Source organism: Diadema antillarum, unplaced genomic scaffold (genome assembly GCF_040938485.1).
Source record: "Diadema antillarum isolate AM-2024a unplaced genomic scaffold, OU_Dant_1.0 seq00000740_RagTag, whole genome shotgun sequence".
In the NCBI taxonomy this organism is placed as follows: domain Eukaryota; kingdom Metazoa; phylum Echinodermata; class Echinoidea; order Diadematoida; family Diadematidae; genus Diadema; species Diadema antillarum.
Window position 1 is genome coordinate 15,470 of NW_027271638.1, and position 144,179 is coordinate 159,648.

General features: G+C 39.3%; 3 protein-coding genes across 4 annotated transcripts in view; 1 reads left to right on the forward strand and 2 right to left on the reverse strand.

Moving 5' to 3' along the window:
- Positions 1–45,455: 45,455 nt before the first annotated feature.
- Positions 45,456–82,005, reverse strand: LOC139738378 (abnormal spindle-like microcephaly-associated protein homolog). The gene is made up of 24 exons (XM_071649014.1): positions 81,934–82,005; positions 78,164–78,614; positions 77,434–77,610; positions 74,286–76,062; positions 72,605–72,757; positions 71,654–71,887; positions 71,192–71,259; positions 70,437–70,578; positions 69,545–69,675; positions 69,075–69,250; positions 67,856–67,992; positions 66,946–67,031; positions 60,342–60,560; positions 59,263–59,458; positions 58,262–58,536; positions 57,270–57,464; positions 56,136–56,375; positions 50,597–55,570; positions 49,687–49,836; positions 48,815–49,006; positions 48,209–48,401; positions 47,193–47,347; positions 46,392–46,544; positions 45,456–45,761 (listed from the first exon to the last, which is right to left on the reverse strand). Exons 2-24 carry the CDS (start codon positions 78,521–78,523, stop codon positions 45,456–45,458), a joined length of 10,689 nt encoding a protein of 3,562 aa, XP_071505115.1. The 5' UTR covers positions 78,524–78,614; positions 81,934–82,005.
- A 10,295-nt stretch (positions 82,006–92,300) lies between these two features.
- On the reverse strand, positions 92,301–117,096 carry LOC139738388 (uncharacterized). Its single transcript, XM_071649023.1, has 10 exons — positions 116,585–117,096; positions 111,788–112,932; positions 110,566–110,747; positions 107,775–107,867; positions 102,640–102,789; positions 101,106–101,333; positions 96,772–97,188; positions 94,955–95,107; positions 93,391–93,649; positions 92,301–92,671 (listed from the first exon to the last, which is right to left on the reverse strand). The coding sequence occupies exons 2-10, from the start codon at positions 112,878–112,880 to the stop codon at positions 92,520–92,522; spliced, it is 2,727 nt and encodes a 908-aa protein (XP_071505124.1). The 5' UTR covers positions 112,881–112,932; positions 116,585–117,096; the 3' UTR covers positions 92,301–92,519.
- A 21,915-nt stretch (positions 117,097–139,011) lies between these two features.
- The window catches only part of LOC139738389 (uncharacterized), a 25,763-nt gene continuing 20,595 nt past the window's right edge, over positions 139,012–144,179 (forward strand). Inside the window, exons 1-3 of one of the 2 annotated variants that reach the window (XM_071649024.1) lie at positions 139,012–139,203; positions 141,277–141,454; positions 143,277–143,411. In XM_071649024.1, coding sequence (XP_071505125.1) covers positions 141,287–141,454; positions 143,277–143,411 — 303 coding nt within the window. In that variant the 5' untranslated portion in view covers positions 139,012–139,203; positions 141,277–141,286. The remainder of the gene's footprint in view (positions 139,204–141,276; positions 141,455–143,276; positions 143,412–144,179) is intronic. The other variant, XM_071649025.1, reaches the window with a different exon arrangement.

Below are 144,179 nucleotides of genomic sequence, written 5' to 3' on the forward strand. Positions count from 1 at the left end.
CATCTGCATGGAACCATCATAATCATTGACAAAATATAACGAGCTTGATAACCACGTGGCTAAACAGACGATCGTCATAAGGCTCTTTCGCGTTGAGCTGGCAGGGAGATCACAAGTCACTGCACCGAAGTTTGCACAGCGCGAGAGACAGGGTAAACGTCCTCATGTTTTATCACTTTGCGAGCAAAAATGTTGACGTTTCCTCAGCAGCTATGACGAGAAGGTACATACAGAGACACCTCTGATGACTTAAACTTTTCACCCGCTGAATAATGATTACCACGTGGAACGCTTTCTATAACTTGGAACAAGTTAGCTATATTCCTCTCTTAATACTTCCCCGAATGAACTATGCAGTTTGCAGCAAATACCTCTTTCTAGCCAGGTTTCAGTCCTATATATTTAGCTGCTCAAAGATTGTCTTGAAAGTCAAAACAGATCTAAATTTCAAATCGATTTTGACACTCGAGAAGCAAACATGGCCGACCACAAAAGGTCGGCGAGGTTAAACGAGGAGAACACGGATATAAAGGTCGATCCATATAGTTGAAATGGAATGATAGCAACCTATATATGAAATTGCTGAAATTTTAAGGCACAGAAGTCTTTAGCAACAAAAACAAAAACAACAACAACAACAACAACAAAACAACAACAACGGAAAGTATTTGAAGATGAACTGATCTACATGTTGTTTTTTGTGTGTGTGTTTAAAAGGCTGCATTGGCATATTTCGGACATATGCAATAAGTTTCAATCTAACATGGGCGGTTTCACAAAGCTTTGTCACTGGCTGCCTCTCAACACAAGCGTCAAGTACGTTAACAAATCTTACTCTTGTATAGGTCCTACTTAACACCAGATTGTACTTATCGAAGTAAATTAATTTGTCAACACACAAAAACACAAATGGTATATAACATACCGGTAAATCAGATTGATAGATAGATATATAGATAAATAGATAAATAAATAGATGGATAGATAGATAGATCTAATAGATAGATAGATAGAAAATAGATAGATGGATAGATAGATAGATAGGTAGATAGTTATACAGAAAAATAGATAGATAGATAGATAGATAAACATTATAGATAGATAGATGTTAGATAGATAAGTCAGATATGGAAAGATAGATAAATGAAAAGGTAAAGAGATAGGCTGATATTAAGAACTAGACAGAGTTAGATGTGGAGGTGAAGACATTTTAATACATAGACGACGAAAATAGAGAAAGACTATGAGGGTGGACGTAAAATGAGACAGACATACAAAGGGATATAGATGCAGACAAATAGACAAAGAAACATTTGAGACCCAGCTATCGCCGCCGTCTCTAGAAATCGTAAGCAGACGAGTCAAAGTCAGCCCGGATTTCAATTTTCAGCTGAAGTGTAAAAGCAGTGACAAGGGTGACTTTTTGCGGAAGTAGAGTCGGTCTCGGCCCTTTCCGGACTTCGATGTCAAAATAATAAAACATTAACAAAGACAAAATGTAAAAAAAAAAAGAGGGAAAAAAGCTAAACTGTTAGCATAACCTTCAGTCTTGTGTCAGGAATAGAAACTTTCGACTCAATGTTAAAAAAACAAAAACAAATGAAAGATGCGGTCTTCGACCAAATGTACTAAAAACTTTCGTGACAAGTTTAGAAAGAGGTGGTCCCAACGTCGATCCGCTTTCGATCTTTTTGTTTTCGTTTTTTTTTTCAATTTGATTGTTTTAGCTTTGTATCTTTTGTTTTAACAGGCGCTATCTCAAACGACCAAAGCGGAAAACCCCCAAAGCAGGACTTCTCAAGTTGGTTCGTTCTCGCTGGTCTTTCATTTTCGACGATGGCTGAACGGAGCCATCGAGAGTTTCAATGGATTGTGTAAGATGTACAATGTTATAAAACATCAATCTTCATAGCTTTATTGTGTGGTATTGTTACAATGTAAGGTCAGTCACACACGTGTTTCAATGTGAATTGTTTAGAAAAAAATCAAGAAAAAAATATGAATACTATTAAAAATATACGTTACAACAACTTACAAGATCTTACCTCTTTGAATAGTGGTAATGCTATTATACCATGCTGCTCTACCGCTGTCACACTGAGAGCACCTTTATGGGTGCAACTTTGCACCTCTAAAGGTGCTCTCAGTGTGAATGCACCTTTCTGGTCTGTAGGGTGCCAAGTTGCACTTTAAATGGTACCAAGTTGCACTTTTAATGGCGCTAGTGTGACACCGGTAAAGGTGCAAAAGTTGAACCTATATTTCTCTTAGAATGTAGATTAATGCGCTGCGAAATTCCGGTGTAAACAACAAAAGTCAAAGAAAACCCCCTAAGGAAAACATAGACGACAAAACATCGCAAAACGATAAACATTTCGAGACAACAAACACACGTTACAGTTCAAACCTAATATCACCACTGTCATCATTGCTGACCTACCGTACACAATGTCAATGGCTCTTATGTGATTGGTCTTAACCTGTTAAATTGTTTTCTGAAATACCCATAGCCTTAATACGCAGGCCACCAGCTTCCCGTATGGAACGGGTTAAGAGAGGTAACTTTATTATAATAATTACATTGCAGCAAGTATAGCACGAGTTGGATCATTGCATGAACTACATTTTGACAGCAACCTTTTTTTTCATACCCAGTAACACTTTAAGTGCTATTACAGCATAGAGTAGGGAAGAAAGCTGATCGCAATCACATGGATGGGATTAGCGTAATCTTCGCTTGAGGGATTAAGATTCGCGTCGAAATGTCAAATGAAATCAGTATGGGTGTCACGTATAAGGTGTTCTTGTGAAAAGATAACAATATTCGGTTTCCCCAAAATCCAGTATGAAGGTTTAAAGATAAACACAACAGTGTGTTCGCATTGATTTGGATAAAGAGAAAATGAAGATTTAAAAAAAAGATATCAGTGAGGTTTCATTCAAATCAGAAAAAGTGTAGGAGAGCAAATTTATCTTTTCTTGATTTTGTAAGTCACACATTTGTAAGTCATACATATTGTCACGAGACAATCATATTGACCATAAAAAAGCACATTATATTTTGAAAGGAATCATAACGACCTTTCACACAGAATCACCGTGAAGTTGCAATGACTCATGTGTTATGCTAACGTTAAAAGAGAGGTGCTATATAAAAGTCGCTAAACTGTTGACATAATATGATTTATATGGCACTTTTGTACATTGCATCAATAAGCCAGTCAGCAGGGGAAAGCATAAACTTGTGATGTCATGACATCATCGCCTCGTCAGCTATAAGTTGCATCGCAATATTTTTTTTTTTGTAACTATACAACTGATAACGCTCGTTTGTGAAATTAATGATAATTATAATGGAACTGTAAAAATTCTCAAACATTCTTGTTTTAGGGACATGTTCTCTGCTCTGTGTGTCCAAGTTTTCCTCTTCCCATCATGCACTGCGCGAACATGGCGCGGGAATGTCCCTTTGTATTAAAGGAGTCGTATACTTTGTCCCCAAAACTAACACAAACTCGTACTCAGCCCAGGTGGCAAAGCTTCCTATCTAAAGAATACGTTTGTCTTCTTGTCCCAAAGAGTACCAAAATATGTCAAAGAGTGCATGTTGCTGATGTATTTTTGTTTTCCATTTTGGCCATTCTCACGCTTCTGACGTGGTGATGTATAATAGATGACAATAGGTTACTCTGATGACAATTTCTTTTTTCTAAATCTCGTGTGTTCACGGTTATGTCAACCAATGTTAACATGAATTGTTTTAACTGTTTCCCTTAAAGGTAATGTTGACCACAGGGAGCAGTGATTTATGTATAAACTTTCTAATAATTTGTTGCCGTCTGTCTTCACAAGCATGTTTGCGAGAAACCGCTCGTTCCATAAATATCCAACTCGTCACTCAGATGAATTCCATCTGCCTTTAACTAGAACAATGTTTACACAATCTATATTTACATTTGCTGGACCTAAATATTGGAACAACCTTTCTAACAGTTTGAGGACATCTTCAAGTTTAAGTTCCTTTAAGAGTAATCTGAAGAAAAATATTTTGAACAGTTATAAGAATTGTTGATTCTTTATTGGTTGCAAAGAAGTGTAAAATCCAACCTTATATTCTATTGGAATTACAGCTAAGCGGCTCCATCCATCCACTACCTCTCGTGTCCTTCTATTTTTTTGTCTCTTATCTTCACACCACGCATTAAGCTGCTTTCTCCCCCCCCCCTCTCTCTCTCATATACACACACACACACACTCACACACACACACACACACACACACACACTATTTTGTTTCTCTCCTCTCTTTTCCGGCATGACAGCGACTTAGTGTAGGGATTTGTTCAGGGTTTTTGTTTCGGATAAGTTAGGTTATAGGTCTTTTTGTCTTAGTTTCTTTGTTTCATCCATTTTCAATGCTTATCAGTCTATCGATCATATAATTTCTTATATTACGTGTGGGGGGAATGCAGCCTACAAGCTCAGCTTTTTAGCATTCCTCCCCATTTCCAACATTTTCCTATACCTACAAGTTTTCTGTAAATTTATCCTTTACTTTGTATGATGAAATTTATGCACTGTATTCAATTTTTGTAATATATTTATATGTTTTTGTTGGAAATGAAAAATAAATGAATGAAAAAAAAATGAATGATATAAAAATGTTCTAGATATCACTGTTGATGTTATGTGTAGGTCAGTTGTATCTCAAAACATCCTACCATGTAAAAATTTTGCAGTAAAGCCTGTAAGGAGATATCACTATTTTTCTCAATGAACCATATCTGTAGTCGGTAGTCCAGAAACATCTTTGTTATACCTGTGGTTCACAATTTGTATTGATTATTTGATATTACTTAACATTAATTGCAACTACTTTTGGTTTGGTGCAGCCATTTGTCTGCATTATTGTGTACCCTTGCACGCATGATAAAAATAAAGATACTATAAATAGTTTTCGGCATGATATCCATCAGATAATAATATAGCATTTATAATGAGTTTATGTATTGTGCACTGATGGCAGAAAACATTATAAGTATAATATATCCCTTTATTGTATCTTTACTAGCAAGGAAATACATGAATATATGAAAAACAATGGAAAAAAAAACACAGATAAGTGTTTAAATTGTTTGTACCAGAGAAATGGCTTTATAATTATTTATAATTATAATATGTATTTCATCCATCCTCTGTATAATTATGTTGCTTCGAGAAATCAATAAATTCTATCATTTGAAAAAGAAAAATTATACTGATTCATATTTTCACATCGGTGGTTTCAATTCCTAACTCACATTTTAGCACTATTTTGAAGCACTGACCAGCTGAGTGTTTGTTTCATCTGCAAATGGTAAATAATGTCTTTAAATAATTATATGCACTCTCCTGTCATTTAGGCCTACTCTACCATCTGCAATGGACGGCTGTTGTTTGGAAAGCACGTGACATTTGCTAAACGATTTTCCATAATGTCATCAACTCCATGCATGAGTACTGTGTTTTAAATAGAAGTGCGGAGAACTTTGTGTGAAGACTATGGGAACTTTAAGGCAGTTGATGCGAAAAGTGGGGAAAAATTTCCGATAAGCGGAAGAACAGGAAAAGAAGGGCATTGAGCAATAGAAACTACAGAAATAACATAGTTACACAGTGAATGATTATACAGGTTTACTTCGGAAAGAAATGAAAAAGCGCAACGAAGAGAGGAGTTGATTTTGATGACAGACAATTAGTATAGACAGTGAGAGGGATGGAGAAGGCGAATGGGGGTGGGGTTGGGTAGGGTCCCGGGGTGGGGTTGAGTATATAGAGTGGGGGAAGTTGAGGTGAACGAAGGGGTGTGGGATGAGGGGAAGACTTTATTCTAATATCTTAGCTGTCTTTTTTCCCCACTGTAAGTTTGGCAATATGCGAATCTCATTTGGAATCTCCTCCTCCTTCTCCTTCTTCTTCTTTCGCTGCTTCTTCCTCTCTTTCTTATTCTTCTGTTATTCCATTTATCATCTTTTTCTTTTTTTTTCTTCTTTTTTTTTTGCAAATGTGAATTTCGGAAATTGAGTGGCATCCGCCATCTGCTCTCATACTCAAGTGAAAATGTCATAAGTCAGCTGCTGCCTCTTCTTTAAAAAGAAAAAAAAACAACAACAACGGGAAAAGGAGAGGCTATTTACCGTGTACAACCAGATCTGACTAGGCACTCGCCCTGATCGAAGAGTCAGTTCTCAAGGCACTGCAGTTGTTCTAGTTTGTCATACGTCGTATTTCATTTTCAAGATATTTAACGATTTAATGTTGTTTTACATATAAAAAAAATGTAGTTATATATTCCACCACTATCATCTTTCACACAATGTATTCTATAGTATGTTTTTTTTAATGTTCTCTAATGCAAACTTTGTAAACTAATGATGAAAGTGGAAATAAATGAAATGAAATGAAATGAAATGGAAAATTCATTGTATATATCGGGGGGGGGGGGGCACAATATGAATGGACAGAATGGCGAGTACTATAAATAGATATAGGAATATCTCATGAGAGATGGGAATAATTTTATATGAATAACTTAATATGCTATCCTAACACGAAGGGAAAGACTTGACTTCGTTAATACGGTAAATCGCACAAGATATACTGTGTCATGAAGGACAATAGCTTCAGAAGTTTTAGTATGAAAGTTTGCAGTGAGATAGCTGACGGCATTTGAATAATAGTCAATCTGATCGTTAGTGAAATGAGAAGCATGGTGATCACTTAAAACCACAACAAGCGCATTTTTTTTCTTCGTTTCAACAGCCGTCATGGATTCGTCAGCTCGAGCATAATGTAGCATGTATTATGGGAGATCTCCCTCCTTAAACTACTTTATATTATATTATGCAACAACGTCATCATGTTGCTAAGCTAATATTGACCGAGAGGATCATGGGTAACGGTACAGCTGTGCGAGTCTGCAATCGATCCATCGCGATATCGTCGGATCAATCTTTAATCATCGTCTCGGCGGGCAGCGCGGCAAAGAAAAGAAAAGAAGAAAAAGCGGAGGAGGAGGAGGAGGAAGAAGATGATGCATGATGAACAGGAAGCAAATTAGGGTCGCGCGTCCTTACGAGTAAAGGTTGCTTAGGGTCACGTGGTATTTGCAATAGTTAGTATATTATGGGGTACAATAATTGTATTGGAGTCGTCGAGGAAACGCGTCAACTCCTGAGCGTAAGTCGTCTAACGTGGTATTATATTGCTAGAATTTGATTACATGAAACGTGACAGTTAAATCAACTGCAAACACAACGACAACAACAACAACAACAATAACAACAGGCGTTTTTCAGGGGCATTCATTTGCCTTTTCGACATTCTCCAAAGTAAAGCTGTGACCAACGATGACATCTTTGCTCCCTCTCTTTGACTTGAATTCTCTTTCTCTTTAATTCCCTTATATCTTTTTCAATCTTTAACTCTTTGTTGCCATGTCTACTTTGCAGAGCGTTGACATGAAATACATAAATCGAATAGATATGCTGATTTCGTGATTTTTGTATGGATATTATTTGTGTCTTGACTGATCATTCCCTTTCCGCTATGCTTCTGCTCTTTATATACAGTATAATCAGTTCAGTTAGAGTTTATCGTTTCTCAAATTTCTCAAAGATATAACATTGTAATAATGTGTAAGTATTCACTATATAATGACATTATAAATGGAAATGACCGAACATATGTGATTTTTATGGCATGACAATACACATGTATGTCAATACAATATAGTAACAAAGGGAGCAAAATCAAGAAATAATATAGAAAACGAGATTGAACTCTCACATTATACATGAAACGGAATTCATAGCTGAAGAATATTATTATCATTATTATTATAAGAGAGAGAGAGAGAGAGAGAGACAGACAGACAGAGAGATAATCATCTATGACTATGTCTGTATGTGAGAGGAAAGTGAGGCAACAAAATAATTGGATATTAAAAGGACAATCACAGTGTTTGTTATTTCAAACTCTTACTCTCTCAACGAATATAGTTTCTTGAATGACATCGGAAGGATGTCTGACTCAACTTGGCACGAAAGTCAACGCTATCGGGAACATGCCACTGTCTTATTAATAGCGATGAGCTGAATTAAGATAATTTTGTTTGTTTGTTTTAGTTTCACTTTCAGTTCGGGCTTTGAGTGTCTAAAATGACTTTAACGTGTCATTCCAGTTGCAAAAGATAATGACTGCGAACCTCAGTGTGAAATGGCTGAAAGTTCGAATGGTTGAAGGAGTATTTGACTGATTTTTATTTTGTATGTGTGTATGTGCCTTTATAACAACTTAAATCTACATGGCTGTTTCGTTTTCAGTTATCATAATTAGGCCTATATAATTATGATTATACACATATCAAAGTTCAATGACCACAGGCACGTGTTGAGAGAAATAATTTGTCCTATTTTTTCTCTTCAATTCAAATGAATTTATTGGAAATTTTCTGCATTTAATAGTATGATATTACAAATGAAATACAGCCATTTTTTTTTGTTTTCAAGACAATAAAACATATTGTGTACATCCGAACATAACTGAGATATACGTGTACAGATTAAAGAAAAGAGTAAGAGAACACGTCAGTTGGGAAGCAGTCGGGATAAAGTGAAGCAAATAATCAGATTGAATTATGGCGCATGTATTCGGAAAGTGTGAATGCAGAAGACTGTCGTCAAATAAGCATAGAGCTTGAAGATACGACAGCCTTGAAAGAGAAGAAAAAAAGAAAAGAAAATGGGCAAAACATACATCATGTACTTATCGAACGCAATGGAAATTTTGCCTTGGAAGATTTGCCTAATGCCTTTCTCGAGAACGACAAAATTTAGAATCCTCACCTGGCTACTACAGGTTGAAATATTTCACTGGCGTTTATCATGCGATGACCATTCAAACTACCAATGCAATCCAGTTAAAGGGGAGAAAACCAAGGAGGTACTTGGCTTGCCTAGTACATGTACCTCCTTGAGAAAATACTATCCACGTGCATGAGGTGTACTAGGCTGGTATAATGGCTTTGCCAGCTTTGATAATAATAATAATAATAATAATAATGATAATAATACATTCTGCTTATATAGCGCATGTTACAATGAAGTCTCTATGCGCTTTACAAAATTTCTATAATTACAATACAATTGAAAATACATATGTAATACAATACAACTGACTACAACAGCAATAAAGAAATTACGAAGAATGATCAAAGTATGGATTAAACAAATACGTCTTTAGTTTAGTTTTGAAAGTCTCTTGTGTTGGTGTGGTGCGAACAGAGTTGGGTAAGGTGTTCCATAGGGTGAGTGCCATGACAGAAAAGGAACTTGAGCCATAGTATTGAGTGCTGAAGCGGGGGACTTGAAGAAGTAGTTGGTGTTGTGATCGGAGAGCGCGAGGAGGTGTGTAGACGTGGATGAGGTCAGAAATGTAGGTTGGAGCTTAACCAGTGAGTGCTTTGTATGTGAGAAGAAGTATTTTGTATTCTACACGCTTGCAGACAGGGAGCCAGTGGGTTTCTGAGGAGAAGTTTGGTACTGGTGTGTGCGGTCGCTCTTTCTGTGATTCTTGCTGCTATGTTTTGTACCCGTTGGTTTAGCGATGTTTTTCGCATGTGCGTTTCCGAGAAGTGCATTACATGCGTCCAGTCTTGACGTGACAAAAGCATGGATAAGTCTGAGGGTGGTGCCACGATCTAGGACAGTGCGTATTGTAGAGATCTTCCTGATAGCTGCCATGGAGGATCGGCAAGTACTGTTCATCTGTGATTCTCGTGATAAGGTGTTATCAATGGAGACTCCCAGGTTTCTAACCTCACTTCTCCTCAATGACTGTGTCGCCTACGGTCAGTTCGACTCCTGGGGGCCTTTCGAGGAACTTAGAGGATAGATGCAAAAGTTCTGTCTTATCATCATTGATGACTAGTTTGTTTCGCATCGACCAGGACCGAATGTCAGTAATGCAGTCGTGGATCTTTTGTAGTGCCGATTCCCGCTCCGATGATGAGAATGACGTATACACCTGGACGTCTGCATAGATCATTGATTGTAGACCATGAGTTCATGGAGATGATGTCACAGATTGGTGTCGTATAAAGCGAGAAGAGAAGGGGTCCGAGAACCGATCCTTGCGGAACGCCACAGGAGTTCTGAACCCGAGGTGATGCACTCTCTTTTACCTTGACAACATGGCTCCTGCCCTCGAGATATGATCTCATCCATTCAAGCGCACTGCCTGATATGCCGAATTCACGTGACATTCGATCAAGGAGTATCTGGTGGTCAACAGTGTCAAAGGCTGCTGAAAAATCAAGAAGCACTATGACGACCTCTAGATGAATGTCCCGGGCTCGCAAGCAATCATTCTGCACTCGTATAAGGGCGGTTTCTACACTGTAATGCCGGCGATATGCAGACTGGGTAGGAGATAGTAGATTGCATTCATCTAGGTACTCCTGAAGTTGCTCCAGTGCGGCCCGTTCCAAGATCTTAGAAAGGTAAGGGACGTTGGAGATATGTCTAAAGTTTCCAAGATCGTTTACAGAGAGTTCAGGTTTTTCAGCCATGGGGTGACTATAGACCTCTTCAAAGCTGACGGAACAGTATCTGCCTGCAAGCTGCAGTTGATGAACTTGGTGATGACCGCAGTCAGGTCAGGAATGCAACGTCTGACCAAGAGTGTTGGAAGCGGGTCAAGTTCGCATGACGCTGATGACGATGACTTTACCATCAACAAGACCTGAGCTTCTGAAACCACCTCAAAACTGGAGAACCGGTGTTGCGCTAGCAGTGGAGATGTTGAAAGGTCATCGTACATCTCATGACCGATGCTGTTATGAAGACGGTGGATCTTCGCTGTGAAGAAATCGCTGAATTCTCGTACCAGTTTCTCAGGACAATGATGCTCAGCTATGCGTGACGCTATTTCCGGTGATGTTAGGTCATTAATCAGTCGAAAAAAGTTGCTTCTCATCTGAGTTTTTTATCTTGTCTCGAAAATATAGTTGCTTGGTCTCATACAGCAGAGTATTGTACGCCTTGCACTGCTTTGCGTACATCTCTCTATCGATCTGTAGTGAATTCGGCTTCAGAAATCGTCATTCTAATCTTCTGCGTTCTTGCTTGGCTTTCCGAAGGTGTTCGTTGTACCAGGGACCACTAGTGATTAAAGATTATTGGCATTGTGACAAAGAGGAGTTGTAAACACACTGACCTACTCAACAACTCCAAGGATTCTTCTGGGTAGCAAACCGCTGATCTTCTCCCCGTGGATCAGACCCAGCATCCACTGAGCTAATCAATTACCCCGTCCGCAAAATTTCCATTGCGTTCATCGCGTGCCGACCCTCGTGCAGGTGATTGATATGTAACCACTATTTTACTGCTCACCGGGGCGTGAAGGGTACAGCCTCCATCATAATGGCTTACTCGTTACAGTTCATTTATAAAGCTAAATATACATTTTCTTAGTTGAGCCCCCCCCCCCCCCCCACACACACACACACACATACACAGACTCAACAGGTATTACTAAGTATCTTACTACTTTATGTTAACGGAAACAGATAGCAGGCCATTCATTTCTTGTTTATGTATAGACAAAACCCTGGCAGTCCGCTTTTGCCTAGGATACTTATACATCGAAAGCGAAAGACAATGGTCTGGGTCAGTATAGAAATGTTAAGATTAGATATTGAGGACAAGCGGTAGTTGTCTTTTAATACAACTGGCCTCTGTGAGAGGGGCAACAATATTAATTTCCTGTTGTAGGCGATGTTTGTCTTTTCCGCTTCTCATACAATCCAAACTGTTTCATTGTGGAAATTCAGGCCACTGAAAGACTGCAGTTGATAACTAATTCTAGACCTATCTATTGAGGGCCTACTGCCGTGTCTCCAAACACCACAATTTACTTGATATTATATGTTTATTGCAATTTTATGTAATACAATGCTGCACCAAATTGATCAGTCCCGGAAAGGCTTGCGCACTGCCCGATACCTGCTCGATAAGCCTGAGCAGTATATACGTGTATAGTTCATCAACTCCTCCCCCCTCCCCCATTGTCGCCGCTGCGGCCTTCAAGTAACCGACACTTTGACCTCGCGCGATTTCATTTTCATTATATACCCTGTTAAACATTTTTAGTATCAATTTCCTTCTTCCCATCTTCACTATCATGGTCGTGCTCTGTCACAACAAATATCACTGCTTTATCGCTTCTCTCTCTGTACAATGTTTCGTACACCTGCCATTTCGGTATAAGCGTTTAGTAAATTTTGGTGTGGTTTTTCTTTTCAGTAATGTCACGCGAAATCGTTAATGTTAACACTTTTATGCAAAAGAAACGTTCTAGTATTCCTGGAGACCTCATTCGAAATCGATCACCTTTAATAGTCGTCCTCATCGTTTGTCTGTTTGCTCGTTTAAATCAATTGTTGTACTTGTTTTATTCTCGTTTAACAAGCAGTACACAAGGGAGTGAACAAAATATGGTTTTAACTGTAATACAGCTAGTGTTATTTTTGTTTATTCAATTGCTGTCCTACGACGTAGGGCCTACCTATATCTTTGTGTCGATGACGACAGCCTGTTACAACGTATAAACAAGCAAAAATGTATAAAGATATATTGTATCCACTTCGACAAGTCGACGAATTCTTTTATTTTTCTCGCTGTGATATGTATATGTTTGATAACAGTCGAGCAGCCTTTCGCCTTTCTCCGTGAGTTTATTGAAAAAAACAAATTTTAAATGACACTTCAATTTCATGCTTGTTTCACGAAACCCACAATTCGACGAAATTTTGCACCTATCTGCTCTACTAAAAGACTATCAGAGCGCGAAGAAGTGTCCGCATCAATAAATTGCGGAGGCTTTGCATACATTGATAGCCAAGTATCGATTTAGATCGATACGATTATTTTCCCTCGATGTGAGGCGCAGTGACATTTCCTAATTCAACCTTTATGAAGACTTACAAACTGGTGAAGGGTTACCTTTATCAACCTACAACTCCGTGCACGAAAATGTTGAAGATGCATGACTCACCCATGCATGCACTATCCAAAAAAAAAAAAAAAAAAAAAAAAAAAAGAAGCTGCGGAAATTGCAATTTTTTAGTTAATATAGGCGGGCCAGTGGGATAAAGTGGAGTGAAAAGGGGAATGAGGATGAATAATGCATCTTCGTCAGAGGCAAAATGACGCATGATTATAAACGTCTGCCTCTATTAATTTTGCTTGGATCGAAAATAGGGGCCCCTTTTGACTCCTAACATAACTCATGTAACAAGTTTCTAACAACAAGTTGTTAAAGCGAGAGTTCAAGACTTCGAACAGAAAATTCTGCATGGTTTCTGTATAAGATAATTACACGGAATAGAAATAAATAAAGGCACGGGACTTCAAATAAGATATATTTGGGTATGTGCATTGCATCACAGGATAAAGACTATAGCGCAGTAGGCCTATAAAAGGGCAGATTAATAGTCTCTCCCAGACGAATTTATTAGAAGAGGATGTGTTCCATATATTTTCTGCGACGAGAAAGGGTCGGAAACGAGATGCCTCCTTCGAGAAATGTTTTGAAACTTGCGACGTGTTATTCACGGACGAAAACAAAATCCAAGATCTATCTGTTGTGACGCATAAGTTTAAAGGGATGGTACAGTTTTGGTTGAGATGGGGGTTTCAGGTTTCTAACGTTTTTATGATGTTTTTTTTTCAGATAATGAGAAACCTGGTATGAAATATGAAAATGCATACAATTGAAAGAGAAATTCAAAGTTTATTTCATCAAAAATGGCGTTCAAATGCCTAAGACATCTACAATAAAGCCATCTTACTAAATAGTGGGACCCATCTTTTACTATGATCGCTTTATTCTAATTCGTTTTTGGATATCTCAGCCATTTCAATACCAATTTTCGAGGAATAAACTTACTTTTAATTCCTCCAAGGATGGTGTATAGTTGTTTCTAAATATCTCACAAAATAGTTTAAAGCTGAATCCTCACGTCAATTAATACTGTACCATCCCTTTAAGAGTCAAATCAGCTGCCTAAAGGGGCATAGCCAGTGTGGGTGTTTGTGGGGGTGGGGCGTCTAATCGCACCCTGGATATCCAGGGCCGCAAGACGACTTACGTCAGTCTTACGTCATACTTCTTGTGCATACTCAATCGACAAACAAGCCGAATGTAATTACTCATAAAAGAAAAGATAGTCCGAGCAATATGATAAAGCAAAGCATAAGTAAAAACACTGATTATCTCAGTACTCTGAACATCCCACTCCTATACCCCTCACAATTACAATATCATACTTTCTGGCATCAAATCAGGCAGCCATGACTTTCACATTTTAATACTCCTTCATCATAATTATAAAGCAATGTTCGTCTCATGCTCAGCCGCTCCGTTATGATTATGACACTGAAATCGAAACCGAAGTGCAATATGCTCATGTCCCTACATGAAATCGAAACCTAAGTGTACTCATCGCCCCTCACGTTCCGTTTTGTTATACAGCAGCGCTTACATACTCTCGCTATCTTCGTAGATGTGATACCGCAACGGTGATTCTGTAGACTGGCTTCGTTCAAGACCAGCAGTGCTAATTTTAGAAAGTGAACGCAGAGCGAGGGGAAGGGGGAAGGGGGGGGGGGGGGGCTCTATAGAATCGGAGTGGATTACTTATCGTTGTATGACTTTTATCCCTCCCGTGTGTGTCCAATGAGGGGAACATTTGAATGTGCAACCGGATATGTTTTCCCCCTTTGTAACGGATACATTTGTCAGAGGAAGTTTCGCTAAGTCATGTTCTTCGCTTCTCCTCCCCCCTCACCCCCCCCCCCCTCTCTGTCTGTCTCTAAAAAAGAGTCAATCGATCAGACGAAATTACTGTTTCCCTCACAGTGACTCATTCAAGATTCATTTTTCCAAGTCCTGTTTTTTTCTTTGACGAATCTGTAAAGACATAGAGTACGTCGTTTTTATTCTGGGTGTAAAGGAAAACCCTTTTTTTTTTGCCTATTTATGACATGGACAAAACAGATATAGGGCCTACGCATATAGTGCAACCTTATAATACACAGCGACAACGTTGATATTACAGTATTATTATTGTTATTGTTGTTGTTAGTATTGTAATCATTATCATTGTTTTCGTTATCATTATCATTATTTTATTATTGTTTTCATTATCATTATTTTCATTATCATCATCATCATCGTCGCCGTCGTCGTCGTCGTCATCATCATCATCATCATTTTACTGTCCATTGAAGACGATCTACATGGGAAGTGACATTCAAACGGCCACAAACAGTCATAGTCAGCATGTTCTGTTGAATTTCACGCAATAACCCCATAAACCTTTTTCGACTGCAAGTAGGTTGACTCTTGACCTTGGGGTAGCTTCCTTTTTCTTACTGGAAATAACCCTTTCAGAGTAGTAATATTCACCATGATGATGTTTTAAAAACTCCGGGTATGCACCTCTTGGAATCTATCTATCTACCTATCTATCTATCTATCTATCTATCTACCTATCTACCTATATATCTATCTATCTATCTTAATACCTACACTGTTCTATATATCTATATATTTATCATCTTCGCAGATAACATTATGACACCTACGACATGGGATAACTACAACGGGTATTTCTTACCCCTTTCTGTGCTGGGAACTTTTGACAGTGTACAACGCTTTGGGATTTTCCGTGCATATTGACACTCATATATCATGTACTCATGGTACACAAAATATCAATATATCTCCTTTCATACCGAGAAGTGGTAACTGAAGTGCTTGACAATAATATGATAGATATTACCAATAAACATGCTATATAACACCAATATCAATATCCTAATGTAGTATAGCAGGGAAGCAGTGTGTGTTTCGACCAAGGCTGGATGGCGTTCTATTTTAATCACAAACGTCATCGCTAGAGCAGGGGATGTATTTTTTTTTTAAGATGACACCTAACACATATAAAGAAACACGAGGGATTTCAAACATAGTGTTTCAATGGACTTTGAACTCGGCATGGTTTCAAGAGTTAGAGAAAATGATTAGTAAGTTGGTTGAGTTTTATTTTTACAGTAACGCTAGGTGCCATAACATCCCATCCAGGGTTAGCGCGAGTCACACGGGTAGCCCTAAGTAGCCGGCTGCTTTTAGAGCTGGTTTCGTTCTGACTAGGCGTGAACTTTTCCCCCGTTTAGAGGATATATGATATGCAGGGTATACTCCATTTTCATCGTCATTGAACTGATAATTATTCCTATGTTCAAATCCTACAGATATCATCATGTATCAAACAATGATGCAGCAAAATTATGAGCAATACATTGGTGTTATTGTTCCATTTCGAAATTCAGTGCCAATCAATGAAAGTTCCTCAAAATATTCAGCAGGTAATAATTATGTTAGTCTTTATGCAATAGTTTACTAAATGTCATCCTCCACCGTACTGGCGGTATTAATTTTGTGTTGGATTGAAATCAAAATTGAATGGAATTGAATTGATTTGAATTGAATTGAATTGAATTGGACTGAATTGAATTGAATTGGACTGAATTGAAATGAAATGAATTGTCGAAACTGAAAACAGACACACAAAAAACACCCAAACAGATATCAGCATTATGCAGTCTGAAGAAGTCGAAAATAGATTAATCTGCCACATTTACATTGTATTATTAAGTTCGCAACTCAACGCAGCGAAATCTAATCGCAATCAAAGTAGTAATGGCACATCAACGGAACATATGCTTTTACAGTCGACTTGACTCTATGCATGATATTTTGTTTATAAATCCGTCTCACGCTCGCTGCTCTAATATTAATCATCACTTAACATGCCTGAATCCTTTCCTTCCGGTGTCGAATGGTACTGACACATCTCTCGATGACCCTTAATAATGTTCATAGTGAACATGATTCTATTCCCGGACCAGCCCATTATGTCCCCCCCCCCCCAACCCGGACTCCTTGCAAGTTGCATAATGATTATTGTCCGTCAAATTACAACAGATATTTCATTCAGCCAAAAAGTAGGGATGACTTGATCATTTTTCACTGTGAATGATGTTAGAACTGATGTCGTTGACACCAAACGAAGTAACGTCACAACAACAACAACAACAACAACGACAAAATCTATTGTTTACTCTCGTTGTATCAACTGGGCAGTTCATAAAGTAGCGTGAGTAATAAATTTCATCTACATCTCCGCACGCACATGACCTACAAGTACAAGGTAAGCGATTTGCAGCGTCAATATTGATGACCCTAATTAGGGCCTACTCTGACTCTTTGCGTTCATTGTAACCTTGGAGAAACCTAAACCGAACTCCCTAAACCCTTCATCTCATGGTTTTCATCCAAACGTCTGGTGCGTTCAAACGCTGTGAAATTATTTTGTGTTCCGCGCTGCTCGGGATTAATTAACTAACGTCTGTTTGTCAATATGCTCGAAATGAAACAGAAGCAGAAGGGCCATGGAAAATCCAGGGGAGAGAGTGAAATATAAAGGCGGGGAGGGGGGAGGAAGGGGAAGGGGGGATAAGAGAAATAGACTGAGGAATAGAAATGGAAGAAGAAGGAGAAGAAGAAGAAGGAGGAGGAGGAGGAGGAGGAGAAGGAGGAGGAGGAGAGATGTGATGGAGAAAAGAAATGATGAATAAAAACTACAAAACTATATCACATTATTTTCATCGTCGATTTATGTTCACTCTTACATTCTTACTTGTCCAGATCAAAGCATCCTTCCTTTTTTTTCAGCAGTTTACGAATCCTTGTGCTGGGATTAACATGAAGAATGCTTGTAGACGTTTGTAAAGATGACAATACACATAATTGTAGATGTTTTCCCTTCAGACGTCATTATTTCTGAAGATCGAATTCGATGCTAAAGATAAAAAGACAGAAACTATGGAGTTGATGAATATTGAAGGATCACTTACCAGGAAAACAAGTCGCATGAGTCGTTCACTCTCCATGGCGAATGCCGATGGTAAGAGGCTACGTCCAGAGGAATATTCACAGATAGAACTCCTCGTCACTGTCTTGCCTATTCCTGTGACTGCGTGGGAAAATGCAGGAAATATTATATCACTGTATCAGAGCGGCTCCGATTAACACCTGTTAATTCTATCTTTGCACAAGTCTGGGCGTGTCATAGAATTATCATCTCACCTATGTTAAGATGCGCTATCTATTTAAAGTCTTACCAACGAGGAAACTAATGAGGTCGGAAGTGGCGCTATAATTATATTGATTGTCGGGCACAAACTTTCCTGTTGAACAGTGACGTCATCGGATGTACTCGCGGGTACGAAATGTCAAAATGTCTCTCGCGGTTTTCCGAATAATCCTTCGTGTTCTTCTCCTACACGCACCATATAATCCTTCTTCGATACTCGTGGGGAGTTGATACCCAGTAGCTTTACCTCTTGAATAGTCCTTCTTTCCACGGTTACTGCCCAGTCAAGTGTGATACATCCAAACACCAATTTGCCGATACTTTTGCGCAATAATCCTCTGTATCGAAATGTCTCTGAATTCACTTATCTCCAGCAAAGAGTATGTCCGCTGCCTACATGGTACTCAGTACGGAGAAATCATCTAAACAACGGTGAAATCATGAATGAAAACCACAACAAATGATTCTGTTTTTGTTCTTTTTGTTCTTCTTCTTTTTTTAGACAAGTGATAGTATGGCATGAAAACAAGACGCCGCCTCGCTTCAGTGTTTTCACTTTGCTATAACCACGAAGGAAATGGCCTCTTATTTCCTGTCCTTGCTAAGTATTGAAGACACCAGACACGGGGTCTGCAAATAACTTTGGAGATGATGACGTCGAAGGCAAAATCTGCACCATTGGTCACAGAGATATCCAATCACATGATACAGGTAAAGACAATACGAGAACTATTATTAATAGAGCAAGTGATTTCAGAATGAGGACATCGGGGAGGGGAATGTGCTGCAATAAAACACGAATTGAGTGTACCTGAGATTTTATCCTCGCAAAAATACTTCGCACTCAAATTTCCTTCGGCGAACACGTGAATGTGATGACCAGTTTCCTCGGAAGTGTTCAACGGTTATTTTCTTTCTTGCGTCGTTTGTTTTTGTCCAGTCTTTTGCAATCGTTTTTGGTCTCAAAACACTGTGGGGGTGGAAGAATGTGCAGACTACTAGTATTATACCGTGGAAGATCATTGGCAGCTATACATTCCTTTTTTTGTCAGTAGATAGAGGTAAGGATAAAAATGTCCACAAGATGTTATCAACTTTGGCGCATGACGATATTCTCCTTTTAATTTCCACGGAAGGGAAACACTTGATTATCACCGCTCACAGTGGAATGAAAACAAACAGCAGCATTCAGAGAAAGTGAAGACGCAACATTAAGAGATGACGATATCATGTCCAGGATGACAGATTGTCAAGTTATGGTTGACATATCAAAAAATACACGTACAGCAAAAGGAAAATACAAGGAGCTCGCTTCGTTAACTTGATGTTGCTTTTACGAAATCTGCCTGGTAATGAATATCATGTAGTTGCCGTCATCGAAGCCGGTTTCCAAAGTACGAAAGTTCAGCAGTGCAAGGTTGGTTCAGTTGCAACATAAACCCTGGAAATCGACCGGGCTTGCTCCGGCATACTGTAGAGAGTGATCTTGAGCGACTGAAACCCAGCGGACGGAGCAGACGCTATTTATGGCGCGACGCAATCTGCAGTCGTACTAAAGCAACCCTCATTGACCATGACTTGAATCGACACGCACTAGCACCTTCAGAGCGCGGGCATTTTGACAAGGATGCGCACGCCGTTGAATACCATTCACATTTTCTGAAACTGTTTTCGGTTGTGACCCTGAGTGAAACAAAATATTGCGCAGCGCTTGCGGACCAACCGAGCGAAACTACGGCTATCTAAAAACAATCAGCTAAACTATAATGCTAATTGGTACTCAATAAGGCAACAAATTTGCCATTACGGAGCGGGGGAGGGGGCAAATAATCAATAATAATAGTCTAGTTTAAAACAAACAATAATCAGTAAAGCAGCTTTATACTGATATGCTCTTAATATGATGATAAAATGCATAGATTTTTTCATTACAGTGTTGTACGTGACACCACTTGCAAATCGGGGGGGGGGGGGAGGATAAAGTTGCTTTAAAGGCGTAGTATAGTATTCAATTTAATTCAATTCAATTCAATCCAATTCAATCCAAATGATTTTAGTATTGGTAGAGATGAGGACTGAACTTTTATTTTTTTTGCGAGATACCAAGAAACCACTCATGAAATAGTACAGAGAATACCATTCTATGAGAAATTCAAAGTTTATTTGATGAAAATCGGCTTCGGAATGGCTGAGACATTCAAAAACAAAGTTATCGTAATAAAAGGTGGGTCCCATCTTTTATTAGGATTGCTTTGTTTTGGATATCTCAGCCGATTTCAAAGCCAATTTTCATTGAATAAAAAATGTTGAATTCCTCTCGGAATAACATGTTCTTTCATACTCTATAAGAGGTTTCTCGTTATCCCAGAAAAAAAGCTAGAAACCTGAAGTTCGGTCTCACCCAAAACTATACGATCCCTTTAAACTATCTTTCCGGAGTGACCGGTGTTATGTTCCCAGTTATTGTTACACTGACACCCCGTGGGAAACTATAGATCAACTATAACTATCATCTTAATGTTCTATATGCAGTCAGTAGAATTCGGGGAATTGTGTAGATGAATTCATTTAATTAGTCAGCCTTCATGTCATATTTTGTATCAAGAGTCCGATACAATGTATATTAATGATGAAATAATGATCGACGTCAGGTTTCTTGAGTCATTTTGATTTTGACCACTCAACTTGATTGAATGACGTAACGTAGCTCTGAAATCACATACTATAGTATACCCATGAAACTTGAACATTCATGTTTAGGCAGTATTCACGAGAAAGGGATGGTATGATCACATTTTCTATCGTGACCAATAGGCTTATAATCATGTCCGATACCTTCCTCTCAATCCCCCTCAAACACACACACACACACACACACACACACATACACACGCACACACACACATACACACGCACACACACACATACACACGCACACACACACATACACACCAGTACGCATAACCACACAAAAATCACACACACACATACACACGCGCACATACATTTATTTTAATATTTTTATTCGAATTCCGTTAGATATCACCATCAAACGGAATTCCCCCTCTCTCTCTCACACACACACACACCCACGCGCACACATAAAGGCATACGCACACAGTCAAAGGCGCTTCGCGGCCGCTGCTAGCGCAAAGCGGCACTGATTACAAAGAAATATAATGCTTATAACAGTGAACAACGAAATTCAAAACCTGATGACTTACGTAGTTTTTATTTTAAAAAAATCAAAACATGATATTAATATTAGCATTCCATTTTTGCATTGTATTATGGTTTTATAAGTCTCAAGAATCCCTCCCCCTTCCCTCCCTTTAGCCTCCCCTCCCCTCCCCCACCCCACATGCACACATTCCAATGCATTTCACGTTTAAGCTGGCTTTGTAATGCTATATCAGTGCTGGTAGTGTTGTTTGCAAGGGGAAAAATTTGTAAATTCTCAATGATCTTACAAAGGGCGGATACAAAGTGTCAGGGTAGAGCGATCTGTCTTTTTTCTGTCTCGTTCTTTGTATGTTTTATTTTTGTGTTGCTTTTTTTTTACGAGTAAACTGATTTATGTATACTATGCACGGTCTTGTGCCACTGGCTGAGAAAGTTCCTTTTATCACTTTGTTGAAATAAAACTAAAATGAATGAATAATGATTGTAGCCAATAAGCTACTGTTCTTCAAGTTCAAGTTCATTTTTCATTTCAATCGAATATACAGAGGAATTATATACAATGTATATATTAGCAGAACGTATATTTTTGTAATAATTGCAAAATGCTAATCTTAATAATAAAGTGCCTACCTAATACACATACAGATCACAATGTCTCTCTGCGATGTGAAGTTTTCGCAGTTTTATCACAAACTGAATGTTATAGTAAAATGCACAGTTCATGTTGTTCATACATTATGTTACGCAATCAAATTAAAGGGCAACTTTGAATCCGTAAGTAAATAAGTGGTAGCCGAATCTCGCTCTTTCTATTGTTTTTGGCTAGATATAGAATAATACTGTAATACATATTCTTTGTACTAGATTATGCACAAAAGGGAAATAAAGAATAAAGAAGATAAAACATCAGTATAATGTGTAACTCGTATGAAATCAAAACCGAAATGTACGGCCCGTGTATCGTTTTTATGTCTTAATCATTTGTATCATATCAATCTAATCAACTGTAATATAAGATATTGCTGCTTGTTTGTGTTTCGGTAAAACTATCACAAAATCTCACACTTAAATCGAAAGTATTTGAATAAGTGATCAATCAATATCTGAAGGTATCTACGTCTTGAATTTCACCTCTTCTTTTAATCATTCGAGAGTCAGAGTTACATATTTTATTTGTGACTTCCATGGCATCTGGATATCCCGCAAATCAAATGATTGTGAAACTTCATCTATAACTGCATGGTTAACCAAGCAAAACGCAAGACACGCGTGTCTGGTTTCAGATGGACAGTCGAGTTTGGCCAAAGTGCGTTGAACTTTCACATTAAATTGCTGAACGCGAGCTCGGTGTGTAAAGTTATTCCCTCTGTGATGGGGATGTCATAAAAATGAAGAAATTCTACAGAATTATTTCATTTCATGAACTGGCTCTTCAAGTAAAATGCAAGCTACACTGTAGTCTTTGCTTAAGGCTCTTTCGCTGTAATAATTTATTGCATGAGAAGAGAGTAGAAGATCGTCACGGAGTCGGGCCCTTTGGAAAACCATTCGAATTTCTGAAAACGTGTGCATTTGAATTACCTAAGCATGCTACCAGCATTTGGCAGCAATCTTTATTATTTCAACCAATCAGCCGAGCTCTCTTATTTGAAGTAGCTCATGCATATTACAATTCGCACTGACCGTCGATAAACCAAACAATTTGATTGGACCAAGTGACTAAAGAATTATTCATGCAGCAGGAGTTGGGCCTCCCTTCAGGCTCACGAATAATAATCGCATTTGAAGATCACAAAGGGTCCATGTATGCTCTGACTTGTTTGATTTCAGCTCTCTTCGCTCAGGATTATCGGCGCTGAAAAAAAAAAGTGTGAGACGGTCTTCGAGAAAGAATATATTGATATGCCTATCCCGTAATTATTTTTAGATGAACAGATCCACCGACTCTCCGCTTTCGATTGTGTTTCCCGTCAAGTAAGTATCGAAAAACATTTAATTCCGGCTTGACATGTGGGGGATCTTTTTATCTCTCACAGTATAGAGAGAAAAGAAACGAAAACGCGGATGGGGACGCTTCGGTTATTGATTGTAGAAAAGAAAGCTGGCGTGGTGGATCCTGTTTGCCTCTGTGTTTTTTTCTGTTTTCTGGCGTATGTGTGTGTATGTGTGTGTGTGTGTGTGCGTGTGTGTGTGTGTGTGTGTGTGTGTGGATGTGTGTGTGTGTGTGTGTGTGTGTGCATGTTTGTCCTCCTGTATGTCTTTCTCTCTCACGCATGCATAGACATAAATATTGAAAAGCTGCAAATAGTCATCTGGAGATAGACTCTTCCTTATGTAAATGATGCACATTTATTCGTTTATTTCATTTCATTTCATTTTATTTATTTCCATCATTCGACAAGGATAAAAACACTCATAACATAACATAACATAGAAATCAAAACAACGATGATACAAAGTATTGATACATGTACTGTGCAAATCAGCACAAAGTACACAATATATGTAATGACTGAAAATGGAATGCACATGAGAAAGCCTTTATTTATGGCTTGTAAGACTGTGTATACCTAATTGTGTGAAAAAAAAAGATCAACTGGATAGATATATATAATATTTCTTTCTTTATATCTCTATACTTGTGATATGAGTTCCAGTATTTGTTGTTAGTCACAAAAAGTTTACCGTCTTTGTTTACTTTCGAAATTAGGCTTAAAGAGAATGGTTACTTGAAATTTAAAGGTTTGACTAACGTAATGTTTAACGTTGTAAATCTTTCCCTACAGTTTGATCTCTTTTTTTCTATTCCTCTCCCTCTACCGAGATATATTACATTATATATGTAATTAGTTTTTTTATCAAAATCCGCGATCTATTCTAGCACTATTTCAAATTGCACTATAGGTTATACAAAAGCAAAACTAAGGGGGAGGTCACACTTTGTACCAGAACGGCGCATGGGAATAATCAGCTAAGACCAAAGTAAACAAAAACAAATGAAGAGTTTTATCGCAAGATGAATTCACTCCATTTGTTTTAATTTGTGGTAACTGAGATATGATAAAGAAAATTATAAGACAATTATGATTTTAATCATAACTTCAGGAATATGTTTGTTATGTATAGTAACACGTGAGGTATCTGCAGAGGTTTTATTTTGCTCCGTCGGATGATGGACTTACTGTTAAATCTGTAAAATGTTTAAAAGGGTGCTTATCTCGATCCGTGGAATGTGATCTTCAACTAAAAGTGGAAATACACATTACATATTGTATCTCGAATATGTAGGCCCTATACATTATGCATACTTACATATATTGATGTATGTTTATATATGGTATGCATATATATGTATACAATGTATATGAATATACGTATGTATATGTTTGTGTGTCTTATATATTTAAATTTTATATTATATCTCGATTTAACTCAAGTTTAACAGAGAGCTTGTTATCACATTCAGTCGCCTGAAAAGTAAAAGGGATTTTTTTTCTCGCGTGCTAACAGTGACAACGTGAATGGGTGAGAGAGAATAACAGAGGTAGAGAAGAGAGGGAAAGAGAATACTAAATAGTCTAGACAGACAGAAAGAAACAGAAGGGTGAGATCATAGATAGGATATCATCACGTGGTTTCGAATGGTACACCAAAGTTGTTTCCAAGAAATATATCGGTATCCTTTTTAACAACATTCATTCCGCACCACGAGGGTTCCGTTATACGACAACATCCGTGATATTTACCAACTTGCGACTTACGCCTTTGTGTCGTACCATTAGTCTAGTCAAACACTGCATATCTATTATTTCGACTCATTTCATTTCTATGCAAACATTTTCTTTTTTTCCATTTCAACGGAATATACAACGCAACGATTGAAACGGGACATGCATTTTGAATAATACAAAGAAAATGTAAAAAGAACAACATGTTCATGTCTATAAAATAGACACACAATCATATTCAGCTGGAGAACATAAAGAAAGAATCCAATCTGAAAAGAGTGCTTGTACTAGTGTGGCTCCCTCGAGCAGGAAAAAGAAGTGATAAACAACCTACAGCTACACAAGCTCCTAAGTGAGGAAGAAGAGAACAAAACGGAAAAAAGAAAGCGCAAAAAGGAAGAAAAAGATGAAAAGTGGAAAGAAGGAAATTCTAAATAGGTGAGCATTATATGACGTGAAAGAAAAGTCTGGATCCTAGCCTAAATCAATGGTCAATACCTATGATCACAAACAGGCAGGACACGACCGATGGTATCGAAAGTAACGATGAAAAGAGGGGGACACTGGTCGTATATAGAAACTTGATCACGCTACTACAGACAAGCGGTGATTGATTTACGAAATCGAACCGAGTCAATATCATGGATCTTTTGAGATCCCCTTTGAAATAGCCAATGAGTCACGACGATTTGAATACACAACATGTCTACCAGAAGCCCAAGTAGCACGACGTGATAGACTCGTGTATAAATAGATGAGTGGTTATAAAGTAATATACATGTATATAAATATATATAAATGTATAATGACTGTTTGTGTAGATATTATATGCTATATATGTAGGGTATACTATGTTATGCATACATATAATACACACACACATATATATATATATATATATATATATATATATATATATATATATACATACATACATACATATATATAAGTCATAGGCCTATATGCATATACTTATGTACCTCTGAGCAATCAAAATATGAAAGTTCTGCGTCGGTGTGTAATAAATAGATATCAAGAATAAACAGTCATAAAAAACACCGCAAAATATTAGACTGACGTTTCGGTCAAAGACCTATATATGAAGAGTTTGTTTGCAAAAACCGATAAGTCCATATTTGCCAATGGAGATATTTGCGATTAAAGGTCAAGAAAAATAAAGAGAATAATAAGAAAATTGTTGCTTCTTTTGACCATAACTTCAAAAATATACCTTTATATGTAGTGACCAATATATCATTTAAAAGGTATCATTTTGTACATTATGACAGAGGTCGTACTTCAAAATGTTCAAAAATGGACTTATCGGTTTTTGCAAACAAATCCTTCATATCTATATATATATATATATATATATATATATATATATTCCGTGTTAATCCTGAAAGAATGACTACACGCCCTCAAAATAAGCCTATCGCGTATACCTTTCATGAATTCTGCTTGATCATATTATTACAGTTATGTGATACAGTTGATGCGAGTTTCCCTGAAGGCAATCATCCGAATGTGTCTATTTTTCTATCATATATTATTTCTGCGTCACGCCCATAACTATCTGCATGAATGTATATGACAGATTGTTGAAGACCATAATATCATTACTGACAATGTTAAGGCGCATAGGAACATAATCTCGAATATGAATGAATGAACGAATGAATAAATCCGAAAGTAAGTTCGTTAATCCGAAAAGAAAAAATTAATCCGACAGATTTTTCTTTCATTTATTTATTTTTTTTTTGTCAACCTTCATAATATGTTTGAGAAACACTGCACTGGTCTACCTTCAACAGTTGATAACCATGGTAATGGAATATTTATTCTCTCGGAACTTGCGGTCAAACAATAAATCACTCTTAATAGTTCCTCCACGGACCCATCAATACCAAATCTTTCATGTTTTCCAGTCGGGACCTCCTCAGCTGTCAAGTGGCTGTGAATAATCTACCTGAATGTATAAGACAAACTTACAAAAGAGTCAATAAAACTTATTCATTTATTCCATAGTCTTATGCCTTATGTGCAACTGCTAATTGTGTCTGAACATTCTGACGCTCCACCTTTTTCTTTCCTTTTCCCCTTCTTTTCAGTGGTTATTCCCCGTCGAGACTCCTGAAGAAGGTGGAGGCCACCGAAAACTTGAGTACAATAAACCCATTCTTTATTGGCAAAATAATGCAATTCTATTTTATCTCTTGATTCTTCGTTTCTCTCTCTCTCTCTCTCTATCTCTCTCTCTCTCTCTCTCTCTCTCTCTCTATATATATATATATATATATATGGGTGTGTGTGTGTGTGTGTGTGTATAGATTATACATACATATTTATTATTGTTTTTACACCCATTCTCTACTCCTCTTGTACAATGGTATAGACAGATAAAGCTGCAGTAAATTTTGTGAAAAACCCTAGATACCTTTGCATACAGCATGCTTTGACTCTCTTCATTAATATGACGTGTCCCTCAGATTATATTATTTTTCTTTCCACTTCCAACATCTTTCATTTCTTCTCGCCGCCAAATTCCCTTTCTCTCTCATATTTTGTGAAGCTTCATGTCAATCACATCCAATATGACGATTTTTTTTTCAATTCTACGTATAAGCTTCTAGTTCTTTAGTTATTTTGTCCGCATCTGCTTAGGCTTACAAATGCACATATTATGATGCAACGATATTTCGTTTTTATTTCATTTCATTTATATCCACATCTTCTACAACCAGTAAAAAGGAATGAACAATAAAGGTCAACATGTCAATCATATCAAACTCAGCTCTTAGTTTGCCTGTTTATAGTAGTTGTCTTCAATAGGGACACACAGGGACCCCAACTGTTTGTATGATCTCCTGTTGTGGAAATTGAAAACAAGAATGTTTTGCATGAGTTGGCAATTTCAGTCCCAGGGAGTAATCTATAGATCCTAATCATGCTAATCTGTGACATGTTTATGGGTGATTAGAAAAATTAAATGGGCCATTAGTCCTAAATCTTTCCTGACCAATGATAAATATAGACGCGGTACATGCCAGACTGTGGGTGAGAATCAGGCCTAATGTGTTATCTCAAGCCTGTATATTATATTATAACCTACTTCGGACAAGTATAGTGTTCCAATATCTACAACATTAAATCACAAAAAATGACCGATCATAGATCCGAGCGCCGGTCCATAATGATTTATGGGGGTGAGTGTGTACTGGTGTGTGTGTGTTTTATGTGTGTGTGTGTGTGTGTGTGTGTGTGTTTTGTGTGTGTGTGTGTTTTTGTGTGTGTAAGGAATAAAAGGACAGATACGAAGAGAAAGAAAAAGACTCAGAGAGAAGAAGTTAGGGAAATTTTATATAGTGCAATGAATATGGGTCATATTTGCTCATTCAATTAAACGGACAGAAGGATTGTTAATACAGATCTAAAGAAACAAACACTGACAAAAAAAAGGAAGGAACAAACCAACAGAACACACAACAGTGATATTTGGCCACCCTAGACAGGAATAATACACCCCAATTGCCATAGCTCTCGACAATACAACTAAACGCCTTGCAAAGTGCCCTCGCTTTCATAGAGACTGCGAGCTTTTTAAAAGTTAAAATTGTTATGGGGACCCTTAAATGCATGAAGTTGTTGACAGTATTTCGAACTAGCAATCATCGCAGTTACCATAGCAACAGTAAGTAAAGCTAAATCAAAATAATGTCTTATTCTCGTTAAAGGAGCGCAACCTACAGTAATTAATATGAAAAGTCAACTTCAAGAAGCTCATACCGTCTAACACACAGCGATTTTTTGATTATCCAATCTTCGTTGTAGAAGAATAAAGAAGAAAAAAGGGAGGAGAAAGAAAAGAAAAAGAAGAGGACAGAAAAGGAGGGAGGAGAAGAAGAAGGAATAATCAGAAGGAAGAAGACAAAGAAGAGATAATGAGATGAATAAAAGGACGAAGACGGAGAATGAGAACTTTGTAAGGCAGAGATAAAGAAGAATTAGATGCAGAATAAATAGAAGATGAAATACATGAAAAATGAAAGATGAGCAGAACAGGAATGTGAAAGTCACTGGCTCAAAGAAAACTGTGTTACAGATATGACTTCCACACAGACGTCTATTTTCATTTATATTGTATGTCCTCTCCAGCAAAGCGGTTTTGATATCACTACAATATATCACACGACAATAGTATAAATCCGGGTAGTAGATGCGCTTGTCATTCATTTTTCAAAGCGCATCATCAATTGTATCTTTTTTAGTGTACAAGAGGGAAAGCGCGGCGGGTTTCCCCCTTTCGAACCGGCAACTGATCGAACGACCAGCTCAAACCTGTCATGTAAATTTAATACTATAGTGTTCGTATATAGGATATCATTTATTATCTCTGGTTATGAGAAGCAAGGAGCGTCGATTCAGTACACAATCTCGATATGTTTTCGCAACATTGTCTTTTCGTTGTAGTTTTTATATATTTTGCACACACACGCACATTTACAGACACAAGCGAGTGTATATATTAAGATATTGATCTAATGCATATCACTTTTCGTTATCACTTTATTGTATACTATTTTGCTTATGAAACCATACATACATTTTACATCACTTGCTAAAAAGTATCATTCAAGAAAACGACGTGAAAACAGAAACTTAATGTTGATTTAAGAAGGTGCCGCTTAACATGACAAAAATTAGAATAAAAAAATAAATTCATTAAAAGCCTACGCGTCGTGTATATCATTTCATTAAAGACAAGAATCTATCATAAGAATTCGGAATGTGCATTAACTCGGAGATTGACATCAAACACGGAAACACGCAAACCTCAACATCACAGTAATATCTAGGTCTACAGATGAGTGAATCAAAAATACCAATATGAGGTTTGTCATTGTGTTCTTGATTGCAAACAGACCTAAACTCGCACACACACACACACACACACACACACGTGAATTACACGTGTGATATTTGTGTCCTTGTACCTTGGCTCGATCCACCTAATTGTGAAATCAGGCCAGGTGAGATGGCACATATTATGATTGTGGCAAGTCTCGTAAAAAGGCGCAAGTGTGATAAGACCTTCTTGCACTCAGTTGCGCTCTCTTCGAACGAGCGCCAAGCTTAAATTTCATCACCTGTATAATTCATTTTGTCCAAAGCTTAACTATTATACAACAGGAATCCGCTCTGTGGACATGGGTCATCCTGGGTTTGTAACTGACCACAAGTATAGCCAACTTTCACCTGGCCACTCGTGTGCATTCATTTATCGAACAATACCCGTGACGAGTTACCAAGGAGGCACTGGTACCTCCTTGGTATTACAAACAAGGACCGATCACTACAGTTCTCAAGGAGGGGGAAAATCAACTTTTAAGTGGGCCGGAATTCGGTGCAGAAGAGTGAGGAATGTCGGTTGGGGGTAAACACATCTTATTTTTATATCATAACGTCACTATTCCCCACATGTTCACAACGCTTAGAGAAAACACTGCACGCCATCGGCACGGTGCCAGAAAAAAAAATCAACGACCCAGCAATCATGGCAATAGACTGTTGAGCATGCGTGACTAATCCGGATGCTTTTTATGTCGTCAGTATTTATAAAATTCTCTTTTCATCCTTAATACTTGCACGACGACGATCTACACCATCAACAATAGCAGCAGCAGCAGTAGCAGCTGCTGCAACATCAACAATAACAAATATTTTCCAAACTAACGACCTAAAATAAAAACGACACAACAACCCTAAAACACACAACTATACTAATAAACATACAAAAAACAAAACAAAAATAGATAGGCCTAAAACTAAACATTACTCCCTGACCAGCTGTTTCCAAGCATGTATCACTGTAGCCTGATACACAATGTAGCTGAAAATTACAATGTGAAAGAAATTCTTAATAATATTATTTGCCAACGTTTGATACATGTCTCATGCATCCCTGATTTCCACTCTATGTAACAAACGAATGTAGCAATATATTCTCTTTTCGATAACCAAGCTGGATATCAATAGCCTAACTACATGTTTAGCATATGTAATTATTCTAGTGACGATGTTTGTTTTTATAGCATTTGGATTTATTTCACTTCCAACAAAAATTTAATATCATGCTTACATAATCGATAACTGCATGAGCAACACAGCTATTAAGGAAATATAATTCATGTTATTATCTTGCACACTTTTTCTGGCATATGATATTAGAATGGCAAAAGTATGTAATAATTATAATCATAAGAAACACAGAACAATTCTTTATGTCAAGGAAATGGTTGCAAATATACGTTGGAAACCGAGCAACCCACTTGAAAGCTTGGCTTGCATGCACAAAAGGCTTATGTTTTATCATCAAATATCAATTTGTAAATAAAAGACTTGAGAGAGATACAACACAACAACAACAACAACAACAACAACAACAACAACAACAACAAAAACAACAACAACAATCCCACAGCTGCATACGACTGCATTCACAAAATATGCACATAATGTACACACAGACACACACGGAGAAAGAAAGATCACAGAACTAAAAACGGGGGGGGGGTGGATGGGTATGGAAAAGGGAGAGAAGGGGAGCTTTGCATGCCAGCGCTCTTTAAAGGGGAAAACCAGTCCAAATGTAAGTTTGTCTAATAAAAAAGAGTAAAATCTTGCAAGTTCAACGGTAAAAAAAAATTGACTGAAATCGGATGAAAAATAAGGAAGTTACGCCATTATTTTTGAAGTTTTGCTAATTTCTGCAAAACAGTTCTTGAACAGTGGACATGCATATGCAAATGAGTGAGCTATAAGAATGTCATAACCTCACAATTTTCCATTGATCGTGTACACACACACACACACACACACAAACACAAATGAAGTTTGAAACGGGATGTTATTCCTGGTTGAACAACTTCAGAATAGTGATCAGTTAGATATACCAGGATTTAAGCCTCGGGCATATTTGCGTTTGAATGAAAACTGGAAATTTCAAAATTTCATGTATAAACTATATGGCAAGTTATGAGGGGATGACATACTCACTTTGCCATTTGCATATTCATATTGCCCATTCAAGAACTGTTTCCTGAGGAATTAGCGAAACTTCAAATTGTCATAACTTCCTTATTTTTCACCCGATTTCGATCAAAATTTTACCGTTGAACTCATAACATTTTATTTTTTCTTACCAGACTAAACTATATTTGGACTGGATTTCCCCTTTAACACTTTAAATTTGTTGGGGCTCTGGTAAGTAGAGACCCCAAATCATTATCACTGGTTTGACTAATTATTTGTTCTCTGACATAGACGCTAACTGCAGACTGCCACTTGTATACAATTATCTCCGAAATGAACCGAGATGATACGACAGCATCATAAATCAGTTTCGACTTTAGCTCAAATTAAATGCATCACAAACACATATCCACCTCCTTTGCAAATGACCAATGCTCATAATCAGATAACTTTTGAATAACACCATACCACTTAAAAGTTATAATGGACATTAACTCTTACAGATATACAACGCCTGTGATTTTACTGTCCACACAACAGTGTCTTCAGTCGGCTCCAGGTAACATACACACGGTTTCGATGACAGCGGACTCTGTAACATAAAGCGATCATTCTATACCTAAGAAGATACTCAAGCCGCAGCGGACACCAGAATATAAATAGGGTATGTAAGATACATTTCAACATAATTATGATATAAAACATAAGAAAAAAAACCTTCAACAAACATACTCATTATAAAAAAAAGAAATACAAAAGTTTACATATAAAGACATTACATCAATGTAAATTACAGAGGTAGGTTAAAGGGTTTCACTTGAAAACATCAAAAGAAGGTGCTTGTCGTAAAGATACAATAAGGGACAGCTATTTCAGAGTTTGGGATCAGGTATATGAAGAGCACGATCCCCCACTAGGAACTTATTGTGTTCGATCTGAGGTAGGTTAGATGAACGATTTCGTGACGGTTCCTTACGAATGAAGGGTATCTTCAAGGAAGGCGCCAGTGGCAAATCTGTGCAGTGAATGGTATACACAGCGAGGAGGATCTTCAAGATACTGCGTGTCTCTACAGGGAGCCAGTGGATAGGTGGAGGGTCTTGGATAATATGGGTTGCTTTCCCAGTGTAAATAAGTAATCTATATTAACCCAATTCTGGAGATGTTGCAATTTACCAAGTTACTAAGTTTGTTACAGAGTTAGTCCCATATATACGGTCAATGCATGCTTCCTTGTATCCAAGTTCTGTATTCGCATATAAACTCTTTCTAAAGCTTAAAGGGATAGTATAGTTTTGGTTAAGACCTGACTTCAGGTTTCAATTGTGTGTGTGTGTGTGTGTGTGTGCGATAATGAGAAATATGTTATGAAAACATGTATGAAAGAGAAGTACTCCCAAGAGGAATTAAGCGTTTATTTGATGAAAATTGGTTTTGAAATGGCCGAGATATCCAAAATAAAGCGATATTAATAAAAGATGGGACCCAACTTTTATTAAAATTGCTTTGTTTTACTTTGTCTCTAGATATCTCAGCCATTTCAAAACCAATTTTCATGAAATAAACTTTGAATTCCTCTAAAAAAGGTATGCTGTGTAACATTTTATAAGTGGTTTCTTAGTATCTTGCAAAGAGTTAAAAGCTCAGTCTTCATCTCCATAACCACTACAGCCACTGACCATCCCTTTAATATGATTTGTTGTTGTTGTCGTCGCTGTTGTTGTTAGTTTACTTAGTTGCAAAATGGAAGAAAACAGAGGAACTATCCCCGATGATAAATTTGGATCCACGTACAGAACAGCGCTTGGTATTTTCTTTTACGGCGATTAACCTAGTTTCATATTGTCTAACAAAAAGCCATGCACTGGCGGATGTTCTTATTCTTCTGTTACGGTTGCTGTATCTGGTCTACTCAAGCGAAACCGATACATTCAAGCTCAGAGTGAACGATCAGGATATCAATCAAAGTTTTTTTGTTTTTGTTTTTGTTCTTTTCTATACCTGACATCCACTATTCCGAGAAATTAAACCAAGCGTGTCGTGACGCGTTAAATGTTGAATGATACATAATATAAAAGCGTCCTATATACATATACGTCACGGAATAATATTATCCGTACAAGAACTCTCCATAGTTTGAAGGAAGGGGGGGGGGGGGGTAAAACAAAAGCCTGATATATAGATTATGAATCACCTACAGTTTGATTATTTTTTTATGACTCTTATGAAGAGCAGGGTAAATATATTATATTTAATGAATTAACATAGAATTTAGTATATTACTGTCTTTCATATGAGAGATCATAGCAATTGCCCATCAAATTTTTATCAGACACAACTCCTGTAGATGGTTAATTAGGTAATTTGATAAGAACGTGTATATAACTACAGTGTGGATAAATTGGATATTGGCTCCCGTAATAATATTACGATACAACTGCTTTCTTCAACAATGATAATGACAAAAGGCATGCAAAATTCCGCACCCGTATTATGTCTGTATTTCAAGCTTGGCGTAAATCTGGACGCAAGTTAGGGCACACGAATACTGTGATATTCATTTATAAGTAAGCATTCTCAAAGATATGATAACATTCAGACATGTTGTAATCAGAGAGAGAGAGAGAGAGAGAGAGAGAGAGAGAGAAAGAGAGAGAGAGAGATGGCATACACAAGTGTGTGCAATATATTCATTCATTCATTTATATAGGCCTACTTGCATACATAATATACACTGCAAAAAGTCCGGTGTTAAATATGAAACACCGAGCTGGTGTTAAATTTCCGGTGCTCATTCATGGTGTTAGATTAACACCTCCGGGTGTCATTTCAAAATATAGATTTTTTTTTGATAGTTTCTTAGTTACTGAATTTCTTGTTAATTCTGAACTTCAACAAGACGATGAAGAATTTTCCGATAAAGTACTTGATTTTTGAAAAAATGTGTAAACACATTTACACCACAGTAACACCAGTTGGTGTGGTCTCCTATTGAAGCTGGACGGGTAGTTATACCATTGAAATTAATACCACCAATATCAAATCAACACCATGCGCAGTGTCAAAAATATCACCAACCACAGTGTCAAATTAACACCACGAAGTGCCAGGTGAACACTTTTTAACACCGTCACAATACATTTTCTACACCTGTGGGTGTGGTCCTCTATTGAAGCTTGATCGGTGTTAGATTTAACACCCATGGTGTTAAATCTAACACCGATGTTTTTACAGTGTAGTACATTTAAAGTTTACGTAATTTGATTTATTGGTTTCTGAACATGTGTCCTCATCAAATTCAGAATACAGATTTTTCGTTTACTTTAAACGTGGGTATTCATTTATCTATCTATTTAAATTCATATAACATGCATATATGCTATACTGTATGTCATTTGATTTGCGTAAACACAGGCATATTCTGATCTAACATACTTCTTGGAAAGAAAGAATCAAATAAATTCGCCTGTGGTATGACAAGACAGAAAATGATTGAGAGTGATATTGAGACGAAATTGGGTTAAAATAGCTTCGGGCAATAATAACATCGTCAGCAGTATCCCTTCCATTGATTCATGATAATTGCACAGCGCGCCAATGTCATGGAACAATTTCAATCGCGAACAATGGTGAACGTAAACGGTTGGTTATTGACATTCGTTTTAATTAAGGTTAAACCAACTATCATATTATAATACAATAATAGGTTACTCTCCAAAATTGCCGTAGTCTCGGTCAAGATGTTTAACAGCATCGTTACCATGGTTACGTGACTGCCACTACAAATACATCTGATTATGATACCATGGTAACAATGATGATTATGACTATGATGATGATGATGTTGATGTTGATTACAAAAGAGTAGTAGTAGTAATCAGGTAGTAGTAGTAGTAGTAGTAGAAATTAGGCCTAGTAGTAATCATCATCATTATCATCATCATCATCATTATCATTATCATAGTAATATTCATAATAGACAATCTCCCTGTATTACACGTCTGTTGGGTTCCATGTCCCTTTTATTATTGTTATGTATATAAGTCGAAGTTATGCTTTACTTGTGAATTCCTCTTTTCCATGCAGAGTTATAGATGAAGATTGTATTGCTTACTTGTTTATTTATCCAAACCAGAGTTGACATCATCATAATAACTGTATTCATGTTTTGTTGAAACTTTATACGTGATTCAAAGTTTCTTTAGATATCATGTACTCATGTAAGCGTTATGTATATTACTTTGCATTACTTTATTTTATGGAAATAAAATCATTTTGAATTGAATTGAATTGGATTGAAACAAGTTGATATCATTGCCAATGTCAATGTCTGTCTGTCTGTATGTATGTATGTAAGTATGTCCCTGTCTGTGTTTCTGTCTTCGTTTGTCTCTATCTCTGTCTTTGTCCATACCTCTGTTTTGCATCTCCATTTACTATGATAACGTAATAATAATGGAATACTCGTCACTTTTTTTTTTTACTTCTCGAGATGTGCCCCAGTATTTTCAAATTGATCGCATGTTATCTGTTACCTATATACATTTATATTTGCTAGAAATGAAATGTCATTAAACTGAACTGAACTATTTATGATGATTTAACGTTACTGAATCAAATAAGTGCAATCAATGCGATAGAGAGTGATGTTTGTTTTGTCACTAGGCAACGGAAAACACTCTTGTATTTTGAGAGACGTTCCTTAGTCACAAGGATTGAAACACTCGAGAAGTGCTTTGTATGAATTGTGTTCAACTGATTTAAGACTATTATTTTCTAGTCTGTAAAAAAAAATGAACGCATAAACATACTGAAATGGCGAAATGAAACGTATTTTCCCATCATCACGTATTTTTCGGGGACCATTTACTGACATACATCGTTTACCAGGAGAACTTTACCCATTTGTTGATTATCATGGCCATGTGCAAAAGGCGTGGCTCGATGATGTAAATTAATGAGTAGAATTATACTCTTACATGGTAATAAGCCGATCAGATCGAGGAGATTCTGAAACCCACTTTATGAAGGTCTTTGGACGATGATCAGAGAGAGAGAGAGAGAGAAGTTTTAATTGAGCTGAACACTTAAAGATATAGGCTAAAGTTCGCTTAGACAGTGCACAGTACTTTTAAAACATTACCTTGAGAATTTTAAAGAAGCCGTAGACTGTTCTAGCTTTGAAAGATATAAAAAGGGGGGGGGGGAGACAAGAAATAAGGAGAATGAGGGAGAGAGAGAGACATATGGAATAAAATGCGTAAGTCTGTCATCGTGGTCATTGGACGTTTGGGCATGATAGATATAGGCTAATTAATTGAAAGTCGTAAAAATAACAAATCCGCTAATCAAGCACAGTTCATGTGGTTGAACGGTATTCATAATAAGTTCGGTAATTACTTTCAGACACAATTGCCACATTGTATATGACAACCACCAAACACAAATTCGCTTCATCTGCTGTGTTCTTTAACCAACAGATCAAAAGAAAAAAAAGTATTTTCCAAGAAGATATTTAACCCGTCACTTACCATATCATGCATGTCCAATAGATCTCTAATGGTACCTAGCAGGTTTACGCTAGGCAGTGGGTTATTTGGGTTAACTGATGAATCATGCTCAGAACGTCAAGAGTTTGATATCAGCCACACAGATCTCTTTGTCAACACTAAAGAATAATGTATGCATGTAACATATGTGGTGGATAAGTTCTTCTGTTCTTTATATTTTTGTATTTCGAGTTTTCTTTTTTTCCCCATCATCAACTTCTTATTCTTGTCCTTGTTTGTAGTTTTTCCTTTCTTCTTCTTCTTTTCTCTTCACTTTTCCTTCCTCTTCCCCTCCATCCTTTCTTCTATCTCTCTCCCTTCTGTCTTCTTCTCTGTTTCCCAGTTTTCTTTTGCTTTTTTTTAATTTTTTCCCTTTTTCGTCTCTCCTTTTTCCCTTCTTCTCTCCCGTCTTCTTCTGTGTTTATTTTCTTCTTCATTCTTCCTCCGTCCTCCAATCCTAGAATCGTCAACGCCACCCCCATCTACAGCACCATCACTACCGCTGTTACCACCACCATCTCCACCATCACCAACATCACCACCACCTTAACAATCACCAACATCCATCACCACCATGTTCCATCACTACCACCACCACCGGCGCCATCATCACCATCACCATCAACACCACCACTACCACCATCACCACCACCACTGTCACCACCACCACCACCATCACCAACATCACCATAACCATCACCATCACCACCAACATCACCACCATGCACCATCACTACCACTACCACTACCACCACCCGAGCACCACCACCATCGATCACCGCCATCACTACCACATTACCATCATCACCACCTTAACCACTATCACCACCATTACCACTATCACCACCACCACAACCATCACCACCATCACTATCAACACCACCACTGCCACCATCACCACCACCATCACCACTATCACTACCATCACCACCTCCATCACCACCACCACCAACGTTATCACCACCTCATTACCATCACCATCATTACCATTACAGTATTATACCACTATCATCATCATCACCACCACCACCACCATCATCATTTACTAACATCATCATCATTTATGACCTGACTTAAATGACAAGCTTCTACAGAAAGTTCTAAGCGCATGCACAATACCTCCCAGGGATTAGGCAAAATGGGGTTTATGACTACTAGTATACATACATGTCAATGTGAAATATATTTCAGAAGAATGGAAAACGCTGTACAGCATTCGCTTCTTCTTTGACTTTTTCTCGTCTTAATAATATACACGAACATTTGCAGATCCAAAGAGTCTCGAATCATCGCTATGCTGAGATCGGACGAAAATTTTCCCTAATCAGTCTCCACTTAAATTTCTCGTCTCCTACCACCCGCCTTCCTTGTCCATGCTTTAACCCATCGTGTGCTTCGAATGTAGATTGACACAGAACACCCCATAACACTGATTAGGCCCACACTATCCAAAGTCCCTGGCACAGAAAGGGTTGATGCAGTACTTGTCACTGACATAATATTTCATCGTCTTGTTTGCCCTCGAGTCGTTTTGCATTCCCATAGATACTCATGCGCGGCTGTCGCCTCTGCAATTCTTTTGGATAAGATATGGAACATCATCTTGATACAAGTATAGGTCTACTTTGCAGAGAGGTCATTTGCTGTGTATCGTTTGTGTGTATGTGATCGGAGCAGCTTATCTTTATTCGTAGGTTGCTAGGGCAGTTAACCGATTAGACAATGGATTATGATAACCATACTGCTGGTTTAAGCGGGGTTCCCACTATCACGATTGGCGCCACGATTGAAATCATGGTCTTAATCGTGAAGCGATCGTGGTAATCTTATTAGATCGTATCAGATTGTATCAGATCTTGAGGTCAATCGCGGCAATCGCATTAATCGTAAAAATTTTTTGGACGGTTCAAAAATTTTCTACAATTAATATTTGATCGTGATCATCGCATCAGATTGTCTTGGATCGTATCAAAACGCAGCTAATCTTATCTAATCGTGCTCCGTAATCGTGTTGATCGGGATCGACTTTTTCACTTTCCTTCTGCTTGTTTTTTTTTTTTTTGCACATTTGCCTTATTTTACTCTCAAATCGTATATATTTTGTATTCCGCGAGGTTGAATAAGGGAGGGGTGGCACAACGAACTATAAAATAACAACACCACTGAAACATCAACCAGAAGCAGAATGTTTCACATACCCCACAATTTAACTTTTGTGACTTTTGAAAAGTGACCATTGTCGTGGATGTAAGGTCACTCGTGCATGACTATAAAGATCATTTTTCTTTCTTTCTCTTCTTTCTTTAAAACAACAACAACATAGAGATCACTGTCATTATTTTTCACGTAGAAGTTAGTCAAGAAGTGTAGCAATACCCCTGCGAAATAACTTTGCTGAAGACTTTTTTTTTTTGTTACAAAGTGACATTATTTTAAGGAAGTTACCTTTCTGTTATGTGTGTATGTCGGTTTTGTTAAACACTGTGAAATAAAACAATAAATCAAGCCAAGCCAACCAAACTTTCAATACCCCATGAGATAATGATATTTTGAAATAAAAATGCATATGATTATGCGAATATGTAATCAAACACACAAGCAATGTTTTCAGTTTGGCCAACTTTCTTATATTGAGCGTATATAACACATTATTATGTTAGCATTCAAAAAGATCCCATCCTCTTTTTTAGCTTCAATTTCATATTTTCTTCATATATTTCAAAGGAAGGTGAAACATTTATTTTGTCTTGATCTTTTTTTTGTTTTGTTTTGGTGAGCATGTCGATTCAATAATCTATTAATTTCTTTACGTTAAATTAAAGGAGGGACTATCTGAGGTTGTGTCTGGCCCAGGTGATGCTTTCTCTCTGATGACAATGTAATCGTCATTCACAATACTGCAAAGGTCACGTTGTCATCATCCTCAATCTATCAATCCTTGCCATCATAAGTGGTTGTGGATAGTAGGCCTAATCACTCTGCAGAAGTTAAGGAAACAATGAAATCCATTGTCAGTCGGACTATAATATTCCCATTCGGGTCCAATCGCACATTACATGGGGGTCACTTTTGATCCCGATCGTGAAAGATATCGTATCTTATCTCAACAGCCCGCAGTGGTTCGCGGAATTCGTATTGGAACGTATCAGAACGTAGCTGCACCCACCAAATCGGGGATCCCGATCGTAATGATCGTGTAGATCGGAACCAATCATGGACTCAATCGGGACAATCCTATCGGATCGTATTAAAACGGGAGACCAGATCGTGACAGATCGTATTGCTTGAAATAGACCAATCGTGACCATATCGCATCTAAGCGAACCAACACGTATTGACTCACATAACCTCGTATCCAAACGTGAAATTTCAGACGAGTTCAACGAATCTTCCACGATCAGTTACGAATGTCCAATCGTGGCGTTCGTACTAGATCGTACGATAGTGGGAACCCCGCTTTAAAACGTTCAGTGTCATTAATGCACGCTATTGCAAAGTAGAATCATCATCATTATGAAAAGTAAGTGTGTGTGTGTGTGTGTGTGTGTGTGCGTGTGCGTGTGTGTATGTGTGTTTGGGGAAGGTAATAACCATAAACACTGAAGACGGATTGGGTTTTGAATGCAGAATTTAAAGCATGGATAATGGGTTGGGGGATAGAAACGTTCCAAAGGTCTTTAGGAAGTAATATTTTACCACATCACAGCTGGTAAACTACAAGGAAACGTGACTTCCGGTCTGTGGACGTTGAAAGGAAGGTCACATTTGAAAAAAAAAAAGACCCAAAACGTCAGTATTGTGACTTGGTATAATTAAAAAAAGAAAGGCCTGCCACTGTTTTGTCGCACGGGATGTGGCCGAAACAACACACCAACGGTGCGTCAGGGCGAACCGACGGGCGGGTTGGCCGTAAACAAACCCATTAAGGACCGCATGGAAATCTCGGGTCGTCTGCGGAGACGACGTGATGTAGTTTACTATCCTATGTTTCGTCTCTTTAGTCTCAATTTACTTCCTGTAATTGTCATCTTATCTTTCCGTCCGTCTCTCTCGTTATGCTGGATCAATGCTGGACGGTTTCCACTGTGGTGTAATTTTCTGGACATTAACCTCTCTCATTTTTTTTGTTTTGGTATTGAATTGAATGTGTGTGTGTGTGTGTGTGTGTGTGTGTGTGTGTGTGTGAGTTTGTTTGTTTGTTTGTTTTTAAGTTCACCCTATACACAGAATATCTGTGCCAGTTCACAGTTTCACTTTGCGCTTTTCAGCACGATGCATGTCAGATTAATGTCCAGACATGTCCAGTCCAAGTAATTTTGATATCTATTTCAGCAATATCTGAGCAATATCTTTTTGCGCACCCCCTTGTCTTTACCATTCTCTACCACCAATCGTTTATAAGTATAGGAACAGCGAAAAGTAATTGCCATCATAAAGACATATCTTCCGTATGGAGCGTGGCTGGTCATTATGCAATGAGACGTGAATCCATTGTCTTCCTATCTGCTGGGCAGATCGAGTTGACACATACATTGTAGTTCAAACATTTTGAGTGGCGGCTACGAGCATGGGATCTAAGCGAATAAGACTATTGTGACTCCATCCCTCGAACCTCCTTGTTTGAACATGAATTTCATAAATTGTTACATCGGGGCAAGCCTCTGCATTTCATGCTGCTTTGAAAACAGAAGTGGTTGACCAACTGAGAAAAAAAAATGAAATAGGAAAGGTCATTGTTCGATGTGCTCACGAACTAATTGTGAACTGGCTTACATTAACTGTGAAGAAATAAACTTTGAAAGTAATCTAATGTGCAGTTTAATGCCCCGTCACTGTACAGGCACGCTAACCTGGAAACATTAAACTGCACATTACAATGTACTTGAATATGAGACTCTTATGTGAATGTACTCTTAAATGAATCCCACAAGGATTGGAACAATCATCTCCCAGCATTCCCACTGATTCCCACTGATCAGTTACTAGCCATCCCCTTCAACATCTTACCTATATTTTGCAGAAAATCCAATTCGATTATTATTTTGGTTAAGTGGTCACAGAGAAATGTGGATTGTTGTAAAGCATGTCATGGGTTTGTTTCTTCTAAGTTAAGCACTTGGATGCTCTTGGAACTGCATTTCAATGTGTGAACACAACAGACAGAACTTGGAGAGAAGAGATATCTGACATACTCTGCAAAGATCCTCATTTCTCTTTGACCACTGAAGCAAATCGGATGGGGTTTGCTATAAGATGTAGGTACCGTAATAAGTTATACAACATAGTTTCATACCCTCAAATTGTATTTGGATTGATTCACTACAGATTTTCAAAGTTATCGTTGCGGTGGGTCTCGTCTTTTTTTTTTTTTTTTGACATACGATACTGTATGCGCAAATGCAAATATGGCCCGAGTCGAAGCATTTTCCTCAATCCCTTCAAGATTGACTCATGCAGAGTTGACTATATATATATATTTTTTTTTTGCTAACTCCTGACGGGGTGTCGCCTTTTATTTTGGCCAATGTTTTGGTATTTCATATATGAAGAGTTTGTTCGCAAAAACCGTTCAGTCCATTTTTGAAGATTTTGAAGTACGGTCTCTGTCATAAAGTACAAAATACACTGTAATACCTTTTTTAATCATATATTGGTCACTACATATAAAGGTACATTTTTTATGTTATGGTCAAAAGAAGCAAAATTTTTCTTATTATTCTCTTTATTTTTCTTGACCTTTAATCGCAAATATCTCCATTTGGCAAATATGGACTTATCGGTTTTTGCGAACACTCTTCATAAATATATATATAATAATATATATATATATATATATATATATATATATATACATGTATATACATATATACATGTGTATATATACATATATATACATGTATATATATATATATATATATATATATATATATACATGTATATACATATATACATGTGTATATATATATATATATATATATATATATACATGTATATACATATATACATGTGTATATATATATATATATATATATATATATATATGGTTTTGAAATGGATGAGATAGTCAAATTAATGCAATCCTGAGAAAAGATGGGACATACAAACTGTATTTTTCTTGGGATTGTTTTGATTTACTTTGTTTTTGGATATCTCAGCCATTTCAGAACCAATTTTAATCAAATGCTCTTTTAATATTTCATGAAAGTGGTTTTGCAATTATCTTGTAAAAAATTAGAAGCTAAATCCCCATTTCAATCAAAAACTATGCCATCCCTTTAAGACAAAGAGCAGAAACAACAAACTTCACAACCTTGAAATATCGGAGTGAATTTTCCCTTTAATACAAACTCACATTGTATTTTCATCAAAGGCCATCACAAAAAACAAATGCATAATCATTATATCACTTGATTTACAAGATTGATGATCTGAAAAGTAGTAAAAGTGATCCAAGTATTCCAATCAGAATTACCCAATCTAATCTTGGGGAAAATAAACCTAAACTAAACCCTAGTCAAAATATGTATGCTGAAGATAACATGATTTACTTGGTTTTGAGTACATGAGACCTACAAAATGTAAATCTATTGAAAAACCTTTTGAAAATTGGAATGCTCTTAATAACATGCAACTACAAGATAAAACTTTGTGGTCCACAATGTCATGGAACCCGGGCAATGCGCAAATAGAGTATGGCATAAGATGAAAAAACTTGTAGGCACTTGTATATTATACTGTACATATTATACATCTGTATGTACATGGGTGTACAACCACATTGGTTGAACACGATCTCTGGCAGAAATTCAACTTTGATGGAAACACATTCCAGCATACTAAAGTTTTGCGAATCACGTTGTCATCAAAATGAGATCTACGAACACATATAATCACCAAAAGAGTAAACCAATTACATGTACTGTATATGCCATGCATTTGGCGAGTCAAAATTTTCGCAAATCGGGACTTCCCAAAGATTTCGTGAGTGGTTAAATTCGTGATCGTGAAGTGCAGTACTGAACAGAGAAATGTATACATGTGCTTCACATTCATATCAGGATCAGAGTCATTGTTTTTGTGTGTCTTTTTAGTTTTGCAGCCTGCTGGCAAATCCTGTCTGAAATCATGAAATTTACTGGCTGACATTGATATGAAATTCATTTCCTTCTATTATTCTAACTGAAGAAGCGTATTGGTAGTTTCTCGTAAACATCAGACGATGCTGAACGAGTAATTAACTGGCACAAATCCTCTTAAAATCCACGTATCATAATGTCACCTAGCATATGTTGTTGTTGAATTCAACATTGAAAGAAAGATAAATAGAAAGAAAAAGAAAGTAACAAAAGCACATTAGAAGCAACAATGATTCTCTAACATTTGCTGTAGAATGCGCTTTTACTTTTACACAACACAAGCAAGTATTGTATTTGGCCGTACACTCAACTAATTTGCGCATTTTGCTTTTGTTTCTGCTATACACAGATCAAAAGGTAACTACTCACTTATTGTACATTGCATGCAAACACAAATGCATGTTTATTGGAGAGGATCGCAGCTGCTTTGCACTGCCCTCTGTTGTTCAGCTCTGATTGACTTGTGCGTCCATTAAGGAAGATCATGTGACCAAGTGGCTGACAGAGTTCTGGGGTACCAGCCTGTCGTGAGGAAAAAGCTCGGATCGAGCGGGAAGACGGTTCGGTCAGACCCTCTCGGCCATGGTCTTGAGAAATGAGATGGCGGTCAAGGGATCCTCGATGTGCCACTCGCCACCGCCAGTGCCGGCGCCAGCGGCATCGAGGATCCTGCGGCGCTTGCGGGGCGTGGCGGCCAGCAGGGAGGCGGACGAGCTCCGGCCGCTGAAGGAGCCCGCCAGGAAGGAGGTGGAGGTGGCGCTGGCGTTGAGTGTCTTGGCCTTGATGCGACGCTCGTTCAGCGTCTGCTTACGGGAGACCAGCTTGTGCAGCGACTGCACCTTCTCCAGAGTTTTGGGGTTGGAAAGAATCACCTGCAAAGGAAAATACAGATGGTTGAGAACTACTAAGTACAAGCTCCCATTAATGAAACTGATGCAGAGATGCTTATTTGTATGTAGACATAGAAATAAAGATGTTTGGTTTGATTATTTGTCTAATTTACTTTGAACTCTTTTGGTCATCCCTATCCGCTTTCACAAAGGTGTCTCCATAATCTAAAAATATGTGTCCATCATCACAGCCAACATTGTGGTGAATAAAAGAAATACAATATGAACAGTGTCGCTGACAATGAACACACATTTTGAAGCATAAAGTGGACAAAGGACAGTGGCCAAGGCGTGTTTGTCGTGTGTGAGTACACCGGAGCTCGATATTCCCTTATCTGATATAGAATGAAACTAACATTCTTTTGTGGTCCAAGCAAACAACTTAATGAGGGTCTGTTTTTTGTTCTAAAAAAAAAAAAGGAAAAAAAAACCACCCTAAAACATGCCTACTGGAATAACAAGCTGATGTAATCAAATAGTAAACTCGCCTGGTCCAAAGGACTACATTTGACAAAGTATTTATTCCCAGTACCCAATGAGCACATTATCAGAACGCTCACAACATGGATCCAATAAGTGAAACTGCTGGATAGAAAGACAAGGTTGACTCACCGTGGCCTGGGTGTGGTCCTGCAGGAGTTTGCCCAGGATGACGCAGATCTTGCAGAAAATGTCGCGATTCTTCTCCCGACACATCTGCAGCAGGTCCACCAACGTGGTCACCGACTCGGCATCGCACAGCACGGCATGCTGGGTGGAGTCCGTCTGTAGCAGCATAGCATTTATGGCACAACAGCGCAAAGCGAGAGTCAGTCACGCAATAGGAAATGTTGATTTGTTGCAGTGAGTTTGATATTCATACATATTATGAGACTTACGGAAATATTTACAGTACTGGTAAAAATATATTGACAATACTGGTAAAATCCTCTTTTAATTAAGAACAAAATGTGCTATCCATGTTCATTACAATGGGGTTCGCCTCTACATCTTTTTGTTGCAGTATCTTTCTTCTTTCTCCCCTTCCCCCCCCCCCCCCCCCCCCCCAAACACTTGCAGATGCTGGCAGATGACTATGAAAGCTGGAAGAATATATCTTCAGCTTGCTTAAATGGTTACTCTACAATAATATACCATATAGTATCATCTTGTGGGTATGATATTTATCCAACTGGTACTTGTTCAAGAATTTTGCATACTTAGCGTGTTATGACCAAAAACCTCAGCAACAGAATGAGAACTTGGAGATAACATGCAGCACATTTCTGTTTAATACAGGAGTAAATATTTTCATAAACATTTTCAAGATTAAATATTATTGCAAGTATCAGTTGACTCACTACCTTGGTCAAAATAAAGATGCCACAAAATATACCGAGTATAAAGTATCATGTGCATCTTTTCTTGGTGTACCTTGGTGAGATTGAAGAGAATACGGACGACGTAGCGAATGACGTCCATGCACGCCACGCTGCGATTGCAGCCACGGACCAGGCAGTAAAAGACGGGAACAGCGCCCCCTTCCACCAGACGCTCGCAGCAGACGACGGAGAGACGGGAAACCACCTCTGCAGGAGTTGAGAAACAAAGTGATAAATGCAGCTTCCAAATACGAAATGTGCGAAAACTTGGCAACAAAATTAGCTAATTTTGTGCTGAGCATTTTAATGTCATAAAGAATGTAATAACGATTGTAATTTATGGTCCTTCTTTACCCATGAAAGGTTTTGTAATTGTATTGGACCAGGGTAATGTTTTATCAAAAGATATAATCAATTATAAATTTCCTTACAACACAGGCTGCCATAGAAATGAACTATATAATCAATTATAACTCTTTTCATAAAACAGGGCCAAGGGCTGCCAATGGTCCAACATTAAGATTAAGGAGATTTCCAAGAACCAGAAGGATTCTTGTGTATGACATTCAACTCAATGCTCAAAATACTATACCTGAAACAGGGAAGTGATTATATTCTATTGTCAGGACATGAAGACAATTTTTATCACGAATTGACAACTCTGTTAACCCTTTGAAGACTACCCCAGCATATACTGTATACGCCATATATTTCGCGAGTCTAAATTTTCGCGAATCAGGAATTCCCGACAATTTCGTGAGTGGTTGAATTCGCGATCGTGGAGTCCTGTACTGAACGGAGAAATGTACATGAGTGCGTCACATCCACATCGGGATCAAAGTCAATATCTTTCCTGGTCTTTAATTTCGCGAATAGCACCTGACTCGTGAAATTCGCGAAAATAAAAACCTCGCGAAATATTCGGCGTATACCGTACTCAGGCAGATGTCTATGGGAAAAGTGTAATATGACAAAATCCACTCATCCTAATTGGAAAAAAAAAAGGGTGCCAGCTGAAAATGGCAGAATGGCAAATGGGAATTTTGAAAATATGACACAGCCACGTACCGAGATTCATGAGGGTCTCCAAGATGCGGGACATCTGCTTGTAGTGGAGGAGATAGTCCAGGGCTGAGGCGGCTCGGTTGCACAGCTTCTTCTCCTCTGTGGCGTTGCGGTTGGCATGGCGACACCGCGCCCTTGCCTGGGCCACCTTCTTGCTCTTGATGCTGCAGCGCACCCGGTGGCCCCTCCACAGCGCCTACGACGGACAGAGGGAAACAAGAGGTCAAATCATGAACATGGCTTACTCGTCACCATCATTCTGAATAGCTGTCAAAGAAAAATTCATGTCCTTTGCCCACTTACAAACATTCACCAGTTTCTTTTTCTTCTCTGGAGTAAATGCTCGGTAGTGTGTTTTGAATTGTCGGGCATCTCCGCCTCTACTGTATTTAATATCTGCAAAATTATGCAGATGCCATTTCAAATTTGCTTCAGAGGATGAGGTAAGGAGGATTAACTTTGCAGAAGTGCCCTTGTTGACATAATGATTATACAATGATGAAGGATCATGATCATTATTAACATCATTAACATCATCATCATCACCACCATCATCATCATCATCATCATGGAGTTCATCACCACTAAAACCAAAACTCTCGCACTGACCTGCATCATGAGGGCCGCTGACTGCATCTTCTTGACGTGTTGCCTAGCAAGCCACACCCTAGCGACAGACTGCAAGCGAGTGGCTGCCGCGTTCTTCCGGGCGAGGTAACGACGCGCTGCCCTCTGGAGGACGAGGGTGGACGTCCGGAGTTTGAGGTAAGCCAGGCGCTGCAGCCGTGCTCTCATCCAATTCTGTATCACGTGAAAAAAGGAAATGACAACACATTAACCCTTAATGTGCCCATAAGAGTTTTTAGTCAATGCCAAGGTGCTAATCTTCCAGTTGCAGATTCTTTTTAAGACCAAGGATAAAACCAACCCTGGTATTATACAGGTAAACATGTCAAACTTGGTGGGGGAGGGGGGTAGTTGATGAGTATTGGACTCGGTCATGTGTATGATAGAATATATCAAAATCAATAGTTACAATATGTAGATAAAATGACTGCATGCTCACTGTGTAATGCTCCACTTTGTGCTAGCAAATATGGACATGGCATATTCATGGTCAAACTTGGATGACTTGATAAAGGGGTGGGGATAGAATTATGGAAGGCAACGTGTCTGTGCTTGAGCGTTTACTTATCACGTTCTTTAATGTGGCCAGGGAAGCTCGTAGCTGCCCCTTGCTGTGCTCTTTTAATACCTCGAAACTTGACCAAATAGGAAGGTCACAGTGACACATATTAGAAGCCGTATATCTGTGACAACTGGCAAAAACGAAACAGCACACTCCAGTAGACATTTCAGTCGGAGAACAAAGCACCGTCAGGGTTTAGGGATGAAGGGTGAAAATGTCACAAATACAGAAGACACTGACACCGACAAACATAAGCACACGATTACATATGACTACTTGGGACGGAGGGTACCTGGATTGTGACAATGGCGGCCATCTTCTGCTGGAAGGCGCGACGGAGGAGCAGGTTCCTGTACGCCCTCTGGAGGCAGATGGCGGAGAGGTGTGCTCTCGCACGAACAGCAAACTGCTGCAGCTCCGCCAGCCTGGCTTGTCTCTTTGCCTGCGAAAGAAATGAAGAAGTATCATTAGTGTAGAGTTACCACATTATGGTTTGATGCTGTCAATATATTTCATAATTTCATATATTTCATAATTCTTCACTACCTGTTCCGTATGAACAAAATGTCTTAATATGATTTCACTGGTCATTTCATTGCTCACGAAAAGTATCATTATTAACAAGCAAATCTTAGAATGTAAATCATTCGAAGATTAAGCTCCTGACATGGTTTTTATGTCTTGGGGAAAAAGTCTGTCCAGTAAAAATCGATTGTACATAAATATATAAGCATGGATGATTTCAAGTATTTGTGGCTTCTTCTCATGCAGGTGAAAATTCTATCCCAAGAATCAAAACATGAACCTGAAAGTTTTGGACATGACATGATCAAATATTCACAAAAGTTTTTACTGTGTCTCCATTCAAAATTAATTTTGTGCAATGTACTTATGCAGGATGAAACCCTGATATTTCCACTTAATCAGCTTTGCTCATTAAACTCTTTTCTTTTCTCTTCATTCTAAAGTGAAGTGCAGGTCTTATCGTGCTAATGCATGAATTGATCAATCACAGGGAAATAGTGACGGACTGACAAATCTAACTACATGCGTAGTCAGTTGTCAGATAATGTACAGCGTGTCACAATTCCCAGTGTCATTACTCTCTAAAGATGATTTGTATATTTTGTCACTCCTTGAAAATATTTAGTTGAGCAAGAATCACTTTATTGCATTTATTCATAAAAGCTATGATTTCTCACCTCTTCGATCTTCCTGTTCTGGTGAGCTCTGATGCAGCGCTGGATTGTCAAAGCAGCCCTTGTCTCCGTTAGCATTTGGGAATAATGCCTCCTTGCCATGGCTCCCCTGACAAGGGCCTGCAGCTTGATGGTATGGCACCGCAGCTGCCTGTACCTACAGCACTGCAGGTACCCTCTGAACGCTGCCTGTATGGTGATGGTGGCACCACGTGTCAAATAGTACTGCTCTCTGGTGCGGCGTCCTGCGGTGACTGCCCGATACCGCCTTTGGAGAACTATGGCGGCTGTGCGTTTCCTGCGGTACATCCGCTCTGACAGCATACGCCGGAAGTGCGCCTGCAAACAGATGGCTGCTCGGCGCAGTCTCATGTATGACCCCTGTGCTGCATGACGCCTGACATGTGACTGGATCAAAATTGCCGAGTGGCGCATCTGCAGGTAATCACTTCTGGTTCTCTTGGTTGCAAGGTACCCCTTGGCATGCTTCTGAATGGTACTCAGTGCTAACAATGCTCTGTGATATGTCATCTTGACCGCGTACATTCTAAAGGTCGCCTGGATTGTGACAGCAGCACCGCGCTGCACTAGGTAATTCTTTCTTGTGGTGTGCATGCGGTACACTGCCTGTATTTTACGGGCCGCCCTATGTTTGGCAACCAAGCGTCTCGCAGATAAACCCCTCAAGGCACTCTGGAGAACCACAGCTGCTGCTTTCATCGCCACATAGTCTGTCCTCGTCTTCTTGCCCACCACATAGGCTCGGATCTGCCTCTGAAGCTGGACAAGTGTAGACCTCGTGCGCTGGTACTCTTGAACCTGCCTCCAACCCCTGTACACTCTCTGGATTGTGGTGGCTGCTCCGTGCCACCTCTTCATGTGTGCCCTGACCAGGTAGCCACGGACCGCTGCCTGGAGAGTGATACAGGCCCCCCTGGTCAGCTGGTATCTCAGCCACTGCTCCTGTCCGCACATCTTGGCCCTGTAGCGCCTCTGGAGGATAAGAGCTGCACACCTCATCGCGGTATACCGACGCCTTGCAATAAGCTGACGGACAAACGCCTGAATCTTGGTGGCAGACACGTGCTGACACTCCAACTGCCTTCGAACAATGAGCCCCCGGAACACTGCCTGGACCGACACTGCAGCACACTTGAGCTGAAGGTACTCTCGCTGGACTTGCTTAGCAAGCAGGTGAGCCCTGATGTGATCCTGGATCGTCTTCACTGCAGAGAGTGTTCTTCTGAAGGCTTGGGATGCCTTGTGTGTTCTGTACACTGACTGGATGACAGTAGCAGCTCTGTGCTGTTTCTTCAAATGCTGCCTGGCAATGTATCCACGGGCGGCGGCCTGGACTGTGATGACTGCCCCCCGGTGCAGGTGGTAAGAGACCACTTCACGATCCCTGAGGACCTTTGCTCTCCATCGCCTCTGGAAAGCGAGGGCAGCATTGACTCTTTCTTCTTTCATTCTTCTGGTAGACATGAGGCTCTGGTATCCACGCACAGCTGCCTGGATCTTTATTGCTGCTGCTTTCTTTGCGCCAAACCTTTTCCTCTCCCTGTGGCAGCGATAGTGAGCCTGAATCCTGATTGCAGAATGCCGGAGCGATTGATATTCTGCTTGCATCTCCTTACCAAGTCTGAATGCTCGCACATGCCTTTGAACAACAAGTATGGCATTGCATGTCTTCTGGTATCTTCTCCTTTCCCTGTATCCTTTGAATGCTGCCTGGATCTTTGTGGCAGCTTCTTGTCTTCTCTTGATTTCTCTGCGGACTACCAGTCCCCTTAAGGCTGCCTGCAGGGTGATGGCTGCACCACGCGTGACGTGGTACTGGAGCTGCACTACTTTCGCCAGGTTGCGAGCCCTGAACCTGGTCTGGAGCACCTGTGCAGCCTTGCAGAGGGCAAGGTAGCGCCTCCTTGCAATGAAGCATCTAAAAGCTGCTTGGATCCTGGTTGCAGACAAGTGTTGCTCAGCAAGTCTCTTCCTCTGGAGATGTCCCCTGAAACTTGCCTGGAGGGTGATGGCTGCACCACGTGTGACATGGTACTGGAGCTGCACAGCTTGCCCCAGGGTGCGAGCTCTGAACCTGGTCTGGAGCACCTGTGCCGCCTTGCAGAGCGCAAGGTAGCGCCTCCTGGCAGTGAAGCATCTGAAAGCTGATTGGATCCTTGTGGCAGAGAGATGTTGCTGAGCGAGTCTCTTCCTCTGGAGATGTCCCCTGAAACTTGCCTGGAGGGTGATGGCTGCACCACGTGTGACATGGTACTGGAGCTGCACAGCTTTCCCCAGGGTGCGAGCTCTGAACCTGGTCTGGAGCACTTGTGCCGCCTTGCAGAGCGCAAGGTAGCGCCTCCTGGTAATGAAGCATCTGAAAGCTGATTGGATCCTTGTGGCAGAGAGGTGTTGCTGAGCGAGTCTCTTCCTCTGGAGATGTCCCCTGAAACTTGCCTGGAGAGTGATGGCTGCACCACGCGTGACATGGTACTGGAGCTGAACGGCTTTCCCCAGGGTGCTAGCTCTGAACCTGGTCTGGAGCACCTGTGCTGCCTTGCAGAGCGCAAGGTAGCGCCTCCTGGCAGTGAAGCATCTGAAAGCTGATTGGATCCTTGTGGCAGAGAGGTGTTGCTGAGCGAGTCTCTTCCTCTGGAGATGTCCCCTGAAACTTGCCTGGAGGGTGATGGCTGCACCACGCGTGACATGGTACTGGAGCTGAACAGCTTTCCTCAGGGTGCGAGCTCTGAACCTCGTCTGGAGCACCTGTGCTGCCTTGCAGAGCGCAAGGTAGTGCCTCCTTGCAGTGAAGCATCTGAAAGCTGATTGGATCCTTGTGGCAGAGAGGTGTTGCTGAGCGAGTCTCTTCCTCTGGAGATGTCCCCTGAAACTTGCCTGGAGGGTGATGGCTGCTCCTCTCATGATGTTGTATTCCATACAGATCCTGTTTCTCAGCAAGACAGCTCTGAATCTCCTCTGGAAGACACAAGCGGCGGAGCGCAGAGACCGGTAATGCTTCTGCACCAGATGTGCCCTGACTGCTGCCTGGATTGTTCCAGCTGCCCTGTGACGTTGGGCAAGCCTCTTTCGTACCGACTTTCCTCTGGTGAGAGCTTGGATCTTGATGGCAGCCTCCCGCATCCTGAGATAGTTTGCTCTGATCTTCAGTGCAAGCAGGTGAGCTCTAATTCTGGTTTGAAGGACATGGGTTGCCTTACACAGGGTGAGATACTTTGACCTGGCTAGATGACATCTGTAGTTAGCCTGGATGACAGTGGCAGCAACATGCTGCTGCTTGATAATGCGACGTGCAGTGTAGCCTCTGTACGCAGCTTGGATTGTAATCACCGCTCCTAGGATGATAAAGTAATCTTCTCGACAGTCCTGCATCAACTTCCAAGCCCTGAAGCGAGTCTGAATGACACCAACGGCAGCCAATACTTTGACGTAGTGATTGTGCTGCATTTTGCCCCTGTATGCAGCTTGGATGACCACAGCAGCAGACCTCAGTCGGAGAAACTTCTTTCGGAGCATGTATCCCCGGAACCCCGACTGAAGAACAATGGCTGATTGCCGCATTGATGCAAACTCATTAAAGACCCTTTTGCCAAGCTGGCGTGCACGGATGCGTGTTTGCAAGACACGAGCAGCAGTTTTAAGTTGGACATACTTCTTCTGATTTATGCTCCGACGCAAGGCAGCTTGGATACGAATGGCTGCTGATCTCTGGTTTTGGTATACACGCCTCTGGACGCTGCCCCGATAGGCAGCCTGGAGAACCACAACAGCTTCCCTGGTGGCTTGAAAACTTGACCTGACCGACCGAGCTACAACCAGTGCACGAAATCGTCGTTGAAGAACAACAGTGGCTCTCTGTGTCTTCAGATATTGGTTGCGCACAAGAGCTCCTCTGGCCATGGCTTGGATGTGAATGATGTTAGATCTATCTTGAAGATAAGCCTTCCTCTGCATGTAACCCCTGAAGGCGGCTTGAAGTGTGATGACAGCTCCTCTAGTGTAGTAGAAGTCTTGTACAGCTTGGCGACCCATGCAGAGTGCCCGGTAGCGGGTCTGAAGAATGACAGTGGCAGAGCGGAGGCGAAGGTAGCGCCGCCTGGCAACACAGGATCGGAACCAGGTCTGGAGAACAATTGAAGCCTGCTTCATCACGAGGAATTTGCTCCTGGCAACTTTACCTCGATAGGCTGCTTGAATGGTGATCGCTGCTCCTCGTGCCAAGTTGTACTCCCTGCAAGCCTTCCTTCCGAGAAGACGGGCGCGATATTGTGTTTGCAGTATGATTGTTACTTCTCGCAACTTCCTGTAGGCCTGTCGGGCCTGGTGGCGCCGCACGACAGCTTGGGCTTTGATCACACTGCATCTCAGTTGGCTGTATCTTGCCTGAGCTTGGTGGCTGCGGACGGCCGCTTGAAGAGTGATGGCAGCTCCGCGCATGAGGTTGAACTCTCGTTGCACACGTCGACCGCGCGCCACGGCACGATAACGGACCTGCAACACTCTTGCTGCCTGCTGCATTTCCCTGTAGCTCTTCCGTGCCTGGTATCCCTTAAACTGAGCTTGGATGCGGACCACACTGCGCCTGATTGCGCAGTACTGTTTTCTTTCCACATAACCTCTATACGCAGCCTGCAGAAGTATTGCGCTCTTGACCCTTGTCACATGTTTCCTGGCCAGTTGTCCTCGGACGTGCTTCTGCAGGATGAGGGCTGCAGAACGTAGGGCAAGATATTCTCTATGCTGGACCCGACCTTGGAGCTTTGCCCTGTACAGAAGCTGCATCTTTGTGACCATGCTCCTCAGCTTTTGGTATGCAGTCAGGGCCTGACGTCCCCTGAAGTGGGACTGGAGAAGGACTGCCACTGACCGCTGCTTCAAGTACTGCCGTCTCTGAAGGTAGCCTCTCCAGACCGCCTGAATCTTCAGTGCGGCGACCATCTTCTTGTAGAGTTTGCGAGCCTAGATGGCATTGGGAGAAAAGGGCAGAATTCCTTGATGAGTGTATGAACATGTGAATAGCGTTCTCATAATGCAATATATTTCTGCTTGATTTTACACCATATGATATTCATAGTTTCAACAGTAGTACTGTGGTGTGTAGAATAAATATATATTCTTATGTGGGGGAAGTTCTCGAGTCTCAAGTACAGTGTAAGCAAAAACCAATATTGTAACTCCCGCAGCAAACAGCATAAGCTCTGTCATGTGCTATTTCTTTCTTATACATTAACATATCAAATGTATGATTGGCTGTCAAGCAATACTATCTTACCTTGACTGAACAGTTTCACATAATTGTGAATATTTGCAAATTAATAAAATCAGCATTGAACACAGTGAAAAGTTGAAAAAAAAAATGCTAATTTCATCAGATACAGTAGTTCAGTTTACTACCAGCTGAATGAGGTACTAAATTGTACTTGAAACTTATCATACAAAGGAAAGCAGAAGTCCATGTTGAGAGTAGTATTATAAAGGACCAAACACCTTGCATGGTCAGAGGATTAACGCAAATTTGCCTTACCAGTACGCCCCTCCACATTGCTTGAACTCTGATCGTTGCGTGCCTGAGAGCAAGGAACTTGCTCCTTGCTTGTCTGGTCTTGATCAGTGACCGGTACCATTCCTGTATCAACCCAATGGCCTGCCTCTCACGCAGCATCCGCATCCTGCTCTGATGGCCCCTCACAGCGGCCTGGATTAGTGTTGCCGCATCCCGTTGCTTGGCAACCAGACGTCTGACGAGGAATCCTCTTGCCACAGCCTTGCAGAAGTGGTGAAATGAAGATCGAGTCTGAGTTTAGAGCTTTCTGCACATATTGCTGTTTTTAGATATTCATCACAATTCATCACATGAGCTAATGATACAGCATATATACAAGTAGCTGTTCACTAATGTAACGATGAGAGTCCAGAAATGTAAGCCAGCATCAGCTAATTTGAGATATGAAGTCATTTAATAAATATAACAGATATTTGTGTGTTCGGTTAAAGCATCCGCCAGGAAAAGCTCATGCAAAAAATGAAGTGTTTTTAAAGATCACAAAGCTGTGATGACAACTTCGTAAACCTTGTTTAGTCAATACACAGTTTCTTTGAATATGGCCCTAACATTTCACCAATCAAATATTGTGTCATTACTGATCAACAACAAAAAGGAATCAAGAGCAGAAATGTGTCATTACGATAAATCGTGACAATATGCCCTGTAATGAAAAAGCTGGTTATGGTATGGAGTTTTGCTAGTATTACATTCGAGAGAAAGAGATCGAGAGACTAAAAAGAAGTATCTACACATGGAGAAAAGTGACGGAAAAGAGGAAATTGAACTTGAAATGAAACAACAAGCTTTCGGGGCATTTTCCTTTCTTGACCCGAAGAATAAACTACTGTAAACCCAGAAATTTTTGCGTGCATCAAACAAGCTTTGTGAGGAGCCAAGATTCGTGAAAGTCAAATGCACATTAAAAGTTTTTGTCTACACAATGCAAGAAATGAATATGGCAATTTGCAAATGCTTCCTGCCCTGAAAGTTTCTAGTTTTACAGTATGTGTCCAGGAACTTCAGGAAGTCTACTACAGACTGCTGCAAAGTGGTAGTTGCTGCAGTGTAAAAGGAAAATGGAATGATTCATGAAGTGAAGGTGAAATGAAATACCTGGATGTAACTGGCTGCCCTGTGCTGCTTCTCCGCCTCTCTCTCCTCTCTCAGCTTCTGGGCCTTTCGTCGGGCCAGGAATCCCCGGGCCGCCGTCTGGAGGGCCAGGACGGAACTGGCCACGCGCTGGTGTCTGCGCCGCAGGAGATAGGCTCTGACGGCTGTCTGTATCTTGGTGGCTGCAGACTCCCGCAACTATTATGATAAGACAAAATGAAAGAGTGAAAAGTAGAGGGGAAAGGGTACACAGTAGTTTATTGTGTAAAAACACCTCCATGGTTGAGGCAGAGAGATTTCAAAGGTTGTATTATAGAACTTGTATTTGTTGAGGAACGGACCAGTAACATTTGCTTTGGATAGTCAAATTTTGCTTCAAAGATCAATTCAAATAGCTAATATGATGTGGTGAATCAGCCACACATAAAACACTCACAGTTTCCTAGAAATATTGAACGGCAAAACAAACTCTAACATAAACAAGACAAAAGTAATGTTCCAAGTCACTTTCATGTATCAGCACAAATGGGCAATATATTTGTAGCCACATTTTTTTCATGGTTAGAGACATTGTTGAAGTTGTCCTGTACTTCATATTGTACGTACTGTAAATACTGTACTCTGAACTTCAAGCAAGTCTGTTTTTTGTTGTGGAACATGCCATGAAATTAAAGGACTGCTTGCCAACATTTTTTTTTTTCAACTGCTTTTCTATCTAACTCCATTCAAGGTAAATACAATACAGAATATGAGAGATTTCAAGGGGCAAATATGCCGTTGTGCTAGATGTACAAAAAAAAAAGAAGAAAAAAATTCTAAAACAGGAATCATCAGTCCTAAATACATCCCATCAGTTAGCACCACATCTTATCACCACTACATTAGTTTCACAGATATCATTGAAAAGCTATTGCTTTACAACAGAAACTCCTCCTCCTTCCAAAATATGAAAACAACAATGAAACAATAATAGAAGAGAGTGACTGCAAACTCACAATCTTGGCTGCTTGCTCCTTTCGCAGCCGATGGGCGCGCCAAGCCAGCTGGATGGTGCGCACCGCCCTCGTCTCCTGCCTGAGGTCCAGGAGGCGGGCGCAGAGATACGAGACGTAGGTGATGACCACCTTCTCGTCCGGGATGGTGTTAGACATGTCGGCCGAGCGCACCATCATGGGCACCCCGCCGAGCTCGGCCACCTTGTCGTAGAGGAGCTTGAAGTTCTGCCGCTCATGGGCCAGCAGCTTGTCGTGGTCAGTCTGCTTGCCAGTGGCTGAATGTGTGGGAAGAAAGGGGGGGGGGGGGGGGGTAAGGGAGGGGTGGGGGTAGGGTGGAAGAGAGGATGTGGCAGGGGTGAGAAAGGGTGCAGGAAAGGTGGTGAGGGTCAATAATTATCAGTCACTTGGTAGTTGTAGCACGAAATGTAACAGATTTCAAAAGAGCTACAAAATCACACCATTTATGATGTTAAGCTTTGAATATTGAATGCGCATACTGTAGATCTCTTATTTTTCCATAAAATGTCAACAATACAACATGCTTTTGAGTTGGCTAATGTTTATCAGCTTACGGATATCAAGCTGGTGTTAGAAACCAGTTACAAATTTGAGAAATCTGTTTCTTGATGCAATGTAAAGGTGATTCAATTCATAATCGTATGATATATGACAACAATAAGAAGTGTATTGGTCTACACTGTTAATACAAAAATGCCTGCATCTGACCACATTTGATATCACATTTTAATTGCATGTAAAAGAGAAAATGATTGTTCTGGTTCCATATTATGTTTTTCACCATATTTCTACAATGTATGGTAGACAATTCATAACACTGTCAGGATGCATCTTACTTCTAGATTCACAGAAACATTTTAGGAGTTTGCTCAAGTGGACTCTATGAATTCAAAATCTGCATATGAAATGCAATTGTGGTATTGCAGGAAATAATACATCTTAAAGAAATATGAAAATCGGGCAGGGGAAGCAGCAAGACTTACTGGGTGAAAAGGTCTGGGACCAGGTACCGTTGAAATCATCCAGGGAGCTGTTGAGGTCCAGTGCCTCCTCCCTCTGAAAGTGCATGAGGGTGGTGTCCTGGGAGATGCACTCGTAGGGCAGGAGGGCAGGGTGGTAGTGGTGGACTAGGAGGCACAGGGCACGCCCATCGCAGAACGACACGGTGAAGTTCTCGATCTGTGGTGGGAGACACGTCAAAAGTTACGATAGTATCAATCATTGTCATACTGTTTACATCAGCTATTTTTATTTCCACTGGCATTATTATCAGTACGGCTGCCACCACTATTACTACTAATACCAAGTGGTGCTAATACAAAAGCTACCTCTATTACTATAACCTTAAAGGGGATGGCTAGTAACTGATCAGCGGGAATCAGTGGGAATGCTGGGGGATGATTGTTCCAATCCTTGTGGGATTCATTTAAGAGTACATTATATATCTATTGTTGTGTGAAAATTATATGCTTCAGAATGGTCTCATATTTAAGTAATGTGCAGTTTAATGGTTCCAGGTTAGCATGCCTGTACAGTGACGGGGCGATCGTTAACGGAAGTATATAATTTTCCCACAACAATAGATATATAATGTACTCTTAAATGAATCCCACAAGGATTGGAACAATCATCCCCCAGCATTCCCACTGATCAGTTACTAGCCATCCCCTTTAAGTATCACTTCTCCTACCTGGGAACACAACTTTTACCAAGTATAATTATACTTATACTAATAATAGAACCACTATTACCACGACTGTTAATATCAGTATCACTACTGATACATCTGTATCACTCCGAGTCTACTATAAATACCACTACTACTATTATCATCAATATCACTACTGCTACCACTTCTACCTCTACTATTACTAGAACTACTCCTACATCTGCTGCTGCTGCTGCTACTGCTATACTACGAGCACAAAATGCTACTGCTGTTACTACAACTACTCTGTCCATATTTTAAGTGGTTTAATCTATAATGTATACTTGACTAGACAGGGCTTGGTTTGGACAGTGGAAATGCAACTGTCGACTAAAGATATCTCCCCATCCCTACCTGCATGCCGTAGAAGGAGCACACCGCCTTGCACCAGTCCATCAGAAGCATCAGTTGGGAGCTCTTGAAGTACAGGTGGGGGCCGTCGGCCCCGGGACCTGAGGGGCGCTGCTGGGTGGCCCCCGTCTTGAGGGCATCGAACTGGCGCCGCAGTCGCCGGTTCTTGGTGAGGAAGGCAATCTCCTCCTTGAGCTGTTTCTCATTCAGCATCACGCCCACCTGCAACAAGGAATTCAAACAATTTTGGCTCTGACTGGCTGGTAAACTGATGTTTTCAAATTAATAGTAAACTCCCCCCTGAGATCACAGATATTAGAGTTTCATTGGCCAGTTTACTGATGTATTCTAATTATTGTTAAATCCTCCAAAACCACATAAGGTTCAATATACAATTGTATACCAGTTTACTCATTCAAATTGATGGTAATTTCCCAATTAAGACTTAATCACAAGATTTTTATAAGGTTAATTCACACTCATGTATTTCAATTCCTGGTAATTACACCCTCAAGACTTAAATAAATAAATTAAACGAGAACTTACCTGTTTGAAGTTTGATTTTTATTATTTGAGTAATAGGAGTGTGAGTTAATATGAGATCCCACTCGTACGCATGCGCAGTCAATATTCGTCGCCCAGGCAAATCTCCACCTAAGCAATCGGACTGTCTTCCGACGTCTAATACATAATGTCAACTTAGGTGAGAGAACTGAACCAAAGACCCAACTGGGTCAAGTGAGATTTGCCTGATCCATGAGGAAATGCGACCACTGTCACAATCCCACAATCTGGAAATACACTGTAAATTGACGGAGTAAGAACATTACCTTGAAGTTTGAATTGAGGGTGGGAGTGGAGGGCATATTAACTCACACTCCTATTACTCAAATAATAAAAATCAAACTTCAAACAGGTAAGTTCTCGTTTAATTTATTTATTATTTTTCGTAATCTCCGTTGTTCGTTAATATGAGATTTTGAAGCAAGTGGTCGCATTTCTGCAAAAACCAAGCAATGTATGGTGATAAGAATGACATAGTAGCTCACCAATAATACTCTTTCTCTTCAATGATTATCCAGTACCGCCATGGAGAACCTACATGTAGGTCCTGCCCTGATCGACGGCTTATCATAGAACCTGTTGAAGGTTTCCTCATTAGACCATCCGGCCTGTTTCAGAATGTCCGCTATGGGCACATCTGTTGTCTTTGCAGTAGAGACTGCTGCAGCCCTTGTAGAATGCGGTTTGAAAATTCTAGTGTCGATACCCGCCGCACTCATTGTCTCCTTTATCCACCTGGAGATGGTTTGCTTACTGGCTCGTTTGTGAGGTTTCCTATGATATATGAACAGGTGCCTTTCCGTATCCCTCATCACTTTTGTACGCTCAATGTACTTTTTCAGGTAGCGTACCACACAGAGTCTCTTCTCTGAAGGATACTCTTCAATTGTAGTCGTACTCCCTACTCTGTCGGAGGTCTTGTTCTGTTTTACCAAGTCACTGACATGAATCTCTACGCTATTATCCTTCCAAACCAGGCCATCAATATGAATGTAGAACAAAGTCTGTGCCCTTTGTGCCGAAGTGAGTGCGAGCAACATACACAGCTTATGAGTAAGTTCACACAAAGATAGCTTACTGGCTGGTGACATTTTGCGGAGATGATCTAACACGATTTTAACGTCCCAGATATGGTTGTACCGTGGCAGCGGAGTTCGTAAATGAAATACACCTTTCATGAATCTTGTCACCAAAGGATGTGTACTAATTGTACAGTTGCTGTTCTCCAACAGCACCACCGAGGCCAAAGCACTTCTGGCACAGTTAATAGCACTGTAACTCAACTTATGTACATGAAACAGATAACTCAAAAATTCTATAACACTTTCTACAGCAGTGCAGTGACTGTTCAAAGTTTCCTGTCTGCAATACTCTTGCCATTTCTTAATGTAAGTTCCATATTGTGTGCGTGTAGACAGTCTCCAAGATGCACACAACACGTCCACAGTCCTGTCCTGTAGTCCCTTTATCTCGAACTGTGAACGCCAATCCTGCAACAAAGAAGATCGAGTTTAGTGCAGAGTGGGTGGGTAGCCTTAGATACTGGTTGTGTCAGCAAGGATTTGCTTCTTTTCAAGATCAAAGGTTCTTCACTCATCATACTTGTCAAGAGAGGGAACCAGGCCTGTGTAGGCCAATTTGGTACCACAAGCAGGCCATGTGCATTGTCTTCTTGTATTTTCTGTAGGCATTTTGCTACCAAACAGAAAGGAGGGAAGGCATAAAAGAGTGCAAATTTTCCCCAGTCTAGTGTGAATGCATCAACTGACTCTGCATTGGGATCTGGCAACCATGAAATGTACCTAGGTAGTTGAGCATTTAGTCTGGATGCAAACAAATCAATTACTGGTGTACCATACTTAGCCACAATCTTCTCAAAGCTATTCTTATCTAGCATCCACTCTGTTCTGTCATTAAAGTGTCTAGACATGAAGTCTGCCTCGTTGTTCTGGCACCCAGGTAAGTGAGCTGCTGACAGCCATATATTGCGTTCTATACACCAATGCCAGATGTCTAACACTACCTGATTGCACGTTTCTGATTTCAGCCCTCCCATGTTATTAAGGTAGGCAACAGCCGTAGTGTTATCAATCCTCAACAGGACATGTACATTTCTCTTATCTGCACAGAAGGATTTCAGAGCCAGTCCAGCTGCCAGTGTTTCTAGGTAATTAATACCCGATGTTTGAGCTGAATGTACTTCCTCTGTGGTCCACCTGCCACCTGTGTGAGAGGTTAAGTCTGTAGCACCCCATCCCTCTGCACTGGCATCTGTACGTAGCTCCAAATTGACCTTTTGTCTGACAACATGATTAAATGACTCATGAATATGTTCTTTCCACCATATCAATTCATGTCGTGCCTCCATGGAAAGAGTCATGGGCCTATCAAAATGACCACAAGCTGCCTTAAGGGCCTGTACCTTGTCTCTCTCTAGATATCTGTAATGCAGTGGGCCATACTGTACTGCAGGGAACGTGGCAACTATTTTCCCTATGACCCTAGCAACCTTTCGAATGGATGGGGTGGCAAGGGATAAGAGGGAGGTGCAAACCTCATAAATGTCATCTTGTTTTTCCCTTGGCAAAGTAATGTGCATTGACCTAGTATTCAAATGAAACCCAAGGAACTCTAGGTCTAGGCCTGGGCTAAGTACTGACTTCTCAGGATGAATTAAGAACCCCAGCTCTGTTAGAAGCTTAGTGGTAGCTGAAACAGCCCTTTGGGTAGCATCCTTAGATCTCCCAATTATCAAAGTGTCATCAAGATAACCCATAACTACATGTCCTTCTGTTCTAAGCTGGGCAAACACTGGCTTCAGCATTTTTGTATACAGTCTGGGAGCCGAGCTGAGACCATTAGGTAAGGCCTGGTATTGGTACAGTTTACTTTGCCAATAGAAACGCAAATACTTTCTCGATGATGGATGGACGGGAACTGAATAGTATGCATCTTGTAAATCAATAGACGCAATGTAGCAATTTGGGCTGAGCAGTGACAAGGCTGTATGTATGTTGTCCATTTTGAAATGCTGATAAAGGATGCCTGTATTAAGATCAGAAAGATCAAGGATAACTCGTAAGGAACCATTCTTTTTGGGTCTCGTGAAAATATTGGAGATGAATTCTCCATTCTCATGTTCGCAAAGTTCAATCACATTTTTAGCTAAGAGGCGAGAAATCTCTTCCTCTATTTGACTGTTAAGCTCTGAACTGCGAGATAAATTATACAACTCTTTCCCTCTTACAGTAGGGAATTCATTAGGATCAAATTCGAGTTTGTATCCTTTGACAGCATTCAAAATGTATGGATCTGAAGTCAGGCTTCTCCATTTGTCATAGAAATTTTTCAGTCGTCCACCCACCATTGAACAAGCAAGATTTATGAGAGGGCATGTACTCACCTCTGCAGAGGATGAGGAGACTGTTGGTTTAACATGCTCAGTTACTTGCGGGCCCCCGCAAACCCCCGGTATTGAGGGCTCTGTCGGCCGCTGCCCTTGTTGGGTCTGGTCATCGGGGTGGCAGTGTGTGGCTTCCACGAACGCTGGCCTAAAAAAGGCCGCTGTACCGACCCAGCCTGTACGGTTGGCGTGGTCCACCCCGCTGATCTCATTCTACGGTAATTAGCTTCCGTCTGTCGGCGGTAAGGGTGATAATGAGACTGTGACTGCGAATATGGACGCTGACGGGAGTTACCTGTTGAGAAAGGTTTTGAGCCTTTCACAACACCGGCTGCTGCTCTTTGTTCTTCCTGGATGTCTTTGACTTTCTTTCCTAAGTCATCACCAAACAGCTGTTTGGTCACAGGGTTCTGAGGCTTGCACAAGTGTGCAAATTTTGCATTCAAGCCAGGTTTAATGAGGTCCTTCCTCAAGGCGTTCAGCTCAAAATTAGAGCTACACAGGAGTCCGAGAGCGTCCTGCTGTTTTTCTGACAGCTCCGAAGCAGAAAGGGTCTGCGCAAAAGCAGTGATGCCTTTTACAAGAACGCTCTGAATACGCTGTAGCTTCAGGTCCCTAGCACGGGTAGTAGGGTTGAGATTCTCCCAAATTGTCAAGTTGACTTTGGGCACGTCAAGTAGTGGACAGTTTTCTGGGCTAGTGTACTTCTTACCAGTCTCCTCTAGGGCAGCCTGTTCAAGAGTGTGGCTGACAAGGTAGGATACCGACCCAGCAATATCCTCATCTAAGGGTTTCCCCACGCTGAGAGGTACTGCGAATTTTGCTGCGATAGCTGGGATGGCTACATTCTTGCCAGAGGCAGGAGTAGCATTACTATCTTCAGTGCTTGTTTCAGCACTGAAATCAGAAGTCTGTGAGTCAGACGCTGGTGTAAGTTTACAGCCAAAAGGCCCATCATCTTGATCGCAGTCATACTCATAGTCAGATAAAAGGAGATTATCATCCTCATCTCCGAGACTTCTCGTGTCATGACTACTACGAGTCTGTGGATGAGAAAGTGGCAAATGATCCACCAATTTTCCCAGCATCTCTTCCAGTTTATTCAGACGATGTTCAAAATTTGAGCCACCAACACTAGTGCTTGGTCCCGACTTCGAGGTCGTGGTCTGTGGAGGCTCTGCACGAATGCAGGCCTGACTGTCCTTTGAAATAGGATCTGCACGAATGCAGTCCTGGACAGCCCGAGAATCTTTGGCTAATATCTCAGAGTCAATCATGATCGAGGGTTTCTTAATCAAAAGGTCTGAGACCTCAGAGGTAGCAGCCGACTTGGCGAACTTCCGTGCAATCACGGGAGGAGGAGAAGTAATCTTCGCCGGTGCTTTGCCTTTGGCTTTCCCCGTGCTTTTACCACCGCGGCTAGCCGAGCTCGCCGCTGCCGTCTTACCCTTTCCCCCCGGATCGCTGCCGGGGGAGGGACCCGCTCGCGGTCCGCTGGCGATGCTGGTGGAACCCGCATCGCGAACCAGCTTCTCGTGCGGGAAATTCGGCTTCGTGGAAGAACCCGAAATCGCTTCCATCACTCTCCAAAAATACTACCAAACGATCGGGGAGGTAAAATAACCTATTAAACCCCGAAAACTAGAACGCGAAAGATCGCAAAGTGAAAGAAAATCGGCGAAATTTAGAGCTCAAAATGGTGACTTGACCGCTAAGAACACACGCTACGAATGAATTGACTGCGCATGCGTACGAGTGGGATCTCATATTAACGAACAACGGAGATTACGAAAAATAATACAAGATTTTCAATAGGTTGATCCACTAGTATATCTAAATTTATGAATAGTAACTTAACCCCTGAAGACTCAGATGCAAGATTTTCAGTAGGTTGATTTTAACTAATGTATTCCAATCTATGGCAATTTATGACAGAGATAGTTTTTCACCAGGCCAGTTTACTATGAGTTCAACTACTGTAAAAGTGGAAATTTTCGCGCATTTCGCGCAATGAGAAATTAACGCGAAAATAAAAGCACGCGAATATTTTGCATGCCATATGTTCCTGTAGTTGACGTCTTGATTCCGCAGAATTAAAACACGCGGAACTCTTCTTATCCCGCCGAGCGCAAAAAATTAGTCACATGAAAATATCCACTTTTACAGTATCAGGGTTTGACACTTAACTTTTTTCTCTGTTGGCTTGTTAGGACCACTGAAATATTTGAATTAAAATTTTTTTTTTTTTTTTTTTTTGGGGGGGGGGGGGCTGAAAAAGAAATATGGTGGTAGGAAATGAAGGAAATTATATAAAAATTCAATTTGAATGTAGGCTACACAATCGGGTCACCAAGATACGGCCATTTACGAAATTTGGTGGCCCCACATCAATTTCTAGTGGCCCTGGGCCACCACTGAAGTCTAGCCCTGGGGGGTGTTTCATAAAGCTGTTCGTAAAGTTACGAACGACTTACGAGTGACTGGTGATCAGTTCTTGTGCTGAATTATGGAAATTCTGATAAGTATAGCACATCAGAACTGATCACCAGTCGCTCGTAAGCTGTTCGTAACTTTACGAACAGCTTCATGAAACACCCCCCTGTTTATAGTAGCTTCTCTCAAGTTCCTATCTTTCCTCACCTGGTAGTGAAAGATGATCCTCCAGAGTAGTTCTAGCGTCTTCTCTCGGTGTCCATCCACGATGGCTCTCTCGTTCAGACCACCTCCTGACCAGACATGAACACACGCAGTAGAACATAATGTGCATTTAAAGGTGAGAATATCATCAGAAATTTCTGAATCTAATCTAGATATCATTCCATCTACAAGGCATTCATGTTTTAACAAACACGGTTATAGCAAAATCATCAGTATGAAAATGCAAAAAGTCAGGCCCTGAAATTATCATCATTATAGTCCATGGTGCACTATTCCCTTCAGTTGGAATGAAATTTTGACAAAACAAAAGAAAACTGCTTGTTCCGAGGACATCCTAATTACAGGAATCACACTGCATCTGCTAGTCTATGTATTTCTCTTCATATATCTACAACTGTAAAGATATTCAACAATTGATCTACAGTGATTCATCATGTTTTCATGTAGTACCCTTCTGAAAGTCAATCTTGAACTTTCAACTATGAACTATGACACATCTGATCTATAATGACTGTAAAGGGCATCACAACATCATGCTCCAAAAAATTAATGTTTTTTTTTTTTTTCACCTCTCTGGTGCATATATTGTCAGGTTTATTCGATGTTTATTGAAACGTAACTACCAATCACATCAATGTTTATCCCCTTTGACCTCTACTAAGCCCCGTACATCAGAGAAAATAAGAAAATGAATGAATGAAATAACATAATGAATTTTCATTGTGTAACTGCATGCCAACTTAGGTGCAGAAAATCTTTAATATAAAGTCAAGTGGGCAAGTTTACAAATGTGCAGAGGACCAGCAATGTAATGGTGTTTACTATGATCTGACTTGTATCCTTGTTTTTCTCCTCATTTCCCCCCCCCTTTTTTTTTTTGCAGATTTCTTACCTTCAACATCAATTCCCCTCTCTCGGAGGCTCTTGAAGGCCACTTCAATGTTGTGGATCTTCTGCAGCCGGCTGATGGCCGGCACCCGAAGCTCTCTGGACAGTGTCCAGTTGTGGGTCAGCAACTCCACTACCCGTCTGCAACATTCAGACAAAGACAATTAGCAATCGATGGTAAAACTTTGCCTCACGTGTACACGCAGATTTGACATTATGGAGCTAAAATATGTGCCATTGCTATAAGTACTTGTAAGTCAAGAAATTTTCATGAATTGTGGCAGACGGCCTCTTTCGTGCCATGAAGTTTTCGCAAATTACCTCTGACACTTAATTAATATAATGTAGACAAGAACTTACGCTGGCATGCATTTTAATTTAATGAAACATGGCTCTCGCAAAATTTGCGAAATTAAAATGAACACAAAAATAATCTGGTTTTACAGTTATCATCAATGATAGAATGGGAATTATAAACATGGCCTTTGACAGTGTTCTCTTTTTTGCATACAGATGAAACACCAATATGCACACTGTACGAGGATGTCATTTATACTGCATTAGAATCAATCTTACACACACTCATGTTCACAGTTCTTTTGAGTTGCATTTCTTTAGTATCAAAACAAATGGCTATTAGAATGTGTGTAATGTTTGGAAATCAAGAGATGCTACCTCGTACGCATTGCAAAATGATGTGCGCGGCATGGCAAGCATTAGCACCTTGCTTATACCCATCCTTGGCATATCCCAATGCTCTATAGATGCATAAGATGCCAACTGGAACATTCGCATATCCATATACTATAAAAATTGGAAATTTTCGCGTGAGCAACTTATCCCCATTAACCAGGTAAAGCGAATTTTGAGTGTTTTCAGTAGGGTGGAGTCATAGAGATGAAATGTGACTGCCTTGTACAGAATAAGAAGGAAAAATATTCACACCCTTTTATTTTGATGCTTAGTTTCATGTTGTGTGAAATGTCCCAAAATTTCAGTACCACGAAAATGTTTGCTTAACTTACAGTGATTAGGAAGGAAAGTTCAAAGAAGTACTGGGCAAGATACTTGTGTGCTTTTAAATGCAAATCATCGGGCAAACATAATTCCAAAGCCAGGGAGGCTTCTGTATTCTCTTGTCAAGTCATGAAGCAATATAAAGTTCTGTGGGAGCCTCACAGAGAATCAGAAATACTTAATGGCAGCTCTGCCATCATACTCACGCAAGTCGGACACCACAACGTAGGTCAACAGCGAGCTTGGTGACGGCAAAGTCGAACTCATCCAGGGGTTGCTGGACGTGGGTGACGGAGTAGCCCAGGAAGCTGAGGTGACGGGTGATGTCACCCTCGCCCCTCAGGTACTTGCGGGAGAACTCCAGAAGAATGTCGCGACTCGACTGAGGGGTCAAATAAAGATTGAAATCTAAAGTGTAAATGCTGGCAATCTCATTGATAAACTTAACACCACAGTATGCTCTCATTTCCTAAGAAAAAAACACAAGCTTGAACTCTTTGAAGTACACTGCATGAGGAACTTTATAAAGATCACAATTATTATAAACCTTGTCAGATAAGATTCTATCTAATAAGAAAGGCTGACATTCATTCCAACTAGAAAGAACAGAGGAAATGTGAGAGCAGAATGGAAATCACCAAAGTGCAGCAGGGAGCTCAGCAAGCAAGAACCTTACCTTGAGAGTGGCATCTTTGCAGAAGAGGCAGGGGTCGTGGTCGATAAGCCTTGTCAGCTTGGCGCGGTCCAGGAAGAACACGAGCATGAGGAACTTCTTCAGTGTGAACTGGGCCAAGCTGGCCGCATAGCCTGGAAGGGCAGGAAGAGACAGTGTGTTCGCACTCAGTGAACAGTTCGTCCATATCGAGGCTTGCAAAGATACACATGCAGTTATGTGGATGTCAGTCAATAAACTACTATACTATCATATTTAGGATACTATCATTCAAATATAAATGCTTGATTGGAAAAACAAACAAGCAAACAAACAAAGAAATATAAAAGAAACCAAGTCGAATAGCTAACATGCAGTCAAAGAAACCAGCACCAACAAGCAAGAACCAATGTCGGTAAAAACATAGCCTCTTTGGTGGAGCTAAAAAAGTGTGCCTTTCTTGTGTTTAATTTTTCTGAAGACTATAAAGACCACTCCTCTGATGGGACAAACAAACAGCACCAAACCACCAAAGAAGAGTCCCACCCCTCCTTACTTCCATCCCCAAGATGGTCTCTACCTACTACCAGCCAAGCGCTTTGAGGGTGAAACACCAGAAAATTTACAGCATTTGCTCTTCCTAAACAACAGCTACAATGGTATACTTCAAAAGCTGATATTTTTGCAAATGAGGAGGTCACAGACATTTTTGCAATTTGAGTCCGAGGCTGTAGTAAGTGCACTAATACCTAGGTTCATTCACCCCGCAACTTGATGCGATCAAGATCAGATAGTGATATCTTTGTGGGCTGTAAAACTCTCAGCCCAACAGTGATTTGTGAAATTCTTAGAAATGAAACCCTCCCAAATATAACGGCTTTCACCGCAGTCCGAGATGGGGGACAAGACGTTTTACCTTCTCCGAACAGATTTGGGACAGTTGGGTGGGCGTAGTCTGCTGCTATGTCGGGGTTGCCAAGGAGCCGGGTCACCACAAATCGTGAGATGCCGTAGACATCGCTGTTATCCTGGATTGGTAGGAGCTCTCCATAGATCGTCTGGAGCGTGACGTGAAAAGGGACATTGATAAGTAGTAATCAGTTAGATGTAGATCACATTATAGTTATAATGTAGTTAATCTCCGTGTTTGAACAATTGATATGCACTTCAAGATGGTTCCCTCTCTTTTTCTCTTTCTCTTGGATAGAAGAAAATTATATGAACAGAACAATGTCAAAGCTGTCATATATAGAATCCTCTTTAGAGTACTTTTATGAATTAAATGTCACAGCAGTAAAAGAAACTACAATTACCTGGGCATTTTACGACACAAACAGGTATGTTCTGTGAAAGCCACAGGCAGTAGTCATGCAACACACACAAAAACAAAACTCCATAGAATGATCAATGCCTTCACAAACCACACTGCTGTCCAGTTCATCAAGTGTTACTTTTGTCCATGATTTTCATTTCATACATACTCTCAGCCAATCAGATGCAAGGATTTCAGTAGCCTAAAACAGCTGGCAGCGACTGACAGGCTTCGTGAAATGCTGTCGTGGTTTTTAGGAATGAAATTAATGACAAAAGTCTCATAAATAACAGGAGGACAACTTTCAGGCAACAATATTGATCTCACCCCACAATTCAAATTTTCCCATTATGACTCACCTCTAAGCCAATGCGCAACCACAGAGGATTGTAACACAGAATCATGTTCAGCAGCTCTTGCTTGATACCTGAGGAAAAGGAAAGGCAATAGAATAAACTATTAGCCAAGAACCAAACCATAATCACTTCCACCTCCCCCCCCCAAAAAAAAAGAGAAAAGAAAACAGCTTCACGTAATTGGCCCTGATGATGTACAATCGTGAAGACATAAACCACCGTTTCAATGCTGATCTGCAGTCTTTCATCGCTTGAAGGAAAATTGTGCAACTTTGCCTAAAACACAACTGCAATAACTAGAAACCAACTGAGAAAGAATATGAGCCGAAGCAACAGAATCATCAGAATTGCTTCAATGAATTCAAACAGTTGTTGCATATGATATGATATATCAAACATGTTTCTCTCTCTGCCCCCGGATAAAATCAACTTGGAGATATTTACAATTTCCATCCACCTACGTACCGAGGTCAGCATGCAGCATCTTGTCGCTACGGACGACGATCCTCCCTTTTTCAACCTCCGCCTCCACCTTCTGCATCACCCGGATGACGGGCTCGCTCTGGAAGAGCAGGCAGGCTCCCCGGCGCAGCCGGTTCAGCCGGCGCCTGGCCGTGTAGGCCCGCAGCGAGAGGTCCTCCTTGGAAGGGGCGGGGCCCACCTTACTGGCTCCTTCCAAACACAGCAGGTGGGCATCGACTAAAAATGAAGGTACATTCACAGAACCAAAAAGGAAACAGGTACACTTTAAAAGTGGGTCTTTAGACACTTGAAGCAGAATAAAACCACGAGAACATGAACAAAACTTTGATTTTTACGATGCTTCGTGAAATATATCATTTGTGGATATTTAAGGCTTGTTGCTCATTCCCATATCAGACATATTCATAAATCTAAGATAAAATATAAAACACAGTTGTTCATATGTCTGTATATATATATTTTTTCTTTTCTTTTCTTTTCTTTTCTTTTAGGGGAGGGGGGTGGTGGGATCCATTTTTTTGACATCCATGTCCCCAAATTTCTCCCCATTTCCCAAGGCGTCTACCTCATACTTGACAATAGGTTATCAGATTCTGAATGGGTGACTCTGCTTTTTATTCTCTCTGTAAAAGCTTGAATAAAAAGCAGTAGAGTTGAACCTGTTGAATGCAAAGACAGGAGAAAAGAACTTATGACTCAGTCGTGACTCTTGTACATGCCTATCAATACAATGTACCTCTTCATGAGAGATAATGATATTACACATCCTTTGGTATACAGACATTCTCACAATTGCAATAATGGGCTGAATATTAGAGAAAGACATAGTAAAGTTCATTCTGGAGTATGCATTGTGAACCACCTGCACTCAATCTAAGCATTTATGGCATACCAATTCTGTGTTTCTCAGTATGGAGAATATTAAAGACTCACTCTTGACTTTCTTGTTGGGGTCCTTGGGCGTGTCCACCTCCGGGGTTAGGATGTAGTTCAGCCAGCAGGTGAACGCCCGGTCCTGTTTTTCCATCCACCGCTCATCATAAAAGATGTTCTTTGCCGCGAATGGCAACGGGTGTCTTGGAAGAGCTGTTTACCAAGAGGTAGGCAGTAAAGAAGAACAAGGGAAAAAAAAGGTTGATGAGGATAACCCAACAAGAAATGAATTTAAATCTAAATTGATGATATAGCAATCATGAACTTCCAACTTTGAACCACGTTATTCGCAGTGTTTGACATTGAACATTTATAGTGGAAATTACATACAATTGACTTAACTCTTAATGTGCCAGGCCCAAAACCCCTAACGTGCCAGAGGTTTTTACCTAAAGCTAGAACGTTTCGAAACTGGACTGACAATGAAATTTAAAACCGCCATATCTCTGAAACTATTGACTGTTTTGAATTGAGTTCTACACAACATATATCAAGAAATGTTTGTTCTTTCATGTCATGCAGTTAGTTTGCCATAATTTCTATCTGAACCTGAAATATTGCAGAAATAATTGATACATCAAAAAATTATTAGAAATTTTTGTGTAGTATGGAAAAAAAAGAGTCAGTCGCGGTTTTTCTTCAATAGAACGCTCCCTTGACTCTGTGAGAAAGTTTTAGGGCAACATCTCCTCTTTCAAATGATAACAAAATTGCCTTCTAGAATTGTATGATTCCAAAGATACTAGCAGTTCATTTTGTCTGAGCAATTTCTCTTTCTGCCTCAGTAATTCATTCCCAAATGTGAGTTCTTTAGTCCCAGATCTTGTATTTGCAACTGAAGTAATGTCCCTGGCCCTGGAAGAGTGTCTTTTGTCCACTTGAGAAGGAAGAACATTCTAATCCTCCTTTTGTCTAAACGGACCGGGGGCAGGCGTTCTCTATTGAAATCGGCTGGCCTTTGTCCGCGTGCAATTCCTATGCTAGCGTGGGGGACGATTAGTGACGTTTACCAAAACAAAAGGATGAAAGACTTGACCGACGAACGAAAGCTGACCCTCTTTGAGGGACAAAATCAAAGCAGCTTCCCGCAGGACAGCATCCAAGCGGAACAATGCGAGTGGAACCGCATAGACAATACACGCTGATTCAATAGCATACACACGCATGGTTTACCAATGAGACTTTTGGTCCATACACATCTTGCGGAGGGTGCGCTCACTGTGGATTTTCCCGACGCGAAAAAAATACATCGAGCTGAAAAATCATGTATTTACTCAAAATTTTCCAATGTAAACATGGTCATATTTTCAGTGGAAACGATGGTTATACTAACCAGCTACCAGTTCATATCATTGGCAGTTTCTTGGTGCAACACATTACGGTATCACAATAACTTAAATGATCAATGCTTTTCTGGCTCTTCTTAGTCGCCGATCGGCGACCATGGCACGTCAGGACTAAGGTCGCCGTTCGGCGACCATGGCACGTTAAGAGTTAAATGATCAGAAAAAATCAAACCAGGAGAAGCCGATAGCACGGCAGAAATAAAAAGAACAAGAAAAAGACAATAAAATGATATTGCGAAAGGAGAAGATAACTTGATACAGAGAAGTAGCATAGGTGACAGTAGCAGTAAAGGCTTTAGCAGAAAAAGAGAAGGTGCTGTCAAATAGATTGATACCTGTTCGAGTGGGCTTGATCAGCTGGAGCTTGGCCATTGGGACACCCTTGACTGCCTTGGGAGCCCTTGGCTTGCTCCTGGTGGGTTTGGCAGCAGCCTTGATGGGAACTTCCTTCCCCGTGGCTGCAGCCTTTCTGAGAGCAACGGTCCTGTTCATGAGCTGGGAGGAGCCTGGCTTGGTGGTGCCTTTCTTGAGGGATGCACCCTTGGCAGTTGCAGAAGCAGTGGTGGCGCCCTTTCTCAGAGAGGTCTTGTGCTCTGGGGAAGGGCGACTCTTCTTGGGTGGGCTGGTCTTCCCGTGGGGATCACTGAGCCTCTTCCTATTCAGCTTGCTAGTCACCACACTCCTGTGGATTGTGAAATCCTCCCCTGGCTTCGGAGACGATCTCGCAGCAGCTCCCGCCGCCCTCTTGGGCGCACTGGAGGGAGACGGTTTCGATTCCTGTTTCCTTGCAGGAACTTTCACAGTTGCAGCCGGACTTCGTCCGCGAGCTACTTGTCCTGACCTCCTGCTGCTCTCTCGAGCTGATAGGCTGCCGGAGGGGATTTTGTGACTTCCTTCTGCTGGAATCTTCTCACTTCTTCCGAGGGAGATGCGCCAGACCTGGGATTGATTCTTTCTCTCTGGTTCAGAGGTCGATGCTACATCAGTTATCTGACTCTCAGGAGGGGATGATTTTGGAATATTTGTGTTCTCTGCTTCTGGTCTGAAAGCTTCGACTGCTACACCGAGTGAAGTGTCTTCTGGAATTGGCTCCACATCTACTGTCCCAGATCCTAACTCTGGTTCATCTTCCACTTGCTCACCTGCCTTGACATTGTCTATCATTTCCTGTACCATAGCAGAACTACATTCATCCTTTACAAAAACGTCATTGTCAGGAGTTGATGGTCCTTTGATGGCTGCTGTTTCCTGGTAAGGCTCCTCATCTTCCAGGGAGTCCCTGTCCATACTCCCCTTGCTGGGCTCCTTGCTGCTTTCGCCAATGACTGGTTCTTCCATCATGCGGTCCGCTGGGCAAAAACTGTCATCGATTCTTGTCGACGTCAAGGGACACTCCTCCCGCTGGCTGTCTGTGCCAAATATTTTCTGTGCAGATGACGCCGGTGTGGCCTCGACATGGCTTATCTCGGCATCTGCGAAGGTCAACCGATGTGGGGCGGCACCTTTGCCGTCGCTGAGCCGGGACGACGGCGACTTTGCCTTAGTCACGGTGGCCATCTGCTCCTTGGACAGCCTACGGATGGGATCCACAGGGGCCTTCTTAACGAGCACCACCTTCCGCATGGAGGACTCTTCTCCCTCCCTCCTTCTTTTGTCCTCCTTTTGCAGGAGTGGAGAGAGACCATCGCACACAGTCAGGGTCTCCCTTTGCGGCGTGCTCCTAATTTTGCCGTCGGCAAAGGGAGACTGCCCCTCGATCTCCGACAGGGCCTTGGCAGTGAGCTGAGGGCTGAAGGCGCACACTTTCCCTCCCACAATCACCCTCTCCACCTGGTTCCCTGCAAATGCGTGACTTGGAGTCAGCACCTGCTCGAGGACAGTTCCCACCGACCTGGCACGAGCCTTCCTCGATCTGGGCGAATCAGCATGTTTCGTCCCCTTGTTGGGGACTTTGTTCTCTTTGTCGGTGACTTCTTGGCAAGGTTTCGGCTGGGGAGACTTCTTGTGGACGAATGTTTCCCTGCGAAGGTTTGTGACAGCGAGAGCATTCTGTCTAGCCTGAATAGCTTGACCCTTGCGAGCAGTATACGTTGATCTGCGATTTACATTTTTCTGCAAAGATAAAAATATTTGAACAAGAAGTAACTGACAGACCTCAAGGGGTGAATAACTGAATGCATGGATTACAAGAAACATGGTTACAGTTATTTTAGAAAGCTGAAATCTGACATGGCAGGAAAATGCAATAGAAACAATATGCTTGTTCCATGCACACAATGTTTTCTTTATTTACCTGTATTGAGTGGATGATATAACTGCATAAAGTAAAGTATTTTTTTTGCCATCATACATACATTAATTATTGTGTGTCTCCGCCCTGCTTTCATGAGACACTTGACACTTTTTCTAATCTCTGAACATGTTAGTTTCTGCAATCAATGGCATTCATGTATGTGTACATCACAGTATCCCTGGCTTGACTGCACACTGATAATTAGCACTCTCTATACAGTGGTTTGGGGGGAGGGGATGAGTGACAAAAAAATAATCATAAAAACAAACATAAGCTTTGGCATATGAGCATGACGTTGTTACATGGAAATGGATGCTTAGTTCAGGTTCTGGACAGTGTTTAATGAACCTTGTCAGTTACCTGTCGACTTGTAAAGAAATCATGAAATGCCCCCCCCCCCCCCCCCCCCCCCCCCCCCCCAGCTCTGCTGTTTCTCGGCAGTACACAAGAATACGTAAGTCTAGGCTACATTGATATATTCCAACTTGTCTAAAGCGGCTATCCAAGACAGTAGAAAAACAGCACAGTTTATTATTTTAATAGACAGGTGACTGCTACTGACAGGGTCATTCACGTTGCTTTTCTCCTGAGAAGGATTTTTCTTTTTTTTTTAGTCGCCATATACAACAGGTGATCACTATTAACAGCAGGTTTGACTGTATTTGTAAAAGTTCATGCACGAAACATACAGGCAACTTCTGCGGTAACGAAGTACTGGGGACTGGGAAAGTATCTATAGAGGACAATCTTTTCCTTTTCAAGTGTCAATGCAGAGCTCTATAAATGACGATATGCAATTACCCCATGAAACGCTCGTAACATATACCTTCTTCTTTGGAACTGACACTGTTCCAAGGATGACGAGCTGGAGACGAAAGGCGCCCTCACACTTGAGGGTGACCAGCTCCCTGGTGACTGCTACTGACAGGGTCATTCACGTTGCTTTTCTCCTGAGAAGGATTTTTCTTTTTTTTTTAGTCGCCATATACAACAGGTGATCACTATTAACAGCAGGTTTGACTGTATTTGTAAAAGTTCATGCACGAAACATACAGGCAACTTCTGCGGTAACGAAGTACTGGGGACTGGGAAAGTATCTATAGAGGACAATCTTTTCCTTTTCAAGTGTCAATGCAGAGCTCTATAAATGACGATATGCAATTACCCCACGAAACGCTCGTAACATATACCTTCTTCTTTGGAACTGACACTGTTCCAAGGATGACGAGCTGGAGACGAAAGGCGCCCTCACACTTGAGGGTGACCAGCTCCCTGACGTTCTTCTCCTCTGTCGGTGTCCAAGAGATGGGGACCACCAGGCTCTCCCGGGCCTCCAGCTCATACTGGGTGTCGGCCAGAGAAAAACCCTGCAGGACATTCAAAGAGCATTTACTGATATTAGGTAGGACAGCAGTGAATTTAAACGCGAATCTGGTGGAATCTTACGAGACACACTCAAAAATATTGGTCAGTAAAAGAACTTTATAATAAGTGTAGAGTAAATATCAAAATGAGGAATTTCGCAGAACCTACTTTGACAAAGTATGCACATCTAACAGGACTGTGGTGCATTCATGGAAAAGCGTCGACAGACAATATTACCAAGTCTATGTACAGAAAAAAAATAATCTTGTACTGCTGATAGGGTTTGTATTGATATTGCATTACCCATTGCTACACACTGGCATCTGTCCATTTTGCACAATCCCTGACCAATAAAAATCACTGTCGGACCAGTGAATTTTTCTGGAATGGACCAGTAAAAAGATAATGGAAAAATCTGGGTACCTGCTGGTCCGACAGACAGGTCGGAAAAGTGCAGAATACCATTTAAAATATCATTCCTGAGCAAAAAATTACCAATTAAATACGAGTTGGAAAGTTATTCTAGTGAATGTCAAACAGTGTCTCCTCTCTCACCTTTGAGAAGGGAAACTTTTCAACCGCCACCTCTTGCGGGAAGTCATGCGGGTTCTCCAGCCGCAGGTTTTTCACTTTGGTTCGGCCGAGGCGGACCCCATCAAAAGACAGCATGACCTTTTTGGTGAAATGTGTTATCTGCAGCGTTGGAATCTCTTCCTCCTCTTCCGCCGATGGCCCTCTCACGTTCGAACCCGGAGCCACTTTCACGGGAGTTCCGCTTCCGCCGGCAAACCACGAGCGGCGCTTCTTTCGCTCAGCGGCTGCCGCGTTTTGTTCCTGCTCGGCCGTGGGAGTGTGTGCCCTGACCCAGGGGTCGCAGAGCACCGGGGTACCCCGCGTCAAGTTGGAGTCATCCATTCCGGATGGGGTTGAATCTCCTCTCACTTCTCAATTTCAGGGTTAGAAACCCCGTCAGACAGTCCTCACGATTTGTCAATTCTTTTGTTTTCTGGCGAATTGAAATTGGAAAACCAAAGTCAATGGAATAATTTCTGCACAGTACTTACAGGGTAAGAATAGTAACTGCCCATGGTGTCTGTGATAGACACTATTTGAGAGTGACAAGTCAGCCCTTTCAAAACATTTTGTTGTCAATTTTTCTTTTCTTTCAATTTGTTTTTTGTTCAGAATGACTAGAGGTCTAGCCCTTCCACAAATAATTTTATTGCCATCCAGTGAATCTCAAGTGCTCAGACACTACATGAGAGAGTGTACTGCAGGTAGATAATCATCAACAGTTATTACACACAGTACATGCAGTGTATGCAAAATTTGCTTTTAAAGGGGACATCCAGTCTAAATATGTTAGTCTGATTAAAAAAAAGTAAAATCTTTTGAGTTCAACAGTAAAAATTTGATTGAAATCGGATGACAAAAGTGATAACATTTTGAAGTTTTGCTTTTCTGCAATCAGTTCTAAGTTGTGACAGTGGATATACAATGTATATGTAATGAGTGAGCTAACCATGTCATAACCTCACAATTTTCCATTGATCGGAAAGTACAAAAAATGCAAAAATTCAATGTTTGAATTGGATATCTCAGCCATTTTTTAAAAGGCATTAAAAAACACGACTTCATCAAACAAACTTTGCAATCCTTTTAGAATTCTATGTATGCTCTTTAACATTAACCATTTGTGGTTTCACAAATTCTAGCTCGCAAAAAAATAACAACCTGAAATCTGAATCCCCTATCTCAACCAAAAACATCAGAAACCTTTAACAAGTCCCATCGGGCCTGAAAGGCTTTTTTGTAGCGCGTTCTTCTACTTTAGACAGAAAGATCCATTTGTCCAGAGGAGTCTTTTATTTTTATTGACGTTATCACTCTCCTACGTAATGTTAGACAGTATAGGAGGGGATTCCATGAAGCCAGACACAGTCTCCGCGGAACATATCCCCGACGACCAGATTTACAGACTGATCTTTTGGTCCAGTTTAAGTTTAAATTCTACTCCATCATCATGACCATGATCAACCCACTCTCCAAGGTACAACGGTAATCATGTAGAAATGCACACCTACCGTTCGCTTCGCTGTTTGTCAATCAAATTTTGTGCAGCTATTGGAGATGCTAAATTGAACCATATCAGAGAGCTTTCATGGAATTAGAAAGCCGAAAAGGTAAGAAAAATGAGAAATCGGAGTTGAAAAGTACGTTGGTCGCGAACATAGTCTCCGACGTATAGTAGTGCACCGATTTCTCAGAGAACGATGTCAACTATTATAATCGATTCTGGTAGTCTCTAATTAGCCGCTTACTACAATATCGAACTTGACTCGTGCGATACGTGTAGCTCCTACTTTCTTTTTCATATTTTTTTCTTATTGTTAGCTCACCTGAGTTGAAGGCTCAAGTGAGCTATTGTGATAGTTCTTTGTTTTCATTGCCACTATCATGATTATCACTTACTATTCAAATTATTGATACAGATTATTCATACCAGGATTTAGACATCGATCCTTTCTTTAAAAATTGAGGCAAGTATTGATTTTATCATGACAAAGTTGATAATAATAATTTGAGTAGTGTTGAAAGGAATAGAATGAGGTTGAAGGAAAAGTGGAAGAAAAAGGTTAGGCTATTTAGGAGGGAGAGAGAAAGAGAGAGAAAAGAAGATGAGCAGGAAGTTAAATTCAAAGGGGATTTGTTTCTAGTAATCTACGTAATTTATAGGCCTAATTTAATAAATTTAAGAGAATAGTATTACAAAAAGTGTACATGTTTACATTGTGGACTTCTCATAAAGTGCTCATTTTACCTAAAAAGAAACAGAATATTGAAATTAAAATGGTAATATGTTTTTAATTGATAAGTTCATCTTAGGGATAGTAGAAAGTAATTGTTTTCATGATAGTATTTATTTTTCCATTTCATTTTTTTAATTATGTACACAAAAACTGCAACCCCAGTATTTGCTTTTGTTTTGTGTAAAAATCCATTTTATTGTGCAATATTCATGATGGATAATTCCCATTTTTTCATATATCTTTTACTGTTTTGTACACATATTACCTGTCCATCAAAAACTGCAACCCCAGTATTTGCTTTTGTTTTGTAGTAAAAATCCATTTTATTGTGCAATATTCATGATGGATAATTCCCATTTTTTCATATATCTTTTACTGTTTTGTACACATATTACCTGTCCATCATTTAGTCAGCAAAAAAATGTTGACAGATATACATTCACATGCAGGAGAAAATTAACTAAAACGATAAAAAACAGACGCATCAAGATCACTTTCTTTCTTCCACATTCTACTGTCGAGCCGACGTAATTATTGTGGTTAAACACCAAACAAGCGGCTGTATCACAGACTACAACGATCGATTATCATCGTTATATCGCTCTTCCACATAATCGATCATCCATCATGCTACACTGACACAGCCGTCGATCGGCGTACTTTTGAGTCAAAATTAGCTACTTTTCTTCTGTAATTGACTATGAAATTTCATGAAACCGTCAGATAAGGTCCATCTTGACATTTCTGATAGCCACAAGAAGTTTTCATTGACAAATTAAGGAAGGAAATGGTAGGTGTGCATGGTGTGCATTTGTACATGATTACCGGTACAACCTTTAACAGTGTTAGTCTAGCGTTAGGCACCCTGTCCCTACATAAAATACTTTGTTGGTGTCAATCATGGTCAATACTGTCATGTTCACGACACCTGAGCATACAATCATTAGCATCAGTAGATTTTTCTGCCGATTGTGACATGCGACATGGCACCCTGGGCCACTTCCCCTGTATTTTTACTGTACTGCTCCTGGCACACGGCCACAGCACTGGTACGTGGGGGCACGGTTTGAACTACGCCGCCACCCACCACCAAAATTCCGTGCACCACTCCGCACCACGTCATTGACCACCACCATCACGTCATAAATCGCCATTTGGATTAGACAGAAAAATCCGTCTTTCCGGAGAAGTTTTCCAAAATTCTGAACTCGTACGGTCCTCCTTATCCCCGACGACAAGATACGGACTTTTTACGGTATGGGCATTTAGCGTGTTTTTACACAAACGTTTAACGTTAATAGACTTATTACTCACAGTTACAGTTTACAGTAACACTACGTACACTACACAGGACTGGACTCATCCTCCCTTCAACTTCATTCGTCTTCTCAAGACATCAAGTCAATGCCTTTTACGCTTGAAAAATGTGGGGTAATAAACGACATCATAACATTGTCTTCAATGTTTATGTGAAGGTGTTAACAAATACAAGCGAAATTCCGCCAAAATACTCACAGATTTGCCGATATTTATCAGCCATCGCTCCACACGCAGCTCAGAATGGCAATCATAACAACATGGTCTGCCTCACGTTGAGCTAGCTAGACGATCGTGCACCAAACGTAATACACAGCAGCCCATACAAATTTCGCACGTTGCTTCAATAGACTTCGAACGGACCAATGAAAGACGCGCTGGTGGGTGCCCTACCGAAGCATTGACCAATCAGCGATCAAGTGTATATGGCCATTTTTAAATGCCCTCGTTTGCAGTTTGATCAAGCACGAAAAATAAACAGCACGCTGCAAAGTCCATTCAACTATAATACGGGTAGGCTTACTAGTGTATCTTGTGCAGACAAATAGGAATGATCAGCTACAGTACTAACTTTAATATTTGTAACATTTTCAAAGTGATCTAGCTTTGTCGCCGTGAGTAATTAGAATCTGATTTCTAATCTTACGTTTGGTTCTAAAAGCCATAACTTTTGTTTTTATAGTGGCATTGATTTTCATTTGATTAATTCTGAACCGTTCACACGATAGATTATAATAAATTAAAATCAATATTCCTTTTGCATAGTCATCTAAATACTTACAATATTTTTCCCTTGTAAAATATTTTGTAACAATGCCGTGTCTTCGGCGTAAAGGGTGATTTTAGTTTGATTTTTATTGATAAACAAACAGAAAAGGAAGGGCACCTTCTTCTTCTTCTTCTTCTTCTTCTTCTTCCTGTTCAGTACAGTCCACCTTTGGTGTATTGTCGTACTGTTGGCAGGCATGGTGTGGAGATCAAAGGGCACTATAGCACCTCATAAGCAAACATGCCGCCAAATATAGGCCCTACAATTTAGATGACGGCTAACACAGACCTACTGGCGATATAGACCTACTTACTTTGAATAGTTAAACATCGTCCTTATTCTATCGTATTCCCCTCTACCCTATGTCCCCCCCCCCTAAAAAAAAGGAAAAAAAAGAAGAAAATAAATAAATAAATAAATGAAATAAAAATGAAATAAAGATACAACGGTAACTTCCGCAAGGATAACTTTAAAAATAGTGAATCAATCTATCACAATTTCAGGGTATGAAACTATAACTCATTGCCCACATCCATTAAATTTGCTTCAGTGGCCAAAGAGAAATGAGGACTCCTGCAGAGGAGTGAGAGCACGTCAGGAATCCCTTCCCTCCAAGTCCTGTCTATTGTGTTTACACATTGATATGTAGTTCCAAGAGCATTCAAGTGCTAAACTTGGAAGAATCAGACTCATGACACGCCCCACAACAATCCACACCTCCCCGTGACTGCCTAACCAAATTGAATGGGGTTTCCTTCAAAATGGAGCTAAGATGTTATATTTTAAGACCTTGAAGTAGAATTTGGGCGGTTTAATCGTATTGGGTGTTATCAATGCAAAAATCTGATTGTAACTTTTTTTTTTTGGACATACTGTATAGGTCTCACGCTATGATCCGCGAAGCGAAACGCAATATTTAACACTCGCAGTGCAATCTGGAATAAGAAGAGGGAATGAAACTGAGAAGTAGAGAATTGCTGAGAATTTCGTTTTGTTGTGTCGTTGACAAAAGGAAGTATGAAGTCCAAGCATGGCAAAAACAAAAAGATTCGTCCACTTTATACAAGCGACGGGGATATATTCCATGGCAAAGTTGAGGCTCAGTTTCAGCATGAACTAATACACCATGATGGACCATGAAATAAGGGCGTTTAAGAAATGGAGTTCCAACTGGCTGTAATTATTCAAACCGTTTTCAGTTTTTGTTTATTGATGTACAAAAGAATTCCACAGGTGCATTTCCGTCTTTGATGATCGATGGGAGGCGCCGTCTTGCTGGGCAATCTGAGGATTCATTTTGAACGTTAACATGTTTACTAAACTTTGCTTGTTTATTTCTTTTAATGAAACGAAATCTCACTTAATGATAAAGCATATAAATCCTGTCCCGAAATATATGGAAAAGTGTAAATCAGAACTATATCATAATCATTATGAAAGTGTTTAAAACTGTACCCCCTGGAAAGCCTGTTTATCACGTAATCCACATAATCCCGACAAATAGAACTGATACGGAATAATCTTAGAGTATAATTTCTTATTAACAGATGTATCAGATCAGTGCCCGGGCATGCCCAGTGGATTAAAAGAAACACATTGCTGTCTGTTACAAAGATAAGATGAAAACCATAATTGTAGTTCGGTTGTTTTTTTATGCCAGAGTAAGGCATTTTTGATAAGAGGATTTCGTGCAATATGATATCAAAGGCCTTTTAGGTCTTAAAAAATGCTCCTGTTATTAAGCCGAAATCAAGATTATTCAATAAAAATTAGTAATTTCAATTAAACATGTGACCGTTGAATGCTTCGGGCGAAAACCTGATTGCCTCTGCGATAGCAATTTGTTTTCTTGCAAGAATTCTTAAAATTGTATGTGGAACGCCCTTTCAAGAATTCTGACACACAATATAATAGAGATATCGGACGAAATTTGCCTAATTCACCTGTACCGTAAAACGGGGTCAATAGGGACGGCGAGGTGAATAGGGACAAAACCGAGAAAAGTTTTTTTGAATGTTCATGTTTCATATTTGGTTGAACTTTTTTTCTTATTTTTATCACAGGATGGAAGGACCATCCAACAGTGTCCAGAAAGTGGTCCTCCTGAAGTGAAAATTTTTTTAAAGGGTACAGGAGGTCCAAATAAAAACTTTTCAAAAAATCACAAAAAATCAAGGCGCCAGTCAAAACTTTTCTGCTCCTGTGGCCATTGATTAATGAAATTCGCTGAAAATGTTCATGAATCTAGCCTATTATGTCCTACAACACACCTTTAAATATGAAATAATTATTCCAACAGGAATTTGTGACAGCACATTTTTTCTTCTCTTGGGCAAAAAAAAAATCAGTTAGACTGGGGTGAATAGGGGCACCATGGTGTCGTTTGATTGGCCCTTTAAATTTTCTGTATGATTAACTATTATAATGTCATAAATTGCTCTGAAATGTTTGTTACACTGTATGTCCAGCTATTTCCAAAAGTGTGAATTTTTATTCTAAATCTCTTGACAAGAGAGCAATACTGATCTTTGGATAGGCCTATGTGGCTTCACTTTTGTATACATAGATGAGAGTGAACTTTGCTGTCTTAACCCTAACTTGGGGAGGAAGGGTCTGGGAACCCCAGCCCCACCCACCCTCTTGGGAATTTTTTTTCACTGCCTAAGACAGGCTAGGACTTTTCCACTTGTATTTCATGACCCTTTTCTCTGTCTTCTGCATGTTTTAAAGGGATCGTACAGTTTTGGTTGAGACCTAATTTCAAGTTTCTAACTTTTTTTGGTGACTGAGAAACCTCTTATGAAATATGAAAGAGCATGTAATTCTACGAGGAATTCAACGTTTATTTGATAAAAATTGGTTTTAAAGTGGCTGAGATATCCAAAAAAGAGTAATTCTTATAAAGTGTGGGACCCACACTTTATTACGATCGCTTTGTTTTACTTTGTTTTTAGATGTTTCAGTCATTCCAAACCCGATTTTCATCAAATAAACTTTGAATTCCCTTTGAAATGGTATGCTCTGTACTTTGTCATAAGTGTTTTCTTGGTATCTCGCAAAAAGTTAAAAGCCCAATTTTCATCTCCACCAATATACTGTCCCCTTAATGCCAATAACACATCTCTTTGGGTCAGACCCATACTATAGGTGCCAGCTTATATAATTGCTGTATAAAGAACTCCCAAAATATCCCCGACATCATAAGAGTCAAGTTACACTGAATTTAGAGTGTATGAATAAGATTGTACATCGTGATTTGCCACTAGAAGAAGTCTAGTGGGTTAATATTTGAGTGCAATTCAATGGATTAGTAAAGTTTTGACTTACTTTTCAATCTTAACCTTTGACCTGATGGGTCACATTTTTTCATATCAGCTCATTTTGTTGGGCTGTTGCAATATTTGTTAAAGATTGATTCATCAATGGAATAGATTGCTCTTAAATGTTTGTATATCATTTTTAAATTCTGTAGTTGTTCCCTTAATCCATTTCATTGGATGGATTGAAAAAAAAATGCCTCCAAATAGCTCTTTTTGGATCAAAAATAGTGTTGTCCCTGTTGACCCCAAATTTGGGGTCAACAGGGACAGCGTCATTTTATCAAAAAACATACTTTTCCCCCAAATATTTATTTTTTTCACAATACCAAATTAAAGGTATTTTAGGTGGACATAAAATCCCCACATAAGATCGAGTCTCTGGGCTGCATGAAAAGAAAAATACAATCATAAGAACTTTAAATTTGTCCCTATTCACCCCGTTTTACGATATCACCACCTTTGGGGTACATGGACAATTTTTAAAGCCCCCCCCCCCCATGAATAGTATCATTGACTGGTGGATCATCCCATATCTTCAACTCCTTCCCCGCTCTCATTCTCTCTGCCTCCACTCACCGTATTCAAGCAATTCTAATTACTTTCACATTATTATCATTGATGAAATGTGCTTGAAACTCTAAGTATAAGTATTTGTATAAGTAAAGTATATAAATATGCGTTCACTGCAAAAAGTCCGGTGTTAAATAGTGAACACCGAGCTGGTGTTAAATTTTCGGTGCTCATTTATGGTGTTAAATTAACACCTCCGGGTGTCATTTCCAAATATAAAACTGTTTTTTAAAGAGTTTCTTAGTAATTGCACTTCTTGTTGATTTTTAATTTAAACAAGACGATCAAGAATTTTACATTAAAATACTAGATTTTTGAAAAAAATGTGAAAAATAATACATTTACACCACAGTAACACCAGCTGGTGTGGTCTCTTATTGAAGCTGGACGGGTGTTAAACCATTGATATGAACACCAACAAATATCAAATCAACATCATGTGGTGTCATTTTTGAATTAACACCAGTACAGTGTCAAAATAACACCAGGTACAGTGTCAAATTAACACCACGAAGTGTCAGGTGAGCACTTTTCAACACCATCACAGTGCATTTTCTACACCTGTGGGTGTGGTCCTCTATTGAAGTTTGATCGGTGTTAGATTTAACACCCATGGTGTTAAATCTAACACCGATGTTTTTACAGTGTTGTTTCCAACTCTGCCTCTTTTCTTCTCTCTATCTTCCACCTTTGTTTTATCAATTGAATGCGCCTATTGTTCAGTTGAATTGTAATAATTGTTTGTAGGGGATCATTTCCAGCCAGCCTCTTGTGTGCTTTCTATGATCCCTCCATTCAAAATGTATAAATGTACCAAGGCAATTGTGTTTTGATTTTTGTAAATGTTATGTTTTGATATGGAAATAATGAATGAATGAATGAACGAATGAATTAATGAATGAATGCATGAATGAATTGTTCATTTTCTGCGAACAAAATCGAGATGTTTATTAAAATGTACCAATTTGAATGATCGACGGACTTCTATAATGCATATAATCTGCCGTAAGCCCTACAGATTCATGTATCATTGCAAATGAAAAATATTTGAATTGACTTATGTAAAAGCAAATTGGCCTATTTCCACAAACAGTAATATGATAATGAAATTATTTTGTCTTCGACGTATTGGCCCTATATAATTATATACGTGTTGAATAGAGAAATGACTTTTCTCTTTCTTTATTATCAGAATTTATTGTTTATTTATGTGTATGTGTTGCATCACTTATATACACTGACACATGAATCTCAGGATTTTACAGTGACATTGAGACCTTATGTATAAAAAGACGACCTGTCTTATACCTGTCCATGTAATGATTAATCCGACCTTCTTGTGTACATATTTTATAGTATATTACTCGTAATGTGTTTCCCAATCACTCTAAACCGTTCTTGTATAAGAAACACGTACATATCAAGGCACACATCGAAACTTACTGTGTTGAAAAAATAACATGCAGGATTTATTTTCCCCTGTAAAGTGCATAACGACGAACTGTAAAAAACTGTACTATAATACACTTCAAAAATCTACAGTCATGCGAGTTAATGTATACTCCTCGTTCGGCGGAAACAAAAGACTGAAGAGATAATATAATTTTGCTTTCAAGATTGAAAATTGTTGAAGAGATGAACAGACACACACAAAATATAGAACACGACACGGCCGCAAAACGGAATCTTTGGCTTAAAAATAGCGAACGACCGAATTAGTTTTGACTGTAATATAACTATGATTAAAACAAGTGGACCTTTGAAGTGATATTAATCGTCATTACTGACAGAAAAACAAAATCAAAGTTGACATACTACTCTCTTTAAAAAAAATTGAGTGAAAATATTCACTCTTAAAGGAGTGAATACAAAAAAAGAGTGAATTTAGAGTGAAATTGGAGTGAATTTTGAGTGAAAATGTTCATTTTCACTCGTTTTGGAGTGACCTCAGGGATCACTCCTAAATCTTCGAGTGATCCCTGAGGTCACTCCAAAATGAATGAAAATGAGCATTTTCACTCAAAATTCACTCCAATTTCACTCTAAATTCACTCTTTTTTGTATTCACTCCTTTAAGAGTGAATATTTTCACTCGATTTATTTTTTTTTAAAGAGAGTATACAATCTTCAATTATGGATACATTCGCGGAATATCTATGAACTTACAAGGAAAACACAATAACATCTAAAAAAAAAGAATGTGAATGATTCACAGGCTATTGTCATATTGTTGCCAAGGTAACGACAAACATTTTGGTACGTTGCAATTGAGATTCTTTCCGTCGGAGTTGGACGTGGCTGGCGCTATACCCACAAGGATATGGAGTGCTAAGATACCCTTGACCACCCCACCCCTCCGTCGTTCCCCGAACCCATAATGGGTTAGCCTTTTGTCAAGGCCCTCTCGCTGTAACGGACGTGCGAACGGAGCGAAGCGAGTCTCTCGCTAACCCACTCGGCTGGGCTTGCTACACCATACAGCGAGAGGGCCTTGACTAAAAGGCTAATAATGGGTATACTAGTAGCGGATCCAGGAAGGGGGGGGGGGGGCGCACCGGGCGCGCACCCCCCTTTATTTGTTGAAAATAAATAAAAAAAAACAATGAGATGAAACCCAGAAGTAGCACTAGAAATAATGTTTGCGCCCACCCCCCCCCCACCCTTTACAGAATTCCTGGATCCGCCCCTGCACACTAAAAACGTTACGAGGCTATAACATGTGTGTGTGTCCGTATGTGTGTGAGTGTGTGTGTCGTTTGCATAGATCGTAATCATCTCACACAATGACAAAGTCAGTATGTAGGCCTACAGAGTTTTGAAGAGGATGTCACGAATTGTATCGATCAAGTATAAACTGTCTATTAGGGAGGTGTAAAGTTTTTATCTCTCCCTCTCTCCCGCTTTCATTCTCTCTCTCTCTCTCTCTCTTCTTTTATGCTGATTTTCCTCTTTACCCCAAGCGTAACCTTAAAAAACAAAAACAAAACCAATTTATTGAAAGAGGGTGTTTCTTGCCCCAAAGAAAAATAACCATAATCACTATTACTTAGTTATTGATGTCATTTTGGAATGAGACAAATTTTTAGATATCATAACATTTGTTCAAATCATTGAATCATTGAATCAAACATGGTGACAGGCCGAATAACCTTTTTCTATGATTTATTAAATTAATTCTGAAGAAAGGAGACAATGAAGTAAAGGAAACATGGAGACAATGAAGAACATCAGGTTCAATGTTCTGTAGTAGAAGAATAAAATGTCAAATAGGAAAGTGTCTTTTTTTTTAGTGGACGTGTAGTATGTCCAGTACAGGACATGCGCTAATAATGATAACTCACAAAACGCCGTGGTAAGATTTGTATTTATAGTACAATGACATTCTATTGCTGATATAGTTAAGGTTGTCACGAATTGAACACATGTGCAGCAGCTGCCATAGCAACCTTTACTACGTTTCATGATGCTTTACGCAAGTTGATACTATGATGACATAAAATTATACGCAAAACTCGAAGAGTCATGGAAATAATACTCAATACTAAAATCACCTTCCGTTATGAACAGGCTCATTCTCGTTTGTGTATAACCTCTTGAAATAGCGATATCAGTAGTTTGTCACAATGATCATATTTACATAATAAATAGGCCTAACGGATTTCATAATTGTGTACATGTGTATAAACTACAGGATACAGGGATAAAATGTTTTTGTTAGCATTACGCGTTCCAACTTCACATGTGATGGTAAATGCAAAGATGCGGGAGTTAGGGGTACTTGTAGGGGTTTTATAGCGACGAATCCAAGTGAATTTTTTTTTTTAACATTTCATTTTGATCTTAGTTGAAATAATCAGATCAAAAGTACTGACTAAAACTAAGGGGGTAAAGATAAATTGATCCCCATTATGCATTTCTGAATAGATGAAATAATAGACAACAGTGGTAAAGCGATAAGAACATAGCTGTCAAAGGACTTACAAATAGCCTTATTTTTTCCGTAAAATGACGAAAACACATTGTTTTTCCCTTCATATCATGCTATTGCGATGTCATTATATAGGGTAATATTATTCTCAATGCCGTCTGACTAACATTTATAAATTTTATAGGCCTACAGGACAAAATGCTCTACTAACAACCCCCTTTTGATAATTAGGGAGCCAACTATTTTTATTATTTTTTTTATCTATCCTTCGATTACAGTGACGTCACGAAATGTTGTGGAGTTCATATCTATAGAGGGCAGCACATGAGACGTTAAGATACGGAACTTTTCGTGAAAGGATTGGCCAGTACAATGTACAATATTTCCTAAATATTTGACCTTGTCAAGATTGTGTGTCTTCAGCATTTCTGCATGCATTCGCTGAATAAACATTATAACCCTTTTGTGGAAACTTCACATTTTGACTGACTGTTTACTCGTCAACTGACTGACTGTATGTTCACTACTGTTCACTGCTGCGAATGTACGAGAGTGGCACGTACGAATGGCACGTTATGAGTCAATTCACAGTGAAAACTCATAGTGAAAGTTTCCTACAGTAACCTTGCTGTACATTATGTGTTTAATGATAAAATATAATGATGCTTACAAGTACTTATGCCATGCTTGAAGTTCTCAGGCCTGCCGTTTCCTTTATGCAGTCATGAAACAATTCACTCTCTTCCATGTTAAAGCTGAACTTGATTTAAAAAAAAAAATCTGAAATGAAACAGACAAATGAAGTTTCCATACAATACTATAGGACAAAAATATGGGAAAAGAAACGTTGTCATTTTTAAGTGTAATAATCTGTTTTCGTGAACCAAACTATGTGTCAGTCTATTGACATACAACTCTTGCCTTTTGCCTTACATTATGCCAACCCTGTAGTCATTTGATAACCTACAACGGCCATCCCTCAAAACTGAAAAAAAAAAATGAAAAAGAGTAAAAACTGATGAATCTTAACAGCTTTAGAAAGATGGATCCAAAGAATTCAAATGATATATTACCCATGCTATATATATATGTATACATATATATATATATATATATATATATATATATATATATATATATAAATGTATATCTATTTTTTCAGGACATAAAGGAAAATATGTGTCCACGCTAATGGCAGACTTTTGAAGGTATGACGTCATACATCTAATTTGCATATGCATCACAATTTCGTGCCAAGCATGTGGGTTGTATTTACATTGCAGAACTTCCCTTTTTTGTTCGTTTGTAAGGAGACTGACTTATATATAATACGTATATATATATATATATATATATATATATATGAAGAGTTTGTTTGCAAAAACTGATAAGTCCATATTTGGCAAATGGAGATATTTGCAATTAAAGGTCAAGAAAAATACTGAGAATAATAAGAAAAAATTTGCTTCTTTTTACCATAACTTCAAAAATGTGCCTTTATATGCAGTGTACAATATATCATTTAAAAGGTATTATTTTGTACTTTATGACAGAGACCATACTTCAATATCTTCAAAAATGGACTTATCGGTTTTTGCGAACAAACTCTTCATATGTATGTATGTATATATATTTATATATATGTATATATGTATATATATTATATTCTCCTTCCTTTCTCATATCTCACATGATATATATATATATATATATATATATATATATATATATATATATATTATACATATTATGAGATATGAGAAAGGAAGGAGAATATAATATTTATATATATGTATATATATATATATATATATATATATATATATATATATCATATTTATATGTATGTTAGGTGTGTGTGTGGCCTCCTTTGCAATGATGGCATCGACGATAGGATGATTTTATTGACAACGGTTCGAAGCTCTACATCGTCATGCGCATGGCAGATTGTTGTTAGCGCACTTCCGTTTCTCTCTAATCAGCGGCCACTGTCATTACACAACATTGCCAGGTACGCATTTTATACTATTAGTCGAGAAGAACATTAACAACCAAACATTATGTCAAAGGTCAACTTGAAAATATCAAGTGGATTTCCACCTCTATTCAGACAATTACTATCAAAAGTAATTCAAGGACAGTACCGGACGTGGTTCACCGAAAAGGTTTCTGCGGGAGAGGATGACGGAATCATCCTTTACATGTACTGATTTAACTTTTTGGCTTTCTTCTCCCGCTTCATCTCCTCGCTTGCAGTCGCTTTGGGTACGTCATACATGTACGCGTCGTCGAAGATTCTGAAGTTTGACACCGTGACCGGCTCTACGTATACATCCTCTGTTTTCTTTCCTAGTGAGAAATAAAAGAAAGTGAAATTTAATTATATATATATATATATTATATATATATATATATTATATTATATATAAATATACATACATACATAGAGAGAGAGATAAATATAATAAATATAAACTTCACACATACACACTCCTTGATAGGGCCTCGTAAGGTTTTCGGGGGGGGGGGGAGTGGTGGCAAAGAGAGCAGTCAAGAGAGAGAAGGAAAGGAGCAAAATATATGCAATCACACACACACAAAACAAGAATATAGATGTATGATACAATTGGGAGAGAAAGTGATAGGGGGAAGAAAAACAAAACCAACCACATAAAAAATAGCACTATAGTAATCATTGTTAGACAATGCACTATGTTTACAAAGGACAACGGTGATAATACAGCAACAACAATAACAACAAATCGATGATGACATGCAATAACGAGAATAATCGTTGTCGCTAAGTTCCCATTTATAATATACCTGGGTCAACAGAGAGACAGTGGGTAAAACATCTTGTTCAAGGAATATTGATAAAGATTCAATTGGACTCGAACTCGGATGGTTTGGAAAGGGCGGCGGCGACTCCGGCGCAAGCCGCCACTTCGTCGCCCTGGAGGGCGCTTCATATGGAAGGGACTAAAGTTGTCAAGAATAAATATGGAGTTGGTCTAGAAACCAGACTATAAACCAAACTGCCCAATTTCTTCCACAAAGACCCAACCTACCTCCGACGTTGTGAGATTTTGACCTGAACCAGGAAAACATATCGCTGAGATGGCTCCTGATGGTGCCCGTCGCCCGTTTCTCGCTCGTCACACTTTTCACGTCGGTGTCGCTGAGCGAGTGTCGGTTGCTGCCGCAGAGGGCGCCCTTCCCGGTCTTCGACTCGAAGGGTAGGGCGTCGAAGAGGAACATGCTCTGCCGGTCCTCGAGGCGGTCGATGTTCGTCAGCTCACGCTGAAGTTCTAGGAGCAGGTCGTCGCGCTGTTCGGAGGCAGAAAAGGTAATCACCGAAAGGACTGGTTAGGATCTTGCGTGTAAAGAAATGGTTCAGCTTTGAATAATATGAGAACAAAACTAATGATAGTAATGATTGAATTGATAATAATGATGATGAAGATGATGGTGATGATAATTATAATAATAATAATAATAATATACCAGGATAATAAGGATAGTACATGTACTAATGATGATAATAATGATAACGAAAATGACTATCGATCGTGATGATGTTGGTAATGATAGAAATAACAATAATGATAAAAAATCGGGAATCATTAAAGGGGTGGACAGTTTCAGTTAAGATGGGGCTTCAGGTTTTCAACTTTTTTTATGATATTTTTTTGAGATAATGAGAAACCTTGATAAAACATGAAAGAACAATTGTGTAATTCTCAGAGAATTCAAAGTTTATGAAAATCGGTTTTGAAATGGCCGCGATATCCAAAATAAAAGACAGGATCCACTTTTATTAGGATCGCTTAATTTTACTCTGTTTCTGGATATCTCAGCCATTTCAAACCCGATTTTCTTCAAAGAAACTTTGAATTCATCTTTAGAATTGTGTGCTCCTGAACATTTCATGAAATGGTTTCTAAGTATCTTGCAAAAAGTTTAAAGCTGAATCCTCACCTCTACCAATCTTATACATCCCTTTAAGCTAATGATTATTCATGCAGTTACGTCAACGTTGTCATGGTTGTTAGAACATTAATTTGGAACAAAACTAATGATGAAGAAAAAAATACTCACAATGAAAATAAAATTGTGTTAACTTTTCATTTTCTTTATGCTAATGATTTTGGTAGTGTCTGAATGGGTTGCTCTGGTTGAGAAAAATGAGATCGGAGATGAACTAAGTTACATGGCGTTGTGGAGTCAAATTGGATGGTCATTTGGGCGTCAAATTGACATCATTTAGAGAAGACGAATAGTGATGGGGAGGGGAAAAGAAGACTGAAGGATTCAGTTAAACAAGACGTGGACAGTTGATTGTAAGACGCGTTCACACTTTACTCCGAGTCCTTAGAAAGTCGAGATCTATTCTTCAAATTCAAATTCAAATTCAAATTTATTCAGAGCTTTCTGCACCAATATAATCACAAAATAAATTAAATTAAATAATAAATTAAATGCAACCTTTTTTTTAATAGAAAACAATAAGATCTTTTATCTAATCTACGTTATTTGGGGCCTCTTGGTTCTTGCATGAAAACAGCATCGTCTGGAAGATCGGGAGGCAGAAGTCAGTGTGAACGCAGCAATAATGAGCACTGTCTCGCTCACCTGAATATCTTGTGATATGGAGAGAAGTCGCGCCAAGTGTCCCCGTGCCGTGTCGTGTGCGGACACGCCCCAAATCGTCTGACTGGCGCCGAAGAACAGGTGGAGTATGGCCAGTGGAGACTGGAAGGCGTACCTCTTCGTCAGGTTCTGCAGCTGTGGCATCAAAACGAAAGTTGAAACGCGAATATGACGTTTTCACAATGGACACGTCTGTCTAGTTTTCCGTTTTAACTCCGCAGTACATTGCAATAACTATTTGAAATGGCATCAGCGATGAGAATAACGAGAAATCTGAGGAGAGATGGATACTGCAATAAAACCGAGAGTAATAAGAATAGTATAAAGAAATGAAAAACCGATCAGGACTAAATCAAAATAGAATAACTATACTTGCACCTGAGAACTTAAAATGAACACGTGCAACTTGCAAAAAGAAAATTAACATTCAAATGGATTCAAACTAATGATTCTTGTGCGGATTTGCTTTCCTTGAAACTGACTGACATTACGCAGAATTTTTATCATAATTTGAATTACGCTGCTGAGGGATAAGAACGTTCACTGGCTATTCGGCGCAAGAGCGGTTATCTACAGTGGATATGACGCCTGCATTGTGTCGGGCAACCAGGAGGTTGCTGGTATAATCGTGGCCGTTGTTTTTTTTTTTTTTGTTCGCTGTTTTTTATCATTGCTACTAATATAACACTGAATAATCGATGTTTATTCACACCGATGTAGGCCAATTTGTCAATCAGTCGCAATATAAATATTAATACCAAAAATCGAAACGCTATGATATTGTACAGGAAAATCAAAATCAAAATCAAATGTGGGCAAAAACATACTAAGATCATGTCAGTATAATGGTGCCATCTTCAATTGGACATTCTCCAATAGCAGACACTTCGCTTGAGACAACTAGATTTGCATCAAGTGTTATGAATCCAATTAAATATCTTGAATAGAATAGTATGACATTTATACTGAATTACAGAACGTATTATGCTATTGTATAGATATTCTTTGAGAGGTTCCAAAAATGAAACGTTGAAGTGAATAATAACAAAAAATTAATACTATGATATGGACGGTAATCCTGATCACCTACAAAATTTCAAAACTATTGTTTCTCATTCCGATTTTTGATCTTAACTGAAAATGTTCAAAAACCTTCACGATGTTTTGACCAAAGAAACGTTACCATGGTTACTGTCAGACAGATGAAAACAACAAACAAGCGTCGGAGAAGATAATCTTCCTCTTGGCAGAGGTGCAACACAGAGATAATGGATGCAATGGAAATGAAAATTAACTATGTAAAGAGCAAAGGCGCATATTATAAGTCCGAAGCTTTCTCGCATTCGTGAAACTCCGTTTATGTTAAATCATTCTCTTATATGTCGCTTTTCACGTGACTTGTTGTTTTCCTATTAAAAAAATTACTCTTAAAGTATTCATAGTTCGTGCATCCCCTTTGCAAACAGATTCCTTGTAAGCTGCTGTATTACAGGTAGATAATCAAGACTTTTCTTCAGAGTTATAAAACTGATGGGAACTTCTTTCTGATGCTGGCGAGGGAATAAGCATTATAGTTTCTATATAGTGAATTTACTCGGACCCCGAAAACATTCCACTCGTTATTCTCTGTGCAAAAAGGAGCTCATTCTCGAGTAACATGGGGTCAGTTGTTTATTTCTTCTTCTTCTTCTTTTATCTGCAGTATTTCTGCATCATACACGATGTTGGGAGACATTATTCTTTAAACCATGCCGTGGAATTTGAGATAGGGATATAGGCCCTATGACCCAGTCTCTCACCTGCTCTTCGGAGAGACCTATCTTAAGTGCGATTGACTTCCAGCCCCTCCCCCGGGCTTCGGCTCTGGCATCCTGAAGGTACAGGCACATCTTCCCCATAAACTGATACGGGATGAGAATCTCGTCGAAGCGGGCGTTGCATTTCACGGCGTCGTCGTACGAATACGACGTCGACCACGTCATCGCGTTGTGGTCTTGCGACGACGGGACGGGCGGCGGAGAGTGGGACGGGCAGCTCGAAGTGTTGGACACCCGGGGAGACTCGGGGCCCGCGATCAGCGGCAAATGTGGCGGCAGTTGTATGATTGGCGTGGTCATGTTGGGCTTGCTCTGCGCGGCCGAGACAAGCGTGTTACAGGGGGAAGGCTGGACAGAAAGCACGGGGAGTTTCTTCCCCGACGCTCGTCCTAGAGACATCTGTCAAAAAAAAAGAGGGTAAATTGAGTGTGCTGGGAGAAAGCTTTGTAGGGTGTGCGTGGGGGGGGGGGGGGGGGGCGTCGAGGCTTCCCTGCCCAGGCCGGGTCTATAGATCGACAGGCAAGTTTAACAGGTTGCAGTTTGATTTCTAATGAAACTTGGCCTACATATTTTATCGACTTGCTTGTTACTAACTTAAACATTATCCTCCATTCCTTGAAAAGGATTTTGTCCACGGGTTTTTGAAGGTCGATAAAAATGCATTTTTATGTTATCCTGCGTGGATTTTCTCGATATCGTTGTACTATTGTGACATCAAAACTTCTTTACTTTTTGTCTTGAGAGGGTGACATTACAATGAAATGAACTGTTATAATGAAGATTATACTATTTTTTGAAGGTTTTATGCATTTCATTCATGTCATTAGTCTTCAATCCACATCTACGTTTAAGGACAAGTTCACCTTCTTATACATGTGGATTGAGTGAATGCAGCAATATTAGCAGAACACATCAATGAAAGTTTGGGGAAAATCAGACAATCCGTTCAAAAGTTATGAATTTTTAAAGTATCTGCGTAGTCACTGCTTGATGAGAAGACTACTGTCACATGCGTACAACCATATAAAGAAAATAAAAAGAGAATTTCACAAAACTTTACTTTTTGAATAAAGTCCACATTTCTTAGACTTGTTTCTGACATATGTTAAGGGTAATATTATTCCCCATGCCTTCTGAAAGAGAGAAGTCAAGTGTTCTTTTGTTATGCGAGAAAAGTGAAAATACGTTGAATTTTCTTTATTCTTTCTTTATATCGTTGTACTCATGTGACATCACAAGCTATAGTAGTCTTCTCATCCAGCCTTGAGGGAGCAGAAACTTCAAAAATTCATAACTTTTGAACGGATTGTCCGATTTTCCTCAAACTCTCAATGATGTGTTCTACTAATATTGCTGCATTCACTCAACCCACATGTCTATGAAGGTGAACTTGTCCTTTAAAGGAGACTGTCCCTTAATATCTCTGTTTCTCCTGCTACCACCTTTACTGCCGCAATTGCCACCGCTTCTGTTTCACTTGTCACTTTTGCTTTCAGCGACTGCCGTAATGCTATTATGCCTCGACCTTTATTCAATCTCCGTCATTGCTCACTCTTAAAACATCCGAGTCAGAACTGACCCGGAACTGGGTCCGTTTGGGGTCACACACCGTTCCGGGTCAGAAATGACAAGGAATGGGGTCAGATAATGACCCATTCAGAGTCATGAATTGGGCCAGGGTGACCCCATTCGGGGTCTTCATGACCAAATTCCAAGTCATTTTATACCCGGAATGGTGTGTGACCCCAACGGACCCAGTTCCGGGTCAGTTCTGACTCGGATGTTTTAAGAGTGTTTAATTATTTTGTTGTTTTTTAACTATCATTACTGCCAGTATGTTATACCTTTACACCTTTACAGTAAGTACCATCGCATATTCACTATCACCGTGGTCCATCGTGTGGTGTCTTTAACCAAAGTTCAGTTACATGGATGGGCATAACGTTAAAAAAATCTTAAGTTATCATCATCGCATAAGTGTATGTTTCTAAGGTAAGTTGGCTAAAATAAAACAATGTGGAATAAAACTTTGAATGCAGTAAAGATTTAACCTAAATTGGACATATAAATCAAAAAGGGAGTTTAAAGGGGTCCCACGCTGGTTTTACGAGTCAGTGATAAAAAGTCGCAACCATGTGATCTTTAATTCCGATTTGTGTTGTTGCCACCAATTTTGATATTCAATGTTAACATGTGAAACTGTGAATTCTCTGTCTTGATTGATAATAAATCTAACGAATATGGGGAAACAGACCAGAAAACAAACGAAGACATTAGCCAAGAAAATCGGGATTCGGACCTGTGATCTCCGGATTGCAAGAAAAAAAAAATAGTGCTATAACGTATGTATGTCCCCAAAAAATTACAACGGGACCCTCCACAGGTGCTAACTCTAAAAATAGTGAATCAGTCCAAATACAATTTCAGGGTATGAAACTATAACTTATTACCCACATCTTACTGACAACCCTATCCGATTTGCTTCAGTGGTCAAAGAGAAATGAGGAGTTTTGTAGAGCATGTCAGGAATCCCTTCCCTCCAAGATTTGTCCATTGTGTTCACATATCATTATTATGCAGTTCCAAGAGCATCCAAGCGCCTAAAGGCCCCGTCACACTACAGCGAATGCCCAACGAATGCCCAACGAATGTCCAATAAATTGGAAAATTTGAAGATATGTTCACATCCGTTGGTAATACTAGAATAGTTCGTAACATGCTTGGCGTTCTTTGTATACATCAGCTATTCGTCTGGATTCGCAGAGATACGCTGGAGCCTATTTTTTTTTTTAACATGTCCAAAATCTCCAGCGTATCTCTGCGAATCCCTACGAATAGCTAATGAATTCAAAGAACGTCAGACATGCAAACTGTCTTCACATTTTCGAATTCGTTGGGCTTTCGCTTGGCATTCGTTGGGCATTCGCTGTAGTGTGACGGGGCCCTAACTTGGAAGAAGACATGCGTTGCAATGATTCACATATCTCTGTGACCACTCAACCAAATTGAATGGGGTTGTCTGCATAATGTAGCTAAGATGTTACATTTTAAGACTCTGAGGTAGCATTTAGAAGGATAAATCATAGTGTAAGTTATCAAACGAAAATCTGACAGTAAGTTTTTTAGGGGGACATACTGTATATCATTTACTCACAGAACCAGATATGTAGAGCCCTTGTACAGGGTTCGTCCCCGAAACCCTTTAACTTTCATTGCTCTTTTGATATACGTAGCTATTAATTTGTACATCCAATTTCTTTGCTCATTTTCATTTATTTGTTACTTTTTGTCAGAGTATAATGACACATCTATTTTTTTCTGACTGTCTCATTCTAAATTTAGTTTTTAAATGTGGTGTGATCTCGTACTTTAAAAATGTCATGAATGTGGAGACGTTGGTTTCATGCAGCGATATGGCACTTTGCTGATACAAGTTTCGATTAAGATCTGCTAGCTAGAATCAGTTCCTATTAAGACACTACACATGCATTGTACCTCCCTTCCCCCTACCTTCATCTCACATACAATCTCATAGAAACATGCGCACACATTCACACACAATCAACTCTTTGATTTTACATACAAGTGATTATGCCGAGCACTCGTGATATGGACAACAGATTACGGTCTACTTATGGAAGAACCGAGTTTTTGTGTATGGAGAAAGTGTGCAATACAAAAGAGGACAAGCATTCTTTAGGTAAAGCTCTCGGCTAGCAAGTTATCATAAAGTCCTTATAGGTCGTCAGCCCCAATATAGTTTACCTGCCTATAAGCATTCATCGTTTTCCTAAAGCAGTTACGGAGGACAAATCATAGTGTATACTTCCGTTATAATAGACATGCTTATAACGAAATTCTCGTTACAACGAAGTTAAGATTTAAGCAACAAGTTCATCGTCGCCATGCATATATCTTTGCATATTTTTCTGTTCGGCCATGACGAAATTTCGCTTTAACGAAAGAAAACTAGCTGTCCCGAAGACTTCGTTGTAACAATAACGGGAGTCCCTTGTTCCAGTAAAACAAATACAATCAAGACTATACACTGTACTTTCTGCTGTATGTCTTAAGCCCGCCGCACACTACACGACTCACGACAGACAGACTTTGGATCCGAAATAAAAAGTAGTAGCCTCAGAACAACACGATTGTTTATATTTCATATCCAGAGTCTGTCTGTCGCATATACTCGTGGGATGAGTCGTACAGTGTGCAGTGGCATTAGTCGACAAACTAAACTATCTAAACTCACTGCCGGAGAACTATATATAAGTACTTGTTTCCCTGTGATGCTATAATTATGGTAGACTTACGCTTAGGAACTGGCCACTTTTTCTCTGCATAATTGTGACGTCACCGACCAGTTGTACGTAGCTGACGACATCCTCTGCCTGGTGATTGGGCATCGATCCTTGGTGCGCCACGACCACGCACTGGACGAACGAGTCGAGGACGTACTCGTTTCCGATCTCCCCCAGAGCAAAGGTGACCGACGGTGGGTACCGGTCTGCGTAGTCGAGGAGCTCTTGCGTCGAAAATTTCTGTTTGTAGATTTTTCGGGATTTATCAATCTTTATCTTTTCTCTTACAGCCAATCTTATCAGTGGACAAACAAACAAGTAGGAACATAATAACAAAAGGAATATATGATTTCATTACTAGTGAGAATGACACTTTCGCAATATGCATCTAGATAATGATAAAGTAATTATGATGATGATGGTAATGATAATGATAATAATAATAATAATAATAATAATAATAATAATAATAATAATAATAACAATAATGATAATAGCAGAAATATAACCATAAAAGTACCTGCCACTATGTAATGCTAATAATGAAAAACCAACAATTACAATGATAACATGATACATGTATTACAACATGTACTAGAATAGCGAAAAGTTATGCTTGAGTAGAGATTCATATTCGGTTTGTTGATAACACTGTAACATTCCCTTTTGCAGACACTCAGTCAAAATAACAAGAGAAAGCTCAAAACATAGTAAAGAATTACAGTACGTTGTGATAATGAGGGAATAAAAAAATGCCTGCGGATGGTAAGAGGATAAGAAGAGCGAAAGGAGAGGAAAGTTGAGCCAGAATAACACCAAAGCCGAATTCTCCCGAATAAATTTGGACCGATTCTGCCCGAACATGACTGAATCGGATGAATTCGGTGGATTCTGAACCTATTCGTCTCTGATTCGGGGAGCTCTCCGAATTAGAGACGAATACGTTCCGAATACGTTCCGAATCAGAGCACAATCGCCAATCTGGCTTATTCGCGAGGCTATTCGGGTCATTCTGGCCGCTCTTTTGACCTATTCGGCTGCTATTTGGCTGTATTCTGGCCTATTCGGCTCATTCGTCTGTATTCTGCTCTGTATTCGGGTAACGATTCGGATGGATTCGGGGAGGTATTTGGGGCATTCTGGGCAGATTTGGCTCTATTGGTAATATTCGGGTCTATTCATGAAGATAATTCGGGCCGTTACTCCACTAATGATACGAACAGGCCCGAATCTGCCCAGAATGCCCCGAATGCCTCCCCGAATCCAACCAAATTCCACCCGAATAATACACCCCGAATATGGCCCGAATGAAATTTGTAGGGGGCCACATTCGGGAGTTGTTTTTAGGGTATTCGGCTGGTTTTGAACATTCCAAAACGAGCCGAATCCCTCCACGAATGTTCCAGAATCCCTCCCGAATTTTTGCCATTCGGGGAAGGAGAATAGAATACTCCCGAGTCCACCCGAATACCCGTATTCGGGTGGATTCGCAGCCGATTCGGCTCCGGTGTAACCGATACTTTTAGACGAGAATGTTAATACGTACTGCTGTGGGACTGGTCTGGAGACGCCAAGACGGGTTCGTGAGATGCGACAAGCTCACCCACACCGGTTGCCCTGACAACGGCTGGATGCTGATGGTCCTCACGTGATCCAGTTTTCGATACCCCTCCTGGTCTTCGGCCTGGATAACACGCTAAAGTGAATGACAAGATAGCAAGAAAGTGCAACAGGAGATAAGAATAGCAATAATGATGATAACAATAATAAGGTCTTAATTATCCAGGGTAGCCTCTTCAGTATTACCACTGCTCTACCAGAGGACCCTGCCATTTTTATTTCAATGTATGATTACCCTAGCATTGCCAGGTACCCAAATACACCTGGGTCGAAAGGGATATGGTGGGTAAAAATACCTTGTCCAAGGACGTAAGCACTGGGAGTTTATCAAACTCGGGACCTCCGATTGGGAGTCGGGAGTCTTATCCACTATATTAATGTCGCAGCGCTCCCACAATGGGAATCTATACACAGTAAAATCTCATCTGTATTGGAAATTCAATTCCGAAAGTCTATGACCCGCTTACCGACCGTCATAAAAATCAAGGCAAAGACGGGTCATTCCGCTGATGAAGGCTTTAGCGCCGACAGTTGAATATTTCGGAGGTAAATAGAGATTGAGAAATTGAGATAAAAAGTTTATCACAAATTTTAGTCAAAATATGAAAATGGTCGTTTTGTTCATCTAGTTTGTAATTGTTGTTTTTTTGTATCTGAACTGGTCTCTCTATTTAATATGTACACAGGTGGACTCTCATTTGTTTTGCTTTTCTGTTGTTATTATGTTTTTGCAAATTAGAAGTCGTTCACTTTGATATGAGTTTGAATTCCAATTACACGGTTGAAGCAAATAACTATATTCAAATTTATTAAATTCTACCGTCGAGATGTTTTTTTTTTTATTGCAACTGATTGACAAATTGCCCTTTATCGACGTAGTTGCAAAATATCTATGTTTGAATAAATTGATAAAACGACCTTTTCTGAGCCGTAAAGAGTTCGTTACATTGTTGAAGATATACGCCGTAAATATATCTTTTCCAAACACTGCCTTTACGAAAGAGTGAGAAAACAGGGCGAACATTTTATACTATTATGCAAACAATGATAATGCAATTTATATCCACTTTGGAATGCGATATCAAGATAAGAATAACGTAAATAGAATCACTGAAATAATAATGTCAATACAGTAACGTATATGTATCCATAGTAGATGTTACAAGCCAGGCTAACTTATTATAGCTTTGAGTTATAAAAATAGTTTAACAAAGTTCTCATGCCGAGCTCGATTCCATTGCAGTGAAAACCCCAAATGTGTTTATATTCATTCAATGACGATTATGTAGAGTAATGTTTATCGATGTCACCGCTGATAGCGTCTTCATTTTCATTTTTCTGTATCGCTTTCGTTACTTGAAACTTATCATGCGAGACACGTAGGCCCTAAACCAATATCCGCAAAGGTATAATCCCGAACTTTAGTGATCTTCAGCATATACATAGTGTTAAGGCCTCTCTGTTAATTTCTCTGTTTATTTGATGGAAATGAAAATGAATTTGAATTTGAATCTTGGAAAAGGCCTCGATACACGAAGCACGGTAACGGCAACGGTCCGAATTTTTGCTATATGCAAGGGCATGCAATGATGCGGGATCACTCCAAAATCTTCGAGTGATCCTTGAGGTCACTCCAAAATGAGTGAAAATGAACATTTTCACTCCAAATTCACTCTAATTTCACTCCAAATTTACTCTTTTTTGTATTCACTCCTTTAAGAGTGAATATTTTCACTCGATTTTTTTAAGAGAGTAGATGATAGAATATACCAGGAGTCGCAAGAACACATTGGTGATTTATAGTGGACATTTACATTGAGCCATGTCTACCAAAGTAACTATCTTGACAAACGGGGGATTAGATGGACAAAGACGGTAATATTTTGAAGAGTTTGATCGCAAGAGGACTTAACTCCATTCTGGTTAATTTGAGATATTTGCGATCAAAGCTGCTACATAAAGACCACAATACAAAAAATAGGGGATATTCTTAATCATGATTTTAAGAATTTTGTTGTTGTTGTTATGTAACAAGTTCTGAGGCATTGGCATCATCGTTTCACTTTATACAGATTCATATTGACTGTTCAAAAACTTTTTCGAAAATTAGAAAAAACACATAATATTATAAATTTCCTAATCTTTTTTTTTCTTACTATTATTTTGAACATAATTTATTTCCATTTCTTTTCAGAGTATTATACAACTGGTCCGGAGTCGTCCTTTGTAACAATACATCAGTTTTCATTACAAAAACTAAAATCGACTTTTCCCGACAGGTCTCTAAAAGGATAGTCAAACCATTGATGAAAAAAAAAATGGCCAGGAATAACATTGAAACATAAGATGTCTCTAAAATCATGCTCATATCAATAATGTCTGTTCACATGCTATATGCAGTATAGAGACCTATATACTCCGAAATTGTTTGAATGAGACGGATCATTGCTGTCTATATGGGTCGGATGAATATGGTCGTCAAGTCAATCTCAGCTTTTAACTTTCTTTGAAGTACGTAGCAGTCACACTCTTTTTTTAAATGTAACTTTGAAGAGTTCTATCGAAAAACAAGTTATCTGCATTCTTTTTAATCTGAAATATTTGCGATTAAAGCTGCTAAAAACAAAGGAAATAATGAAGAAAATACGTGATATCTTTATCATAATTTTAGAATATTCCCAATCCTTACTGAGGTATCACTGGAAAGGTTTTATTTTGTTTTATCTAATCATAAGTTTACTTTGACATTTAAAAAATGGCGCTTAAGCCGTTTTGCCGTCAGACTCCTCATAAGTAGCTTCATCATCATACACAATCAAATAAAATACACTTGCAGCATGTACGACCTTGCTGCTCCGAAACACTGTTGACCAATGCCTTTAAGAGATCGATCGAGACTGAGACCCATGTGGGCAATATAGTGTACACAAGAGTAATGAGCGCTCGCGAGTCAAACGCTTTGAGAAAATCAATCTTTTGCTAATGAGTCTATTGTTACTCTCATCATGTAACAAGCGAACTCATGACGAGCCTGGCCTTATTTCAAGTTCTTGTGGTTCAAAATCGTTCGCATGTGATATCAAGGCAGAAGATACCAAGCCTGGGAAGATAACCATTCAAGACCGTTTACCCTTCATGTGTCCCTTGTGTGCTGATTGGCGCTAAAAACCACAACGTTGTACAAACTGTAGGGTCCCTTGCACAGAAAGCGCATAATTATACAAGTTCCTGAAGACTGCATTTTGATTTTGTCAAATCGTATTCGCCCACGGTCTTTACTGTGGAACACTTGACATTGATTTGATTTTGATTTTGGTTTGATCTATTTCCGCAGAATTAATTCAATCAAATACAAATTCAATACAAATTTCAAAGACACAAAGAGAAAGAATAATAAATGCAATGATTTAAAATGAGAACCTAACATTACACAAAATAATCGACAAACATAAGCAATCGCATTGTGCAGTAAACGTATACAAAACATATAAAAAAGATAAACTTTGTACATAGTAAGTATTTTTCCAGTAAAATCTAATGTGAGAGTATTGACTGCAGGAGACCGCCATCGTTAGCGGTTACGATGGAAATGGATGGGGCTCTCATAAGAAGACGATCCGGCGACACAACTCTCTTGAGGGGAAATGGGTGATCAGGTGGGTGCAGTGCAGTTGCAAGTGTGGGTGCAGAATGCAGTTGAATTATGAAAAATAAAGATTGAAGAAATAACAATTACAAACCTCCAATACACATTATCTTAACTAAGAGTGAAGAGCACTGCATCTCTTATTATATTCGCCCTATAACTCCTTGTAGTTACTGTTACACGGTGCATTCACGCTATACATTCATTAGCTTGACTTTCAACCACAATTATAACCGTCACATGTTATGATGCATGAAGTGTATATCTCTCATTTCCGTATTACGATTGGTTATCTTGCTTTGGATTCAACCATACACTTAAGGCTCTTAGGAATATGACTGCATATATTTCGCTTGCGGTATCCACATATATGCCAGTTTTTGTTTCGTGTTTTCTCCCTACCCTCCTGGTCGTCTAATTTCATTTATAAGTATAATTATTCTTTTTCCGTATAGTACATAATTACACTTTCCACCATTTGCGCTTCTCGATTTTACCTTCTTTGTCTGTTTGTAAAAGAGTTCGTGTATTAAACCCTCTTTGATTTCTTTAAACTGTGTGAGGTTTTTGTCGTGACTTTTATGATTGCAGATGTACAAAGGGGTTTGGAGGATGAACAATGAATTCATTGAATCAAAAAACATGACATGTTGTCCCTTCTAATAGTCATTTTCTTAAATCTTTATCCATCAATGTCCATGGAATAAATGTAATTGATATCCGAGCTATGACCAAAACAGATATCACCGAGCTTTAACCACTGTTTAAGTTCAGTTCAGTGCTATTGACAATTATTTCCATTTGTCCACAAAAACCGTAGCAAAATGCAAAGTATTGATTACACAATTGTTATTCTATGATTTTGTAGAAAATGCATAATAAAAGCATTATGCAAAATATAATAAACATAATTATTATATTCAATTTAGTTAAATAAGCAAGAATAGCAATGCACCCTTTGGAACATCGATAGAATATCAAAAAAGGTATCAAAATCAACAAATCATTAGTGTAATAAAGAATTATCATCATAAAAAGATCATTAACACACACATACATGAACACGCACACATACACACATAATTTCATTTCATTTCATAATTATGTGCATGTATGAATATATATGTATATATACATATATATATATATATACATACTATTTAATTGTACAGTTATGTATATCATCAAATATTATAAGCTTCCTTCTTCACTTGCAATATAATTAGGTATATGCACACACAACTAATATGATATATATATATATATATATATATATATATATCATATAAATGTATATTCGTGCATTCTATTTTGTCTAATATCTACCTCGTGTGGATGTATTATAATATGGAAATTCATGATATCATTAATTATAATAAAAATGGATATTTTAAAGAAACTCCAAACGCCATTACCTCTGTTTCGTTGTCGTCGTCCCTTGAAAAGACAACATGAAGCTTTGCCCGTCTTATGTCTGAAAATGTCTTCCCGGTCAGAATAATCCGCAGCTGAGGCAGAATAAAAAAGAAATATAAAATACATAAATGATGTCATTATTTTTACTATCAGCCAGGCTGGAAAACTTTATACAGGTGGGTATAACACTGGAGAGAGAGAGGGAGAGAAGATCACTGTATATTATGTGCTGGTTTGATTTCGTTATCTGAGAGTAATTAGACATTTTAAGTTATGAAGGGCTTGGACGGCCACGATGGAATTTATCAGTGATAATGATGATAATGATGGTGATGATTATAAAAAAAAATGATAATAGTAACGAAAATTTTGAGAGAGGACCTAAATGACGTAATTGTGCCAGATTTCAGAATATCCTGTGGGATATGATTTTCCAGAATGTAGATGGTTTATAGAGATGGCACACAGAAAGGCTCTCTTTCCATCAAAGTTGGTATACCCTTCGGATTAAGCAGTTGCATTTACTTTGCATTATCTGTGGTAAGCAATGGAAAATTAGATGATTGTAATGAAATAGATAATGATCCTATAAGGAATGCACAAAGCGCTTTAGAACATAACTACTATTCCCGCTGTCAATTACATGTAAATCAAAGCAGTGTCTAGCTGTCATGTCTATTGAGATGGGCGTTCTAGCTAGGCTGCTACTTTGCGGTCACATTGGTCAGGATAAGTCGAAACACATAATACTAAGTAGTGTCAACTGTACTTCAAAGTAAAACGCAAGTGTTGAATGTCATGACAAAAGAAACTTGCAGACTCTAGATACTAGATACTTGATTTTCCTTCCATCTCTATTTGTCTCTTCAGTTAGATATGCCCAAACCAGCCACCAACTGAAAAAAACAACAACAATAAAGTTTTTTTTTTCATATCGTGGTGCACAAACTTGGCAATTATGAAACAGTTTACCAAGCGATGTTACATAATATACACTAGCCTGCGAACTGTCATTTGTAATAAAAAATAATTACACAAGTTTTTGTAAGCTTTGTCAGAGTATGGCTAGTTTGGGAATGACACTGTCTGCGAGAGATGCTCTTCTTATCGTTGGCAATAAAACGACTTCCAGCATTTGAGTATATAAGTGTGTGTGTGTATTTGTGTGTACAATGAAAAAAGTTAATGACATATAAGCGCCATCCCGCCGGTGAAGCGCATTTCTAAGAGGATGGAGCATTTTAATGCCATTGTATGTTCTAATCACATGTGATATACAACATCATAGTATAAATGGACTCAACTCAAACCTTACAGAAATGACAAGACATTCTCTCATTATAGGTCTTTTGATCCAATAGCGTCGAAAGCGATTCTCCGCTGTACATCCTACAGTTTGAAATCAACCCTCATATACATTGTATTTTGCCATTAAGAGTAATGGGATTGATCAAAGCAGTTACACAACTGACGCTTCCCTTTATGAAAGGTTTCTGTTACAACCGCGAAATTAGAAGGTAGAAAGGGGATGGGCTACGGAAATGCTGAGGTCCGTCAACCCGTACACCCGTTGCAGGACTGGACGCACTTGTATACACTGTAAAAACAGCAGTGTTAGATTTAACACCACGGGTGTTAAATCTAACACCGATCAAACTTCAATAGAGGACCACACCCACAGGTGTAGAAAATGCACTGCGATGGTGTTGAAAAGTGTTCACCTGACACTTCGAGGTGTTAATTTGACACTGTACCTGGTGTTATTTTGACACTGTACTGGTGTTAATTAAAAAAATGACACCACATGGTGTTGATTTGATATTTGTTGGTGTTAATATCAATGGTTTAACACCCGTCCAGCTTCAATAAAGAACCACACCAGCTGGTGTTACTGTGGTGTAAATTTATTTCCACATTTTTTTTCAAAAATCTAGTATTTTAATGTAAAATTCTTGATCGTCTTGTTTAAATTAAAAATCAACAAGAAGTGCAGTTACTAAGAAACTCTTAAAAAAACAGTTTTATATTTGGAAATGACACCCGGAGGTGTTAATCTAACACCATAAATAACACCGAAAATTTAATACCAGCTCGGTGTTCACTATTTAACACCGGACTTTTTGCAGTGTAACTAACATACAGGATTCGAACCTATCATCTTACGATTAACACTTTGCGTGCTTTGGGTGTCCATTGGTACAGAAAACCCCATAGCATTGAACACACGGGGTAATCCCACGAGACCAACACCCACGACTTCGACATTGAGAAAAAAGGTCCATGAGTCAGACAGCCCACGGAGTCATGCAGCCTATCGTTTCGACACAGGCAAATAGACCACAAATTAGTTTTAAACAAAGAACCTCACGATGGTTAATATCAAAGAGAGGGGGGGGGGGGGGGGGAGAGAAGGACCATGAGTTCGACACCAGGTAAAAAGAGCCCATGAGTTCGACAGTACAACATGGGGATTAATGTGTCCGTCTCGTCGGCCTTGTTTGCTTAATGTCGAACTTATGGGTTGTATGACTCTTTGGCTGTATGACTCTTGGGCTGTAAAACTCTTGGGCTGTATGATTCAAGGGTGTCGAACTCGTGACGCACGTGCACCCGAACACACAGGTGACTGTTCAAATGTAACTGCCTTTGAGTCAAATGGGCACAACTTTAACACACATACCTATGGACAAGAATCGATGTGGCACACAGCGGGTTAAAAGTCCCGGTTAAACTCCAAGAAGAGCGTTACTCGCCACACCACGCCTTTACATAATAATCATGGTTATTTACCCTCTCGCTTGAAATCCGCTTGGTTTCAGAACACAACGTCATCTGGTTGGTAGCAACGGATCCTGCCACTGTCGCACGAACCACGTAGAAAGCAGACTGTGATACCATGAGCACACCTCGCTCTCCATAGACGGTGAAGAAATAATCGTACCCATGTGCCAAAATTCGCCATCTCGCATTATCTGAAAGAAAAAAAAAACCCACCAGAAATTAAAAGAATATCATAAGAAGAATAGTTAAATAGGTTTAGGTCTATCTCTCTTAAAGTCTAAATGCAAGGTTTACGCGCTTCGCAAACCTTTGTGTTTTTCATAACCTGGAGCTCCCACACGATATTTTGTTTGATATCTATTTTTTTTTTTTTTTTGCCGATATCGCGGCCCACCGGTTAAGAATCCCACCACATTAAATCTGACTCGTGAATTTCCGGTAGGTAGAAGGCATCGGTAATTCGATCTAGAATTAATCATCAATCAAAACTTCTCAAAAGTCATTTTACTAATCACTAATTACCTTGTCTATGTTGAGAAAGTTTTTGATTTCAATTGTGCTTTATTGGATATTTGGAATAGCGCCATTAGAGAAATATGAGTTACAATGTATATAAATAAAATAAGATTGACTTAAGGGCATACGCTTATCCCACATGCTGTCATTATGCTCATAGCACCAAAATCGATAATTTGATAGTGTAATACATTGTTTGATTCCATTTTTTTTTTTTGGTTGCATTCAGAACATGTTCATCCCAAGAGTTTCGTGCTCTGAATATAATTTTCTGACTGTAATTCAAACGCGATGTATTTTCACATTATGACAACAACATCATTCAAAGAATGAGATACTTTTCAGAAAAATACTCGTCATTACAATAATTGATTTTAAAAAATAAACTATTCATCTTATGCTAGAGGTACTGAACGGTTAAGACTCGCAAAATATTAGAGCTTAACACCCAACCTAGACCAGATTGACCAGGCAGAATCAGACCAACAATTGTAGAATAGCTCCTGACGGCAGTTGGGGAATTTAAGGAGAACTTAATTTACCAATACTGAATATAAAGTTGTTTAAAAATAGATACATTTCTAAACAGCCGGTTAAACAGCAAACAGTGAGTTTTGATAAATTCATGTGACAACGAGAAAGTCCTCGGCAGAGAGTTTTGTCCAATAAGTTTCAAAATTTGGTAGAGGTGTGATTAAAGGTGTGATTGATTTACCTTTGGGAAGACAAGTGCCTTGCGAGTCGAACGTCTTTACGGTGAGAAGGTCAAAGGTCACTTCCTGAGTTGGGCTCGACTCCATTGGAAAGGAGAGAACAATGTCCATACTACAGTACTTTGATCCTGGTTTCCCGACGAACATGATCGGACTGACAAGGAATTGACCCGGATCTAGACTTGACGACAGAGGTTGATAACCTACTTGACTCGTCTTAGACATGACGTAGAGAACGACAGGTTCCGGGTCACCGAGAATAGCGTGAGGGGGTATAAAGAGTGTCGCCTGTGCCCGCCTTAATTTTAGGTAACCGCCTTCGTGGTTCACAATGGCGCACGCGAAGTTTTCCTCGGCAGCTACAAGAGTCTGCTTGCCAGCGCTTCCCAAAGGCGATTCGTTGCATCGGTAGATGCGAGCATCGAAATCAATGGAGCCAGTCTTCTTGAAATTAGGAAACATCGGTGTGAGATTTTCCTCCTTAATATCCCTTATCAGAGGCTGATATGATGCTTTCGGAGCCAGGGTTTCTGTGACCTCTTTATTCATTTCGCTTTTATTCTCGTCATCCTGGACAGGGAGAGGGGATACACGCTTTTCCTGTCGTCTCCCTCTTGGTCTAAGCGCCACGCGTCCTCGCGCAGGCAGAGCCGGCTGCTCGGGCAGGGCCATAACGTTGGCTCTGGCCCTGAATGGGAGGACCCGTGGGGACTTTGGAGTCTGTACGTTCTGATAGACTGACGCCGCTACGTCTTGGGATCTTGGGGATGGCACTGGCGGTTGATGGCGCGGTGTGTCATATTGTCCTTCGACTAGGTACATTGACACCTCGTAGGTACTCTCAGGTTCTTGATATGAGGGCAGTTCTTCTCCCGACAGTAACGTAGAAACAGGCGAGGACCTCAAGGGGGCCCTTCCAGTCGCTTCATGGTCGAGTCCTCGACGCAAAGCCGGTGTCGGAGGAGTCCTCAGCTCCTCGACTGGAGAGGGTGCAGCCAACTTTGCATCGTCTTCCTCTGGAGATGGTATTGGTATGGGCATCATCACCTCATAGCAAGACTTATACACGTCCTCATCAGAGCCAGCTCTCGCCATTTTCTATCTATTTTGTATATTCCTTTGATCCCTGAATGTATCACCACCAGCTCTGTCGGAAAAAAAATTTTGGTCGAAAGAAGCAGATGGTTATAATCCATTTATAGTGATACTGCAATTCCTCTTTATTGTAATAATGTTGTACTATTAGCTGTTCATGTGTACACAGCTTGTGTTGAATCTTACAAATTTTCATGATAGATACGGCGCCTTTGTAATAATGGCAACCACGACAAAGGAATGATTGTCTAGTTTACTCGAATCTGCTTCTTTTGATGCAAACACTTTACTTTCGGAGGCCCCTGTCTTTATATTTCATAGTCACCCAAGTCATGCCAAGTATATAACTCAAACACTATATCTTCAGGATATAGACAAAGTGGCTCACCCAAATGGTAGGGTCTATACAATCCGAATTGGGTGAAAGCAGCAATACTATATAGGAGAACACATCAGTGAAAGTTTGAGGAAAGTCAGACAATCCAAACAAAAGTTATTACTTTTTAACATTTCTGTGCCGCCATGGATGGATGTGAACACTACAGCATCACTGCAGCACGATATAAAGAAAATATAAACTAAATTAAAAACATTATTTTCATATTTCTCGAGCAAATAAAAAAGCACCTGACTAGATACCTCTTTCAGATAGCATACAGGGAGAACTATATTACCCTTAACGAATGTGCCACAGTGGCAAGTCGACAGAATGTGGACTTTTCATAAAAATGAAATCTGTGGTATTCTCTTCATATTTTTTCTTATTGTCCTGTTTTAGTATTTTCATCCAACGACAGCAGCAAAAAGTTCGTTAATCCGAAAATCCGTTAATCCGAAGGTTCGCAATTTTGAACACACCGATTCCATATATATTTCATTGATCCGAAAATAAGATGAGGTTCGTTAACCTAAACATTTGGGGCGTTTTTCTGAAATCATGATACAACGCAATGTCCATCTTCCGAGAAAATATGAAGGACATGCAAATAAGCTAAATTGACGCATTCGAAAAGTAAGTCGCAAGTTATACAATTCGAATTTAGAAGGATCTTAAATGTTTTCCATAACCATAGATTATTTTGTTTAATTGACTTTGAATGCCGACCGTATTTTGTATTGGACCATCAACCACTTTTCTGCTTTTGAGAGAATTGAATTAGTTTCAAGTTTTGATACAAGTAGGAAATACTAGAGCAATTATTTCCATGAGTAAATTTTTGATTAGGATTTGAATTCATCGTATTTCTGCACTCTTTTTCCATTCCAAAATGTAACACAAAGGCCATTGGATAAAGTTATTGAATGATATTTAGATTATGGAAATACATGGATACTTGAAGTAGTTGCATCGAATACAGCATGACCTTGGTGGGAACGAATCTGGTGAAATCAAGGCTATTGAGAGAGCATGAATCGTGGTATAGTGGTCTGTTGGTGGTAAATATATAGGGACTTTCCCTTCTGACTTAATGCTCGCATTGATTCGAATCTTGTATCCACCGCTTATAATACCCTTTTGCAAGATTTTTTTAAATCCAATTTCTCTTAATCAAAGAGTAAAACGGGTATATGGCTGGGGAGAATAAAAAAGAAAGGCATGCAAGCTAGTCCCTCTGCGAAGTTGATTTTTAACACGAAACAGGCTACATTGTATACCATGTCTACAAGCTTTATCGACTGTAAAGGCATCTTGTGTTGTCAGTTGATTCTATTGAAGAAGCGTTGTTTCAATTACCAAATAAAATATCCGTAAGTAATCTAACACAGTTATCCAAAATAACCTTCAATTAGTTGCGGCCACATTACCATGACTTTATATGAAGACATAAGGAATAACAACCAAAAAGTAGATATTATTTACACTGTAAAAACATCGGTGTTAGATTTAACACCATGGGTGTTAAATCTAACACCGATCAAACTTCAATAGAGGACCACACCCACAGGTGTAGAAAATGTATTGTGACGGTGTTAAAAAGTGTTCGCCTGGCACTTCGTGGTGTTAATTTGACACTGTGGCTGGTGATATTTTTGACACTGCGCAAGAGTTAATTCAAAAATGACACCGCATGATGTTGATTTGATATTGGTGGTGTTAATTTCAATGGTATAACACCCGTCCAGCTTCAACAGGGGACCACACCAACTGGTGTTACTGTGGTGTAAATGTATTAACCGATTTTTTAAAAAATCAAGTACTTTATGGGAAAATTCTTTATCGTCTTGTTGAAGTTCAAAATTAACAAGAAGTGCAGTAACTAAGAAACTATTCAAAAAACAATTTCAAATTTTGAAATGACACCCGGGGGTGTTAATCTAACACCATGAATGAGCACCGGAAATTTAACACCAGCTCGGTGTTTCATATTTAACACCGGACTTTTTGCAGTGTACAGTCTATACTGTATAATTCTGGTACAAAACAAACATAAAATTATGTTAATGAAGAGGGAGTAAGTGACGGATTTTATCGATTTTGCATGAAAACAGCGATTATACTTTACTTGTGATAGTAGAACTCTCATAGCGAAGTATCCTTGATGTGGTTAAACAGATCAATTAAAAGCAATAAAGTGACCCCAGTGGAACTATTTGAACAGCTTCGATGCTAACACAGATAGATTCCATTTTCAAAGTTCTATTTTTTAAAACTAAAATTATGATCAAACAGAGAAAAAACCCCAAAATGAAATCTTTTCAATGATAATGCACTCGTAAGATACATTACATGGAAGTATTAATAATTAAAGTTATAATGTGTAATATATTACTTTATGTATATATATATACATGTATTTATAAACTGGTTTGTTTGTTTTTATCAGCTTCAATATCACAGAACTCAAGTTGATGAAAATTGACTTGTCGATTTTTTCGAATTTATTGCAAAATGCATGTTTACTTGCGTTGATTCATGACACCCTCAGAATCATTTGGCCAAATTGATATCTAAATACCTGCCATTTATTTTACAATTATAGTTCGTCTACTTTTTTTTCCTCTTCTGATTACGTGGATACGTCATCAAAAAGAAAATTTCCAGACAAAGATTCTGCCTGTGACATCATCTGTTAATCATTTTAAAAGAATTGATATAATAAACAAAAGACACCGAAATACAACTTTCCCCATTATAGTCTGAGCACAACTTGCTGTTTCCACATGCTGATATGATTAACAAAAGACGTTGCAGGGAAACATGCTATATAGTTATGGACTGATATTGTATGTGAATTGATTTTTAAAAATGACACGATCAAATTTTTACATTTATTTCATTTACATATTCTTTTAGTATAATAGCACCAAGCTTGATTTATGCGCTATGGTATGTACTTAAATTGGCAAGATTTCATATCTAATCTATTTGGAGAACGTTTCTATCAATTACCTACTGGTAGTAGTATAGAGAAATCTTAGGCTAGTTTATTATGTTGACATGACCATACACTGATAATATAATAAAAAAAATGTACAAGCCAGCTGTTAAGATGTAAGGCGATAATATCGATGATTTGTGTGAAAACATGTAGAACTTCAGAATTTCTTGCATCTCAGTAATTCATGTCAAATCTAAATGAATTTCCAACCATAGTCTTTGTTCAATCATTACCGTTTAATTCGAGTCGACGTGAGCACGGAGTAAGAAAAATGCACATTAAAATGAGACTGCTTAGATCATGATGGCTATATAGACCACTCACCATTTCTTTGGCTCGAGACTCTTCTGGCGTCCAGGCCACTTTTCCGGGTATCTGGCGGCCAGTCACGTCACGAGGTTTTCACTCACTGGCACAGCGTTAAACACCACCAAACTCCCTCTCATTTTGGAGGTGATATTACCCCCCATATACCAATACTTTTTTTATCCCTTCTGTAATGTACAACGCGTGATGCAACCCAGAGTCACCGTCTTGCTAAACCGTCGTGTTAAATCCAATCGTGGTAGATAAAAGATAGAAAAAGTGAGTGTAAGCGATATGACGGTTGAGTTTCACATCCTCGTAGCAGCTCGTTGAAGTAACCACGGATTTTTTTTTTTTTTTTTTTTTTAAATCGTAGTGTGACAACGAAGTCGGTATATATTAGCGCTGGTCACTGGATGCACGTATATACGTAAATCCAAAGCAAAGCATGTGAGTAGTACAGATACGAAATGATGCGTTTTATGATTAAATTTAATCTAAATTAATGGCTTCCTGTCTTATTCTATCAAAGATGCTATTGCTGCGTTTTCTAAGCTCGACCAATCTCATACGCAGCTGACAGACAATGTTAACGGTGGTGATCGCAACCTCATCTATACTAGTGAGTTTGTGATGCGGAAGTGGACTCGGTAAAATAAAGACAGAGCAAGTGAAGTTGCACTACTATTATGTGCATGTGGAAACTCACTGTAGCCACATCGCGACTTTTAGTCAGGGGTTACGAGGGCATTGGTCTTATAGGCCTAAGTTTTCGCATTGGACCAATCCTTCTGACTTGACAAAGAAAAGCAAACAAACAAAAATTGAAATGATCTCAAATGACATGAAAACTTGAATGTTATACGACATAGTGCTTGATAATGATGATGATGATGATGATGGTGGTGGTGATGATGATGATGATAATAATAACAATAAATAGAAGTCAAATACAATACTTTTAGGCCCACGTTCTTTTGGTGAGGTACTTAAACCCGGTGTTTTCATTCTCCAATAACATAACATTTATTTTAATTATACTTCAGAGCATGTTACCTCTACCCATTCCCGCCCCCATCCCCCAAAAGCCCCTCCCAATTATGAGGCACCCCTACGTTTTAGAAACGTCTTCTACGCCCCTGATTCCGGTCGTTCATTGATGTACTCAAGTCAAAGATGATTACACTTTCCGCACGTCACTGCAATGAAATGCACCATAAGTAGTTTCGTATACAAAGTATGCGCCTACGAAATGATTGATGTATAGTGAACACGCGGACACTCTCTAAATGTTAAAGCGAGAACACAGCCAGAAGTTAACATAATTGTCTTCTTTTTTTCCTCGTAACGACACAAACGCATTATACACACGTACGCGCGCACACAGATATAAGGACACACACACACACACACACACACACACACACACACACACAAACATGCTCTATTCACGCAAATACTAACACACCTATTATACAAACAATGCATTGTTTTGTATTTCATTTAATTTTATTTGTTGATATTCACCTTAAACATTGTGTTGCTATTAATGTTACTTCAAAGCACAGCCACCATACAGATAATTATTCACACAAAGTTATTTTGTTTTGAATACACAAGAAGGAATGAAGTACATTATTCCCTTTACATAATTATCGGGCTGTTGTATGAACTATTATAACAAATACGTTAGTTTGACTTTCTTAGGAGGAGGACTGTTGTGACAATGTATTATACTACATACACAAATTTGTACATATATATATATATATATATACACTGTAAAAACATTGGTGTTAGATTTAACACCACGGGTGTTAAATCTAACACCGATCAAACTTCAATAAAGGACCACACCCACAGGTGTTGAAAATGCACTGTGATGGTGTTGAAAAGTGTTCACCTGACACTTCGTGGTGTTAATTTGACACTGCACCTGGTGTTATTTTGACACTATACTGGTGTAAATTAAAAAAATGACACCACATGGTGTTGATTTGATATTTGTTGGCGTTTGGTGTTAATATCAATGGTTTAACATCCGTCCAGCTTCAATAAGAGACCACACCAGCTGGTGTTACTTTGGTGTAAATTTATTTTCACATTTTTTCAAAAATCTAGTATTTTAATGTAAAATTCTTGATCGTCTTGTTTAAATTAAAAATCAACAAGAAGTGCAGTTACTAAGAAACTCCTCAAAAAACAGTTTAAAATTTGGAAATGACACCTGGAGGTGTTAATTTAACACCATAAATGAGCACCAAAAATTTAACACCAGCTCGGTGTTCACTATTTAACACCGGACTTTTTGCAGTATATATATATATATATATATATATTGTAACGAAATTCGATTTTACCGTTTCGATTATAATTTGTCATAATCGATTGTGTCTATAACATAGTAAGGGGCACAATATAGAAACGTTGGACAAACGTTTCAAGGTGGTAGTGCATTATTATGAGTTTTAACATTTAATATTAAATATGTGGTTACTTGTTTGTCATGGGCAAATTTGGATTATTTTAATACCAACTCCGGTTTAGACCGATGATACATGCCGAATTATAGTAACCATGTACAAGAGATACTGTTAAAACGTATAATCATTGTACGAATTTTGTAACCACGCCAACATTGTAAATAATTTGAACGATTACTGCGGGTATTTTCCGCAATGTCCACGGCCGTGCGGGATTGCCTCCTCACTCCGCGATAGGAGGAGAGGCATATAAAGTGGCCGTTGTGTGACATAGTCCGCAATAAGCAGCCCGCAATAAGCAGCCCGTGTATGATACATTTCAAATATGTTGTTAATGTTCACTTCTATGTGTATTAAACTGTACATATGTTCCTGAACTGATGACTCCACTGTGTCTTCTTGAGAGTTCTATCACCAAGCAGCGGTGTGCAGAGTGGTGGTACATGTTCCTGAGTTGGAGCACCGTCCCTGAGAAGACCAACTAGCAAGCCGTTGGATTTCGGGTATATTGGTAATGTGACTTGTCGCATAGTCCGTGCCCAATCCAAGTTCCAGTCGTCGTCATTGGATTTCGGGTATAATGGTAATGTGACTTGTCGCATAGTCCGTGCCCAATCCAAGTTCCAGTCGTCGCCTGAGGAAGTTGGTAACGGTGCGATACAGCACTTTTACCCCGTGCCATCAACGATACCTGTGCCACCATATGGTTGTGAAAGGTGTTCCACGTTAGCGTGACTGAGTTGGTAGCATGAGTTGGTAACAAAACTAGGTAGCAAGACTTGGTAGCAGAACTTGGTAGCAAAAGTCGGTAACATGAGCTGGTAGCCGAACTTGGTAGCAAGAGTTGGTAGCAGAACTTGGTAGCAAGAGTTGGTAGTAAAAGTTGATAACAAAATAAGTGTACCAATTTAACATCCTCTACAAGTGACGCTTGGGAGTGACATACTTTAAGTGATGCTGAACTTGATATGTGTGCCGCTTGTGTTGGTGAGCTGCTTCTGACACAACATAATACATGGTAGCGTACAGACTAGTAGTTTTAACAATTTAACGGGATCGTTGTAAACTGCAACAAAACGAACCCCGCCTTCTCGGCCATCCTGACACGGCTCGCGGAGACATTTGTACAGACAGTCAAATACACTCTCTTAATTCACGACGAGAAGGCGAGTTCGTCACACATGGTGTCAGGAGTGGGATCCCTATTTATAACTTTTGTATGAATTAATGTAGTTAACTGTGTTTTCATTATGGCACGCGAAACGCCATTGTTGGAGTTGTCACTTTTGCTGGAGAGCAAGATTAGCGAAATCGACGACTTGATTTCTCAGGTGTCAGAGTCGGTGCGCAAACAAACTGGAGTAGCACCAACTTCGGTTTCTAACTTACGCTGCTCACCGATGACACTTGGAGGGCGCCCTAACCAGTCGTCACTGTCACGCTCGCCAGTGGTGTCACCTCAGCTGTTTGGAGATGCGAATGGAGAGGTGGAGTTGTCAGCTCCGCCATCGGCAAAGCTACTACCTCAGCAGCATCAAACTCCAATGCAGCAGTCGCATTCATCTCGTACAAGTGACCAGCCTGTTACATTTGGAGAACAACCAGATGTAATGCCACACCAGTTTGTCCCGAACCAGCGACGTCGACTAGAGCTCTGGGACCAGAGACGTCATTATGATGTTCAGACCAACAGAAGCAACCAGCCGGCTGTCATACCAGACAGATATGATGGCAAAGGACCTGTGCTGGATTATCTTTGTCATTTCGAAGCTTGCGCTGGAGTTAACCGCTGGACGGAAGTGGAAGCTCTTCAATATTTGGCTGCCAGCTTGAAAGGAGCTGCTGTCAAAGTACTAGCACAGCAGACGGGACGTCAGTTGACGTACCAAGAACTCGTGAACCGCCTGAAGCACCGCTTTGGACCTGTTTCGCATTCAGAAGTATTCCTGGCAGAACTGCGTACCAGACGACGCAGACCAAAGGAAAGTTTGCAGGAGCTAGGACAGAGCATTCGCGAGCTTACATCCATGGCATATCCTGAATTCGAGGAAGCGGGCCAAGATAAATTGGCTCGAGGTCACTTTCTCGATGCTATAGTTGACCGGGATATCCGAATCGGCCTCTTCCGGGCTCAGCCTCGTACGCTCGACGAGGCAATCCAAGCTGCTCTCAACACAGAAGCCTTCCTGCGGATGGAGAGCGACCGTCGGCAGTATAACCGTGTCTTGCTGTCACAGAAGGAAGATAACGTAGTGGCTGTGAAGGATGAAGACACTGCTGACAAACCCATGGGGGTGTGTGAAAATAACACCACTCTCATGATCGAAGCAGTCAGCGATCTAATAAAGAAGAGGGAGAAGGAGCAGCCAGCGCCAGTGCCGAGAAACGACTTGGCATTAAAGACTGAGACACTCTCTAAAAGCGAACAGAAGGAGGACAGTCAGCCTTCTGACAACAAGGAGGACACATCCAAGGAGGGTACGAATCCTCCAGACGACAGGTGCACACCAGCCAGAGAGGCATCCGAACCAGAGACATCTGAACCGCCACTACCTAGTTCCGGAACTCCACTTCTGTCATCCACGTTCCAGAAAGGACTGTACGTGAATTTGAACGTGAATGGGCAGGAGGTGATGTTTCTGGTAGACAGTGGTGCATCGCAGTCATATGTCTCAGAAGGAATGTACCTACGAATGAGACCTGAGCGAAAGCCACCACTTGAACCAGTGACAAGCATCGTTCGTCAAGCAGATGGATCTCGGTTGAAAACAAAGGGACATTCAACCATGGAACTTCAGCTTGGCTCCTGCTTGTGCCATGTTGAATTGGTAGTAGCTGACATAAGAGCTGAGGGCATCCTTGGTCTGGATCTCTTGATTGGTCTGGAAACCACGCTAGATTTCGAGAACATGCAGCTGCATACTCCATGGGTATCTCTCCCATGTATAAACAATGAGAGACAGAAATGTGCAGCAACGACAGCACCAACATTGGTAAAAGGAGCAGAGGCAGCCAACCTTACCAGCCTTGCTGAGGACGACGCAGAGACCACGCCTCTCGACGAAGGTATAACTCAGAATTGTGTGCCGCCACATCTGGTGGACTTCTGTCAATGCAGTTTGACAGAAACTCCCCCAGAAAGCAATTCATCGGCATACCAGCTTCTGAGAGACGACTTAGAGGTGTTCTCTACAGGCCGAGCAGGGACACGTGTCAGCGTCAGCGCGACAGCACCAGTGGTTGCGGGAAAGCTACCCAGTGGACATCGCCGGTGTGACGACTCTTCCTCACCTGCACGCTATTCTCGGTCACCGGGAAGACCACCTGATTATCTACCCCGATTGAGGAACTGCGCTCCGTTGAGACACGTCCCTTCTTCATCTCGTCGTACATCCGATTCATTCTGGCACATCATGCCAGGGTGAAATGTGACATTTCTCGCGTCGACCTGTCTGCTGCAAGGGAGCAGCCAGGACAGGAAATCAAATGAAGAGACTGTTGAACTCTTAATAAGACGAGTTTGCGACGAACAATTAATCTATATGACAGTTGGACAGCTTTGAACTAAAGACTGTAGTTGTCTATTAACGTGGCTATGGATTGTACGTAGAGTTTTGTAAAGGAGCAAAACGTTCAATAATGTTTCTAGTAGTACATTTTTGTTGTTACTCTTTGCTCTCTATGTGTTCGGCTCCAGGGACGAAGCCTGCATGGGGAGGGAAGCCATGTAACGAAATTCGATTTTACCGTTTCGATTATAATTTGTCATAATCGATTGTGTCTATAACATAGTAAGGGGCACAATATAGAAACGTTGGACAAACGTTTCAAGGTGGTAGTGCATTATTATGAGTTTTAACATTTTATATTAAATATGTGGTTACTTGTTTGTCATGGGCAAATTTGGATTATTTTAATACCAACTCCGGTTTAGACCGATGATACATGCCGAATTATAGTAACCATGTACAAGAGATACTGTTAAAACGTATAATCATTGTACGAATTTTGTAACCACGCCAACATTGTAAATAATTTGAACGACTACTGCGGGTATTTTCCCTGATGCCCACGGCCGTGCGGGATTGCCTCCTCACTCCGCGATAGGAGGAGAGGCATATAAAGTGGCCGTTGTGTGACATAGTCCGCAACAAGTAGCCCGTGTATGATGCATTTCAAATGTGTTGTTAATGTTCACCTCTATGTGTATTAAACTGTACATACGTTCCTGAACTGATGACTCCACTGTGTCGTCTTGAGAGTTCTATCACCAAGCAGCGGTGTGCAGAGTGGTGGTACATGTTCCTGAGTTGGAGCACCGTTCCTGAGAAGACCAACTAGCAAGCCGTTGGATTTCGGGTATATTGGTAATGTGACTTGTCGCATAGTCCGTGCCCAATCCAAGTTCCAGTCGTCGTCATTGGATTTCGGGTATAATGGTAATGTGACTTGTCGCATAGTCCGTGCCCAATCCAAGTTCCAGTCGTCGCCTGAGGAAGTTGGTAACGGTGCGATACAGCACTTTTACCCCGTGCCATCAACGATACCTGTGCCACCATATGGTTGTGAAAGGTGTTCCACGTTAGCGTGACTGAGTTGGTAGCATGAGTTGGTAACAAAACTTGGTAGCAAGACTTGGTAGCAGAACTTGGTAGCAAGAGTTGGTAGCAGAACTTGGTAGCAAGAGTTGGTAGTAAAAGTTGATAACAAAATAAGTGTACCAATTTAACATCCTCTACAAGTGACGCTTGGGAGTGACATACTTTAAGTGATGCTGAACTTGGTATGTGTGCCGCTTGTGTTGGTGAGCTGCTTCTGACACAACATAATACATGGTAGCGTACAGACTAGTAGTTTTAACAATTTAACGGGATCGTTGTAAACTGCAACAAAACGAACCCCGCCTTCTCGGCCATCCTGACACGGCTCGCGGAGACATTTGTACAGACAGTCAAATACACTCTCTTAATTCACGACGAGAAGGCGAGTTCGTCACAATATATACAACATATACATATATATATATATATATATATATATATATATATATATATATATACATATACTACATATACATATATATATATAATATGTATGTATATAATATGTATATATACGTATATATATATACATATATACATATACATATATTCTGTACAGAGGAATATAAGAAACTGGTGAGGCATGCAGTGACATTGATTATTCAATTTAACTTTGTAATGAGTGACTGCCTCCAATATCGGTTTATTTCTGTGACATTCTTATATAGTTTCAGATTTCGTGTTTTATGTCCTATTGGAATGGGATTTCTGTCATTCGGGTTGATTTGATTTCACTGTATATGTATTATTTGATAATGTAATTTTGGTAAACTTCATTTTGCACAAGGAATCATAGTTCTTACACTTTCCTCTTCCTCTCGCCTTATCGTGCTTATAATCAAGGTCATGGCAGTCCCACCAGTGCTAGTCTGGTTTCCAGACCCTTTGCCAACTGGACTCCGCGGCGACGAAGTCAACTTAAACTATACTAGTTTTCGACGTTGATGACGTCAATATCATGAATAGCGAAATAGTATGGGCAGAGGGTCTGGAAGTCAGACTACACAATGATCATGATGATTCATGAAAGAACAGAACACTAATTCATAAAAACACTCGTAATTTGTCAGCATGCTTGCCGGTATGATAATGGCTATCTTCCTCTCGCTTTCTTCTTTTAACCACACTTCTAAACACAAAACAAAAACAAATACGAACATGAACTTTTATATTTGCCTATCTAAGGAGAGAGGTTTAGTAATCACAACCAAGCTCAACCTCCATAACTTAAAGGGGAATGAAACCGAAATATATTGTGGATCATGTGAATGCAGCGAGACAGTAGATCATCCCTCAGTGAAAGCTTGAGGAAACTGATCCTATACAATTTCTTCAAAAGTTATGAATTTTTGAAGATTTAAACGTGCTACGATTTCTGGATGAAAGGACTACAACAGCTCATGACGTCACCCCAGAACAACAATATTATGAAGGAAATGTTAAAAGAATCACACAAACTATACATATATTTTAAAGGAAGAGTATACAGTTCCCCGACGACTTGTTACTGACATTATGTTAAGGTTTATATTATTTCCCTTGCTTTCTGAAAGTAGCAAGTCAAGTGCTTTTTTTAAGCATGCCAGAAAAATGATAAGATGTTGAATTCTCTTTACTTATTATTCTTTATATTATTGTCGTGCGGTGACGTTACGAACTGCTGTTGCCTTTTCACCCGTAAATGCGACAATAGAACTTAAATAAATAAATTGTTACTGATATTTGATTATGTTAATGTTTATATTATTCAACTTGCCTTCTGACAATTTTTGAACGGATTGTCCAATTTTCCTGAATTTGCGCTGACCTTCTGATGTAATTATGTTGTGGGCACATTTCCCACATTATATACATGAACAATGTGCGGTTTTAACTATATGTATCACCTCTGCGCGTGCGCACTTTGCAACAACACAGTAATGTATTTTTAGCAGGGCGGGTTCATGTCTTCCCTTAATCTGCGCTGAATATGTATAACTCAATCTCTTTCTGTCCCACTTTTCTTCTTTTTCTTTGTATGTTTTGTCGACAAGTTGCGCAGTTAACGCAAAATATATAGTGCATATACATTACATGGTAGTTAGGATATTGTGAACTTGCTCCCTGTGTATATATAGTGAACAATTAATTCGATGCATAGTGCCTCCTGGATACTACAGATAGCTTTTCTTCTTTTTTTGCTACAAAGTTTATATTATATTATGTGATAAGTACCATTGTTATCTTATTTTATGGCAGTCTTTTGCCAATGTCTGTATTTTCTTCATGATCTTTATGTATTTTTTTTTCTGTCCATGTAACTTAAAAAATATCAGTATTGTACACTGAATTGTGCTATGTTTCTCTGCTATTCATGTGCACGGATTTTTCATTCATTCATTCATTCATTTGGTCTTTTTTCAATCTCCAAGAGAACTTGTAAATACAATTTTCACACAAAATGTAAATACATATATACTTCGTCAATATTACAAAATATGATAAATGAAATTTATGGTTATACAAAAGAAACAGCACAAAGAACATTCTGAAGTTTAGAAGATGTGGAAGATGGGGAGGAATGCTAAAGAAGCAAAGCTTGAATATAGGGTAAATTCCCCCTCCCAAACATAGTAAAACAATAATTAGGCATACACATATTATTTCATTGATCTTCTACTTTGTACATGAAACTAAATTATTTACAAAATGAATTATACGAACTACGAATAAAAAAAGAAGAGAAACCTATCTAACCCAGAGACAAGCACCCAGAAAAATCGAAACACTAAGTCAGTCACGAGTCATGCAGAAAATAGAACAAGAGAGAAGAGAGAGATGAATTGCAGAATAACAGCCCGTGGCTGAACAAGTTCCTTTTATTAGCGCGTTTAAATAGAATGTCAAGGAAATGAAATTAAAATGCGACTTAATGATATCTCTTTTACCAGTACAATTGTATAGCTTATAGCTGATATAAATAGATTGACTGATATAATGGACGGAAGCACGAAGAGTTATTCGAAAGAGAAATACCATCATACCTTGTCGGTGTGTCGGGGGTGGTATGAAGAGAAAAAGAAAACAAAAATGAAAGTATATATGGGATATGGAAACATGAAATGGACTCTTGGTAGAATGCACTTATACAATTGCTTTGTTGGTATATCCCAAAAAGTATATTGGTAGAATATGTAGTAGTTTCATATTATCCTAAGACAGCAAAGTTGGTATTGCACAATATTTTGCGTCAAATATGATGAAATGTTATTGACAAAATCACTTTTCACATAAAAATGTTTATAAACTTGTGGAAGTATTGAAAACAGTGGTAAATTAAGCATAATGTTTGAAAACACAGACCCATTGTATTGCGCATAAAGAAAAAAAAATCTGAATAGTAATGTTATTGTGTTTACTTTTGTTCGATCCGTTCAATTCACATTGTTATTATTGTGAAGTTTCTTCGTTCCGTGCTACACATCACCCTTTGGAATCACTTCGTATAGGCATTTTTTTTTCAAAGTTTTTGACTAGCAAATTAAAAAAAAAATACAAACACATAACTGAAAGCTTTACAATAAGCAAATAAACATTCAAACAAACAAACAAACAAACAAACAAACAAATAAACAATCAATCAAACAAACAAACAAACAAAGTAAAATATTAAATTATTGATATCCTTCCATACACAGTGGATTAAGTATCAAATAATTGTCTACAGAACGCATGGACCAACAAGATTACTATAATACCTGATAGGTTTGTAATACAAAAGACCAGAATCTACTGTAGAAATTTTGAAAAAAAAAAAATATTATAGAATGATTGAACTTGCCAAGGTCAATTCTTGGGCGCGCTGTGGCATTATTAGTCAGTGGCGGATCCAGAGGGGGGCGCAACCGGCGCACGCCCCCCCCCCCCTTTATTTTTCGTTAAAAACAAAAGAAATAAAAAGAAAAAAATGAAATGAAACCCGGAAGTGGCACCAGAAATATTATTCACGCCCCCCCCCCCCCTTTACAGAATTCCTGGATCCACCCCTGATATAGTGGATACGACTCCCGACCCCAAATTAGAGGACCCGAGTTCGATTCCCGCCCACTGCCTACGTCCTTGGACAAGATGTTTTTACCCACCATGTCCCTCTCGACCCAGGTGAAAATGGGTATCTGGCAACGCTGGGGTAATGATAATGGTAATGATAATGGCAGGGCCCTCTGGTAGAGCAGTGGCAACATTGCATGAAGAGGCTATTCTGGATAACTAAGACCTTTTTCCCCTAATAATTCAATAGTTTATTCATTTCCATTAAAATGTGTCAACTTTACTTTCATTCAACTGATAAGGACAGGTCATTGATTCCAAAACACAATATTCCAACTGAAACATAGACTTGTATTATTTTGCGTATACATGCATATATATGTAACTTTATTATTGTATCATTTGATATAATTTCCAAGTTGTGTGTATACGATTGTGATAATAACCTAATTCATACTGTGTTGTGTTCTGTTGGATAAAGGAGAATGAAATGAAATGAAATGAAAGATATATAAAATGTATGCCCGAATGATAACATAACAAAGACGACGACGACGACGACAACAACAACAACAACAACAACAACAACAACAACAAAGAAACAATACACACGGTGTCTTTGTCATGGTAACAAAAAAGGAAGAGGAAGTAATCATAAAGATGGAAAAGAGTCATTTCCACTATTATTGTTATTATCATCATCATAATTCAAAAAATATATATAATTGTAACAGTTTGAACTTTTTGCTCATACCTCCAACCAGACAGGGCATCAAAATGTATATTTCAAAATGTCTTAATGACATGCATTTTGTCATGATAATTGATAAAGTAGGTAAGATGCATGATTCTAGAGTTTATCTTTTTTCTAAATCTGCTTATTTTCTTTCATATAGATATGAAGAAATATACCATAGCATTATATTAACTTCGACTCGCAGAGTATACGCAGAAATTTCTCATCAATGAAAATAAAAACAATATCAGTGACACAATACAGAAATGCGTGTCGAATGAGCTTGGATATGAACATAAGAACGTTCACTGAACAAAGACACTCTACAGTGCTCTATATAGCAGATAAAACTCCATACGACACAATACGCTTGTAAATACGAAACAGTGCTTTCCCTGTAAGTGGTGCCACGTACTCTTAAAGCATCAATCTTTCTTTTATAAAATAGAGTGAATCATTATTTTACACGTGCCATTGACAGGTCATTCATGCCACTCTCTTGGGAGACTTTCTGTTTCATTTTCGCTCGGCAGTAAAGTTTGTCTTTATCATCATTAGTCGGGATGAAGCTTTAAGGGGAGTATAGGAGTGTTGTGATTCCGTGACAAGACTTTGAATGTGCTCTAGCTGCCCACAACATCTCTGGTTATGGGGGAAGGGGGGGGGGGGGGGGGTGGAAGGAGAGGGTGGAAGGAGGGGGTGGGGAAGAGTAGGCCTAAGGCTTTCGAATCCGGTGGACTTTGTGGTATTTAAAGATCTTGTTTGGCGTAGACAAACATGCAAAGTGAATGTAAAGACTTTATATCATGGCAGTCGCTAAATAGAGGATGCATGCAATGCACACAAGTCTATGGGAAGTATTCATCCCATACAAACTCTGCTGGTTTATGTTGATGTATTGTGTCAGATCTCTTCCTCCCTCCCCCCTTCCCCTTCCTACCCCCCCCCCCCTCTCTCTCCTCTACCCCCCCCCCCAACTCTGTTTGGCTATAATTTGTTTTCTTATTATGTTGTTGTGTTGTTGTGGTATAGATAGATCTTTGTACATAGCAGTCATCAGTATCACACAACTTTGATTGAATGTGTTTTAATGTATTTCTTTGTTTGGCTACCACTGGAACAGGTCAAAATTCATAAAGTTAGTCTGTTTGACAAAACAAAGTCTTTTCAAGTATTTTGTAGGCAATAATGTGATGATGACACCCCCGTAATCAAAGATTACTGCCTGCATCTAGGTATTCATCTTATGAAGAACTGATCAACACTACATTTTTATTTTTTTAAAAAAACCTCAAAGGGTGTGAGTTTAACATTGTATGCAGTGGAGAGCGTTGTCACGTTCAAAATCATTGCCAAATGGTTTGTGTCTGGCGTCTGTGGAGAGTAATAATGTCCTTAAATTGTGTTTTACGATCCAATCGAGCCAAACACCGAAAAACAAGCAAACAAAAGAAGGAAAAGGGAAGGAGATTAACGAGCGGGATAATATAAACATTTGCAAGATTGTTTTTAAACGGATCTTACCGCCACTGTAGGACAAGCTTCTTTGTATGAACCAAAACAGATCCACGACAATAGGTCATCTCCATATCTCAACGCCATTTTAAAAAGCTACATCATAATCCCCGGATGCTGATAGTGGCAATGCTCTTATTATATCTCCTGGGTCAGCCTGTCATGCAGTTGCTCAGACTTCACACGCTATATACAAGAGCCTATGCATACTTCCATCGGTATACAACGTAATCGTTCTCTTTATTTCGTCACTTCAAATCTATCCATCGTATCAATCAAAATCATTTCAGCAATAGCATTCCAAACATTTTAATGACTGTTTTAGTAGTGTCCTTAAATGGGAATAAATGGCTGATAGAAAAGAGATCGTAAACAGTTTACATTTTGCTCGTGACCATGTCACCTCAATAGCTATGATAGCTATTGCTCAACCTATACACGGCTCAACCAACGACACAGCACTCATTAATACTCATTGCAGTAAATAAAATTTTAACCAGGTTAAAGGTCATAATATTTCAATTTAGTCTTGATGTAAACTTATACCATTGTACGAAAAAAAATCTTACAAACAAGCAAGAAAGCTTAATTGTTGGTGGATCCCCTGACATAGCAAAAATTGCAAAGCATTCTCACTTTAATATGAATAAACATTAAAATTACCTTGAGTACAGATGAACTGACGCTAACAGTCTTGCATGTAAAAGGAATAATGATTCACGTCATAGATTAGAATATGTTACTATAAATTATAGGTTCCTAAAGGAGATACTTTATGGAGTCAATCATGTATTTGGGTAATTCCGTGAAGTTGGGGCACAAAGTGTTACATTTTTTAGCATAACTCAATACTTATTATGCTATATACATATATTGTTTATAGGCTTTACATTTGTATTGAGACCATACATTTTCCTGGAAATTTTGTGCCATTCAGACTCAATTTTGATGAAGTTATCTTAAAACCAAATGTAACGGTGTCCTGTAGCATCGTGACGTGTCCATGTATAGCATCGTGATAGTTAAAATCTCAAGTGTCCCTTTGAGAAGCTTTATAACCCTAGAATGTGTAATTTCCCATACCTAATCAATGATATAGGTGCAAATATCATCAAAAACACATTTATAATGTTTAAAAGTCAAATGAGAAATATGACCTTCACTATAGGGCTCACACCCGTAAATACAATGGAATGTCCGAAACCCCTTCACAAATTCGTACCAAAGATACCAAAATAAATGAAGAAAAAAATTAATTAAAAATCAATGATGTAGTTTGGCAAAAAACTGAATAGCTGTAGATATTGAGTATGAATTCCTCTACAAATTGCATTTTGGTTAGAAGATGAAAGCTTTTCTGGTGGAATTTGAGGGGACTATAATTGGGTACGTGTACGGAAAATGGGTGACTTTTTGAGTGACAAGAACTCGTAGTCTGGCTTTTCGGACCCCTGAACAGAATTTGAACTGAATTATCCACCCTGAGAATTTGATGGATGAAAGGGTACATCTAACTTATCCAGGTTAGTGAAGCTGAAACACCTCATTTCTCCCAGCTATTTTACAGATTTTTTTGAAATTTGATTTTTAACACACGTCCCTATGGGGAAATATTTATGGGTGTGAGCCCTATAGAGGATGCATGCAATGCACACAAGTCTATGGGAAGTATTCATCCCATACAAACTCTGCTGGTTTATGTTGATGTATTGTGTCAGATCTCTTCCTCCCTCCCCCTTCCCCTTCCTACCCCCCCCCCCCCTCTCTCTCCTCTACCCCCCCCCCCCAACTCTGTTTGGCTATAATTTGTTTTCTTATTATGTTGTTGTGTTGTTGTGGTATAGATAGATCTTTGTACATAGCAGTCATCAGTATCACACAACTTTGATTGACTGTGTTATTTTAATGTATTTCTTTGTTTGGCTACCACTGGAACAGGTCAAAATTCATAAAGTTAGTCTGTTTGACAAAACAAAGTCTTTTCAAGTATTTTGTAGGCAATAATGTGATGATGACACCCCCGTAATCAAAGATTACTGCCTGCATCTAGGTATTCATCTTATGAAGAACTGATCAACACTATACATTTTTATTTTAAAAAAAAAACCTCAAAGGGTGTGAGTTTCAAAAGTGTCCCTTTGAGAAGCTTTATAACCCTAGAATGTGTAATTTCCCATATGATGTAGGTGCAAATATCATCAAAAACACATTTATAATGTTTAAAAGTCAAATGAGAAATATGACCTTCACTATAGGGCTCACATCCGTAAATACAATGGAATGTCCGAAACCCCTTCACAAATTCGTACCAAAGATACCAAAATAAATGAAGAAAAAAATTAATTAAAAATCAATGATGTAGTTTGGCAAAAAGCTGAATAGCTGTAGATATTGAGTATGAATTCCTCTACAAATTGCATTTTGGTTAGAAGATGATTTCAAGCTTTTCTGGTGGAATTTGAGGGGACTATATTTCATTGGGTACGTGTACGGAAAATGGGTGACTTTTTGAGTGACAAGAACTCGTAGTCTGGCTTTTCGGACCCCTGAACAGAATTTGAACTAAATTATCCACCCTGAGAATTTGATGGATGAAAGGGTACATCTAACTTATCCAGGTTAGTGAAGCTGAAACACCTCATTTCTCCCAGCTATTTTACAGAATTTTTTGAAATTTGATTTTTAACACACGTCCCTATGGGGAAATATTTATGGGTGTGAGCCCTAAATGAGTCGATTGGGCGAGAGATTATTTGAGATGGCGCTCTTTGAAAATGGATTTCGAATGCATGGACTATACTTTCTTTAAATGTGTGTGTGTGTGTGTGTGTGTGTGTGTGAGTGTGTGTGTGTGTGTGTGTGTGTGTGTGTGTGAGTGAGTGAGTGAGTGTGTGTGTGTGTGTGTGTCTTTGCTACAAACGCCTGATCTTTATCATTTTTTAACAACGAGTGTATACAGTATGGGTTATTTTGTACATCATGACTGTGGTATGGGGAAAAGGGGAATGTGGATCTGAAATTATGGTCACTCATGCAATATCCCCCCCCCCCTTCAATATGGTGAGGACCCATCAGCTTTATTTTCCCTCGTATGAAAGTTGTAAGATTCAATTCGTCGCAACAGATATTTTCTGATAACTAATCTCGTAGCAAGAGCGGCGTGATAATGATTTGTTTAAAACAAGTGAAATTTCCTCGCAATATTTGATATCTTGTTATATCTCTGATCGTTATTTCGAGAGTGTCCAGTTAATCCCCAAGTGTGGTTGATTTTCATTTAATGACAATGTTATAATTTAAGAAGGAAAAATAAATCACAATTCCGACATTGCTACAAAGAATTTCAAAATTGGTCCTCTTTTCATTACCACGTCCTTTCGTCGGTTAACGAGATGGCAAATACTCAACATGAATATAAACAAAATCAAACAAACAGCAGCAACATCTTCATCAAAGGTTAGAAAACAAAGAAGAAAAAAATCTGCCATTTTGTGCTTTTTAATCAAGCCACGTTGTTGCACGTTAAATGAAAAAAAGCAAATTTTGAATTTCTTTTCCAATTGATGAAATTCTACCGTCGAGTTGTTATTGCAACCAAATGGCAAATTTCCTTACATCGACGTAAATCACGTCTTTATTTTCGTCGATCAAGGGCAATTCGTCAGTCAGTTGCAATAGCACTACCTTTGTCCGAACTGAGCCAATTCCTGTGCCTCTCCACCTTCATACCTGCAGGTAGGTGAAACGCTCATACTTCATGATCAGCCATGATTAGAGCTGCAGAAAACCTATTTGATCGCTACGCTCTTTGCCGCGGCTCTTTTTTCCAGCTTTTCCTATCGACCCTTGCCCATAAGCATGAGAACAAGTAAGACTCTATGATAATAGTTCTATACAGTATACTGTTGGGGGGGGGGGGGGGCAGCTCAGGGTTCAATAATGAAGTGAAAATCATTTATTATAGTTTGGATCGCATTCACTGTCATGTGAGTATTTCCCAAATCCAAATAGACATTTTATTGTGGTATAAGTGCATGACAAAGCATTCTTTTTGTTTTCAAACTCATGTAAACAAGACGTCATAGTCATGATAAATGGACACTGAACACCTGATTCTTATTAAAAAAAAAAAGAGTCAAAGTGCATGGAAGAGTTGGAAGAAGGCCTATAGATATATCAGTTTTGGAATTGTTAATCAATAGGGACATCACATGATATGACGTATTTATAGTCATTCTATAGCCCTGCATGACTTACGATGATAAGACCATCTTCCCAGTCAAAATTTGCTTAGAATTACACAATGAAGACCCCATGTCTTCCAATTATTTCTGTAAACTTTACCTTAAAGTGTTCTTTCTTTTAGTGTGTATACATTCAACATGATATTGCTTTATCGACTTTATGTTTTTAATGTTTTCTCGTATTGTGTGCCCCATAATAAATATACACAATATTAATCTTATTTATAATTATTATGACGGTATTTACTTTGTGAGCTTTTGTCTCACAGTTCTGACTATGAATGCGGAAATAATACTGAACTGACTGATAGGCTCAATTTATTGAATTAAACAGTAATTGGTATGATCGTATAGACGTAGGTCCATAATTTACTGCATCCCCAAATAAGTTCTATGATTGTTATTAAATGATCTACATAATTCTAAATCTAACTATAATTTTTCTTTGAATGTTAGTATTTGTATGTTCACTCTTTAGGTTTCCCGTATCTCTTCCGAGGACTCGCATGTCGAGTTGTTCTCTTTTCACCATTATTCAAATCATACTATTACACTATTGTCAACATTGTTAAATCAACTGTTCTTATATCTGCAGAATGTGGTTGTCTGTATATCACTATTTGTATTGAGAAGGTTCTGTTAGTGCCCCATCAGGTAATTTCGCCTTTCATTTTTGTTATTCTTCATTTTGGTCCTACGTTGCATCCGTGCTCCTCATCTTTACACTCTGTTCAGAATTTGGGACCTACGCTTAACAAGCGCGCTTTTAAGTATAGGTTCCATCATATTTCTTTAGCGTTATACATAGAACCAAACGTACGATGATTGACCGCTATGTTTTACGTGCTTAGGATACATTAATTTACTGTGCATCCAAGCCGGATATTATGATTCACTGTGTGTTTATTATATTTGATGTATACATTCCTTCATTGAGAAATATGAAAATAAATTGAATTGAATTGAATTGAATTGAATTGAAATGAATTGAATAATATTACAATACTATACACATAAGACTCAAACTGAGTTGTGCTTGTTTCAAAGAGAATTTCACAACAAATTTCATATTTACAAAATAATGAAGATAGATAATAATGTCGCGCTTCTTACTTTGTGATTAAACAAAATATCAACTCAGATGTCGTGCAATGTTTCCTTTTTGTTTTGACTTTTACCTGTCATTACAAAAGGTCGCTATATACTAAACAACAAAGTGTTTCTGTTGCTACTATCCAATAAGATAAAAAAAACAACAACTTTATGGTTCACAAAGGGAATATCAGTAATAATTGTTTCTTGAAATACGCCAGCAATTTAACGTTTAGTTACCAAATCATTTTTTAAACAGTTTTCTTCAGGACCATGCGCAATCTGACATTATAATTATATACCATGCATCTATAATAGTTGACATTGCACAATACAAATAGTCACATGCAAGATAAATGTATAATTCACAGAAAATAAGAACGGGGTCTTACTTGACATCGTTTCAATGAAGGCTATGTTTAGAGTCCAAGAGCATTAGGTCAAAATAGGTTTAAACCTAGACATTTTTGGTAACAAGCTGATCTTTGTTTCTTCAGGACGGGTCCAGAAATATGTTTAGAATAGCATACTAAAAGTCCTCATAAATCCTCCTTGAGCGTTTTCCACAATGATCCAAGATGGCGTCCAAAATGGCCGCCATTTCCTAAAATTCTTGTAACTTTTCAACCAGGTAACCCAAATCCAAAAGTTAAATTTCTATATTTACGTTTTTTTTTTATAAAGATGAGGAACTCAATAAAATACATATCAAAAGATGTTGACGCACACCGTGAGTATACCGTAATCTAAAATGACGTCAAAAATGGAAGCCATTTTCTTAAAGTTTTATAACCTTTCAACTAGGTGTTTCTGACATAATATGATTTTTGTTCATTGCATACAAATCAAATTTAAGTTTGAAAAAATCACTATTACGTGCCCATCGCTGCTTTATGGGCGTGTATAGTAATAGAAAAGGGGAATACAACGATAATTATTCTATATAGACTTCATCGAAGTAGTCAAAGTCCCCGTTATAATAAAGACACGTTTAGATTACTATATCTTATTGATAGTGTGCACCATGAGCTTTAGAATACCTTCATTATACATTCATTGATATCACAACCTTTTTTCAAACCGGTTCCATTTTCTTTTATTTTCACTTTCATAAAACGTAAATTTATTCAAATATAAATGACTTGTCTTCCCCATACAAGTTTTACGCTGTATACATTCGAAAATATACCTCGATTTCATCTGTCACCATCTAGCGACCATGCAGTCAGTAAATTTTATTGTTCGAAGACTTTTAAAGTTCTAAATCATACAGATAATAAAACGCTTTTCACCGAATAATAATATTCAGTGAATGACCGATCAAAATCCTCCAATTTCATCGAACCAAAATATAAAGAGGCTTCGCTTCGGTTTACATTGCTATAGAGAATCTTGGGTGACTCATTCTCGACAAACATAACAAATTGAATTTACATTCAATATCGACTACAATGTAGGCCTATTCATATGGCTCCTTTTCAATCAATATATCATTGTCTTCTTTGGGTTGAAATGGCTGAGACATCCAGAAACAAAGTGGTCCTAATAAAAGGTAGGTCCCACCTTTTATAAGGGTGACCTTGTTTTACTTTGTTTTTGGATATATCTGACATTTTAAAACCAGTTTTCATCAAATCGATATTTAATTCCTCTTCGAATCTCATGCATTTTGATATGTCATATATCAGTGTTTTCTAAATATCTTGCAAAAGGTTTGAATCCCCTTTTCAACCGTACCGGTACCATCCATTTAGTTCCATTAATTATGACAATACTCATGTTGTATATAGTAGGCCTACCTTATGCATGTATCGTACGTACTCACTAAACAAAAATGTTCACTCTTGAAGGATCTGAGTGAGTAACAGGAAAGAGTGAGTTGAGATTGAAATTGGAGTGAATTTTGAGTGAACATGTTTATTTTGACTAATTTTGGAGTGACTATTAGGCCCTATGCAGGAATCACCCACTATAAAGATTTTTGAGTGATCACTGAGGTCACTCCAAAATAAGTGAAAAACTTATTTTTACTCCCAAACTACTACGATTTCACTCTAAATTCACTCTTTTATGAAATTCACTCCTTCGTGAGTGAATGTTGTTTTGGTTATTCTTTTGAAGATTATGCACAAAAGTGCATCTTTTTTTCCGAACTCCCTTATTTTTTAAGCGTTTGACCTGAAGTTACACACGTACATATTGGAGCGAGATCCACTTTTTGTAGTTGTAGGATGGTATGAGTTGTCGTGGTGACAGGTTTTGTTTTTATTTTTCTTTATTTTTCTTTTTTCCTTTTCCTGTAGGACCTATTGAGTTATGTAAACGTCATTTGTTGTGATTGTTACCTTGCATGCATGTGTTTAAAGGGCCCCCTGGAAAACAGTACTTGATTAGGCCCTACTGATGGGACCACCCTGTATAAATAAAACGAAATAATAATAATAATGATAATAGTAATAATAATAATAACTCTTTTTTCCTTTTTTTTCTTTTTTTTGAGAGAGAGAGAGAGAGAGAGAGAGAATTAGAGTGACGTTGATATATTTCCGGGTGCATCCGAACCATTGCCAACGTTTCCAGTAAGAAGGTCTATATAATACTGAGGTCCTATGACGGGAGGAATTTAGTTTCTTGTGGGCCCTTTCAATTAATATGTTTCTATAGGCTCAAATACATGTATGTTCACGGCAACCATTTTTAGTATATTTCATCAGTATAATATAGGTCCTATATAATAATACTAAATTTGTGCACGTCAGTTGCATCGTTGGTTGTTGAGAGCATTACATAGGCCACGTCTCTCTCAAAACTCCTCGTAAGTATTTTTCCCCACAACAATAATAATTACAAAGCAAATGAAAAATGACGCACACTTACACACAACAACAACAACAACAACACAAACAGCACAAGTCAATATTCCTCACTATCACGGCCAAGTTCACAAAAAAGAAAATAGCGATGGAGACTAGATAAAGTTTATAATAGGGTTACATCTTAGTGCCAAATAATGATATCATAATTGTGTCTTCAGAACTCTCACCTCGCTGGTCACATGCTACTTCGTATGATCGTTGAGCATGTTGACATTGTGTAACAAGGTTTCATCATCTTTTTCTGCTAAAGATGTTGGCTTTAATTCACAGCTATCATTTTGCTGTCTTAAACTGTAATCATTTAAATATTGGACATGGTAATTTTCTCGAATAAGGTTACGACGGATAGGTTTCCCCTGTCTATTAAATTCTCATATATAAAAATCATTATTCTTATAAGTGAAGAAAATCCGTGTCAACCTCTTTTGTTGTAGTTGTTGTTGTTATTCATATCAAAGTTAGATTTTGATATGTTACTGAGCGAATGAAAGCCAAATAATGATTCGTTAGTTTTTAAGCTTCAAAATTTATTGTGGGACATGACGGACAAGATTTAGTTTACGAGGGACAGGGGCGGTCATAAACGTAGGATAAAAACAGACCCAGTTTTTGGCCCATGCTGTTAGGGCAGACAGGTGTAAATCCTATTTCTGAATAAATGCCTGTCGAATGAACCTGTAATTTCTTGTTAAGAACTGAGCACAATCTCTATCACATGATTCCAAGGCAGCAGCTATCGATATCTTGCGCACACAGTGGCACGAGACCCTGGGCTCGTGCGTCAATAGGTCACATCAGCTGTGCATGTAGTGGACATCTCATACGCACAACGAGCTCGCGCTGTATTTACTGTAATCTGGATCTGGCCCAGCCACGGTTCCATCACACAAACCCCACGTACATGTCCCCGCACGATCCACGTCCGGTTGGTTGGCTGGCGCGTCTAGCTGTACTGTGACTGTACCCACACTTTGCCTCTGAAAGGTTACGCGGATCCATCGAGGGAGAAAGCGGATATCAGAGAAAATTCTACGGTTCGTGACAGGACAGAGGTGCGCCAGGTAAGGGAAGACATTGTCGAGAAAATCAGTATCAAAGCAGAAAACCCATTGTTCTAAATGTAGAATAAAACAATTGAGATTCTGCCACTCAATGTCATGTCACTGTCACTAGGTCTAGTGTCAGTACAGTAGGCTCTCATAAAACTGTAAATTTAATTACGTGTAAACTGTGTCTAGACCCCATGTTGAATGATTGTAAAATACTACTATAAACGTTAGTTGTAGGGTTGTCTGATGATATTTAATTTGGTACAATACGTTAATACTACGAAAGTAGTGCAGTGCAGTGGTAACGCAAGTCGTAGGCCATTTAACGCTACAAATGGCAGTAAATTGTCATTATCAGACCTAGATACACAATTTAATCAGATTGACCTGACAATGACATTGACAACCTAGAGTCTAGGCCTACTCCATGTCCACAACTCCAACTTGACGTTCCTCACACTAACCTGGTTAGACTGTACACAGACGTGACAGATAAATTTACATGCATGTTTGACCGAAAGATCGGTCTGTATCTGGTCGTCTGTGATATGTTCCACAGAGACTGCATCTGGCTTCACAGATCCCCTACGGAGCTGAGGAGAGTGATAACATCAATAAAAAGGAAAGACTCCTCCGGACAAACGGATCTTTCTGTCTCCCTGCTCATCTACATATTTGTATATCAAGGATCCCTCCTCATGACTATGAGCATGGCCAGGGTGCTCTTGATCATGAAGCCCTGGCTTGGGCCTTGAATTGCCTGGTGTGAGATGCTCATTCATATCATGAAACCCCCTGTAAGGGCCTGTTCTCTTATATCATCCCTCTCACATCTGACATATAAATTGTCGCAAGTTTGCACAGTGATTTTTTGTTATACACATGTCCAGTCTTCACGATGAAAAGAATTCTGTCTGCGCTTTTTGACAAAAATCAAGTTTTAAATCAACCGATGTGCAGCAACCCATCGAAACACACAGTTTGTCAGCCTGTTTGCTCAATGCAGGGCTGCCGCATCTGGCCTGATCTGACTCGGTGCTTTTTCTGTGGCTCTTTGACCTCTCCACTCACGAATCAGCCCCATGAAATGAAGTCTGACATCATTTTACAAATATTTGCGAAGAGAAAAATAAAATCAGTGTATCTAATCTTATGCAGATATTCCAAATTACTATTCCACACCATGGAGTAGACCTGAGTACTCAAATTTGTCAGCAAATCGGGTACCGTATAACAGACCTGTTCACTTTCTTCGTGAATTCTGCTGTCCAGCAGCATGTTGATGCCTTTTGTGCAAGTGTCCCACTGCATCCAGCGCAGGCAGCGCGCAAGCCATGTATCTGAATTACTGAATTTTTAATACGGTCTACGATGACACCCAGATAACTTGAAGACTTGAAGAAGGCCATTCAAAGGATTTAATCCTGAGCCTGAGGAGATCCATTGATGTATCCATAGGATGGTCAGGTTATCTACATGCAATCTGGATTAAATTTGTTATGTTTCTGCTTCCAGTGATCATTGAGCTTGGACTTGAAGCTGTTCACTGGTGCTGCCTCGACAGCTTCTGCACAAGGCTTTTCCAAGTACACATGTATTCACTACTCTGTGACTGAAAGAGTTCAATCTTTTACTGGTTCAGCACTTTCCTTTATACAACTTAAACTTATGACGGCGTGTAACTTGATCGTTGAGAACAAAGAGAACACCTGGATCAAAGTCTTCCTTATGCAAAATCTTGAACACTTAAATCGTACACATCGATTCTTTTAGGATGGAATCCCCAAATACTTGAGTCTCTCAGGATATGACAAAAAGCTATACGGAAATCTCCCTCTCGTGCGTGCACAAGCTTGCTCTGAAAACCCCACAGCTGGCATCCACTTGCATGTACATGTAGCGTACAGCTAGCATACAAACGCAGTCACTATCAACTAGATGTTTACATTCAAAAGCAATAGGAGAATTGTTTTAATTTTGTTCTAATTTTTGAAGCACATTAATAATGATTGGTGCAAACTGCCCTTTCATGGTGTATACTGCATTTTGCTCAGAAAAAGAATGTATTCAATTTTATGCTTGCAGGTCTTCAAATATGGGGAAACTGACGTGCCAATGCCTAAACATCAATATCCACACCAAAGGGGACGACCTACGACCCCTTGACCCCACTCTCTTGGGTCTCTCCATCGACCAGCTGAGGGCGCCATTCTTTGAGAGGGATATTGCGGAAGTGCAGCTTGATCTTGGAGGAGTAACAGAAGTAAGGCAAAGGACAGGCCTTTAAGACAATTTTGATCAAAGATCTGCTTTGTTCTTAAAATCTTGAAGTTTCCATGGTAACTTGTGAAAAAACAACAACAAGAGGCCAGCAGAATGAACAAGTGGGTTCAAAGAGCCTCATTCCTGTGAAACTAAAGATGAAGGAAAGAGTTACTTGTAGCGTGCTTGGAAGGAGTGGTGGAGAATGTAGCCATCGCTATTGGTAATTTTACTTGAAAAATAGAGGCTACTAGACTGCTCGAGAAAGTTTACATAGACCTGGAAGTAATATCCTTTCTTGTACAGTAGCAAGTCTTGCCAATTCATGCCATTCTTTGTCTGAGGATGACAAGTGCCATAAAAAAGATAAAGCCCAACCTTCAAATGTATTTGTTCCATGTTCATCGTGTCACTGCCGGCAACCAGGGACAGCCTGGTGGTAGTGTCGCTGCTGGGAAAGCAGTAGATGACAGGTTCGACTCCCGTGGTTCCTTTTTTCTGACATGTTTGTTAATTTACAGATTAGCAGTTGCGATCTTAGGAATTTTGATTTGTAGAGGGAGGCAAATTGAAGAAACTCACACCTGAAAAAAAATCATTGCTGAATAATCATTAGTCTACAATAACTTGATTCAAAGGATGTGAAGTCTTTTTTTTTTTGGGGGGGGGGGGGAGTGGTGGTGGTGGGTGTGTATAAATTCATGTCAAGAGATGAAATTTAGGGGAGAATGAGTGCTAGTGAGTGTGAGACTTATTGAGGTCACAAAATTTTTACCTTGCCTTATTTGCATATCATGTGGTTCTGATTGATGCCACTGTTTGTGAAAAATAGCTGACAGCCTGAGAATTCTTTATTTTCTTGCTTTCTGGAGGGAAATTCCAATTGTAATGAATTTTCTACTGTTTGTTATGCTCAGCATTTATGGTATTGTTAATAATGAGAGCAATTTGAAAATGGTGGGTTTTCACGTTTAGATAATTTTGTGGGTTGATTTGTAAATCATGCCACCATGAGGAGATTCCTGTTTGTGACCATACACATGTACACCATGACCCTGTGGTTTATACCAGGAATGTATGAAGACGTCAGAGGAAGTTTCAGGTGGTGGCGAGGAGACAGAAAATCTGTGCCTAGCCGCGTTTCGTCACTGACCACCTGTGACGTTTTGCGAGTGTGGACCAGACTGCCGCGTTCAAGGGCTGTGATAAAGTCGCAATTTATTTCCTGCCGTCCTTGGCCTGTTGAAAGCAGATATAATCTCTTCCATTTGATTTTGTTGTTCTTGTTAATTCTAATGGCCGTGGAAGTGTCTGACTCATTTTTGCCTCATACAATGTACAGTCGCACACATGTTTGGGAAGAAATTTGACGTGCATGCACACACATTTGTGGTTCCACTGAATACTTGTGTAATCTTCTGTACATGAACCAGCACTTCAGTGGTAGAAGAAGAAGAAGAGGAAAAGAAGAAGAAGAAAAAAAAAAGGCAGGAGGACGGGGAGAAGATGAGGGGAAGTTGTTACATTTTTACTTCTAGAATTGTGCACTTGCAGATTTTGCTTCTCTGAATGAACTTTATGCTAGTACCACATGGAAGAGTTTGTGAAGATGTAGAGAGGATAATACTCTTCAAATCAATGAAATTGTTGTGTGCCATGATGGTGTGATAGGTTGTATTCTTGACAGAAATCATATCCTTCGCATGTTACGTGTCTTTGATGACAGTGTATCTGTAAACTCTGTCAATGATTCAGTGGATATTGTATTATGCACATTCTTTTATATTTTCTTGTTGTTGCTTTGTTCACTGTGTAACCCCTAGGAGCAGAAGTGTCTGATTCGCACAGCCACTGTAGCTGACTGGTGTATTCGGACTTGCGTCAACTGTGCAATGCCGGCCTATGCTACTCACATAACCAAAGGTCTCCAGAGGGTGCTTGTAAATACAAATCTTGTGGTAAGATGATGATGATAAGAATAATTTTAACACTACAGAACAATGAAGATGTGTTGCCACTCTTGTAAACTATTCAGGGGCACATACAGATCATGTATATTAATGCTTTCATTTCATATAGAAACCACACACTTTTTGCTTAAAACAGATTGCCACATCCTTTTATGTCTGGAAAAGATCCAGTTGGAACATGTATACATTCTGGATGGGCCACTTGACAGGATTTGTGATCTATAGAATAATGGCCAGTAAAAGAGCTAAATTTGTACAACTTAAAGGGGCATTCCAGACAATTTATTCAATTTAACATCCGGTAGTACATCATAAATAGATAGTACCATGTGCAGATTTGTGGAATTTATTGTGGTCCTTGAGAAGATATATACCAATACTCTGGAAAGCTCAAAATATAATACACTGAACAGGGATGATGACATAGGAGGCTCACACATTCCAGTAATGTAGCAACGTTGTTCTATCACAATGTCAAGTTCACCTGTGTTGAATTTATGCATGTTTTCTTACAGTGTATGTCCTGTTTCCTTAGGCACCCACCTGTTCATTCTTATGTGAAACTGCTATATTATCATCCTTGTTCATTTTGATTTGTTATGAATTATTAAAACATTCTTATTCCTCATCCCAGTTTCTGTAAATGCTGAAACTCAGTATCCACTATAACCAAACTTACGTTTCAATGTAAAAGTTTGAAAATCATCTGCTCTCCTTTAAAAGTATGTATGGATGAAGAATATTTTGTGGGTAATA

Excerpts from the sequence above, each read along its gene's own strand:
- LOC139738378 (XM_071649014.1), bottom strand. The coding sequence starts at position 78,523 with ATGGATGACTCCAACTTGACGCGGGGTACCCCGGTGCTCTGCGACCCC. Across the intron at positions 76,063-77,433 it reads TGTCAGTTCCAAAGAAGAAG|AAAAATGTAAATCGCAGATC; the intron begins GTATATGTTACG and ends TTATCTTTGCAG. Across the intron at positions 59,459-60,341 it reads GCTCCTTCTACGGCATGCAG|ATCGAGAACTTCACCGTGTC; the intron begins GTAGGGATGGGG and ends CTCCCACCACAG.
- LOC139738388 (XM_071649023.1), bottom strand. The coding sequence starts at position 112,880 with ATGGCGAGAGCTGGCTCTGATGAGGACGTGTATAAGTCTTGCTATGAG. Across the intron at positions 107,868-110,565 it reads AGCGGATTTCAAGCGAGAGG|CTGCGGATTATTCTGACCGG; the intron begins GTAAATAACCAT and ends ATTCTGCCTCAG. Across the intron at positions 95,108-96,771 it reads TAGGTCTCTCCGAAGAGCAG|CTGCAGAACCTGACGAAGAG; the intron begins GTGAGAGACTGG and ends TTGATGCCACAG.